General features: G+C 44.2%; 2 protein-coding genes and 1 pseudogene across 3 annotated transcripts in view; all 3 read left to right on the forward strand.

Annotated features, from left to right (window-relative positions):
• Window positions 1-2,218: 2,218 nt before the first annotated feature.
• Window positions 2,219-3,827, forward strand: LOC311061633 (transcription initiation factor TFIID subunit 4-like; the record flags this gene model as incomplete). Its single annotated transcript, XM_084080325.1, has 1 exon — window positions 2,219-3,827. One exon carries the CDS (start codon window positions 2,219-2,221, stop codon window positions 3,746-3,748), a length of 1,530 nt encoding a protein of 509 aa, XP_083936451.1. The 3' UTR covers window positions 3,749-3,827.
• Window positions 3,828-10,581: 6,754 nt separating this feature from the next.
• LOC311061634 (receptor-type tyrosine-protein phosphatase U-like) lies at window positions 10,582-71,909 on the forward strand (annotated as a pseudogene). Its single transcript has 19 exons — window positions 10,582-10,624; window positions 13,480-13,552; window positions 14,245-14,321; window positions 17,368-17,432; window positions 17,589-17,849; window positions 19,589-19,682; window positions 32,324-32,404; window positions 32,765-32,976; window positions 37,051-37,371; window positions 39,750-39,877; window positions 46,825-47,014; window positions 57,267-57,369; window positions 59,062-59,341; window positions 63,226-63,262; window positions 66,894-67,029; window positions 68,694-68,880; window positions 69,043-69,165; window positions 71,236-71,281; window positions 71,827-71,909. The product of its transcript is annotated as a receptor-type tyrosine-protein phosphatase U-like (transcript).
• A 27,317-nt stretch (window positions 71,910-99,226) lies between these two features.
• Window positions 99,227-144,179, forward strand: part of LOC311061635 (receptor-type tyrosine-protein phosphatase U-like) — a gene marked incomplete at both ends in the record, with an annotated part of 164,373 nt that continues 119,420 nt past the window's right edge. The window contains 2 exons of the mRNA XM_084080326.1: window positions 99,227-99,317; window positions 141,728-141,856. Coding sequence (XP_083936452.1) covers window positions 99,227-99,317; window positions 141,728-141,856 — 220 coding nt within the window. The remainder of the gene's footprint in view (window positions 99,318-141,727; window positions 141,857-144,179) is intronic.

Genomic DNA, 144,179 nt, shown 5'->3' on the forward strand with positions numbered 1-144,179 from the left:
CACCAAGTCCCCAGACCCGAGAGGGATAAGTGAAGCTCGGCTCCCCTGGTGGCCAACTCAGGAAGTGCAGCTGGGGAACCGATACATGAGCGAGCGATAGCGGTTTCGACCAATAGTTTCGACTCAAGAGCTTGCGCACGAGCTCGGGCAGGGGGTTGCACACGGAGGTGACACTACTGCGCATGCGAGACGTCACCTTTCCAAACACGGAAGAACAGGGAAAAAGGGAGTATGCGCTGGGCGAGCAACTCCATAGACGTGGAATGGGCGGGGATATAACTCTATGGGTGGCACAGGGTAAAGTACCCTCCCACCACCATGGAGCCAGGGGGTCAATGAGCTCTATGCACAGCAGCCATATTGGAAAGAAATTAGGCCTCTTCCGTTCTTCCTTCACAGGTGTTACCAATTATTCTAATGAAGGCTCTGTTCCATTTAGTGTAGCACAGTGCTTCTCAAACTTTTACATTTCAAGGACCATCATAACTCTGAGAATGGTCCATTTGGTTCCATTCGTACACTCTCAGAGTTACTCACCTGTAAGGGGCCATTTGGCCATTTTAAGACCCACTGGTGTAGTGTTTCTAGTGAGCCAAATGCACAATATCAGCACTCTGTCTCTGTTTCACCAGACTGGAACAGAGCGTTCATTAGCACCTGTGAAGGAAGTAAGGAAGATGCCCAATTTCTTTACAATATGGCTGCTGTGCATAGAGCCTATTCCGCCATAGGCTTGGCACCTGTTAACATACAATGTATGTCATTAGGTGTTATTATGTTATGTGTTTATTTAACTGACTTTTAACTAATCCCTCTTGATGATGGTGGATTCAGTGCTAAGTCCAACATCAAGTTCAAACCGCAGCGTGACACATGAACTTGTCGATCTGCTATTTTCTGCTAAAGCTTTCCCCACAATACGGATGCTGGAGTTTAAGTGGTTAAAGCTCTGCAGTATAGATAGAGAAAAATGAGAATAATAAAGTAATCATTATTCGTGAAAACGTTCCTCTCTGAATTGAATGACTTTTTCAGTGTGACTTCTGCCTTCCAGAGGTCCTTGAGTGCTGCGTTAGCTCTATTTTTGAGGATTGAACTGAAGTGATTTAGCGTGGAAGTAGTAGGCTTGGTGACACAGAAGAGAAAAGGAGAGCTTGTGGGGTTTTCTTCTTTCATTTTTTCTTCCTTTTTCACTTCCTGGTTGTGAAAGATCCCAAACAGCTCAGACAATTTAAAACAATCCTCAGAGGGACCAGCAGGTTGTAGTGTGAGATGCAACAATACACTTTGTTCCAGTCCTGATCCAATACGGATATATTAATTTAAATAATAACTAAAACTAGAACTGGAATTTAGAACAAAACGGCAAAACGACCGGCCGGCGGACGGACCTCTGATATCACACTCATGTCACCATGACAGTAACCATATAAGGAGTTTCCAATGCAGCTACGCCCAAATATGGAGTGTGTTGTCTAACCTCAATGTGTCGTCATGGCATCAGCGCAAACAAGTCAGCCATATATATCCATATATGGGCACAACTGGAGAAAAGGGGCATGCCCATATATGGGCATATACTGACGACATCAGGGATCTCCATATATGGGCATAAAAGGGACATGGGCTGATATATACAGATATCTCCATATATGGGCATAAAGGGGACAAGGACTGACATATACAGAGATCTCATTTATGGGCATATCAGTCGGATTGACGTTGCAACGTAGGTGTGAGGGCTGCATAGCCCGACCCTGCAGTCAATTAACTAGAACCAGGAGACCTGGTACTGCCAGACCCCTAGTGGTTGAAATCTGAATGGCCGGGCTTCGCATGACGTGTGTCCCTTCTATGTCCCCTCTATGACGAAAGGGCGACAGACTTTTTTGGCTGGGGCCGGGGGACAAAGTGACATACCATGTCTGGAGAAAACAGATACAAAGCCTCATGTAAGCCCGACCCCTTGGGTCTGGCAAAAATGCAAAACTATAATAACCTCGGTCTGGAGCCATGTGGAAGTCCATATTTGGGCAAGACTAATGTCATGTTGATGATGTCATATTGACGTGGTCAGTGTGGAAGCATAGCCTGGTGGCTATAAAAGCTCTGGAAGGTCTGAGATGGGCAGCAGTTACTGACATAGTTGTTGATTTGTTACAGACAGAACTGTCAGTAATCAAAGGTCTTCTAGTGCTTTATTTTCTGGGAATCCAGGATGGAGGCAAAGGTCTCTCCTCTGGTCACAGGGGGCCAGGGTTCCCCGGCATCTACACCCCAAGACATGACCTACAGCAACAATCTCCCACACACCGCAACGTTGGTGCCCAACCAGCTCGGAACATCTGCACCTGCGACCAATCTACCCGTTAGCCAGCCTCATCCAAGTGTGACGGGTGGCATGACTGCCGGTGTGCAGCCAGCAGCGGTCAGCAGAGTTGTTCAGCCCGCAATGACTCTTGCAAATATAATGCCTGCTTCAGGCCAACCTCACAGAACAGGGCCTGTTGCTCCAGGCCAGCTACACAGACCAGGGCCTGTGGCTCCAGGTCAGCTACACAGACCAGGGCCCGGTGCGTCAGGCCAACCACAGAGACCTGCAGGTCCTGGGGTGGCGGGCCGTGCCAGGACCGGCGCCGTTGCACCTCAGCTGGCCGTCAGACCACAACAGGCCACCTACCTGACCCCTGGATCTGCCATACCCGGCATGACTCTGATGAGAACAGAGATGGGCCAAATGGTCATGGTACCACAAAACTTCCTGGCTCAAATGCAGGCCAAACATCACCAGGGCCAGATGGTCCCCACCATCCACCCCAGACCTGCCACTCCGACACCCAGGCAGTTCCCGGCCATCCGAATGGGTGCGCCCATTCTCCCAATGCCCGGAATGGCACTGGGTAAGAATCCCATTAGTGTGACCGCCCAAGCCAATCAGAAGCTGAGTGATCCAGGGGGCGGCACCTTCCGAGATGATGACTTCAACGATGTGGCGTCCATGGCAGGCGTCAACCTCAACGAGGAGAACGCTCGTATCCTAGCGACCAGCTCGGAGCTGGTGGGCACGAAGATCCGTTCCTGTAAGGATGAGAACTTCCTGGCTACTGGCCTTCTGCAGCGACGCATCCTGCACATAGCCAGGAAGTTCGGAGTGAGCGAGGTGCCGGTGGAGGTGGTGAACTTCATTTCCCACGCTACCCAGTGCATACTCAGCGCCCTGCTGGAGAAGATGTCCGCCGCCGCTCGGCATCGCACCGACGGGTGCGGCGGCATGGACGCCGAAGGGGGAATGTACGAGCAGTCGTCGGACGTCAGGGCACAGCTCCGTTTCTTTAAGCAGCTGGAGAGCATGGAGAAACAGCGCAAAGACGAACACGAGCGAGAGATCCTGCTGAAGGCGGCCAGGAGTCGTGCCAGGCAGGAGGATCCCGAGCAGGCCTGCCTGAAGCAGAAGGCCAAAGAGATACAGCAGCAGGAGCTGGCGCTCATTCAGCAGCACGACGCCAACCGCACGGCCCTCGACGCCATCGGCCCGCGTAAGAAACGCAAGCTGGACTCGCCGCCGGAGGCCTCCGCCGCCGACTCGGAGGTCGCTTCCGGCGCGCCGGGGGCGTGCTCGTCCGCGGCCGTCGCCGCCTCCCAGAAACCCCGGAAGCAGGTCACGCGAGTCAACCTCTGGGATTTCATCTTCTGTGTGGAGCAGGAGAGGCCCAAGTCACTGCTGCTCTACAAGGCACTGCTGAGATAGTAGTAGGGTGTCCCTCAAGGACGTGTACTCTGCCCACTGCAACATGTGGCCGGTCGCCTATGACGGTGGTTCTCAAACTTTGTCGTGCCAAGGACCCCCAAATCGATATGTATGTGGCCGCAGACCCCCCCACCTGGAAATGTGTTGTGCTAGGGACCCCCGGAAGCAAAGATTTGTGTTAAAAAGTGTTCGCCTTTTCGTAAAAAAGATTGAAAGGTTTGCACACATTTTCAAGATTTTTCCAAAATAGCAGATCTACAAGCTCATAGCGCGGCACTCTGTGCCGCGCTATGAGCTTGTATATCTGCTATTTTTGAATAGCCAACATATAAATGAATAAAGGGGTTAAAATGATTGTCATGCTGTATTACCACATTTTGCTGGGACCCCCTGGAACCCCCCCAAGGACCCCAGGTGGTCCCCGGACCCCACTTTGAGAACCAATGGTCTATGACGTACAGCACGAAGCAAGATTTGGTTTGGATGATTTATCTATTTATGTTCTCATACAGATTTGTGATTGGCATAAAAGTGGCATTAGTGTAAATAGATGGTGTCTATTTAAAGGCCTACCGGGTATACTCAATAGAATAAGGTATGAATAAGGTGACGTCACGCACAGAGTTCTCTCTTTGATCTCCCGACACAGCTCTGCCCCACTCTGCAAGAGTTAAAGGGAAATACCACTAATTTTCAACATTGAACTATGTCTTTAATACACCTTAGAGCTGTTGTGTGGAAATAAGAAAGAAGTCCCCCCATAGTTCAATGTTGAAAATTAGTGGTATTCCCCTTTAACACAGTTTTTAACTCCCGGTCAAAGTATAATAATGACTGTCAGTGTCAACCACCCCTGAGTCTGACGTGTGTGTGAAGGACATAAACGTGAAGTTGTGACACTTACATGCAAATAGGTTACATTATTTGTTACATTGTTTAACCTTTTTGAGCGGTGCAACCGCTCCTATAAGTGGGTTTAGGACCCATCCGTGGTGAAGGTTTTTCTTTCCGTCGTGAAAATTTGTCTTTCGCTGTGACGCCATGCTGTGGAAAACACGCCCATTGGCTAAACTTCGCAGGACGTACTGTGATTGGCTAGCGAGACGCATGATGAAATTAATAACTCATAAATATCACCGCTCACTTCACACTGGGTGTGATTTTTTATGATTCAGTGAGTGGTGGTATTTGCTCTGCTGACACTAGATAAATGTTTGACAGAGGAGTTTGTTAGCCGAAAGTGTGTTATTGTGATATTTTGTAGTGCTTTGACAAGTCTGTTCTCTGACAATTCTTTGTAGAGTTATAAATACTGATACCAGTGACTGATACGTTAACAAACATTGAAGCAATTCATTTTAATTGAATAATGATATTAATGTTGTGTGTAATGTTACAGAGGGCTGTAATACACACAGCACTTCATTACATTTACATTCAAAGCAATTTATTGTTGAACTACATGCTGGTTAGTAGGCTCTGCATGTCTGTCCATATTGGTGAACAGTTTAATTACTAATTATATGCTAATAAAGTACTTTGACTAATAGAGTACCGAAGTCTGACATCACTGCCGCTAGAGGGCGCTATCTCCCTGGGTCACAGTTATTACCAGGTGCTCGAAGAGCGCCGGGTCTACAGACACACTGGGTACTAGTCCGACACCTAAGCGACACCTGAGTGACACCTAAGTGTCATTGGCTGTCCTGGCTGTCCTTCACTCCTTTAAGCCAATGGCGACACGAATGGGGAGACGGCCCGCCCCCCCGCAGTAACCGTGCTCCGCTGCGCTCCCCTCATTCACAGACAGTGCAAGTTTTACTGCAGCCTCAGCCAGGAGGGTTAGCCTAAATGCTAGCGTGCTTCATTAGACCTAGTTTGGCTATTAAGTTATTATTATTTGGCCATGTTCACACTAATCTGAGTTCCCAGAAGTTTTCGCCGGCTCGGCGAGGAACTTCTGGGCCAGAGCCCTGGGATTTGTGGGCGGGATGTAATTTACGCTCTGAATCTGAGCGGACACGCCTCTTACCGGACTGGAGCTGTGCAACTCGTCTAAAAAGTCCGACGAGAGGCAAACAGCAGTACACAACAATGGCGGCCGAAATTTCTCAAGGGGAAATTGCTTCCCGTCGATCCTATTTAGATGCAGCACCCACTGCATGTGAATCCCGCCCCCTTTTCTTCATTGGCTGTTGATTTGAATCACAACGCAGTGGCCGCGCCCCCGCCGTCCAAACTCCGAGGCAATGCCTCCCAGACTATGTTCACACTGACTTTAATCTTAGCTATTGTTGGGAAGACCCGTGTGGTGTCACAGAATGTTGCCACCACTTATATAAAAAACATTAGAGCGTTTAGCGTCGCAGATTCTGTGACGCTATGTTGCCAGGTTTGGCGAGAGAAACAAGCAATCCGAAAAACAAGTAATCAGGTCTATGAAAACAATCACACACACGCACACGCACACACACACACACACACACACACACACACACACACACACACACACACACACACACACACACAGAGAACCTGGTAGAATATGACTTCCAAGTCATTTCTTTCTTGTTTTTTGTATTGGAATTCCCATAGGCATATCAACTGACGTGACATTTTTTTCTTTCTTCCAAAGAGTAAGAAAACATTTATTCTTGTCTATGGGAATTCCAATACAAAAAATAACTTGTGACCCAGGAGTAGTGGGAGTGACATCAGGACTTCGGTACACCATTAGCTTAATCCATTCCCATAAGCAAAGATTTGAGTTTGCTTAAAAAAACGATTTTTCAAAAATGGCAGATCTACAAGCTTGTAGCGCGGCACTCGGTGCCGTGCTTGAATAGCCAAAGAAATCTTCTTTCCCGGTCTTACAGTAAATGGGTAATGTGTGATCCCATTACCTGCAGCTAAGCACGTTAGAATTGAAGGAAATGCTGTTGACAGAAAGCCCTTTTCCAATGGAATCCTCTACGCTCATTGGCATTAATACGGGGTGAAATTCTCAGGCTGTGGTGGTAATCGGGCATTAATGCACTCAGCCCAGTATACTCACACAGCAGGAGCAGTGGCTGGTCAAAACAAATCTATACACCTTGTGGATGCAATGGAATTTAAAGAAAGACACATACTGTACATTGCTGTGAATGCACAGAAGCGCTATAGTGTAAGCCTCAGTGTGCTATGCTGTCATGTCAACACAGAGGCAGATCTACAGCAGACGCCGTGATTGTTGTCTTCTCTGCCGAACATTAAACGCCCTGAGAGGACCGACACTTCAAATCACAAGAACCCTTGTTGTTGTGTGGCCACTCGAGAGCACGGAACCCTGTCGGGCATACAAGAGCACTTTCTCCAACGACTGCTATCTGGGTATGGTTGAGCAAATATGTGCAATTTGTTCACTCTTGAGTTCTTTCGGACCTTGCTGGACGTCAAGAATGCTTGAGCGGAGGCTGCGAGGGAGTCTTTCCAATAGGAACTCATTATTCTCAAGGTGCCCCAGTAGTTTCTACTGAGGAAACACTAACTGGTCTTATATTGTGTTAAGTAGAGTATTGTAGCGATAGAGTCCACTCAGGGCACTGAGCGCTCAGAGCGCTGACACCACTTCCTAGTGGGATGTCAACGCTGGCATTCTCACCAGACAGCTGGCTTCTTTAGAGCTGGCAGAGGTGAGACAAGTCAGACGGAGTTAACGAGAGAGCTGAACGCTGTGACACCCGAGGGGGGGTGTGTGTGTGTGTGTGTGTGTGTGTGTGTGTGTGTGTGTGTGTGTGTGTGTGTGTGTGTGTGTGTGTGTGTGTGTGTGTGTGTGTGTGTGTGTGTGTGTGTGTGAATGACAGTAGCCTAAAGGAGAACAGGATAGCAAAGTGAGATGAGAGCATGCGACAGTTTAGTATGCAGATGAGGAGAGTGGGAGACTCCTAAACAGTGTGAGCGTTTCCTAATTCATCACTGTCGCCCTCTGTACTTGTGTGTGTGTGCGTGCGTGCGTCCATGCACGCGCGCACGTGTGTGTGTGTGTGTGTGTGTGTGAGTGTGCGGTAGACCATCTGTGCCGACGCCCAGCGTTGGGCCAACAGCTCTCTGATTGATCACCCTGTACCGCAGAGTACAGGATCACATTGCTGGCCCTCGGTTAAGGAGCCACCATGTGGCCTCGCGTCCGTTAACAGCTTTGATTAAAGCACAATCCAGCACCAGTCACTGGAAGTGTCATCATCTCTCCAATGTTGGTGCTCTCACTTTTTCTTGCCTTCTCCATTCATTCTCTTTTTTGTGCTTGTTGGGTCTTAAAGGAGAGAGCCAGACCAAAATACATGTGAATTGTATCTGCCTATAATCAGTCACCAACATATGATGAACTGATGCAGTTGACTTTTTTCATTGCATATTTGCATATCGCTAATTTGGCTATTTTCGTCGCTCCAATTTTTTTTTCACAAATCGTCTCCATGTAGTGTCCTGGCTCTCACACATGCGCTGTTTGTCACTCATGAGCTGCCGTTCCCACAGAACGGCTCTGATACGTGAACTCTCGCGAGATTGTTGCGTCTCGTGAGATTTCGTGTGGAGCGCTCCCCTTCCCCTCATAAGTATTTGGTCTGGCTCTCTCCTTTAAATGATATTTGTTGAGGCCCAAGCACAGAATTTGACTTGAATTCTAATTCTAGAATTCTAACAAGCCTCTGCTATTGAATGCATGACATTTGTGGACCACAGAGGTTGGAGTTCAACTCATCTGCACAGGGAGCCAATTAGATCTGGACCGCTGCACAGGGAACCAATCACAGAGAGGAGACAGCTGCACAGGGAGCCAATCACAGATTGGGGTCGGCTCCCGATCCTCTGTCATTTGTTGCTTTAATAACAGTACAAGAGTTGAACATGTTGAGTTCTTACAATTTTGATGAAGGTCTTTGTTCTCACAACAAAGACCTCTCGTGTAGGGAAATTATCAATATAGTAACTATTGTGTCTGTGGCTGCAAGTTTCCCTGTGGACTTTCATCATATTTTGCTTCTCTGCTTTTGTTTTTAATTAAAGACAGAGTGCTGCTGTGAGCATAAGGAACTGTGCAGCACTTTTGTGGGCATTCGTCAGTTTTCCTCTGTTGATTTCCATTTTTTTGGACAGCTCTATACCATAGTTAACGCATCTGGTGATTAAGAGTTGTGCTTGTAAATGTCAGAGAACAGCGTGCGTTTTTGGCTTCATTTTCAATTGAGATTAGATGCTTATTATGCTGATTTATTACCATTGATTTCAATTTCCAGGGCTTTATTCGCTGGAAGCCATGCCAGTAAAACGGCAGCCTTGCAGGATATGAATTGTGGTCCTGGGGATTACAAATGTCTTTCAATTGTTTGTGGTAGAATAATGGCTTTTGAATGAGCCACAGTACGCGTGTCTGTGAAAGCAAATGAGCTTCAAGCAACTGCCTGCCTTTTTTGTTTTTTTAATCCCGCTACAGGCCTATTGGCTGGCTCTGTGTCAGTGCCAGCCAATGGGTCGCCAGCGTGGGTCAGTTTGAAAAGGTCCCAGCCTCATCTTTGTGTTTGGCTCTTTTGGCAGTTGGTTCCTGCTCTCTCAGATCAGATGCTGGCTCCTCTTTCAGTATCACATTTAAACTTTAAACCACCCTGTTTTTAATCCAACATTCAGCATGTGTTTTATAGTCACATTGGGGACCCACACAGGTCCATTGTTGTGTGGGGGGGAGACTCAGAAAATAGTCTACGCCAGCCTTAGTGCGCCCCCTACTGCCTGAAACCAGCTTTCAGTCCCACAGACTTCGAGTGAATAATGACTGTATTCCAGTTTTTGGTGAGTGAGTTTTGGACACCGACCCAAAAATTTGTGTACCCCCTAACCCTTCCATTGTTAATGCAAATCGATACTTTTTTCATATCAGCCAATCACATTACAGCTAGTGTCATCACCACTAACTGTAATGTGATTGGCTGACTTTGCAAATTCAGGACTGTGATTGGCTAGCGAAACCAACACATCCATCCAGCCTCCTCCTTCTCCTCCTCATCAGCATCCACCCAGACGCTGCAGGTGGTGCACTGCAGCATGCGCGCACGCACACACACACACACGCACACGCACACGCACACACACACACACACACACACACACACACACACACACACACACACACACACACCAAATCCCTATCAAAGAAGGACAAACACAGGAGATGAGATGGATTCAGGGAACGGAAGGTTCTGTTTGTCTTTGACAACAAGAGAGAGAGAGAGAGAGGGGGACGAGAAAGAGAGAGAGAAAGAGAGAGCGTGCTCTGGGCCATGTGGATTCAGGAAGACTCCAGGTGTCATTCCCCACAAGTCATGTTTTCATTGATTGGATTCTTCCTGCGTTCATCTCAGGTTACTGAGAGCCCAGAGCCCCCTCCGTCCATAAGGGCAGAATCTGCTCTGTTTTGTCTGCTGGTTTTCTTGTATACAAAAACAATCATTAGGAGGTATCAAAAAAGTAATAATGTCTCTCTGCGGCGGACACATTAGTGTTGAAGGATGTCTTTGTTCCACTGAAGACCCATGAAGACCATTAAGTGTTGTCGAGAAGGATGTAATTTGCCTGTCCGATATGTTACTATCAGGATCATACGTTTAAAACAGAAAAAGGAGACAGATTTTGTTTTCATGTTTCTTGTTACATGTTTTCTAAACATGTAACATTAAACTTCAGCCATGTGGCATTTCATTTAAACACATTCTTTCTCATGTTTGGGTGCATGAGGGTTGTATGTTGCTTAAATGATTGTATCCCTGTTGAAACCGTGACACTGCACTAGACTAGACATGTGTCTCATGTCGTGTTCCGCTTGCCAAGTGACCGGAGAAAGTGAGAAGAAATGGGGGGCCACACGGATTTGGCGTGGGGAGCAGAGAACACACACTCCCCAAAAGGGTGCTGAGCAGTGGATGAAAAAGTACTCACATTTTTTACTTAAGTAAAAGTATCAATACTGCAATGTAGAAGTACTCTGTTACAAGTAAAAGTCCGGAATTACAGATTTACTTGAGTAAAAGTACAAAAGTATTGGTATCAAAATGTACTTAAAGTACCAAAAGTAAAAGTACTAAAATGTTTGAAAATAGCCTAGGTATAAAACAGGGCTAAAGTGGTTCATGTATGTTTTATGATATAATCATTTATATCTGTAAAGTAACTAGTAACTAAAGTTTCCAAATAATTGTAGTGGACTAAAAGTACAATAATCATCTCTAAGATGTAGTGGAGTAGAAGTAAAAGTACTGAAATTATATAAAAAAAAAGACCTCAAAATTGTACTTGAGTACATGTACTTAGTTACTTTACACCACTGGTGCTGAGATGAAACAAATGGTAGATCACAGGAGCCAGATGAAGGGAGAGGCAGCAGGGGGCTGGTTATACATCAAGATGCAGTGATGGGGCGATGGGAGGTATGAGGGAGTGGAGTATTGGCTTGTCAGCCCACCTGCACGCTGTCACTGGATGGCTGGTAATACACTATTGATTTCTTGGCATCCAGTTCCCTGGCATCCTGAGATGCACTCCGCAAATCCAGTCATTTCTTTGTTATTTAATGCGACGTCTGAGTTTATTAGTATGTGTGTGTGTGGAATATCCCGGCAGGACTTGTTAGGATAGGTTGACATACAGTATTTAAATCAGTGTGGAGGATTTGAGGAGAAACCACGTGTTGTTTTGAACGGCCTCCAGGTTGGGTTTGGACTTCTGGACTCTCACCTCAAGGAATTAATTAGTGCCAGTTGTCTGCAGCAGACAGCCTTGTATTGTTTGCATCAGAGGTTATAGGCTCTGTCAGCGTCTCATTCATGACCAGCTGGCGTCGCTTCGCAGATTTTCCCATTTGCACGGCGTACATCGTCGTGTCACTTTGTAAATGGCAAAATCTGCATCGCCTTTTGGCTCCAATAAGCAAACCCGTCCCCTCTGTCACTGCCAGCCGCACAGATCACACTGCTACAGCCAGAGACACAAAGGGAAAGCAAACAGCGAGACCAATCTGTGCGTTCCCAGTCGACCGCGGCTGCCCTTCCCGTTGAATCATCAGCTCCAGGTTTTGCACTATTTGGAAGCAAAACAAAACAAAAAACTGAATCAATAAATGAAAACGGTCCAAATTGAAAATCCTGGCTGAGCTTTTTTCAAATCCCCTTGACAAGGGAGGTGTTTGGAAATGGACTAGTTTGCTCTAAACTTGAGGCTGGCGTGACACACAAAAAGTTGATGCATCCCAAAAGTGGATGATAAACATTTTAAAATAAAATGCATCGGGTTGCTGTGAAAGATGCCCTTGTCAGGGAGCAGAACAAGGCTGCCTGAGTTCATACAATTGTAGATGGAGGCTGAGAAACTGAGAAACTGAGAAACATGAAGATACAAACGGTGTCTATCTCGAACCCGCCCTCCTCTTTAGCCCACCTAGCTGTTTTTATGGGTGTAAGTATGATTAAAAGTGGGCAGACCTGTGACTCGAGTTCCAACCCACATTCTGATGACAGAATTCAGTGAGCTGAAGCCGTTCCCTAATCTCTTAATGCTGTTCCCTCGTCCTTGGCAGGGTCACAGGGGAAATAGATGGAGCCTTATCAGCCTCTATGGATTTATGGAGAATTTTTACTGCAGTGTGTGTGTGTGTGTGTGTGTGTGTGTGTGTGTGTGTGTGTGTGCGTGCGTGCGTGCGTGCGTGCGTGCGTGCGTGCGTGCGTGCGTGCGTGCGTGCGTGCGTGCGTGCTCAGAGATATCTGAGGTAAGGTTACCAGTAGCTAGTCATGTCATATGACAGCCTTAATTATTGTATTAATTAATCAGGTCGAATTACTCCGTCAAGTGGAAGATTCTCTGTTCAATCCTGTTTATTTATGTTTAAATGCAAACAACACATTCCCTATTCTTTTCATGATGTTTTTTCGTGTTACTTCTGACATTCACTCCTACCCCACAAGGCAAAGAGAAAAACATACATTTTTCATCAAATTTAGAGGCCCTCGGTTGTGGAGCTCTCTAGATGCATCGCTTAACTTATCACTTTCCTTGCCAATATATTAAGGAACATCTAAAACAATATCTAATTTCTTCCTCACTGTAGTCCATATGATTTAGTTCTGATGTGTAATCTTTACAAATTTGTTTTTTTTTGTCCTTTTCTTCTTTTGTGCAGTTTTTGTGTTTGTATTTCTTCATTGCACCGCTGCTCCCCTTGTAAACTTGTATGCTTTTGTATTGTTCTTATTGAACTTTGAATCTATGCTATTTAATGACCTCTTCCATTTAGGAAAGGATTCCAAATAAGCCTGCTGGCTTCTTCCTTTCCTCGCACAGTAACTTGTTTTCTTTGATATGTATCTTTTCTATGTGTTATACCAATGTGTTAATAAACTAAACTAAACTAAACTACAGCTAAATCTTGATTGTCCTAAATAGTCCCTATGGTGTGAATGAGTCATTTAAACTAAACATAGTTTGATCTCTTTCAGGTTAGCAGCCTAGCTATAGGCTGCTAGGCCTGATCTTACTAATATCCTAGTGCAGAACGGATCCCCCCTGCTGGTCTGGTCAGGGGTCCACATGCACCCTTATGGGTCTGTAACTCTGAGAGTGTATAGATGGAACCAGATGGACCCTTACAGATCCATTTTGTTCCATTTTTGTACACTCTGTGGAGTGTTGCTTGTGTGTCCACCAAGGCGAGCAGAGGGCCGAGGAGAGGTTTCAGCACCAAAGACAGTGCAAAGCACTTGGGCAAATAGTGGAAGGAAGGTATGTGTGCCTGTTTTCATCCTCACTCAACTTGATATGATGACACCTGGGGTCTGATTGCCAGAGTGGTGACAGCCCTGGTCTGATCAGCCCAGCCCTACAAATGTTTGCTGAACCTCTCCTCTGGTGAAACTCACTTACTTGGTGAATGGACACAGGCTCGGGCGGTAAGCAAAACACACCCCAACATTATATGGGTTGTTTAAGACCGAATAATTGTGGTTTCTACTCTCTTCCCTAGGCACCACAGGGCACTTCATGGACTAAAAAGCTCTTATTGAAATACCCCAATCTGGGAGGAATTCATTTAGGTTAGTTAGTTAGTTAGTTAGTTTATTCTACTAAACTAACAGTGACTCTGTGGTTGGTTCTGGTCAGCACTCCTCACAACTCTCAGAGTTAAATGAAGTATTCTACTATGTCGACTGGGATTCCAGAGATAAAGAATTGTATCAAATGGGGGTCTGTGGCCCTACGCCTATCAAACTGGGGATCCTTGAAATTCCAAAGATTGAGAATTACTGGTGTAGAAAAGCCAAAGTGAAAGCTTTTGGCATGTTAGGTAGTGACTCAAGCTTTTTCCCAAATGACCCCCTGTCACCAGGACAGTCAGGCCCTTTGCTCTCAGACAGCCACAGTGTCCAGTGGCCCCCGAAGTGAAGGAAAGTAATTTAGTCCCTTTGGCCCTGAAGGGCCCACACATCAAAGGAGTGGTGTGGGAGGCTGACAGGTTCTAAGTCAGAGCCTGTCCAGCTTCGCTTGGGTGCAGGTGAGAAACTGGAAAAGAAAGAAGATGAAAATCTGTGTTTTGTAAGACCACAGAGAAGTGAGAGTGTCTGTAGCCTTTTTATCATGTGATGCCGCTTCTGTCAACTTCACACTTTGTCCATTTTGGTGAAGAGAGAAGATTGGATTGGACGCTGGATAGGGAGGGGTCGTGACATTCAGCTTGGGTCATGTTGGCTCTTCTGATCTGCCTCAGGTAGTTTTCATGTGTTTGATTTATTTTTTTCTCAATCTTGCAAAATGTCATGGAAGAATTTAAAAGTATCTAAGCATTTACTTGGCTCTTTCTTGTGTGTGTGTGTGTGTGTGTGTGTGTGTGTGTGTGTGTGTGTGTGTGTGTGTGTGTGTGTGTGTGTGTGTGTGTGTGTGTGTGTGTGTGTGTGCGCGTGCAATATATACAGTATATATACATACTGTATGATTTAAGAGTTGAATCTGTTCTCTCTTAACTTACGTCACACTTATCGCAGCCGAGTTAGTTTGCATTAGCCTTTACATGAAAGACATTCTTCCGTTGAGAAGAACCGCAGCACTCACAAGCATTTCAAAGTAATTAAAACATGTCCAGATTGTTTAAAAAGAAGTGGAACTCTTAGTGTGATTTATCCTGGTTAAATAAAAAATAATGTAAAGGTCGACATTTATATTGTGGTACTGCAGGCAGAGAGAGACTAATAAGATAAGAGACCAGAAATACCAAATCTAAATTTAGAAGCGCAATCAATTCTTGTTTATATGCCGTATGGTCGCCTTTTGCCTCCCTAATGAAAATAATAATTTGCACCATCTGTTAATGTGTTTTATCCTTCTTTTTTTTTACCAGCATTTAATTAAATAGATCTGTTGGGTATGAACACATCAAATCATGTTATTTGTTTATGTTATATTAATGGAGTGATTCTTCTTACAAACTTGTACTGTGTTCAACATGTGGTTGTCCATCTCGTATGACACCCCTGGAAAAAACTTAATTCCACTTTACTGCATGTATTTACAGTATTCGGTTTGTAAGACATTGTGGTCTGTGGTCCTGAGAGGCTTTTTTTTGCAGTAGTGTCCCTGATATTTGGACAGGAATGATTAAAGTAAGTCGCCTTAATTGGGAACCAACTGTTCCTGAGCCATGTGGCCCATATGTCAGGAGCATATCTCCTGTTTCCGTAGAGTGAGGCAGCTTTATGTGCAAGTATACCCCCTGGACATGATGCTACTGTATGTTGCATGGACTTACCCCCAATTTAACCGTTGATGCTGAGTGCCTGAATGCTGGGAGGCATTGAATACCAGTTTTACAGTCTTTGTTGTTCAAGGCGTACACCCCTGCCCGACTAACCTGGCATGGCCAGACTAATATCACCGCGTAGATATTAGTCTGGAATGTGGAACCTGCATTTCCGAGGGGCAAATAAAAAAAATGCCTCTGGTGATAAACCCGCCCCATATTTGAATACTGGGCCCTGATTGGTCCCTCACAACTTCGGAGGGAGAGAAATACAATCTCTATTGAGAGGGGCCAGACCTAATCTGCAGAGGGCAATTTTTTTTTGCAATGGCAGATTCGTCTGGAACCAGGCTACTGCCCGACCACTTTGGTCTGCCGCCTCGGGGCGACTGGTTGCCTCGTCGCTCGGCGGTCCTTCTGGCCGATCTACACGGTCACGGGCCACAGCTTTTTTTCTGTACTGGCCCCACAGTGGTGGAATGAACTCCCCACTGATGTCAGGACAGCAGAGTCACTGCTCATCTTTCGCCGCAGGCTGAAAACCCACCTCTTCAGGAAACACTACCCTTCCTCTTCACCTGGCCTACGTTGTCAAATATTTGTACGAGCTCTTGTTTTATTGGATCTTGTTTATTCAACACACTTATTTGTTTTAGCTCTTGCTCATTTGATTTTCCTATTTGTCTCATCTGTTTAAGAAAGTAGGTAGCTGATATATTGCACTTTTACCTTAGCGCTAGGTAGCCTATACTCTTAGTTGCTTGTTTAAGAAGAGAATGCACTTCAGACTTCTGGTGATTAGTAGTTTCCTTGCCTACCTATGTTGAATGCACTTATTGTAAGTCACTTTGGATAAAAGCGTCTGCTAAGTGACTGTAATGTGATGATATGACTCGGCCACTGATTGAACCCTGACCTCAGAGTCTCAGGGAGGACACTCTAACCACAAGGCCACTGAGCTGGTAAAAAAAATCAGTGAGAAAGACAGAAAAGTGAGAACGAGTGACAAAGCCTGAAGGCTGATTGGCTTCGCTAGCAGCAGGGCTATGAGGAAGGCTGTTGGTCTGTCCGTCCGTCTGTCCTAGAAACAGGTAATGGGTGGATTGTTATTCCCGAGGTGTGAAAGCTATCAGCTATAAAGGTAGTTATGAGCCATATTTCCTTGTGCCAGGATTGCCAGAGGCCAAGTTTTATATAGTACATTAGTATCTATAGATATTAAATTAGTGCATTAGTTGTGTGTGTGTGTGTGTGTGTGTGTGTGTGTGTGTGTGTGTGTGTGTGTGTGTGTGTGCGCGTGTGTGTGTGTGTGTGTGTGTGTGTGTGCATTTATGTCTCATAGTCATAATGTCTGACTCTGCATACTTGCTCCCTACGTGGGAGTATTACACTGAGCCCCCACTGTGCTCTAACTATTCCCCAGGTCACCATTACAGCCTAATAACTATGTCAGTGTGATTAATGGAAGCACGTTGCAGGGCTCTGATTGCACATTTATTCTTTTTTTATTTATTATAACTACATTTCCATTCAGCTACAGTACGCTGCTGGCTCACCATCCCTCTGCCTTGTTCATCCACTCTGCTGTGGCCACTGGCCAGCCCACTTCAATGCACTTGATGCATGTATGTATGTATGCATCCTTATGTATTTTACAGTCTTTCGTATGACTCGGCCACTCTGTCTGTCTGTCTGTCTGTCTGTCTGTCTGTCTGTCTGTCTGTCTGTCTGTCTGTCTGTCTGTCTGTATCGCTCTCTCTCTATGAAGAACTTTGATCTGTTATGATTAGTTCTCTGTTTGTTGCAGGAGGAGACAGAGACCAGCCAAATAGAGACAAACTGATGGAGACCTGCTGCAATCAGACCACGCCTGTATCTTGGACAACAATGTGTAGTCTGTCAACTTTTTTTTGCAGGGTCGTTTTCGGGAAGCACTGTGGTTAATGGTTGAAAGACAGCATGACCTACAGTACATGACATATCTATCTGACTGAGGATCTATCTACGAACGACACCCGCTGCATTCAGTTCAGCTACTTCCTGTACAGCCGCGACGGCCACAGTCCCGGGGACCTGCAGGTCTACGTGCGCGTCAACGGCGGTCCGAGAGGCAGCGCCGTGTGGAACATCTCCGGCTCCCAGGGACGCCAGTGGCATCAGGTGGAGCTGGCCGTCAGCACCTTCTGGCCCAGCGAATATCAGGTGAGAGCCGTGCCACAGTTCCTCCCACACAGTTCCTCCCACACCACGACCATTGTGCATGTGTCCCAGTTCCTCCCACAAGCCATGGTGGATGGAATCGACCACATTAACCCATTTAGACCTGAGGCCGTTTCTAAAAACGCCTTCTAAATCCTGACCAAAGTTTTCTGAAAAACTTCATTTATTTATTCAACAAATGTATGTTGCTATATACTGTACATCAGTGGTTCTCAAACGTTTTCATGTCAAGGACCCCCAAATTGACACTTATTAGCCCGCGGACCCCCATTTGAAAAAATATACCAGGGACCCCCGTAAGAGAAGATTTTTAGGGCTCTAGCAGTGATTCTCAACCATTTTGGTTTCAAGGACCCCCAGTTTGACATGCATTAGGCTACGGACCCCCATTTAATGGCATTTCTATCGCTGGGATCCTAATTTATATTGTAAAATCAATGTTAATTTAACTCTGAGAGTGTACACCCTCAGAGTTACAGACCCATAAGGGTCCATTTGGTTCCTAACTATCCATCATTTAGCTGGGGACCACACTTTGAGAACCAATGCTGTACATTGCAACATGAACCCCAAACGGGGTTCCCGTCCTGAAAGATATAGTTACAAATAGGGGTTCCCGCCCAAAAATGGCTTAAGCAAAACGAGCGTTTCAGCCAATCACAAGCGGAGTCCTCGCCAACAGTCCTAGGGAAAAGAATATATCTCCTCTCACACAGAGCATCGTTTGTCATAATGGCTCAATCGTTGTATAATTGCCGTGAACGCGGTGTTTGCGGTGTGTCTTTATTCTCGGCTCCATTTACCTGCATCATGCTGCAGTGTGATCAATAACCACTTTGTTCAATGCATGCCTCGTTTATTAGCGCTATAATGTAGCTTGTAGGACCGTGATGGCTGGATGGAGCCTTGACTCCCCTCATTAAGGCCAATAATTTATCTCCTAGCGCCCCTGGTTGACTCATGTACAATGCCACCCCCCCCCCCCCCCCCACCTCAAACACGCATTAATGAGGAGGCGACGACTGATATATAAGGGATTGTGGGAGTGTGGGTTTGCCGAGCAGTCAATTGACCTCAATTCCATGTGACTCCTCTCTTGCGGGGGAGTAGGTGGGGGGGGGGCTTAATGCGTTGAACGTTTGCTTCCATAACCTCACCGGGCTCAGGGCCTCGTCTCAATAAATCAAGGAGCAGTTAATGAGATTAGAGGGCTGCCTGGATCGATGCAGACAGCCGGCACTTTACTATCCTCCGCTCTCTTGTGCCGTCCCGAGCCTCGCAAACAACCGACATGACTTAAAGTAATGATTTTCCTCACTTCAGATGTTTAGCCGCCACTTTGCAGCTGTAGAGGAGGCGCGGGCGGGCGGGCGGGCGGGCGGGCTCTCTCAGGAGGGGGAACGCGATTATGAGAAGATCTCTCAGTCAAATCCAAGCTGCTTTGGGGGGCGGAGATTCGGGTTTAGCGACGGAAGCGTTGTTCTATCCACGACGGCAACGCGTCAGAGCCAGTGTTGCCAGATTCTGTGAAAGAAACAAGCAACCAGGTCTAGGAAAACCAGCCCAAAAGAAGCGCCTATGGGCCACATGTAAACTTTAACATGAACATCAGCTATTTGAAAATAGCCGATCTACAAGCTCACAACGCGTCGCGATGCGACGCGTTGTGAGCTTGTAGATCGGCTATTTTCAAACAAAATCTTGCGGGGAAATTATAATAAGCAGATCTGGCAACCCTGATCAGAGCTGTCCTCCGTCACCCCGACGATGCACGTCCAACGTGTGCGCAGGTTGTGTTGTGTAAGCAGATTCTTCAATGTCTTCCTGCGGTGCACACGGACTCGGGGACAGATTGTTCGTGTGGTGAAAAGGGGGGATGGTGTGAGGCAGGTAATGAGGCAGGTAAAGTGGTGCGTCTGTGTGAGGATCTTTGTCAGTGTGAGCTGCGCTCATAAATCCTGTCCCTGCAGGGACCACGTGCGTCTCCTCTGTGATGGGAAGGGGACGTTCCTCCACGCTCCCTCCCCTCTAGAGGTTGTCCCATATGGATGTTTCAAAGGCCCCATACTCATATTTTAAGTAGGCTGATATCAACCGATCTCTCAGATTAGAGAGGAGGCAGGCGATTGTGTGTGTGTGTGTGTGTGTGTGTGTGTGTGTGTGTGTGTGTGTGTGTGTGTGTGTGTGTGTGTGTGTGTGTGTGTGTGTGTGTGTGTGTGTGTGTGTGTGTGTGTGTGTGTGTGTGTGTGTGTGTGTGTGTGTGTGTGTGTGTGTCCGTCTGCGTTTGTCTGTGTGTGAGGCTTTCACATACAGTACCACTCGTTGGGTGGTGGTGGTGGAGTGGATGTAGTTGTAGATAAATAAATAAAAAAGTAACTCTAGTAATCAGAGACTATCAGTGCCTCCTGCAGGGCAAGCAGACGGCCAGAGAGATAATGCTGATGTTGGACAGAGATCAGAAGTACTGGATGGTTTATGTTTACACACGTGCTGAGAAGCAAGGAGAACGTCAGATATCGTCTCTGTCGGGTGGAAACCTCATATGTCCAAAACTGTAACTTTTCAGGATAAAAAAAAAATAAAAAAATAAAATAGCAAAGCAGATCTACAAGCTCAAGCGCTGCGTTTCGAGCTTGTGCATCTGCTACTTTTGATGCTTTTGTGTGACGCTGTAGTATGAGGAAGTTCATTTACGAAAAACACAAAAAGTTATGGAGATCAGAGGTTTCTGCCGACAGCAAAGATTGTGATTGAGTGCAGGTTTCATGAAGAGGAGATGGCATACAAAGTACACACACAGCATGCACACGCAGCATGCACACACACACAGCATGCACACACAGCATGCACACACACACACCATGCACACACAGCATGCACACACACGCAATGCATATCCAATTTGCAGGTCAGGAGGTTTTGATGCAGTGATGTGTGTGTTCTCTCTGGTCGGTGTTCGACTCACCTCTCATCGGCTATTTGGCTCCTTATCTGAAGGTGAAGATAAAGTGATGTCGGAGCAAAGGGAGCTAGAAGGAGAATGGAGTTGTTCTTTGTTGTTCTTTATTAACCCATTAAGACCGGGGACGCATCTGTGTCATTTTAGTGCCGCGCTATGAGCTATCTGCTATTTATTTATTTTTGTTTAAATGTATGCAAATCTTTGTTACATCTTCTGGGGGTCCCTGGAACAAAATATTTTGAGATGGGGGTCCACGGCCAAATATATATATTTTAAAACTGCTAGGATTTAAAAGACATTCGTAGAATCCCCAGTTACAAACGTTCGCTTTAAAATATATGTATTCAAAGATTTGCACACATTTTCACGGCATTTCCTCTGCCTGCTGTTCTTTAATATTACATAAATACTGTAATAGCTGCAGTACAGTACTGTATATGTATGTGAGGCCAGCGTAGCTGCACTACCATGTATATGTCATGTGTTTTACAACCATGGCACCGATACAGATCGATACAGTTTGTCTCGTTCCAACCCAACGGATCAATTGACAGAAAACACTGTCGCAATCTTTGCTCGGCTCCGTTCCTCAAATGATTGAGTGTATGTCGCAAAATGTATTAAACTGTTGGTGTAGATCAGTTTGTCTCCATGTACAAATTGAAAGTGCTATCGTTGCTGCCGCATGCAGATATAATGCTGTGATGAAAACCAAAACGCCCGAAATATTCATTATCGCACGAATCCTCCTTTTATTGCAGTGCCGATCTGCTGCTGCCGCTGATTTTATGTATTTTCTCTTCGGGCGCTCTGGGAACACAGCGTGGATTTTGTCACTGCACTCCAACTATTCTGTGCCATTTAATTTTATGATTCAAACAGGATGTTGTAGGAGGCTGCTATTGAAATTGTATTTTATTTAAAAAAATTCTAACTTCAAATCCGATCCTCCATTCCCTCTGTACAGTGACTCTCCTCATACCAATACCGATCTGACATCCTCATTTGGAGTTCGAAGTTTTAGAAAGTTTATATCCGGGTAGTTCAGCCAGTAGCTCTCACCTCAAGGTGCTCCACTTCAGCAATCCATCTCCCAGGAGTCTAGCCAGGGGCGCAGCCATGGGTGGGCCTGGGTGGGCCATGGCCCACCCACATAGAGAGCTGGCCCACCCAATTGATTTAGCAAAAAAATAAAAATAATATATTTTTTTTTTTTACAATTCATTTTTGGAAAAAAAAAACTGTAAAATCAGGCAAAAAATAACCCAACCCTAACCCTAAAACCGAAATAAAGTAACAAAAAAACGCCCCAAAACGTCCAATATCCGCGCAATAACCTAAACATTTTGCACGCTTCGCGCGCACACAGGTCGGGGTCACATGCACACGCGCGATGCGTGCCCACACGCTCCTGCTCAGGCCCAACCTATGCTAGCGTTCTGGCTGCGCCACTGGGTCTAGCACATTGTAACGGGGATAAACTCCCACGTTCTCGGCTGATACTGACAATAAGCCTCTCCGACCTACTTTACTTCTCTGGTGATGATGACATGGTGGTTTCTCTCTCACTCCAGTTTCAATAAACTGAACTTTGATTGGTCGGAAACAGAATCGGGTTTATTGTCACATCACAGATTTACAGGAGTTGAAAATCGTTTTGTGGAGAGCAAGGAGAAAGGAGAGAGAAAAAAAGGTCCATCTCAGTCGTGTCTGGGAGTGTTATGGAGTCCCGCCCACTTTCGTCGGTCATCCTGTTGAAACAAACGGAGGCGGGCAGAGCGGAGGATGGAGCATGACATCACCATGAACGTCATGACCTGAACCCCACAGTGAACCTCAGATATTCTCAGTTTGGATGAATCAACCTCCCACTTTCTTCACAGCAATAGATTTTTGCTCCTCGCCTTCTGGTGTGGGGATTGGAATTGAGGGGAACTTTGCAATCGAATATTAAAGATCCTATCGGGTCTCACTGTGACGAATAATATATACAGCTTAGACACCCACTCCATCTCCACTACCTCCACTTCTCTCTCCTTCTGCCATGCCAGATAGCTCTCCAGTATCTCGTCCCACACACACACCTCTCTATCGCTCTATCTCTCCCACTCTGTGTTCTGTGTCATCCTACTTATTTTTCCACATGCAGTGAACAAGTCGTTTTCCGGGCCCGTACAGTATGTGCGCTCTGATATTCCTTCTGTGACACACAGTCACACTCGATGGCACTTTCCCACAAGCGAGCGCCGACACAGAGGGGCTTAACGAGAGTGGGGCAAGGCTCTGAGACGAGGGAATCGATGGCAGTGGGTCTGTGCGACTCGTGATTTATTGAGGAGTTAATCGGGCGGTCGTCTCTAATGGCCGCCACATGAGAATGAAAAATAATAAATAAATTAGGAAAGGGAGAAAACCTCAGTCTGTATCCATCTTGCCGGGTCCTTGTGTGTTATTGATTGTCCCTCGGGCGCTGCTGTATTGTCCACAACGACGCGATGCGTTGCTCGCCTGGAGCACATGATAGTACAATATATGGCTTTCACTAGGCTTGGCTGAAAGAAAGCTCCTTTCTTATTTATTTCAGAGGTATCAATCACCTGCATCTTGTTGGCTGTGTGGATTCTCTGAAACCTTAAGATTATTATGCTGCATTGAAGTTAAAAGGTGCTCGTTTGGGAAATGAGGATTTGGCCTCTGCTGACTTTAATGAGTGCTTGTAGATTGAATAACTTTGTAGCTCAGTGGGAGGTGTCCTGATTCACTTTATTGCACTGCATGCTGCCTCCACTGGTTGAATGAGGGGACATTTGATTCATGTGGCTACTGTGGACGTTTTTTATTATGTATATTTAATTTTGATTATATTAACTGCAAATATTATGTAATTGTATGTCTGAAAACATAATTCACGAGGGCTATTCAATTCATTTAAATATTTATTTGTATTATTTGCACCTTTCTGTACGCATATATTATCATTATCGATGCTGAATATTTTAACAATGTTTACTATGCACTTTGCAACATCCAGCACACCCAGCAGTGCCACTGTTATTCCCCCTGAATCCATCTATACTGCCTATAGCACAAAGTCACTATCATCATATTAATCATTAATGATAAGATTATATAATTAAACAGCGTGCATGAGGCTGAGCTTGCTGGACTGAAAAGTAAAACAGTTAGCTGTCACAGAGGTATTGTAAGTATGCTCCCACTCGCCTTTGCTAAATGAAGCTGGTAGATGGACGTTTCAGAGCTATTTAAATTAAATGGTTGAGGACTGATAACAGAAGAGTGTTCTTCCAGTGTCTCTGACAGTAAGTATAGCTCTTTATTGGCGGCTCCTGGTGTACAGTGTTTTAGAAAGGTAGTGTCACGGCAGAAAGCCTTGCTGTGTGTACGAACGGAAAAGCTGACCTTTGCTTTATACGGCGTCTCTTCTAGCGGAGGCTGTTTAAAAGCTAATGTGTTGTCATAGTGCTACACTATAGCTCTCAAAGCCTTGAAATGTTTTTTGTTGGTTAGCAGTGAGAGATGAGAGGTTTGGAGGAGGGGGGTCATGGCTCTATGTGCTTCTAGATGCTAACATTGGCCCTCATTTATCAAACTTACAGAGACCAAAAAATGGGCGTACGGTCATCTCAACACAACTGTCAGCATTTATCAATCCGTCGTCAATGTTGAAGTGAGCACCATTATATATAATAATAATGAATTGCATTTTGATGGCGCTTTTCTAAGTACTCAAACATACTCAAAGCTCTTTACAATGGTTCATTCATTCATAGGGGGGGGGGGGGGGGGGATTGGGAGGTGAAGCGGTGAACAGTCAACGTCAGCGACTTTTCCCACACCAGTGGTGGCAAGCTAGCGCTGACCGACTCATTGGACGCAACGTAGGGTTCAGTGTCTTGCCCAAGAGGCATGGCGAGAGAGTATGTTTTGGCCCCTGTCCGTCCGTCCGTCCGTGTGTCTTGTCCGTGTGTTAGCAGCTAATCTCCGGCACCGTTGGCCCGGTGGCTGCGAAACTGTGCACACCCACTCCCTGGATGCCAATTCAGAACCTCTGCCCCATATTTTTCACATGGGCATGTCATAGCGCCACCAGAAGGCCGATTTGTGCAAAACCCATTTTTTTCCCATTACTCCTACAGCTCTTGTCAACCAAATGTCATGCAAATCGGTACACAGTATCTCTATAGTCATGTGATCAACACGGATCTGTCCGATTTCCCATATTCCATCCTCATTGGCTAAGGTTGGCTTCCAAAGTTTGCAGGATTGGTCCGTTTTGAACAAACTGCCTCAAATCATGAACACAGCTTGCCATTTCCATAAAATTGCACAAGCACATTCCCACTAGGCCGAGGAAGAAATGCCACTTGAAATTTTCAAATCAGCCTCATGGTGGCGCTATAACAGGCCGATTTGCATTTTTAATTATAACTGCACCGATCTGCGTGAAACTTTGCACGCACATTCCCTAGAGACCAAGGAAAACATCTGCACTGCATTTTTCACATCTGCTTTTTACAGCGCCACCTGGAGGCCGACTTATGTAAAATACATTTTTGGATATTATTCCTTCAGATAGGTCCGTTTTGAACAAAATGCCTCAAATCATGAACGCAGTATGCGATTTCCGTGAAAATGTACGCACACACATTCCCACTAGGCCGAGGAACAAATGCCACCCTTTTCACATTGGTCTGTTATAGTGCCACCAGCAGGTCTAATTTCACAAAACAATTGGAACAAAATGCCTCAAATCATGAATGCAGTGTCCGATTGCCGTGAAAGGCCTGAGAACAAATGGCACCCTTTTCACATTGGCCTATTATAGCTCCACCAGGAGGCCACAATAATCTACTTGACCTGGCGGAGACTTGTGCTCCGAGGAGCACTTTTTCTAGTTTGTTAGTGTGCTCACTACGACGCTACCTAGCTACCCGACAGATAGGAGTCAGGAAATAAGACTGACTGTTTTGATAAGGGGCGCAACAATGGCTTGCGCAGGCCCTGGTTGTGAGATGATTCCTGTGGTCGGGTCTCCGCTGGTTTCTAAGTAACATTGATAAATGAGGGCCATTACTTTCTCCTTCTTGCACATGGATTACCCATCATCCCTCACACCAGGCCCTTTCTTTCACTGCATTCCATTCTTTCCCTCAAATCAATTTAGTCCACTGGACAGCAGACGCACGCACGTACGCACGCACGCACGCACGCACACACACACACACACACACACACACACACTGCAGACACAAAGCTCTCACCCTGGTGACAGAGTTCAGTACATCTGGGACTGACCCCTGCACACACTTCATGGAAACAGGAACATGGGAAATTGTAATACAATACTGTAGAAAAAAATAACACCCTGTGTGAAGGAAGCGGTGCCTTTGGGGCGGGGCTTAACTCATTTCAGTTCGTCCCTATTGGTGGTCTGAGTCCACTTACCAAATTTGTACTTGGTAGCATGCTGCAAACTGGAATAATGGCTGTTTAAAGCCCAGCCAATGGGCAGACAGAGGGGGCGGGGCTTAAGTAATTACAGTTTGTCCCTATTGGTGGTTTTAGTCCATGTCCAAAATTTGTACTCCGTAGCATGCTGCGAACTTGAGTTATGGCTGTTTAAAGGCCAGCCAATGGGAAGACAGAGGGGGCGGGGCTTGAGCAATTCATGCTCGGCCCGTATTGGTGGTCTAAGTCCACATACCAAATTTGGACTTGGTAGCATGCTGCAAACTGGAGTTATAGCTGTTTAAAATCCCGTGCTCATCCCGTGCTCATACGGGCGGACGTCCCTGGGGGTCCCTGGACCCCTCTTTGATAACCGGTGGCACGTGTGGCAAATGAGAGGAGAGATGGCATAGGCAATCTCCAAGTCCGTGTGTGTGTGTGTGTGTGTGTGTGTGTGTGTGCGTGTGTTTGTATGTGTTGCTTCTTTGCCGTGCTCATCCCGGGCTCATACACACAGACACACAGACACACACACACAGACACACAGACACACAGACACACACCGAGTCAAAGCCACGTATAGAGCGGTTGGCACCGCTAAAAATAAGTCTTACAGTACTGTCTTGTGTCATGTGTTCCTGTTTTGTTGTTCACAGCACACACACACACACACACACACACACACTATCTGTCTATGCGTTATTTAACTGATTGGTCGTTGTAATAAAGACATTAAATGGAAGTGGTTGGATTCAATTTAATTTCAATTTCAAGCCAGACAGGCGTAATGCTCTCTAAAATTAGATAAAGAAAAGAATAATCCGGTTCACAACAATGGGGCTCAGACTATAATTGTTCATTGATTTGATATGCTGCATGCCATTAGAGTGCAGTGGTATTTTCTCAATTAAACTCAATTCAGCAAATCAGACAAAGGTTATAGCCATAATAACAAATTGTTTGAGAACACTTTATTGCCACAAGTTCACAACATTTAATAAACTGAAACGAAGAGTGACGGTTCTTTGACTGGATGTATTTTATAGGCACATTTTTTTTTCTTTCAAAATCGCGACAATAGCAGATCTACAAGCTCATGACCGTGTTCACATCCATCTAAAGGCATCTGTTTTAACTATTATTTGTGTAATTACACCCCTTGGTTTTACTGTAGTGCTCTCACTTTCACTCTTTAAAATAGAGTTTAGTCACTTAGGAAAATGAGCCTTGTTCTGCATCTCGGCATCAGTCCATTAATATACATCCTGTTGGATAGTGTCCAGCAGAGCTTTGGAGCCATTATGGCGATGCATCAGGGCTAAAAATGTAGTTTTAGATTTAGTGTTATTTTAATAGGGATGTAAAAGTAATTGAGGCTGAAATCCAGAAGTAGTGTGTGATGCCTGGAGGGTAAATGATTTACTACTGCTGAGAAACAGAAAAAAGGGAGTCCGTCTCCCTGTCAGACCTAATTGGTTTTAAGTGTTTCCGCTTGTCTCACTGTCTGGGCTGTTGACAAGTGTCCAGGACCATTGAATCCACATCTTAAAATATATTTTGGATCAGTCTCAGAGTCAGTATGTGGCTTTCCATCTTGGGACGCTGGTTTATCTATAGCTGTTAAGTTTAGTCTAAATTGTCTTCTACAGACGCACACTAGGCAACTTTGATGCCAAGCTTTAACACGGGCAAGTTATTGTATCTTTACTGTTCTACTGCAAGTAGACATATTTCCTAAAAATGCTACCAACCTATGAAGCTTTCTTGCAAAGGAGCCACAATAGAGTTTGTATGTGCTGTATGTGCAATGCATCATGGGTACGACACTGAAAGCTCAGAAGGAGTCACAACCAACTTAAGACTTTCAAAAAATTGATTATAAAATGAAGTTGTTTATTGTAAAGTTGAATACAACAATCTGACTGCATACAAAGACATTTAAAATGAACGCATTCAAAGACATTTTAAAATACATGGTTGTCATTAAGTAGCTGTTTCTGTCCATCTTCTTCTGTTGGGGTCAGAGGTCAACGCTCTGCGGACGGCACGCATCACCTGGCGGCCCAGAGCTTTAACAGGTCCAAGAACCCCACGATGGTGCCGCGGATTCTTCACATTGATGCGTGTCACTGGAAGATGACGCATCAGTTTCAGTGACTTCCACCACTTGAAGCGGTGGAACGCCGTTGACCCTCACGTTGACCTGATGACATGCTGCAGCACTTCAACGAGAACCTGCACTGCAATAATTGTTCAATAGTCAAGTCATTTTTTTTGTCTTCTTCTTGTGGCTGGGCTCACCATGAGATGTTTTTCTTTTAGTGTTTTTGCTTTTGTAGTGTGCGTGGGCTACCATACTGCTACAGTCATCTCTCTCAAGCACAAAGTCTCATGCACTTAAATACATAATGCATGCTTCAATGTTTGTAATTTGATGGTATGCCATGCATGTGATTATATTCTGTGACATAAATGAACAACCTGTTATCCCAACACCTGCTCCAACTTCCCACTTATCTTATGAGCATAAAATAAACCTGACAGAAAATAGAGATTTATCACAACCCATTATTTCTTTTGGTTAAACCCTTTGTTGTGTGGGGTTGCTTTTGATCGTTGATGCTGTGTGGTCTGAGCCAGCTAATTGCCGCTCTCTTTCTTTGATCTACCTGGCACTATAGAAGTTCTCTCTGGGCCAGCCTGGATCGGTTCTGCTCAACTCCTGCCTCCGTTTAGGAAGTCTAAAACAAAGTTTTGCATAATGCTTCCTTCTCATTTAGTATCATATTCTCCTCCAGTGAGTTTAGGCCCCAAACGCAGCATTATTTCATCCATGTCAACATGTTCTCAATCTGATACTGAATTAATTAACACACAAATGTGTAGTTAGACTAATAGAGGGCTTATAGTGCCAGACAGGAGGACTGGGAGGTATTTATTAGTTTGGACAGGCTGTAAGCTAAGCTAACTTTATATTAGTTTCAGGTTTATAGGTAAGACATTCTTCTCTGCACAGCCGTCCCTGATGGGTGAAAAACCACACAAACGTTATAAAGCATTTAAAACGTCCTTACCCTTTCATGCTGGATGTAATTCAGATGCAGCAGGCGTCTAATACAGTACATAGCCTACACAATGGATGAATGCCCTGGAGAACTGGCTCAATGCAGGCCCGAATACTAAGAATGCTATGAATGCAAACTACATTGGTGTAAGGAAATATATATCAAGTTAAAGAAAAAAATAAAAGCCTTATTGAGGCTCCCACAAAAGGGAAGGCCGTTGCACAATCAAATACCATGGGAAGCTAAACTTTAAAACGAGCAATAATCTCCACCTCTAGCCTTTATGACAATAGGCTATCATATCTAAAATGCGTCGCAAGTATTTCTGCCTTCCCCTGCTAAACCGAACCAAACCCACTTAGTTTTGAGGAGCAGAAGGGAGCGACAGCTTACACAATATCCCGCTTCTGCTGCGTGTGTGTGTGTGTGTGAGCGAGCATCGCAGAGCCCACACCATCAGCAGCTCGCCTCGAAGCGATGCTGGCCTTCTGATTTTCCCCGTTCCGCTAGTTGAACCGATTGCCGGTTCGCCCCGGAGCGCAGACACATTAGCATGGAGAGATGAGGAGCTGTCAGCTCACACCTTCTGTTAAGACACGACATCTGGGAGGCCCATGTCACGCTAAACACCCCCGCAACTCCTCCTTCCAAGCGCTTTCCTCCATGTTTGTTTTCCGCCTCACATGCCACTACGCATTTAAAACAACTGTAATGGGCTTTTCACGCTGCTCAGGTAAACACAATCATCCGCCTGAGGTACGGCTCATCTGGCTTTGTGTGTTGTGTTTGCCCGTGTGACCAGCGTTACACACACACCCGTGGGTGTGTGGCTGCAGTGTAACGGTGTGTGTTACTTTAATTAGAAGTTTGCAGAGAAAAAAGCACATGGAAGTACAGTTCAAAATACAAGGTCAACTAAATAGGATTGAAAAGCCCCAAAAAAATCCTAAGGGCGGGCGGTCTAGGTTATGACATTTACAGGGGCCAGTTTCGAATTGCAGCCTCCTGAAGGTATTCTTTTAGGGCAGTTTTGAAAGCGAGTATAGGGTTATACACTCCTTCACTATACTTTTGGTAGGGCACGTTTTTGTTGCCGTCTCCAACTTCGGGCCATGCTGTGTGCACACACACACCGCTGTGATTCACAGAGTGTATTCGCTCACCCGCCTACGCCACTGCCTGCCTGGCGGATATACTCACCCGTATAGGAATGTCATGTATAGAATCTATGCAAATGCACTTGCATCTCATCTCATGAGGAATGCATTTGAACGTTCTCGCTCATGCACACATGCACCCACAGATATATTCTGCATAGGCATACTATGCATTCTTCTGTGTTAACTGCAGTGGTGTAAAGTACATTTACTCAAGCACTGTACTTAAGTACAATTTTGAGGTATTTTTCACTTGACTGGAGTATTTCCAATTTTCAGTACTTTTACTTCTACTCCACTACATCTCAGAGGCAAATGTTGTACTTTTACTCCACTACAATTATTTGAAAACTTTAGTTACTAGCTACTTTGCAGATATAAATGATTACGTTATGAAACATACATTAACCACTTTAGCCATATTTTATACCTCGGCTGTTTGAAAATAGCCGATCTACAATCTCACAACGCATCGTGACGCGTTGTGAGCTTGTAGATCTGCTATTTTCTGCTATCTTTCTTTCTTTACTTTTGATACTTTAAGTACATTTTCATACCAATACATTTGTACTTTTACTCAAGTAAATTTTGAATTCCGGACTTTTACATTGCAGTATTGGTACAAAAATTGCAGTATTTTTTACTTAAGTAAAACATTTGAATACTGTTTCCACCACTGGTTAACTGACCATTAAACCCTGTTTCATCCACCCACACACACTTTGCCTTTTTCTGTGTCCCTGTAACTCCCCCCCTGTCCCGTTGTCAATACATTAGAGTGTATCCTATATAGTCAATGCTTTAGCTACAGTTCTCCAGCTTATGTGTGTAGGCGGCAGCAGTTTACATGCGTTGGTTTCAGACAACACACATGCTCCTGTAAGAATTACACAACATGTGTTGCATTAATTGGATTTCGCTCATCTGACGAGCGTCATATTATCCATCAGGGGAAAGAAACAGAATTAGTCACGCAATCGTTCAGGCAAACACGCCATTATTCAGCTTCATTATGATGAAAATTAAGATTTGCTTCGTTCAAGGGTCTCTCGCGGTCACGATGATTACAATATTTTGTATGATTCGATGCTCTAGCAGAGCAGAAATAATGTTGGTTTAAAAATACATTGAAATCCTTGACATTTCTTTTGTTCGCTTAACCTTTTTCCTTTCTTCTCACATTTTCTTATCTATCTTCATGTTTTGGTTTTAAATTCAAAGTTTTCTTTTGATTGTAACAAGTTTCAAGGAACCTGAAAAATGCATTGATTAGGCCAGGGATCTTCAACGTTTTCAGGCCAAGGACCCCCTAGCTGAGAGAGAGATGAAGCAGGGACCCCCTCTATGTATAAAATTGTGTGTCATCTTTTTAGTTTTACTTGGTCTGCTCTTTTTTCCCTCTACACCAAACATCTTTGCCAAAAATAGCCGATCTACAAGCTCACAACGCTGTGAGGCGTTGTGAGCTTGTAGATCTGCTATTTTTGGCTAAAGTTCTCCTCAGAAAAGGGATGCTAGGGTTCAAGTGGTTAATGTAAAAAATATCATATCACACAAAGATTTGGCGGACCCCCTGTAGTAACTTTGAGGACCCCCTAGGGGTCCCGGACCCCCTGTAGAAGACCTCTGGATTAGGCTAAGGAGTAAGGACCAATAGTTGGTAAAAAAAACTGTTATCTCTGTGACCCCAATCTATGAACATTCTATTGTCAGACGTGATTTGATTTGATCCGATATGTCATGCCTGTCATTTAGTTCAGAATTCCTTTACTGTCTATGTACTGTAGGTATAGAGATAACAGTGAAACTGAGTCATTCTTGTATGTGTAGTTGTATTTATCTCCTCAGAAATGCATTGCATGTGACCCTTCCCTGTCTCTTCATCTGCAGTGCCCCCCACACCCATCGCCCCCCCTCAGCTCCTGCGGGCGGGGCCCACCTACCTGATCATCCAGCTCAACACTAATCTGAGTTCCCAGAAGTTTTCGCCGGCTCGGTGAGGAACTTCTGGGCCAGAGCCCTGGGATTTGTGGGCGGGATGTAATTTACGCTCTGAATCTGAGCGGACACGCCTCTTACCGGTCTGGAGCTGTGCAACTCGTCTAAAAAGTCCGACGAGAGGCAAACAGCAGTACACAACAATGGCGGTCGAAATTTCTCAAGGGGAAATTGCTTACCGGCGATCCTATTTAGATGCAACACCCACTGCATGTGGATCCCGCCCCCTTTTCTTCATTGGCTGTTGATTTGAATCACAACGCAGTGGCCGCGCCCCCGCTGTCCAAACTCCGAGGCAATGCCTCCCAGACTAACTCAACACCAACTCTATAGTGGGGGACGGGCCTGTCATTCGACGGGAGATCCAGTACAGAGCCAGCCAGTCACCTTGGACAGAAATACCCACGGAGTGGGTTCACTCACCTACAAGGTGTGGCACCTGGAGCCGGACACAGAGTACCGTATCAGTGTTCTGCTGACCCGGCCCGGAGAGGGAGGCACAGGGGCACCCGGACCCCCCCTCATCAGCAGGACCAAGTGTGCAGGTGAGGGGTTCAACAGTCAGTCTCGAAATGATTTGATATACACACTGAGGACAATCTCCCAGCTTTCATTGTTAAAACTGGGTGGAAACAAAAACTATATGGAACCCATCTAAAGTCTTTCATATTGTGTCAGTGACATGATTGGTTTCCAAAGCAGTGGGCGTTGTTAGTGGCTGTCCTCTCCACCATTCTAGCAGCTACCTTATGCATTTAGTACAGGGCCCAAGCTCAAAACGTTTAATCTCTATCTGAGTAGATCAGATTTGGATTTTTCAAAACAAACCAACAAAAGAATAAACAGCACTTAGATCACCTCGATATATGATCTGTGATCATAGAAATATTTCAACAAACATTAAGTTAATTAAAAAATATAAGTTTGATTAATCAAATAATATCTTTAACACAGAACAACCAGATCTAATCCACTTCGGACTAAAAGCTTTGAACCCTTGGGACCAGATGATTGGTAGATTGTCTTAGAGACACTGAGAAACTTAACCCCTTCACAGCAGCAGATGACTCTGATCTGATTTGTTTTATTTAATGTATTTATTTATCAACATGCACCAGTATGACTGGTTGAGGCCTGCCGGTCTGCAAGCATGTTGCCTTCTCACCTGTCACGCTCTTTGATCCACTGTCATCATCGCCCTCTGACCTCCAGCCGCACACCTCCTGTCAACCCCCTTCACCTGGACGAGACACTCTGTCCCCCTGGGTGACAGCACAAGACAAGAGGCAATGCAAATGTCTGCCTTGTCTGCCACTGCTGATGGGTTTTGCAATGGAAAAGGTTTTATGTGTACAGATAGGTGTGTGTGTGTGTGTGTGTGTGTGTGTGTGTGTGTGTGTGTGTGTGTGTGTGTGTGTGTGTGTGTGTGTGTGTGTGTGTGTGTGTGTGTGTGTGTGTGTGTGTGTGTGTGTGTGTGTGTGTGCGCACACGCGCACACACGCACACACACGTTGATCTAAATGGCTGCTCCTGATTGTAATCATAGATATAGCAGGAGTCGTAAAACAGAATACCACAACAAGTGCATTTCTTGGCATTCTTTATGTCCCCATGAAATCAAAATAAATGTTTCAGAGCTTTTAGTGTGTCGATGGGCACAAACACTATACAAAAACAGTTTTTGTCGATATTCTCAATGCAGTTTGTTATTCCCTGGAAAACAGAAAAGAAATATGATGACCTCATTCTACACTTGTGGGCAAACCAAAGACATTAAGTTCAAAATATAAAACATTTTGGGGTGTCTGGTGGCTCAGCCTGTCACACTTTAGTTTCCTTTCCAAGAAGTCCTTGGTTACGGTCCAGATGGCTGGAATTCATACATTTTAAAGTGGATGGTATATTTACCAACTCCAGACTTTGCCAAAAACTATTTCCCGGTCGATTGCTTTTCCAACTATTATGCAATGAGATAAAGTGTCTTTTCTTTACTTACTTAGAACTCCATTTATATTATAGCGCATTTATCCAAAGCACTTCACATTGTGCATTACCTTCACACACACATTCACACACAGACGGCAGAGGAAACCATGCAAGGCACCAACCTCCTCCTCAGGAGCAGTTAGGAGTTCAGTGTCTTGCTCAAGGGCACTTTGACACTAACGCAGAGAGAGCCGGCTATTGAACCAGGAACCTTCCGATTCCCAAGAGCCACTGAGCCACTGCTGTTATGTTCATAATGTCAATCACAGTTTGACTGGCCGAGCTGAGGGTTCATTCCCTCCTCTCAGCGGTTTATGATCCCAACCACCCTACAGGATGCACATATCCTGGACGCTTTTTGAACTCATTAAGACCGGGAGCGCATCTGTGTCATTTTAGATTTCTTTAGCTATTCAGAAATAACAGATATACAAGCTCATAGCGCCGCACCGAGTGCCACTATTTTTTAATAGTTAATCTAACAATTACACGGATTGTGTCGGTTATCATGGCAAGAAATCGTAGCTTCCGATGTGACAGCAGTAATTTCATCACAAAGTAAGACAGACGTCCTCTGGTCTCTGGTTCATTATAGGAACAAAGATGGTTTATTATAGAAATAAAAGTCAGGCAAGTTTTTCAAAAGATTAAAGAAAAGTAAGTGGCAAAAAAAAAGATGAGATACAATTCTGGCATTAAAGTTACTGCAGCAGCACAAGAAGGGAATCAAACACATCATTTAAAAGAACTTAGAGTTGTAGAAAACATGACCTTTTCTAGGAGTTTGTTCCAGGCTAATATGTGGTGCATAAAAACACACTGCTTCTCCACACTTAGTTTTGAGTCTGGGTTCAGAAAGCAGACCTGTCCCAGATGATCTGAGAGGCCTGGATGGTTCATGATAGATCAGAAATGTATTTTGAAACCCCAAACCAAATACTTTATACCTTCAATGTTATTTTGAAATAAATGATTTCACAGACAGGTGTATCTTTGATATATTCTTAAGGTGATAGTGGGCTGACCTTGTGTTCGTTGAAATTCAGTCCATGGCTACACCAAGATGTCTGCCTTGAGTTGTGGTTTTAACATTACTGATTGAAGCTGATGAGCGCTGATCTTTAATCGTTCTTCCTTCCTTACTTCAGTTCCGTCTTGAAATTCTGGCAGAACCATTCATTGATTTGTTCGATGCATTCCCTGGTTTGCCCTGGTAAACAATGATATAACTTTTAATAATTAAACCCATCCTGTTGTATCGTTGGCCCTAGCTGCTACTTGAACAACACCAACCAAAACAAACTTACAGTAGCAGCATCACACATCACGCTGCCTCTAAAATCCTCTGGTTTCACACGCTCAAACAAATGGACGTGAAAGACAGACACAACATGCTCTCACAATAACAAATGACACTGATCATCACTTCACAAACATTACTGCCATCTGTGCAAAGATACAAGCCCTTAAGCACAAGAACCCTAGCGTCCTGATTCTGGGCATGTCATGATAGGTGAACATTCAGTAAAAAATAAGCGAACATTCCGCAAAAATAGCAGATATTTTAGTTGGGCTATTTTCGCTATCGACTTACAATGTGGAATATAGGGTTTAAGTGTTTAAAATGGAGGAGAGTTCACTTCAGCAGTTTGTGTTGTCTGGCTTTGTAGTGTTGAACAAACTGCCTAGCTGACATGTTGTGTGCAGGGATGTATGAATATATTCATGAGGACTCTTATGTATTGTCTGTCTCTGTATGCTGCTGTGTTTATGTCTGTGTTTCTGTGTTGAGCTGGCTGTGAAAACAAATGTTCCTCTGGGACAGAAATGTCTAAGTCTAAACGTAATGATTTGTTTCAGTGCAAGTTTCTAATGCCGTCTGGAAGCAGCCTCCATTTCACCTGTACAGTCCAACAAAAAACATGAATATTTCAGGTGACAAGGCCATGCAGTTGCTCAATATTGATTCATTTCACATTGTCTAGTGACAAGACATTTAGAATGTCTAGTTTAAAAGTGTGTTAACGGTACACATGAGCCCCCCATGCAGTATGCAACAGTGGTGTAAAGTAACAAAGTACATTTACTCAAGTTTTGAGGTATTTTATACTTTACTGGAGTATTTCCAATTTTCAATCCTTTTACTTCTACTCCAATACATCTCAGAGTCAAATATTGTACTTTAACTCCACTACAATTATTTGATAACTTTAGTAACTAGTTACTTTGTAGATTTAGATTTGTATTACTAAGCATAGGCTACATTAACCACATAAGCTCTATATATATTTCGACTATTTGAAAATAGCAGATCTACAATCTGCTATTTTCAAAAGATTGTTATACATTTAGAAAATTTGTGAAATGGGGACATTCTGCATAATGAGTACTTTTACTGTTGGTACTTTAAGTATATTTTGATGCCAATACTTTTGTACTTTTACTCAAGTAAATTCTGAAGTATTTCTACATTGCAGTATTGATACTTTTACTCAAGTATCAAATGTGAGTAGATTTTCCACCACTGCTCATCATTGTGTGATTGAATGACATTTTTAATTTAACCCTTTGTCTCTCTCTCCACCAGCACGCATGCATTTTAATTCAACCCTTTGTCTCTGTGTCTCCACCAGAACCCGTGCGGGCCTTGCGGGGCCTGACAGCCACAGAGCTCGAGCCCCGGCAGCTGGCCTTGCAGTGGGAGCCCCTGGGCTACAACCTGACCCGCTGCCACACCTACTCGCTGTCCCTGTGCTACCGCTACTCCACGCCAACAGGGGGCGGCGGCGGGAACAACGCCACGGTCAGAGAGTGCCTGTCGGTGGAGGGCAACACGTCTCGCTTCACGCTGAGAGACCTGCCGCCCTTCCGCTCCGTCCACGTCCGCCTGGCGCTGGCCAACCCCGAGGGCAAGAAGGAGAGCCGAGAGGTCACCTTCCAGACGGAGGAAGACAGTGAGTGTTCAACCTGCATCAAGAACACACGGGTGGCCGAATGAAGTTATTTGGTTACCGTGTTACTTTTTTACAACCTTTATCCTCCTAGTGAGGAAAAGTGTGAATGCATTTCCTTTTTTTCTATCAATTTCCTTTTGCTCCCCAATTTAGTCGCTATGTTCATTCGGAATAATGACATGGCACCGTGTGTTGGACTCAACCCCTAATGTTAAAGGTCTAATGCTAAAGGTCTATTGAAGGTGTCTCTTCCGATACACATGAAGTCGCCAGCTACTTCGTTTCATTTTGCAGTGAGGAATTGTGCACGTAACGTGGGGAGGAACGCACGATCCCTCCCACTTCTGCTCCCCGCTGAACAGGTACCCCGACCAACCTGTGAGAGTTGCTAATGCAGCGATAGAGATCTCCCTTCCCTGGCCGCTTCCCATAGGCGAACACGGCCAATTGTGTTCATTGGAGCTCCAGGCCAAGCCGGATGCTCCGTGGAGCAATGGAACCCCAGACTCCGCGGTGGTTGGCAAGAAACGTACCCCTGTGCCACCTGGACACCCTGAATGCATCTATTTCTGTGTTGAACAGGTGATAGCTGTTTTAGGAAAGCACATTACAGCCACTTTGGGATGCTGTTAGTTTACTATGCATTCTTTAGCATTCTCACATAATGTACAATGTGTACACAAAATTCTGCCTTCTGGTGGTCTTTTACCAGGAAAACACACACGCACACACACAAATATTGACTCATAAAATAAGCTCGCTCAGCATAACTAAATAGAAGATCAGCCGTTTAAACGGAGCCAAATGAAAAATTAATCGGGAAAGCCATGGCCACCAGCAAAATGATAAAAAATGATTTTGCTTTGCTTTGTAGTAATATTTTCCTGTGCATATCAGCAGATTACACACATTCTTATGCAAATTCCCCCAGACTGGAGAAACAGAAGGTCAGATGTGTATTCTTGTGTAGAATAAACGACACATTGCTCACTAATGGAATGACACTTAGTGACATGTAGTAAGAGACGTGGTGGAACATTATGATGATTTGTGATGAAATTGGCGGCATTGGACGGTGGCCGTCCTCAATAACGCACGACTCTCCCGTAGGTGGTTCCCGCTGAGAACGTAATGTACTTTCACACTCAGTTGAACAGCACAACACTGCTGAAACTGCCGAACAGTGGAAGAGCTTCGGAGAAAAGCGAGAGTGCTCTTAATTATCTGCACCTGCTGCACATTGCTGTCTTTCAGACGAGAGGAAACAATATTTGCAAACTACTGAAGGGTTTTACTCCAACGCCTGCATGGATAAATGCAACAGCTTTTCTAATTATTTTGATTTGGTCTGATTGGTTCAGAGCTGACAAGTTAACACACAAATAATAATAATGTGTCCTTAACCCGAGCCATAATTCACCCTGATCCCCCACCACCACTGTTTCTTGATTTTTTTCTGCCGCACAAGATACGTTTTTCCTTTGAACAGATCTGACAGTTCTCCAGTCCCTCTGCCAGTACAGGAACCACTGTCAGACTTGGAGATAACAGTAATTGAAACCCAGCTGGTGAAAGTTTCCCCTGTGTCTATTTCGTGTTGGGCTCACAGTCAAACATGGCTGCAATGATTTGTTCTGCACAGGGAGCAGATTTGACTGTCAATGATCCACGGAGGCAACGGGATTTGTCTCAAGTGTCCTCTGCCTGCCTCACAGAGACACGACACAAGGCTTTTTTATGCCGTGTTTCTGCAAGGAACCGGCATGCAATTATGCAGTTTCACACATGGAGACACACATGCACACACGTGCATATACAGTATATGCACAGAGAGCCAGAGGGAGAAAGCCATAAAGACAGACAAATACTATTCATTGCAAATGATTTTTGCTTTCTGACTTTTATGAACATCACTATTTGGGATGGGAGTTTCCTTCTGTGCTGTTTGGAACATGCATTTCATGGAGGCAAAAATACATGCTTATTTACTCTCAGGATATAAGACAAAAGTCCCGTTTGTGGCTGTTTTGGCTCAGTTCCCTGTTTTTTATTCAGTCAGCATGGCGCTAAAGAAGAAAAATGGCGTGTCATCCTCCAAGACTTGGTGCTCTGTTATCAGACAGTGGAGGGAAGCCTGCAGCGTTGGCACACACAATCCCAATTCATGCAGCGGGCCGCTAGCGGACCTGTCTGTGCGCTGCAAGCCCCTTCATCACTTCCCTTCCTAAAATGTATCGCTGTTTCCCCTTGGTTCACTTCCTTTCCTCTCTGTCCAATGTGTCTTTATCCTCTAGCCAACAGACACAAGTGTCCCTTAACGTTGAGTCCACTGTGCTGATTGTTACTGAGAACACTGTTTTGTTTCTTTCTCTCTGTAGTTCCTGGTGGCATCGCTCCAGAATCGCTGACCTTCACCCCATTGGACGATATGATCTTCCTCAAGTGGGAGGAGCCTTTGGAGCCTAATGGCCTCATCTCACAATATCAGGTAAGCTATCTGAACGGAGTTTAGTCACGCAAAAACAACACCAAAAAAACAGTGATTCCAAACATGATGAGTCATTCTTTCACCTATCTAAACCATTCCAGGTGGGGGATGTACACTCCTTTGCCAATATCTATTGTCAGTCTAATGATGCAATGAAGAGATATCTCCTCACTTTGAAAGTTAGTTTTCTTTCTCTTTTAACCTTCTAGCTCAGTTTTATTTAATATAGATTGACTTTTTACACTGGTGCTGAAGAGGCCTAGCCATCTAGAACCAGAAGAGGGTGTGTCTGTATTGTCTGTCTATCTCTATCTCTGTGTGTGTCTCTGTATGTCTATCCAGCATATGTAGACCAATCACAGCTCAGCTCACGGTGGTACATGCACACAGCAAACCCCAAGCCCAAGCTCAATAGGCAAAGTTATAAATATCAGCACGCAATAGCATGTTAAAAGGATGATGAAAAGCAATTCTGAAGAAAGGTTTTCAAGATGTAGGCTATTATAATATGTAGAAGGATTCAAGCCAGATAACTGATAATTAATTTAGCTAACCGTCTGAAAGCCTTTTCAGTTGGGGTCATGTTCCCGGGTTCTATGTTCCCCGCTTTCCTTAGGGTTAGGGTTAGTCTTAGTGTTAGTGTAAGCGGGGATATAGAGGCCGGACTCTGTGTCTTGTTTTTGTTATAGTAGAGCAGGTAGTAGGAACAATCGTTCACTTTGTGATACAAGCGTGAAAATTGGCATGAACATTCCTTTAGGTCAACTCTTTGACTTTTTTAATCGAGCCACTCAAAAATCCAATATGGCGTCCATTTTTTCCCAAAATGGCCGCTATCACGATATCTGTTGCACCCTGTATTTTGTTTTGTTTTGTTTTTGGGGGGGGGGGGGTGTCTTACTTTTCTTTTTTTTTTCTTTTTTTCTTTAGTGTTTTTCTTTTTTTTTTCCCAGTTTTTAATATCTATATACATACATTTCCTTCTTTTTTTTTTTTTTTTTCCTTAAGTGTCTAGAATATGTCTAATGTATTATTCACAATCGCAGCTGCACAATGCTGTACAAGGAAGAGTTGAACGATAACATTTGCACCTGCCAGTACAGCTTTGCAGGAGCATTTAACTAATTCCTGACAGCTGGCAGCAATTGGTGGAAGTGTTGACCAATTCACCAACCACCTTTGCCCTTCCAATTTCCATCCCCATTCTCCAGGACTTGGAATATCTGGCTGAGTTATAGTTGCTTGGCCCCAGACAGCTCCTGCTTGATAGGTTGCACGTTTAACGTGTTCCTTCAGGGCAGCACTTGTTGGGGGTATGGTATCATGCTTACGGGCAAACATATGCAGGCGTGCATCATTGACAGTTGCGGTCGCACTGGATCGGTCATACATTATGACAACAAATTTTTCCAACATTTGGAGGTCATCGTCATCAATGGTTGTAGGCCATTGACTCAACTTGGCAAATGTCCCTGACACGTCATCGCACACATTCCATGTTTGCCATGCGGATTTCTTTGCCTTGCCACGGAATGCAGACACAACATCACACCCACTAAATGCATGAAAAAATGGTAGACCACTTGATTTTTCTGGCCCGATTGTTGAGACAATGTCATGGATTGGAATCCATCTTGAATGGGCTCCCTGACCAAAAGCAATCCACAGCTTCTCCAAACCTATTGCTTGTAAGGATTGGAAGCATGATATTGCTAAAACAACAACATCAGTGTCGTTTGCTTTGATCATCATTGAGGTACTCCCATTTCCTATTGCATGTCGCATATGGACAAATATTCTCGTATCTACCTCTTCGTGGGAGCAAGGGGTCAAGTCTACAGATTCTGTGATTTCAACATTGTTGCTGACTATCTCTTCTCCACGTGTCACCACAATAGTGCTTTCTGCTCCTATTTGACATATTTTGCTTGCCAGAAGCTAAAGAGTTCTATCTTGTTGTCATCTTCTCGTAGGAAGCTTTTCCAGTTTGATGGAGTCTTGCTAGATTTTGTTACCTTTCTTCTAATGGCCTTCCCACGTCGTGCTCTGGTTTCTGACTTCAGGCTGGACTCTTTGTAAACATCAAAGACAATATCCACTCGCTTGTACTTTGCACAATATGCCTCTACTTTAGGAAGGATATCTTCTGCAGCATAGTCCTGAAACCTTTTTGATCCACGTGGAGGGTTTGCATTGATGAAGGCTGACCCATCAATAATGATTGTGTCTGCCTGTGGCTCTACATCAGGCTTGGTGATTCCAGATTCCTGTATGTTGAGAAGTTCTGACTTCTGGTATGAATGAATCACTCCATTATCACTCAGTGAAGCAGGAGCTGACTGGTTTTCATGCATGAAGAATTCTTCCAAATTACATTGCCTTGTTTGGCAAGAGATGAATAGTCTTGAAAACAACTGACAATCTGATTTCAGGGAATTCTCCTTGGAAACAACAGCAGATGTTTTAGGCTTGAAGAATGCAACTGGATTCCTCTTGATTGCTTTGTAAAATGCAGATTCATTGTGATTCTTCAGTCCTTCCATAAATTACCTGAACTGTTCCTTTCCATTTTTGTGGTGATCGATAACCATTCTTGCATTGGACGGATAAGCAATATCCTTTGTGTCCAACACCATTAGATCAGATGATTCCTCGAGGAAAGGATTGCCACATGCTTGAATAACTCTGTGAAGAGCATCCACCTTCCCAAAGAAAGACCTTTGAGCACTCAGACCTTGCTCGTGATGTTTGGTGACTGGTGTTGCATCCTTTCTGATGGACTAAGCCTCATATTTAGCAACGATGTAGCTAATTTCTGGGCCTGCAACCATCCAACGCCTGAGAGCAGCAGGATCCTCTGTCAGTCCAATAGCTCCACCCTCACCCTTAATAACTGCGTTGTTTTGCTCATGGGCCTGATCTATGGCTATTGCTGAAAATTCTCTTTCAGATTTATGCACCACAAAATGTCCCTTGTGAAACTGTTCAGCTACTTGAGGGTGTTTGTCATCGATTGTCATCATATCTTGAAGATGGATTGAGAGCCAACGTGCGTAGTTTACATTATTGTTGGCAAAGAAATAGGGAATCAATTCACTGAGAATATTTATTGCCAGGATGCTGTATCCAGAATCTTTTTTATTTACTTTTCGTTGTGGTGACATTAAAGTTTCCTGTGTGTCTTTCTGACAAAGACAACACTTTGTCCAGTTTGTCTTATGTTTGACATTGATTGTTGTAGCCATCCTTGACCACAATTCAAAGGCTGGTTTGGTAGAAGACTAGTCACTGGTAGCTCAACTTGCTAAGTGCTCGCTCTCACTCTGTTGTGTGTCCGAAACTGAAGGAAGTCACAGCCTGCACCTATATAGAGGAGAGCTTAATTAGATAGTTGGAAACACCTGCTGACCAATTAACCCTCACAAATCCCTCCTCCACCCACAGCAGTTAAAAATAACTACATGTTCAGAAATCTTGATTTTCTTTTTAATTTCTATTGGTTTAATCCCCGATTTAGCCTATATCTTGTTTTTTTTTATTGTAAAACATTAAAAACAGTTTAGAAAAAACTAAAGAATAATGTTGCAAATGTTCAGAAGTATACTAGGGGAGCTCTATTTGGTGTTTTGGTGATTGACATCACAAAAGCATAGGCAAAATATGCTGAAAAGCTAAATCAGACACATTTCGGCAGCCATCTTTAAATAAATGGCCGCCATCTTTGATTTTCAAGTGGCTCGATTAAAAAAATCGATAAATGACCTCTAAAGATGATCTCTACCAAGTTTCACGCTTGTATCACCAAGTGAACGATTCTCCCAAAATGTTGCTTTTAGCCGCTGCACTATTAGTTCGCTTTTCCAACTGTTGGTAGACAGCCAGCGATACACAGGAGTCCCAACCATTAAATAGAAAGGATCCTTCTTCACAGTTCATAAGATTTATACATTCTTATGGTAATGAGATACAGCCCCAGACTCCAGGCTGTAATTACATGGGGGCCAAGCATTATCATTATTTGCCTAAGAGATGCCTCCACATGGGGCCAACTTTAAATGTTTCTAATTAATTATTGATGGCCTCATATCAAGCAGGGCTTGAGCTGCATAACAGGCTGTATATTAGTACAGTAGTTCTGGTCAGCGCATGGGGTAGGGTGGGATATAGCCTGGTTTGGTTGTGAAGAACACCAGTTTCAACTGGGAGGAAAATAGGAAGCTAAAGTGAATGTAGTCGAGGTGCAAACTTAGCCCCCAGTGGGTTCCATTGATTGATTGATTGAATACTGTATTAACAAGTTTGTTAACAGTACAGGTAGTACAGTACAAATGTTATGCTAAAAGGATAACACAAAAAGGGGGCTTGTTTCCATTGTGGTCCAATGTAGCCATTCTGTGCTCAACAGTGTGAGTCTGCAGGAGAATGCGTGCTAAGAATGTGCGCTTACCGGCCTGGGCCGCAGCGTGGCGGACCAGGCACCCTAGGCTGCAATCAATGCCAGCGCGTCGCGGGTTCGACTCCTGATCCCGACGACCTTTGCTTACAGTACGTGTCACCCCCCATCTCTCTCCCCATTTCCTGTCAGCCTACTGTAATATATCAATAAAGGCAAAAAGCCCCAAAAAATATCTTTACCCAGGCTAACAGGTGGATTCAAATGGTACCAAACTGAAGCATGCACATACGCACGCTACGCACATATTTAGAGATGACACGCTATAGAGAGAAGAAGACACGGGAGGTGCAACAATCAGGCTGTGACAAACACAGGACAGATAGTGAATTATAGGAACTAGACCATACCCGTTGGGGAATATGAGCACCTAAAGTGTGCAGTTTGGCTTATGCGCTGAGAACAGAGAGTTTATCAGGGATCGAAAGTGAGTTTGTACTGTGTAGTCCATTGGTTCTGAAAGTGGGGTACGGGGACCCCCAGGGGTACTTGAGGCAGTTCCAGGGGGTCCCCAGCTAAATGATGGATAGGAACCAAATGCACCCTTATGGTTCTGTAACTCTGAGAGTGTACAAATGGAACCAAATGGACCCTAACGTGTCCATTTGGTTCCATTTGCACACTCTCAGAGTTAAATTAACATTGATTTTATAATATAAATTCGGGCCCCAGGTATAAATGCCATTAAATGGGGGTCCGTAGCCTAATACATGTCAAACTGGGGGTACTTGACATTAAAATGGTTGAGAATCCCTGCTAGAAAGCCGTATAAACCTTCTCTTATTGGGGTCCCTGGCTTATCTTTTCAAATGGGGGTCCGCGGGCTAATAAGTGTCAATTTGGGGGTCCTTGACATGCAAAAGTTTGAGAACCACTGGTGTAGTCAGTCGTGTGTACACACAAACGGATGCACATCCCGTCGTGGAGGCACAGAACACACCCGCGCATATAACAGGCGGAGCCGTCGGCCGTCGCGAGCGCGCACAAAAACAAACACACACACACACACACACACACACACCACGGTACATCCATGCGGCCCGTGGCCTGTCGCGAACACACACGGGCGATCATCTCCCCCCCCAGCCACACACACACACCACGGAGGCACGATGCTACTCCCCCCCCGTCCCCCCCGTCGTCGCAAACACACACACACACACACACACACACACATACACACACACACACACACACACACACACACACACACACACACACACACACGAAACACAGCAGAGTTTTTGACGCACACACGCGTCTTTTAGATCCAGTCCTATTTTAAAAGTCTGCGTATGGGGGATGCACGTATCCGCGCGCCTCGTGTAGCCGGTGTCATTGATAATCAATTGAATCTAAACAAACGGTACGCACAACGCATACGCTCGCTTTGAAAAGTCTGGTGTGTACTGTGTAGATCCGAGCGGCCGTAGAGTGCACTGAAAGAGTGGGCGGGGTCTATGTTGCAGCCTGGTGTTGCCATGTCCGCGTATTGTAAGCGCTTTAGGGCCAATGTTGGTGTTATAGGGTTCGTTTGGTTTGGCCTCGTTTTCATAGACCTTGCTGCTTGTTTCTCTCGCGAAACCTGGCAACGACGCATGCGCAGTTTGATCAAGAGTCCACCCAACCACCACCCAACCACCACCCAACCACCACCACCACCGTGAGGTTACTAGAATTATAATAGGATAGTTGGACACAGAGGGACAGTTACATCTGCGTCTTGTACAAAACAGACAGAAAGTCAGACAGACAGACAGACAGACAGAGGGGGATGGCGGATGGTTCGGACACTTTTTGTGAAAGACCGCAAGCGCTGAAAAATGATTTGCCCTGTATAATAATAACATTGGTGTGTGCTGGGTGAAGGGGGTGAAGAGGAGAAGGCCGCAATAGGGCCGTGAGGGGCGAGACATCAGGTCCGTGGGCGGCGAGGGAGTAAGCAAGGCACAATAACACCTGAACAGCACAAATCCACCCACACCTCACCAGCTGTTTCACCGTCCAACGCTCGGCCAAACATGACAGCGGTGCCATGTTGTTCTCATTCTCTAGGCTTAAAATAACACCAAGCCATGTTGTTCTCATCGTCACACTTGCCAGATGTTCCACTGCGTCAGAGCACTGCTCCATGCCAACAACATCGGTCTGCATGTTTAGGCTGTTGTTATTGACTGTTTTCCGCTGAAAGTTTTCATAAAAAAACTAAACAAAAACACCAGAGGAAACGGAACAACGAAATCTAAAAAATGTGTTAAAAAATCATAATCCTGTCTGTGAAGGTGTGTCTAATCATTCAGGACGGTAAGGATCTCACCGTTAAATTGAATTAAATTAAAATCAAATTAAAGATGCATTTACAAGAGTGTTCTCATATAAGAACAGTAAACATGTATTAAATCCTTAAATATTCTTCTCAGCTCCGTAGCAAATTGCAATGGCAACAAAGAAAAAAAAAAGTTTGTTTTGTTTTAAAAAAAAAGTGACGTTTTGTTTCCTGTTGTCCTACCAGAGCATCGAGTCGTCTGACCCCAGCATCAACGTGCCGGGGCCCAGACGAACCGTCTCCAAGCTGAGGAACGAGACCTACCACATGTTCTCAGGCCTGCACCCAGGAACCACCTACCTGGTGTCTGTCCGCGCCCACACCACCAAGGGCTTCGGCCAGACGGCCCTCACCGAGATCACCACCAACATTTCTGGTGAGCTGGTTTGCTCGACTAGCGGACCTGCTGGCCATAGAGCTGGTCTTTATGTCCTATAAGCTGACACATGCTGTTACAGAGCAAGGAGGGGATTATTTGAAATAATTAGTGCAGTGCTCGTTCGGGGCATGGCAGCCGTTAAGAATGCTTATACGATAGACTTCTTATTAGACACTGCACTTCCTTGGTTGCCCCACCCACCAAGTGTGAAGTCGATCAGAGGAGTGGTTTGCAAGTTGGGTCGGCCCATTTAGAGCGGGTTCTGGAGAACCACTCATCCAATCCACATCACAACTTGACACTGCAGTCCTGCACTCCCTTCAGTCCTCAGCAGTATCCACCAAGTGTGAAGTCAATTAGATGAACCGTTCCTGAGGTACCATTTGCAAAGGATAGACATAAAGGCAGAGATTCCTGAAATGAATAGTTAGATACACTTTGTGGAGTATCGCCACAATACCGCCTGTCAGGTAAGCACCTCACCAGGGAGAGGCCATGGGACAGAGACAGAGTGAGACCAGAGAGACAGCGCACCAGCCTGGGCAGCGTCATAGAGGGGCGGTACCTGCCACTCACCATCATGAATCAGCCCCAACTCAGCGCAGCTGCGGCGACAGGTTAGGTGTGGCACCTGGCTACAAGTATGGCTACTCTGTCTCAGTCTGGCATTGGCTCTCCTGGTGACTGGACGGGTGCTACAGGCGGTAAGGCAATATTCTCCACTATTCCCGCACATTGTTAAATGCTTGTGAATCGTAGTATTAAAAAGGACACTCTTTGTTTACTCCTAGGCAACCTGTGGGAGTTAATCACATTACCCGACACAATGCATGGATAAATGACGATGACGCTGAGGCGCATGGAATCCAAACAGAGACATTGTGATGCATGAAAATACCCCGACGCAGGGCGAACTTTGAGTTTGATCTTTATTATTTGAAGTTATTTGAAAGTATTACCAAGGACCTGCGGGTCCCACATACAAAGAGGTGTGAATAAATACCCTTCATTGGGCTTGTACCCTGCATTTTGTGTTTGGCGTTGATCAGTTCCCCACATATGGTGGAGAATACGGGTACACTGATCCACGCCAAAACCAAAAAAAAAAAATGGTACGTACCAGTGCCTTAACGGCCCTACTCAAAGGCCAAGCTGACTTACAGACAGCGGTACAAAGTTTAATTGCCAAAATTGCCCGAGAGGTGGCTAGCACACGCGCCCCTAGAGAAGTACTCACTAAGTTGACACCAGAAGATGATATTGAAGCGTACCTGGAGGTGTTTGAGCGCACCGCAGCCCGAGAGAAGTGGCCAGTGGCAGACTGGGCCTCACTTCTGGCCCCGTTTCTCACCGGCGAGGCCCAGCGTGTCTGTCGTGACCTGACCCTCGCCGACGCCCAAGTCTACCAGAAGCTGAAGGACGCCATTCTCGCCACCCAGGGCTACAGCCTCCCAGCTCGAGCGCAGCGCTACCACAGCTGGGCCTACAACTCGGCCTTTCCACCCCGACCGCAGGTGGCGGCTCTACGGCGCAGCGCCCACAGCTGGCTGACCACCGGGGGAGATCCACCTATCATCGACCGCTTAGTGATCGACCGATGCATTCGTTCGTTGCCGCCTGACGCCCGGAGATACGCCTCCCGAGTGAGTCCGAGTTCACTGGAGGCACTCGTGGCCCTCTTAGAAAACCACCAAGTGAGCGTGGACATGATGAGGACCACGCGCACCGAAGCAGCCAAGAGCCCTGGGGAGGAGAAGCCCAGCCGCGATCGTCGAAGGTCGACGCCACCGAACCCATCCGCCGCCCGGACCGAGGCCGCCGTTGCCGAAGGGCCCACCCGAGGCCCACACCAACGCCGCTGTTATGTCTGCGGGCAGGCGGACCATATTTCCTGGTCGTGCCCCGAGAGAGAGCGCGACGTATCCATGGGGACCGCAGCCAGCTCCGACAGCGCGCGGCCCTGCCTGCACACCGGCACCAGCCCGCACCGTCAGACGCGCCTGCCCGTGAAGATTGGACGGACCGACACGCACGCCCTGCTGGACTCCGGCAGCGCGGTGACTCTCGTACGAGCGGACCTGGCCGGGAAGCTCAGCGCCGTCACCGTGCCAGTAACCTGTGTCCACGGCGATGTGCGCCACTATCCAGTGACCCAGCTCCGCGTCCAGACGCCCCGAGGAGACGCCGTGGTGCCAGCCGGGGTCGTGCCCAACCTGCCCGTGCCGTTGCTGATCGGCGCGGATTGTGTCCTGTTCGCCCGGTACTGGGACCCCGGCCTGCTGCGCGGCACCGCCCGCCACCGCCGCCGACGCGTCCCGCGCCCGGCGCCTCCAGGCGCGCTCCACGCCTGCCCGGCGTTCCGCGCCACTACACCAGCTGGCCTGAGTGACAGCTCCCCGGCAGGAGATGGGGGAGACGAGAGAGACGCAAGAGACAAAGAAAAGGAGAGGAGAGGAAAAGACCAAAGACGGGAGGCGGAGGACATGCAGGCCACGTCAAGCCAGGGGGCCGCGGGCCCCGCTGATGTTGCGGACCCCTTCGCCGAATTCCCCGGCGCCGAAGCTCTCGAACCACCCCGGGCTGGGGGGTTCGCCACGGCGCAGTGGACCGACCCGAACCTGGACATGGCGCGCCGGAACGTGGCCGCCATCGACGGGAAGAAATGTGAGGGGGTGAGTGCATTGAATCACCCATACTTCCTTGTAAAGAGAGACTTGTTATATCGGGGTGTGTTGGACAAGGGGGGGGACCTAGTCGAGCAGTTACTTGTACCAAAAGAATATGTGTCACGGGTGTTATATTTAGGACACACGCACCAACTAGGAGCGCACTTGGGAAGCCAAAAGACATATGAGCGCATTTTGGCCCGCTTCTACTGGCCCGGGGTTAAACGGGCAGTAGAGGACTTTTGCAAAGGCTGCTCTGAATGTCAAAAGACCGCTCCGCGGCCCACGTTTCATAACCCGCTTGTACCAATGCCGATAATTGAAGTGCCATTTTCACGCCTTGCCATGGACATTGTGGGCCCATTGCCAAAGTCCAGTCGCGGTCACCGCTATATTTTAGTGATACTGGATTATGCCACTCGATATCCCGAGGCCATTCCCCTGCGGGCGGCCTCGGCTAAAGCGGTGGCCCACGAACTACTGATGCTATTTAGCCGGGTGGGCATAGCTGAAGAGGTATTAACGGACCAAGGCACCTGTTTCATGTCCCGAGTGATGTCACAATTGTATAAATGGCTGAAAGTGAAGCGTATTCGCACCTCCGTCTACCACCCACAGACGGATGGTTTAGTCGAGAGGTTTAACCAGACTTTAAAAAAAATGTTGAAGAAACTAACTGATGTGGACGGGAAAGACTGGGACCAGTTGATTCCGTATGTGCTCTTCGCCATCAGGGAGGTACCGCAATCGTCCACGGGGTTCTCGCCATTTGAGCTTGTGTATGGCCGGAGGCCCCGTGGCTTGTTGGACATCGCCAAAGAGACCTGGGAGCGCCAGCCTTCTCCCCACCGCAGTGTGGTGGAACACGTGGAGCGTCTCCAGGCCCGGGCGAAGACCATCTGGCCCCTGGTACGAGAACATATGGAGAAAGCCCAGCGAGACCAGGCCCGGACCTATAATCGAGGCGCCACGCTCCGCGAGTTCCAGGTGGGAGAGAAGGTCCTGGTGTTGGTTCCCAGCTCGGAGTGCAAGTTCCTCGCAAAGTGGCAGGGACCATACGAGGTCGTGGAGAAGGTGGGCCCCGTGGACTATCGGGTGAGCCAGCCCGGCAGGCGGAAAGGCCAGCAGATCTACCATGTGAACATCTTGAAAAAGTGGATCTCAGCCCCCCGACTACCGCTGCCAGCGCTGATGACCGCCGTGCCCGCGCAGACGCTGCCCCCGGTGCCCATCGGAGAAGACCTCGTCCCAGCCCAGACCCAGGACATCAAGGACCTGCTGGGGCGGAACCGGGACATATTCTCCGACCTCCCCGGCCGAACCACGCTGATCCGGCACGACATCCGCACGGACCCGGGGAAGATAGTGCGCCAACGGCCCTATCGCATCCCAGAAGCCCGACGAATAGCCATCAAAGAAGAGGTGGCCAAGATGATTGAATTAGGAGTGATCGAGGAGTCATACAGTCCATGGTCCAGCCCGATCGTGATTGTGCCGAAGCCAGACGGGACGCTGCGCTTCTGCAACGACTTCAGAAAATTGAATGACGTCTCCGCCTTTGACGCATACCCGATGCCCCGAGTGGATGAACTGATCGAGCGCCTGGGTCCAGCCCGGTTCGTCAGCACCCTGGACCTGACCAAGGGCTACTGGCAGGTGCCGCTGACGGACCGGGCCAAGGCGAAGACGGCCTTCTCCACGCCCGATGGGCTGTTCCAGTACACGGTGCTGCCGTTTGGAGTCCATGGCGCGCCCGCCACGTTCCAGCGGCTGATGGACCGTGTACTCCGCCCCCACCGAGACTACGCTGCAGCATACCTAGACGACATCGTGATCCACAGCCCGAGCTGGAGCCTCCATCTGCAGCACCTCCACGCCATCCTTGGGGCGCTCAGACGAGCCGGGCTGACAGCAAATGCCAAGAAGTGCCGCATCGGCCTGACGGAGACCGACTACCTGGGGTTTACGATCGGACGAGGGTGCGTGCGGCCCCAGACGCGTAAAGTGGAGCGGATCCGGGAATGGCCCCAACCGGTCACGAAAAAGCAAGTAAAATCGTTCCTTGGCCTTATGGCTTATTATCAAAAATGTGTGAAAAACTACTCTACTATTGCAGCCCCACTGTATGAGCTAACATGTCAGAAACGCCCCAACCACATCGTCTGGACGGCCGAGACGGAGGCCGCGTTCCAGACCTTGAAGAGCGCGCTCTGTGAGGAGCCAGTATTGAAAGCCCCCGACTTCAGCCGGCCCTTCGTCCTCCACACAGACGCGTCGGGCACCGGGTTGGGGGCGGTCCTCGCACAGGTATTTGATGGAGAGGAACATCCAATTACCTACGTGAGCAGAAAGTTGTTAGACCATGAGAAAAATTACGCAACAGTAGAAAAAGAGTGTTTAGCGGTGAAATGGGCAATTCACCACCTGCGATATTACCTGTGGGGCCGTACCTTTACCCTCATTACAGATCATGCTCCCCTAAAATGGATGGCCACCAATAAAGACCGGAACGCCAGAGTGACGCGGTGGTTCCTGGAGCTGCAGGACTACTGTTTTAAGGTGGAGCACCGGCCCGGGAGGGAGATCCCACACGCAGACGCCCTATCTCGAATGTATGAAGTAGAGGAGCTGGAAGCCCCCGGACCAAGCGGCGGGCTTAGGGGGGGGATATGTGGAGTATCGCCACAATACCGCCTGTCAGGTAAGCACCTCACCAGGGAGAGGCCATGGGACAGAGACAGAGTGAGACCAGAGAGACAGCGCACCAGCCTGGGCAGCGTCATAGAGGGGCGGTACCTGCCACTCACCATCATGAATCAGCCCCAACTCAGCGCAGCTGCGGCGACAGGTTAGGTGTGGCACCTGGCTACAAGTATGGCTACTCTGTCTCAGTCTGGCATTGGCTCTCCTGGTGACTGGACGGGTGCTACAGGCGGTAAGGCAATATTCTCCACTATTCCCGCACATTGTTAAATGCTTGTGAATCGTAGTATTAAAAAGGACACTCTTTGTTTACTCCTAGGCAACCTGTGGGAGTTAATCACATTACCCGACACAATGCATGGATAAATGACGATGACGCTGAGGCGCATGGAATCCAAACAGAGACATTGTGATGCATGAAAATACCCCGACGCGGGGCGAACTTTGAGTTTGATCTTTATTATTTGAAGTTATTTGAAAGTATTACCAAGGACCTGCGGGTCCCACATACAAAGAGGTGTGAATAAATACCCTTCATTGGGCTTGTACCCTGCATTTTGTGTTTGGCGTTGATCAGTTCCCCACAACTTGTAGAGTGTATTCGGGCAGCTGAATTAAGGAAGACTTTGGACTCGAAGAGTGGTCATTCGTTCCCTTTACTTTACAGATCCAACACCGAGCGGCAGGCGATTTGTTTGTGGTTTGATCTTGAGGTCTCAGTTTGTTTTCCATTTGACTACACTGTTTCAAAGAATGAGGTGCCAATTTATCAAAACCGACGTTTGCTGATACAAAAAGCTGTCTGTCTGTGATTCACTGAAAAACATTTGGTGGTGCAGTGTGGATACCTTTTGTGTTTCGAAGCATGAGAATGTGTAATGTAACACTATTAGCACTAACACTACTGTATTAGTGTGTTCATAATTCATGTTGGGTTTAACCACCTAACTTGCATTGGCTGAAATATAACTCCACATCTCCCTACAGTAGTATAATGCACGCCTGTGTGTGTGTGTGTGTGTGTGTGTGTGTGTGTGTGTGTGTGTGTGTGTGTGTGTGTGTGTGTGTGTGTGTGTGTGTGTGTGTGTGTGTGTGTGTGTGTGTGTGTGTGTGTGTGTCAGTGAATGTGTGTATTTGTATGGTGGTGCAAGCACATGCCAGCTTATGCATTGCCTTGCTTTTGTCTGTGTGCAGGCTTCTGAAGTTTGATGTCCATCTGATTGTGTTTGTTTGCCGTAAATATAACATCTAACTACTCCTGCACATTGTTGTAGTTTTGAATATACATGCAGTACAGCAGAATGATGTCCTTTCTCTGAAGTGAAGACAAAGTCATTTTCCTGTTCTGGCCTCTGGTTTCATCTGATCTGGTTTACAATGATCTCCGTTTGCAACAGCAGCAGTAACACTGCATTCTGTCCAGGGTTATTGTCTCCGCCAGGCCGAAAGGCATGGCGAGAAAGTATGTTTTACCCTCCGTCCGTCCGTCCGTCCGTGTCCGTGTGTCCGTGTGTCCATCTGTCTGTGAACAGCTAATCTCCGGCACCGTTGGCCCGGTTGCTGCGAAACTGTGCACACACACTCCCTGGATGCCAATTCAGAACCTCTGCCCCAAGTTTTTGACATGGGCTTGTTATAGCGCCACCAGGAGGCCGATTTGTGCAAAACATATTTTTTGACAGTACTCCTACAGATTTTGTCCAAAAATCGCACAAATCGGTACACAGTGTCTCTATAGTCATTAAACGAAACGTGTGTTTCAGATTTTTCATATTCCATCCTGATTGGCTAAAAATGGCTTCCAAAGTTTGCAGGAGTGCTCCGTTTTCAACAAAATGCCTCAAATCATGAACACAGCATGCAATTTCCGTGAAATGTTGCAGGTATATTTCCACTATGCCGAGGAAGAAATGCCACTTGAAAATGTCCAAATCAGCCTCATGGTGGCGCTATAACAGGCCGATTCATGTTTTTACCTATAACTGCACCGATCTGTGTAAAACTTTGTATGCGCACTCCCTAGAGGTCAACGAAAAACATTTGCTGTAACACTGCATTCTGTCCAGGGTTATTGTCTCCGCCAGGCCAAAAGGCATGGCGAGAGAGTATGTTTTACCCTCCGTCCGTCCGTCCGTGTGTCCGTGTGTCCGTGTGTCCATCTGTCTGTGAACAGCTAATCTCCGGCACCGTTGGCCCGGTTGCTGCAAAACTGTGCACACACACTCCCTGGATGCCAATTCAGAACCTCTGCCCCACGTTTTTGACATGGGCCTGTTATAGCGCCACCAGGAGGCCGATTTGTGCAAAACATATTTTTTGACTACTCCTACAGATTTTGTCCAAAAATCGCGCAAATCGGTACACAGTGTCTCTATAGTCATTAAACGAAATGGGTGTTTCAGATTTTTCATATTCCATCCTGATTGGCTAAAAATGGCTTCCAAAGTTTGGAGTGCTCCGTTTTCAACAAAATGCCTCAAATCATGAACACAGCATGCAATTTCCGTGAAATGTTGCAGGTATATTTCCACTATGCCGAGGAAGAAATGCCACTTGAAAATTTCCAAATCAGCCTCATGGTGGCGCTATAACAGGCCGATTCATGTTTTTACCTATAACTGCACCGATCTGTGTAAAACTTTGTATGCGCACTCCCTAGAGGTCAAGGAAAAACATTTGCCCTGCATTTTTCACATTTGCCTGTTTGCCACCAGGAGGCCGACATTCTTTTATATTACTCCTTCCGATTTTATCAAAATTTCACGCAAATCGTTACATATGATCTCCATAGTCATGTGATCAAGACGGATGTGTTTGATTTGTCATATTCCATCCTCATTGGCTAAGATTGACATTTAAAGTTTGCAGTAGTGGCTTGTTTTGAACAAAATTCCGCAAATCATGAACGCACCGTCCGATTGCGGTCAAACTTTGCACGCACATTCACACTATGTTGAGGAACAAATGCCACCCTTTTAACATTGGCCTGTTATAGCGCCACCAGCAGGTCTAATTTTATTAAAACATTTGTTTTTACACAAAATGCCTCAAACCATGAATGCAGTGTCCGATTGCCGTGCAAGGCCTAAAAACAAATGCAAATGCATTGGCCTATTATAGCGCCACCAGGAGGCCATGTGGTGTCTGAACATAGCGGACCGGTAGAAATAAGAATCCACATCCGGGAGAGAGAGTAAGCCAACGCTCAGAGTCCGAGTTTACATTCTCAAACAATTCACTTTATTGTCAAAGTTCTCAGCAATCCATACATCCAAGTAAATTCAATATATGGCGCGGCCCATAGAATCTCCTTTATTCTGTTGGGCATGGCCTCTGCGTGGGTCCAAAATTTACAGAGCCCCGATTCTCACAAACACATCACATTATGTGCAAGCAACGGGCCCTCTTCCTGACCATTCACAATACAGGTTGCTAAGAACAATGGATTTCTTGGGGTGGGCCTAAAAGTCACACACTGGATCTATCTTAGTTAGCACATAACATTTATCTATCAAACTGTACCTTTACACAAGCTCACATTATAACATTATTATTCAACATTTTATTAGCTTCGAAATGAATCTAAACAGTCTGACGTTGTATGAATTATTTAGATGATTAAAGTTACTTTAAAAGAAACGCATTCTTCTGCAGCTGTTGGGAACGTCGGGTCACAGAGTGATTGTATTGCCCCACAAGGGTTTTTCCTCGGGTCTATTTTACTGAAACTTAGTTCTATCCATCTGTATAATTAGTAAAGACTAGTACACTTTGTATAGGCTTATTCTACTTGATTCTTGAGTCAGTCTTCTGATTTAGGAGAGACAACTGGCAACAGGCTCTCCTGCATATTATTAGGCTCTCTCTGAGTAAACAAAATAATTTGGCCCGGGTGTGGTGTCATATTTACACCCAGGACAATGGACAGGAAACCTGGCAGTGTTATCTTGACCAATTCTGCAGCTGGCATTCACCACTAATAGCTTGGTAATTTTCTGGTCTCCTCATGCTTTGGGACACTTTAACAATTTCTGGGTTATAATGTATTAATAACATAATATTTTCATATTTCATAAGCACAGGACCCGATATGACACGACAGCCACAATAACCTACCTGACCTGGCGGAGACCTGTGCTCCGAGGAGCACTTTTTCTAGTTGCTCATGGGACAGCCTCGCCGTGCAGGAACTTATTTGACCAGGAGCACGCGCAGGCTGATGCATAGATTTAAAACAACTTTAAATTAACACCTCAACAAAGTTTACAAAGGCTCCCGACTCACACCAGGTAAATTAACATAGGAATGAGCGTAGATGCATATCAATTGTCCAATGTGTGACCTGTAGTGTAGGTGTTAAAATACAGTGCAACCACGTTCCAATTCAGCAATGCAACACTGATTCTGTCCCTATAGGAAACAGTACAACACTGCAGTTAATTCTGTCTCTATAGAAAACAGATGTGGGAACTCTCCACCTTATTGTTCCCCAGAGCTGTGCTGAGCTTGTTGTGCTGTAAGATGAACCCTAATTATAAGGGCCACTTGTTTTCTGTGTGGTTGGTCACCAGGCGCACCCGGCTCTCATCAATCAGTGGCATTGTGTGTGTGTGGGTGGCTGTGGATGTAGGGACATACAGTAATGAATAAGGATGGTGTGTAAGCAAAGAGGCTTGGATGGTTTCATTTCTCACAGTGTTTTGCATAAATACCTACTATATATTTTAGCTTTCTGTACCACATTGTTTTGACAGCCCCTTGAATTAGTATACTATATATACTGTATGTGTGTCCCGATTCTGCTTTCAGCTATTTTTTTCTTCTTCTCATCCTCTTCCCTCTCTCTCTCTCTCTCTCTCTCTCTCTCTCTCTCTCTGCAGCTCCTGTGTTTGACTATGGAGATATTCCCTCTCCGCTGAGCGAGTCAGAGAGCACCATCACAGTTGTGCTTCGCCCTGCGGTGGGCAGAGGAGCTCCTGTCAGGTACACCTTGTTACTGATGTATTGTACAAGCTGCTGCACGTTCAAAGACCCACCAACCACACTGCAGCGTTTACAGCTACGCTGCTGCATGTCCTGGAGAAAAGAAGTGTTTCCCGCACACTGTCTTCACTTAGAGATATCTATTAAAACAGGAATCACATACAGTACCCCAAGAAGGTCAGTAGAATGAAACATTGTTCCTCTTTAAATATGTTTCTTCAACTGTGTCGGACCACTTCATTTTCTAAGTTTACTGTTCTCTATTACGCACCCACATGTCCTTGTAAGGAGGTGTGCAAAAGGACTTTCTTTACTAAGACTTAAAACTTTTAAAAGTTTTTGCAGTTTCTTTCCATTAGTGATGATGTGAGAATAGGAGTGTGACATGTAGGGTACTAGAGCTTTCGTCCTATACAGTATAATGATATTAAGCTTATTGTAGAAATTTGCCAGGTAAATGTGAATTTCTAAGCCATTGAAGTTTTAAGAATAAAAGTGAATGTTTGTTTTAATTGCTGTCCATTAGTGATAATGTACAATAGGAGAAAATAAATGGCTATATTGGAAAGTACTTAACCTCCCTTCCTGTGGTCACATGATTATTATTGCAGCTGCCAAGTATGTGTGAGTATCCAACACTTTGTGTCCTAATGGAACACTGGTACTGATTTTTTTACATCCTACCAGACCGTTAATTACAGTATTCACCGTCTAACTAGTCCCTGATGAGAACAAGACAAAGCTTAATGACCTACTTCCTTCCTTGGCAAATTAAACAGAAACCTAGAAAGGGATGTTCCACATAGTGCATATCTCCGCAAGCTTGGGTGGCCCACCAAGTTGTGGGTTGCAACAACTAGGACCCGAGGAAGCTACGAGGGGGAATAGCTTTTCTACAACCTGCAGTTCAACTTTTCATATATGTGGAACCCTCTATGGGCAGAATGGAATGCACTTTTGACTCTGTGCTCTTTAGAGGCCCCTCAACATGCGATTCCAAGTTGGGATGATTGGTTGTTGCGTTCATGATATAGGCCTATGCTGTTTTTGAGTGGTGCCAACCACTCCTACATTTGACTTTGTCCGTGTGTCCGTATGTCCGTCCGTCCGTCCGTATGTCCGTCCGTCCGTCCGTATGTTTGAGCACGGCTGTTTGGTCAAGCTTCACGTGACACGTGACAATATGTTGTCACGTGTCACGTGACAACATATTGTTGCTGATTGCACCACAAGGATGCAACCAGTTACACTTTCGAAGGCACCACTCTCTTCACACTGGGTGTGATTTTTGGGGCGGTGTAGCCGCCCCCTATAAGTGAGTTTTGGACACCGACCAAAACATTTGTGTACCCCCTAACCCTTCCATTGTTAATGCAAATCGATACTTTTTTCATATCAGCCAATCACATTACAGCTAGTGTCATCACCACTAACTGTAATGTGATTGGCTGACTTTGCAAATTCAGGACTGTGATTGGCTAGCGAAACACATGACACATGTGCAGCCCTATGAATAGCAGTATGGAAAAAAAAGTAATTTATCCTTTTTTTAAGTGAGTCATGTTGTGATGACCACACACCGCCCACTTCACACTGGGTGTGATTTTTTCATAACTACGTGGTAAGCTGCACCCAGGGGTACCAGAGGACTGGAGATGTGTACCACAATAAAATGTGTCTGCTTGCCTTCAGTGCGTACCAGGTGGTGGTGGTGGAAGAGGATGGATCCAGGCAGGTGAAGAAGAGAGAGCTTGGCACCGTCGATTGTTTTCCCACTCCCAACTCCCACAGCCAGGCCCAGGCTAAAGGAGCCCCCCATTACTACACGGCCGAGCTGGCCCCCAGCAGTCTGCCGGAGGCCACGCCCTTCACCGTGGGGGACAACCACACCTACAACGGCTACTGGAACGCTCCCTTAGACCCCACCAAGAACTACCTGGTGTTCTTTCAGGCTACCAGCAACTTCAGAGGGGTGAGTAAGAGCCATTTAGACAACCTGACAGGACTGCTGTTTGCAGAGTGTAGACTAGACACATCACCTTTATGCTTTAGCAACCTTCACAGTCAGTTTTGGTTTGTTGTGTGTGTCGAGGTTTCCCTGAGCAAGACATTTAACACCTTAACTGCTCCCTGGGTGCTGCACCCGGATGAGTGGGCGCTGGTATTCAGGCGGTACTACTCTATTTGATGTGTGGGTGCTGGTATTCAGGCGGTACTACGGTAACACCTAGTGCCCCATACAGTATTCGTGCAATAGTTTAGTTTTTAATGATTTTATGAACCTTTAAGAAGTTATACTTAAATTAGTTACTTTTTACTTACTTTAATTACTTTCAAGTATTTTTTACATCAAATAGTTTTTTTGACTAATTTTATGTATTTTTACTCCGTTTAGTGACTTTTAAGTACTTAAAATAGTATTTTTTTCTGACGTTTATTACTTTTAAGTAGTTTTAGTAATTGTAATTACTTAAAGGTATTTTTGAATCACTAGATTTTCAGGCCGCTAAGCGGCCTTCAAACCTAGTCCTATGTTGTGCTGATAAGAGCAATGGTCACCGTCTAAGAGCACCCACCAAGGTTGGTGCCTTTAGCATGCTGGGAACTGGAGTTATGGCTGTTTAAAGCCCAGCCAATAAGAACACAGAGGAGGCGGGGCTTAAGCAATTACAGCCTGTCCCCATTGACCGTCTAAGAACACCTACCAAGTTTGGGAAGTTTAGCAGTGTGTGTGTGTGTGTGTGTGTGTGTGTGTGTGTGTGTGTGTGTGTGTGTGTGTGTGCGTGTGCGCGCGCGCGCGCAATGTGTTTAAGTGGCGCAATTGTTGCACTGTCTCCTGCAATCAGGTGCAGCTGTTGCCGTGCTCATACATACAGACAAACACACTCGGTCACTTGTTGGAGCGGCTGGCACCGCTCAAAAACTCTGACAAACACAAACAATTATGCAGCAAGGAGTAAACGCTCAAGGCAGTCTTTTAAAGTCTCTGGAGCTTGTAAGCCAACAGCGCACAGCTGGCCCTCGCAGGTGAGTCCACTCAGGGCAATCAGGGCAGGGAGTACAGGGCACAGGGGAGGGGAGGGGGGGGGGGGGGAGAGTGGCAGAGGGGAATCAAGGCAAAACTGGCGAGGGAAGGGGGGTTAGCAGGGGTGACATCAGGACAAACTGGAGGGGGGCAGAGGCTGTGACCGTGACAATTATCAAACTGATGCCTTAGTTTACCAGTCACTGTAGAGTTCTCAGTGGGTCGGAAAATATGTACCCGACCTGATCTGACCCGAGTCAGTTGAAGCACAGCTCGACCCAATTTTATACATTTTTTTCTTTTACTGTATAATTTAGCAGCCTTGTACGTCAGTGTTAAGATGTTACTGGTATTAACCATTTTATTACACCCTGCTGCAGCTCTCTATGATGGGGGCTATATTGATTTTAATCTTTAAAAGAATTGATGTAACCTTTGAGTCTTTTTTTAAAGTCTATAAAGAAACTGCTAGAGGAGACAGATGGCGGAGAGGGAGGTTTGGGGCTCAAGCATGAATAAAGTAAAGAGAGTCCTGGCCAGCCTGCACGGGTACAACGAAATTAAATGCTTTTTTAAATCATTAGATTCATTTACAGGCAATAAAAGTGAAAGTGGTTTAAATCTTCACATTCATATGCAGGAGAACGGTCGCTGTGGGCCTGCTTGCATCTCATCTACAGAACAATAGCTTGTACCTCTCAGGGAATGAAGAGCCATGTTCCTCTGTCTTTTATGGAGTTGGCCTTAAGCAGAACTCTCATGAATGAGAGCTGAAGGTCAAGGCCTCCCTGTGTCTCTGTGCTGTGAAATGTGATTGAAATCTCTCCCTATTGATCCAGAGGCACCAGTAAGCCTCACATCAAGAGCTCTCCTCCCAAATGAGACTCAAATGAAAGTGCTTTGTTGAAGTACTCGTGCTAGTAAGTATCTATCTATCTCTATCTATCTGTCTGTCTGTCTGTCTGTCTGTCTGTCTGTCTGTCTGTCTGTCTGTCTGTCTGTCTGTCTAAACAGTCTCTGAATGTTATGTTATTGTGGGTGTTAATTATCATGTCACAAACATATCTCTTTTCTTTTCATTTTTCAACCCAGATTTGTTTTATGAATGACAGTGTTTTGTTCTATTGGATGTGGGCTGCTTAGCAGTAAGAGGGGGAACACATTATGGTGTCCATTGTGTTGGATAAATGATAAATGTAGGTTACTGTGGACATGAGCTGTCACTGACTGGATTGAAAGAGTAATTAGTGTCAGTGACACTGTTGTCTCAATTGGAGCCTGAAAAAACACATGATTAGTGACGACTCATTAATCTATCACACCCTGCCTGTTGATCTGACCCACCTGCACCAATCGATGGATGGGCGGATGGATTTATGGATGGATGCATTAATGAGTGAATGAACAAATGAATGAATATATGTATGAGTGAGTGAGAATGAATGAATTTGCAGGGCTGTACAAGTTGGTCCACATCTAGTCTATTATTTCCCCTCAAAAACCTCTTTTTCAGTTTGTGTTCATCAGAATTCTTCACCTGTAGATCCCTGTCACATTAAGCTGGATCTATTGGCAGGTAAAGGGTGGTGTTCCTATGTAAAGCTCCTCAGGGATTCATCCCACGTCTCATGCAGGCCGCTGGACAGTGTTTAGGCCAGGAGGACACTTTGACAAAGGACAGGAAGTGACATACGTTGACAAATGATCAGCAGCTGCTTTAATAACCTCTTGGTGGGAGGTAAAGATGACTTACTGTATCTGTCACCTCCAGAGACAGCCGGTGATGAAGGTCCACTTGGAAGAGATTTTCCATTAAAAAAAAAGCAGTTTGGTGCCGTTTTAGGTGAAAAGGTTCTGACTCCACTCTGGGAGCGCAGATTAGCATAATTGCCCATAAAGTCTGATTTAGCATCTTTAAATCTTAATTTGATAATGTGCCCCATGGAGACATGGATGAGGAATTCTGGTAGGCAGAGGGCGAGCCAATCAGAACACCTGGATGCGTGGACCTCTGGGAAATTAAAATGTCCTCCATCACTTATCTAGGGGGGCTCGGTGACTTTGACATACACGGTACCCTGAACTGTCAGGTGTGTGATTAATGTGACTTTGACATACGTACAGTAGCCTAATAATCCATTGTTTCTCAATTAGTGGTGGGAAAAGTACTCAAATTCCTTACTTAAGTAAAAGTATCAATACAGCAATGTAGAAGTATGTTACAAGTAAAAGTCAGAAGTTCAGAATTTACTTGAGTGAAAGTACAAAAGTATTGGTATCAAAATGTACTTAAAGTACCAAAGTACAAAGTAATCATTACGTAGAATGTCCCATTTCACAAGTTCTCAAATGTCTAAAATGTATACAAATCCATTTTTCAAATGGCTGAAATCTATATAGGGCTGAAGTGGGTAATGTATATTGTGTAATAATAATCAAAATCTGCAAAGTAACTAGTATGTTTTCAAATAATTGTAGCAGAGTAAAAGTATAATATTTGTCTCTGAGATGTAGTGGAGTAGAAGTAAAAGTATGGCAAATTGGAAATACTCCAGTAAAGTAAAAATACCTTGATTAAATGTACTTTACACCACTGTTCTCAATTAGGATCCATTGTTTTCAATCAGGTGTCAGGTTTACATGTGTAAAGACGTGGGTGAAATTTTTTTGTACTGTAGAGAAAATAAATAACACCGGATAGAAACAGGTCAAATAATCAATGATGTTTAGAACATTAGCATTACATGCAGGTGTGTACAGTACATATTCTTTAGAACATTGACATCAAATGCAGGTGTGTTCTTTTCTTTGAACACACCTGTGTTCAAAAGGAGACCAGAATCACTTGCATCCGGATAGCTCGCAAAGGTAGCTTCTATTCTATTCTAAGGATAGAAAATAAAATGCATCGTTAATTGAATACTTTAACACAGGGATCTTCAACAGACGGTCCGGGACCCCTAGGGGGTCCTCAGAGTTACTACAGGGGGTCCGCCAAATCTTTGTGTGATATGATTTTTTTTGTTTTTACCTTAACCACTTGAACCCTAGCATCCCTTTTCTGAGGAGAACTTTAGCCAAAAGTAGCCGATATACAAGCAGCGCGAGGCGTTGTGAGCTTGTAGATCGGCTACTTTTGGCAAAGATGTATAGGTGTAGAGGGGAAAAAAGAGCAGACCAAGTAAACAAAAAAGTTTAATCTGAAACACAATTTTATACAATATAGAGGGGAGGGGGTCCCTGCTTCATCTCTCTCTCAGCGAGGGGGTCCTTGGCCTGAAAACGTTGAAGACCCCTGCTTTAACACATTATACTGTATTCTGCAGATCTGTTACCTAGTTTGAAGTGACAGTTTATTCATTGAAGTGTTTAAGTATTAAAGTATTAAACACGCAGCCTTAGACACATTTTGTCTAAGGCTGCGTGTCCCAGTGTGCTGTCCTCAGATCACGAAGCTCCAGGGTCTTGACATTGGAGTTGTTTTGGATGCTGCAGGGAGAACCTTGTGTGTCTGCTGAGCTGCTCTGCACAGCAGACACACAAGCAGGCAGCATTCAGCTAAACATGAAGCCGTCTTCTCACTCTCATTCTGACTTTGACTTTTTGTTCTCACTCTTCAATTACTGACGTTGACATATTGGCGTTGCCCCCGTCGGGTTACGGTGGCTTTGAAATGGAGAACGCAGCGCCATATTCTGCTTCCTGAGAGGGGTAGAGGGATAGAGAGAGACGCCTTGAGACAGAGCAGAGCAGCGGGTGAGAGAGATAGAAGCCTATATTTCAAATAATAGCGGAGAGGCAAAGAGAGACAGAGAGAGAAAGGGAGAGAGAGTAAGCAGATGAAGGGAAGGTGCTGAATTATAGCCCCTCTCTTCCCCTCCATATCGAATTGTGTCAGAATCTCATAGCACTCTTGAGAAAGGGCCGTGTTAAATTGGATTCCTATCCCTGGCCCGAACTCTCCCTTTCTTATCTGAAGCACGGTGACATCAAAGGTTCCCGCCTCTCCATTGTCTGCCGCTGCGACACAAAAGCAGAGGAGGTGCAGTTGCAGGCATATTTATATGAAACATCCTTTGGTCCTGTATATGATCGTGGCCCCGGTGTTGTTCCATTTCCTGTCCAGGTATTTTAGTGGTTGTTTTTCTGGCCGTCTCGGCCTCCATACATTCCTCTCATGTTCTCTCCTATGTTTGTGTTTACAATGAAAGGATTAGGCTCACAGATGACTATTTGATTCATTGCAGGTTAATGCAAGGAAATGGAGATAAAAAACAGTGCTTGCCTTACCCATTCTTACAAACCCTTTCTCATTTCCTGCATTCCCACAGCTGGATGTTTGCTGCATTGAGTTTTTGGCTTTGCTCTGAATACGGGCAGAGTGACTCATCTGGCACATGTTGTAAGATAGCAGCATGTATGTTGAGCTGCATTGAGGCAAGACACTATAAGCGTCACTAGTCTACAGCCCAGCAAGCCAAACCAGCGGCCCCACAGAGTCTGAAAATGTCTGTCTTGTACGAGCGAAAGCACATGTATTTGTACGACTAGCGATTTGCTTTATTTCCTGATTTACTGTGTAAACCATTTCTAAGCCAGTTTTCCTCAAAATCCCGCTCCCAATGGCTGTGATAAGCTTGTTTTGGTTCGCGTGATAACTTATTCTGGCCTCCATGGCGTGCCAACACGGTGCGAGCATTAGCTTGCGTATAGAGGCTTGCTTGCCTTGTTCTCAAAAGATGTAAAAAGGCATACATTTGCCCAGCAAGCCAAACTCTGTATTCTGTATAGTTTCCTGTGTTTTTGGTATCAGGCGAAACACCATAGCTCCATTATGAATTGTCACGGCCTTGTGAAAACAGACGATGCTGTTCAGTTATGCAACGTGAAGTCCTTCAAATGTCTAACTTTAATATGCAGTGTTTCATTTACAGCTTTATTGTTTTTCTCATCAGTGTAATATACAACCAAGTAACACCGCTCTGTTTCATTCATTCTCATAATCTTGATGGCAATTTATTTGGTCTTTGGAGAAACACCAGGAAAGCCCAAAAGATGATTCATCGAGAGAGGGATTTCAAGCTCCTGGCTGGGTGTGATGACAATATGGGGACAATCGATGCGTAGAGATGGTGACATACGGTGACATATGGCCCAGAGTCTGCCATGGAAAATAGCCTTCCTGAATGAGAGAGAGCATCCATTAACCGAAATAACCAGAGATATTCTCCTCTTTCTGGCTAAACGCACTTCTCTCACTCTCTTTCTCTCTCTCTCTCTCTCTCTCTCTCTCTCTCTCTGCTCTCTACTATATGAGAACACAGGAATAGTATTTCACTGTATTTTCACATGATGTGTGGAGAAGCTCTTCATTGCAGCGAGGAATTGAGAGTATGAAGGGAATGCTGGGAATAAGTGGAGCAGAGCGTGTGTGTGCGGTAATATACTTGGCTACTGACTCCTTTAGTTGGCCGTGCCATCCATTATGAACACGAACTGGATCGGCGGTCTATTGTGACAAATCCTGCACCATACTACTCCTAGCTCGTTCTTTCTCTCTCTATCTCTCTCTCTCTCTACCTCTCTCTGTCAGGTGGATATAATCATATTGTAGGTTGAGGAGGATAATAGGCTACTTTACAATGATAAACCTTCCCTCTGTGCTCTTGCAGCGGTAAAAAGAAGCTCGCTAGGATTAAAAGACTCCAGTGTCATTTGCAGCTTCACCTAGCAGTCGTCTTTATCCATGACTGATCTCCTGCTTTATACATTAGATTTGGGGAAGGAGTCGGGTAATGCATTTTATCTTCACTGTGTCGCTGCCACTAAGATCTTACAAACTGCCTGGAGGTTTCAGTTGTATCTTGTACGTGTTTTCCCTGGTCATATTGGCACTGGAGTATGTCAACATCACGCAAAATAATAAATTATAATAAACAACTAAGATTAGGAAAGAAAAATGTGTGAAGACTTCGGTTTGCAGTCGAATTCGAATAAGACAGCACCCAATAAAAGCATTAACCTCTGCCCTTTGAGAAGAAAGAGTTATTTCAGAAAGGTTTGAAAGGTTTGGATTAGTAAACCACTCAAAATAATTATTTTTGGTTAAAAAACAAATGTGGGTGAGTCTTGTCTGTGAGGAGGCCATGGGGCAGACCAAGGTCCTATGGTGGGATTATATCTCCATGCTGGCCTTGGAACGCCTCGGGATCCCCTGGATCCCCTGGATGAAGTGGCTAATGCGGCCCAGGAAAGGGAAGTCTGGACCTCTCTGCTGGCACTGTTGCCCCCGCGACCCGACTGGATAAGTGATTGAAGATGGTTTTGTGGTTGTTGACACAAGGTGTAATCACATAGTAATAAGCCGTGGTACAATCTGCATGACCATAAATGTTTAATTGCTGAAATCTACATTATAGAATATCCAAGCGTTTTCTTTGTTTGTTTGTAATAAAAGCATAATGAATCAATTCCATTGTGTCTTTGTTCCTCTGTGCAGCTGCATGCAAGGACTCCAAGCGGGCTCTGGAGGCATCCCAGCATGCAGAGGGCATGGGCTTGATCCTGGGAGCCTGTGCTGGAGGTCTGGTGGTCCTCATCTTGCTTCTGGGGGCCATTGTCATCGTCAAGAAGGGGTAAGTACATGTGAAAATGTTGATGGTCAGTCTTAACTGATTTCTACTCCATATTTGACATCAGAACCATGATCCATGTACTCTCTGGAGTTGGTGGTGCTCCTAAGTCGCTCGTCCAGAGGAGTACATTTATCTCTATTCCACTTTGGAGGCTGTGCTCCACTGAGAAATACATTTGACAATGAGAATGAATTGCAAGTGGAGTTAGGGAAATACCAGAGCATTAATCCTACATTCTCTGGCGCTTCAGCCAAGTTTTTGTGTTCCATCTCATCTTTTAATTTCAAGGTCTGTGTGCTGGCTGAGCGCGCCCATCCCACCCATAACCCCCAAAAGAAAAGTGAATGTGAAATGCATTCTGGTCGCACTGAATCATTGGCTGCTTTCCACCTGCAAATTACCTCCGCCGTCAACTGCACCTGCGATGTATTCTGCCTCCTCTCACTAGGCAATGTCTTGGCACTCATCTGAGTGTGAAATATTTCATCACAGGGCGTGTTATTCCATTGGCCACTCAATTACACGAGGCCAGCAGCTCTGAGGTGCCACTAGATGAGCTGGTAATTGGTTAGATAGAGCTCCGACACCCTTGGTATTTTCTTCTCCAGTAGCATAGAGGCAGAATGAATGGGATTTTGTGGAAGAGAGGGAAGTGATTCATAAGATTCACAAGCCACAAGTCTAGCCGGCTACACGACCACATGCCGCACAGAGAGGGAGAGAAAGAGAGCAGATGCGTTTATGATTAGCCAGTAATGTTGTGTTCTCCTGTGATTGTATCATTGAACTACAGTATATATTATCTGCATAGGGCACAGAAAATCCCCATTCGTTTAAATGAAACTTGCTCACCCAGCGCATATTCCCCCCGATCCCCTTCGGAAGTATCTTTCTCTCCTTACAGGGTTAGATGACATCAGGGGCCCATACGCCTGCGCATTAGTGTCTTTAGCCTGTTTTGCTCGTTCATGAGTTGACCACTTGACAAGCCTCCCGGTCCTGAGGGTTTTGGTAGAATGTACTGTAATGTTCAAAGACGCAGCAGAGAAAGATGGCCATGATCATAACTACTCTTTTTCCCTCTTCACTTTCTCTGTCTGTCTGTCTGTCTGTCTGTCTGTCTGTCTGTCTGTCTGTCTGTCTGTCTGTCTGTCTGTCTGTTAAATGTATGTATTGTTTTTATGTGGACCCCAGGAAGACTACCGGTGCTTTAGAGGGCACAGCTAATGGGGATCCGAACAATTAAACAAATAAACAAAAATACTGACGTCACCCTCAACCCACTGGTCCTCTCTAGCCCCACTTCTTCTCTACTTTAACTCACTTCTTTCTTTCTTTCTTTCTTTCTTTTGTTTCTTCCCTTTTAATTATCTCTACCTACCCCCTCTCTCAACCTTAACACCTCTCTTGGTATCACCAAATCTCACTTTCCATCCCTCACCCGTTTTCAATCTCATTCCTGTTATTTTCTCCATTCCATCCAATTTCTCATCTCCTCAATCACTCGCTCGCTCGCTTGCTCCCTTGTTCCCTCCCTCACCCACCCACCCACCCACCTCCACTTTCCTTCTTTATCTCTATATCCTGCTTCCTTCCACCATCCTCTTTCTCTTCTATTATTCTCTTTCTCTTTCCCCTCCATGTCTCTATCTCTACCTGTGCAGTAGGAAGAACGTGAGCATCAACAAGGCGGCCATTGCGTATCGTCAGGAGAAAGGTCGTAAGCTGAGCTCTCTGGATTGCAGCATGACGGACCAGAGTACCCTGCAGCAAGATGAAAAGATGGCACACTCTTTCATGTGGGAGAGACACAACTTTGTGTCCGCTCTCGGAAAACCATCTGTCAAAAATGTAAATGCTCCGTGCTTTTACTCAAGTGTGTATTATGTATCATAATAACACAGAAACGCTTTGCATCCGATGCGCCTCAATGCCAGTTGGCCAACACGTTGCTGTAGAAATACTATTTTTTTTCTTTTCCCCTCCTAGCTGTACATTGGGTTTGCGTATCAGTGGGCTCGCCATCAGTTGCAGGTGCCTGACACAGTGCCCAGCCTCATCCTTTTCTCCCTGACCATGTCTTTGACCCATGGGAGGCCTCCGCAGATGTCCACGTTTCTGATGTGGTCCTCTCATGTGACATCAAGTGCCATTCGTAGCATTCTTGTGTAGACGGCATCCAGGGCCTTTTCCTGCTGTACTGTGAGCTGGTCCCGTACAGCAGGACTGATTTGACTGTATAGCCACGAACAACCGCCTCTCGAGGTCATCTCCCTACTCAGATGTCCACACTGTACTCGGAGTTGCCAGATCTGCTTATTATAATTTCAGCGCAAGATTTTATTTGAAACTAGCCGATCTACAAGCTCACAATGCGTCGCATCGACGCGTTGTGAGCTTGTAAATCGGCTACCGAGTACAGTGTGGACATGATGGACTGATGTATATGTTAAAGTGCTCACATGGCCCATAGTCGCTTCTTTTGGGCTGGTTTTCCTAGACCTGGTTGCTTGTTTCTCTCACAGAATCTGGCAACACTGACTGTACTCATTCCATGCAAGTGCTCTCTGGACCTTCAAATCCGAGGCGGTCCAGGCACCGAGATATTTGAAGTCCTTCACTGTCTTGAGCACTGTCCTGCTGGCATTAGCAATGGTTTGTCCTACATGTTGTATGCTTTAACTTTTCTTTTCTTGGCATTGAGTTTGTGTCCAATCTTCCTGCATATTTCTTCTGCCAGCACTTTCTCTGCTGTGTCTGAGACAAGGGCAGTGTCATACATTGCATGCATAATACTGCAGGCAACTTCTGTTCTGTTTACTTTATGAGGGCTGCACCGGAATTTTAATATTCATCAGTGTGCATTAAAGTCTACTGTAGTTTCATTTCAGCCCCATGGCAGAGATAATACAGCTAGACAGTATTTCTGGCCCTGTAATTAGGCCTGTATATAAAGTCCCCTTTATTTCCCTTTGAACTTTGATACAAAGTTACTCACTTCTGCCAGTGGCGATGAGCCATTTTCTTTTTCTTCTTCTTATGCACATCCACCTGCAGGAATCCAGATACGCTTAGTTTTAGAATTATTTAATTATTCCCTTGGGGCCCAACAAATTTACCTCCCGAAAATCAATATGACGGTCGCTTTTTCAGTCTGGCTCCTCATCCTCATTGCCGGGAGAAATAAACAAGATGAAGAGGATCAGCGTGCACACCGCTGTCAAACTTCACACGCTTTTTTCCCACAGGGTCGTGCTGGTGCCATTGATCTTGCCTTTTTTGCAAGGCATTGTGGGTGTTTTGGGGGAGGTGGGGGTGACAGGACAATATCTGGGGTGGTTTTCCTTCACGAGCATTATGATTAAACCCATGTTTGGCACTAACCAGTGGTGGACAAAGTACTCAACCCCAGTACTTAAGTCAAAGTATAGATACTCGTGGTCAAATATTACTCTACAAGCTAAAGTTGTCAGATTTGTAAATTACTGGATTACTTGCTTTTAAAAATACTCAAAGCGGCACTACGTAACCTTTTTAAAATACATTGAATGAGTATGTTAATAACAAAATAACTTATACAATCGGGGTGGTTGTATTTTGTCTCCCTGCTCTTCTATTGAGACATTTAGACCGTGTCAAAGATCATGTTTCACCTAGACACAGGATCTGACACAAATTTTGACCTGATGGTCAAGATTCAATTTATCCCCTGAGCAAGCAGGCAGGCTCTATTAGCTCAATGGTAAAAATGTCAGCACTTGAAATTTTGAAATTATTATTATTACTCCTTTTCTTTTCTTTTGTAGCTGAGTGAATGCCATAAACTTCCCAAAAAACTAAAACAAATACTCAATTAAAATATAGATACTCAAAAAATCTACTTATTGTAAGTAGCCTACAGTACTCAAAGTAGATGTACTACTTTGCTACTGTCCAGTACTGGCAGTAACAGATGCGTTGTAGGCTTTGTGGTGAAGAACGTAGGGCTTTGTGTGGAGGTGTGCTGGATGTCAGGCGGTTCCCATGGAGAGCATGGAGATGGACAGCGGTGGATGAGAGCAGCTTCTTAAGTGGGATTAGAGCAGGTATTACCTGTGTTGGATCCAGAGGCTGAAGTAATCCCCTGATGACAATGCTGTCCCTGGTTTGTCCCGGGCCTCAGGTTGGTGCCAATTTGGCCCCCCACCCCCATCCCCCTCCCCACAGGGGATTGGACCACCGTTGATGAGGGACTTGGCGTACCTCGGTACCAGTGAGTGAATGTGCCCCACAGACGGAGCCAGGAGATCAGGGTGGATTATCGTGAGGCAGAACGGGACGCGACTGGAGCCACCGGCTGTGCTCACTCTCAACCAAGCACATATTTTGTTAGTTTTATTTTGTTCGTGTATTTGTTTTCATCTCCCCTGTGTCTCATTACAAAGATTTAGAGTCAGTGTCCCAGTGTCTCCCTGCACCAGCAGAATGGCTGGAAACAGCTGTCACACATTTAGCGTTTTAACACAAATGTATAGTAAAGCATCAGGTACTGGGCCAGCGGCCCCTGCAATGCATGTGGAATGAGAATTGACTCCCAGTCGGTTCTGCTTCTCCTTCCCAAGGCCACACAGCTTTATCTATCTGTCCCACAACTGCACCTCGTGCTGTTTACATTGCTGACTAATAAAGCATTCAATCAATCAATCAAATAATCAATCACCAAAGACGCTTGTCTTAAGACAACACAGTGCCGCATGCTGCCGCAGTCGGCTCCAATACACGCTTGATCCCCTGTGGTGGTGGTTTTGATCACACCAGCATGGTTCATCTGCACTGAGGATCTCAGCAAGCCTCTCCAGTCCCAGCAGCAGAGCATAGACACATGGACCTACAGGTTCTGAAGAACAGGCCCCTTTTTTTACTTTGAGATCTGCTGTTAGCTCATAAAGCAAAGGTCATTCAGAGGTGGCACTGAAAAGCTTCTCTTTAAGAACTTCTCTTTGAAACTCTGTCTTAGCACAGGATGCAGTCACGTTAAGTGCTTATAATAGATGTGAAAGCGAAGGGGTTCGATAGGGCTGGTTCTACTCTCTGAATACTGTATTAGGGCCTTTAGTTTCACCATTGTGTCTTTGACAAAAGCAGATGGAAGGAGGACAATGAGGACTGGATTGGTTCAGGTTGTAGATGCCTGACGCAGCAGCGTTATGTGGGTGGAGAGGGTTTGAAGAGGAGCTATTTAACTTCACTGCTTGTGCAGCAGTTCAGTGCCTGCTCTCTTTAGAGCGAGAGACTCCATTAGAATGAAAGAGTCATTAAGCGTGCTGCTGTCTACAGCGCTGTCTGCATATCATGACAGGACCCCTGGTTTGTCACCGTACAGCACAGTGTTTCTACGTTATTAATGGAAGGTCACTTAGTCAGCATACAATAAATGGACAGGTTAAGAGGAAAATAAAATGTAATAAAGATCTCCAGCTAGAATTGAACTGGGGATGTTGGAGATTATGTGTCAAGATGTTGGCGCTTTCCAAATACTTTTTAACTTGACAGTGATGGCCACTGAAGTCAAACAAAACTACTTGTCTCAAGCATAACTCATAAATGAACCCTAGCATGATGTTAGCATTGGTTTGACTGGTATAGTTGTGGTGTAGTGAATATTATTAGGGAATAGGTGACACTCCAATGAACATAAACTATTTTAGGGAATTGCAATTGCTGACCTTTTATGGGTCTTCGACCCATATACATGTGTATATATATATATATATATATACACTGTACATACACAGTAGGGTGTGCACTATGTGCATGCAGAAGTTGGAATTACTTCATAGACAAGTGATACCGAGCTTTATAGTGTAGTAATTTGTCTTGTTGCACATCTTCGCATTTTAGTACACCAGGCTTTGCCTGGAGGAAGGTTAAGGCACCTCATATAAGACAAGCCACACTGTATCATTCATAGCTGCTGTAACGCAGAGCTGAGGAGAAAGGAGACACTCAGCTAAATCTGTCAGAGTCACTCAGGTAGAAAAAGTCAAAGATCACTCATGTATGGTTGACCAGGAGCCCCAGATGCATCGTGGGAGCTGACTGCCAGGCCACCGCTAACATGCCGCTCTCTCAATCTATTCGTAATGAGCCGGCTCACAGACGCAGGCGGGGGACAAACTTAATCATTTCATGTTTTTTTTTGTGGCCTGTGAAATAGTTTTTATTTAAAAAGTGCAGCAGATATTTAGTTGCTCTACCGACCCCCTACTCTTAGACCAATAGACCAATTATTTGTTTACCAACATTGAGACTGGACGCACAGGTGATTGTTTCACGCAATCAATTCCCAACCTGTTGTTTCGGGGTGCGCTGGTTTCAGCACACCCCGACCCCCTCTTGTGTGTTGGCTAGTGAGGCGCGTCCTAGCGAGACCTGATAGAATGGGTTTCATTGCGCGCATACTGGTTGCACGCATACTGGTTCTTATCAGTGTGACGTCGTCTGTTAAGGGGTCTATGAGACACGACTTGATGCTGAAAATGGAGAGAGAATGGAGGGATTGGCCAAATGTGAGTTGGAGGTCCCAGAATCCTTGTTTGTATTGTAATTTGTGTAATACACCCTCGAGACCTTGCCAATGCGCGCAGAGTTTGAAGTTGGTTGGTCCCATATATGCACATGACCATATTATGTATATACTGTACAGTATATGGGTGTAGGGGGTTTGTTTATGGTTGTGTCTGAGTGACATCAGAGGCCGGCCGGTCCGCCCTTAAAGGTTTCATGACGTTCAGTTTTACCACACATTAAAAGTCTTTGTCGTGGTCCTTCAAACGTGTATAGAAAGTTTTAACAAAAAATTCCACTCCATTGATCCATGGCAGGTGTTTTTCTCTCACATTTCTAAAGCCTTTTCAACTGCAATGAAAAAAGAAATCTTTGCCTGCGGGTGTCGCTGGTGAGGGATTTTGCCTGTCAATCATCGCCTCTGCTCCGCCCCCCCAAAGGAAAGGATAGGGGAGGGGAGGGGCGAGGAGGAGAGTGGGCGGGATTAATCGACAGTGACCTCACTTCATATACTTCATGTACAGAATACGTACATTATAACACATAACAGTGAAGGTGCACGGTGTGTTTTCATGTTTGTGTGGAAGCGTAGGCATTTGTTTGGACACGTCTTCCTTCTGCACACACGTCTCCGGCTGTCGATATTGAAATGAGCTGTTTGAGTAATTGTGTAAACAGGAGAGCCGATGTTTCATCACGCTCCAACTGGCTGTCTCCCAGAAAGCATTGTGTTCTCCGATCCCCCACCAAACACTCCCATAATAACTCACTGTAACTGTCAGTCATTCTGACGCAGTTACACCACTGACTGTGTCTCTGTGTGAAATGGTTACTTTGTTTCTCTTCTGCAGAGGACAGGTGGTGGTGCATTATCATTCTGTGTACGTTATATAAGTTATTACTTCGCCTGCAAACCCCAGGCACAAACACACATAAACACTCTGTTTATTCAGTCGGTGTGTGTCTTCAGTGTGCGTAATCCCCCTCTGATTTCTGTCTGTCTTTTACTTTGGTGCTTCACAAAGCGTGAAGTCATGAAATTGTCTCCTTTTCTCTCACACACACTTTCACCCCCCCCCACAAACACACACACACACACACACACACACACACACACACACACACACACACACACACACACACACACACACACACACACACACACACACACACACACACACCCTGACACCCCTCTCCCTCGGTTTCTCACACCATCTGTCTGTATTACTTTGTCATAGGCACACACAGTACGCTATGGTACACTACACATTATTCCCTTTCATTTCTTTATCCCATGTTTTTTGTAACCCATTTTTTCACCCAGTGCCCATTGCCTAAGCTTGTAATCCTGGGCGCTACTCTCCCTCTGCCAGCCTGGGGAGAGCCCCGAACTGAGCTCATGCTTCCTTCAATGCTTGAGGAGCTATAGCAAGCCGCTTCTTATCACCTGACAGGGGGGAGTTTTGTGAGGCGACATCGCTACCGACTACGCCACCGTGCCCCGACACTACACATTATTGAACATTATCGTCACTGTCTGGCAGAAACCTTGTAGACCTGCTATTTTAGCTATTTTTTAATATTTTGAAAGTGAAAATGGCAGTTTTATAAACATTTAACCAATGGAAAGTATTAACAAGAGCTTGTGACAAAATAATAACTACACTGGATCCATCCTTTTTTCAATGTTCCTGAAACGGTTTTGGACATGAAAGGTTTCTGCCTGACAGCAACGATATAAGTCGTACAGTATTCAGTGTAATGCATCAACGGTGGGTGTTTGCATGAATAGTCTGCCTCTCTGTGGGCTGCTTGCTGCAGAGGCCCATATAAAGCCGATCCAATGAGTTGAGCCTGGAGCCACATGTTTCTGTGTAGGAGAGCAGCAGGTGCTCTGCATGGGCCCATTCTGTATTCCAGCGGTGGAAGAAGTGCTCACGTTTTTTACTTAAGTAAAAGTATCAATACTGCAATGTAGAAATACTCTGTTACAAGTAAAAGTCCGGAATTCAAAAATTACTTGAGTAAAAGTACAAAAGTATTGGTATCAAAATGCACTTAAAGTACCAAAAGTAGAAAGTACTCATCATGCAGAAAATCCCATTTCGCAAAGTTTTCAAATGTATAAAATGTATAAAAATCTTTTGAAAATCGCAGATCTACAAACCAATCTACGAACTCACAATGCGACACATCGGCTATTTTCAAATGGCCTAAATGTATATAGGGCTGAAGTGGTTTTGTAATAATAATCAAAATCTACAAAGTAATAAAGTTTTCAAATAATTGTAGTGGAGTAAAAGTACAATATTTGACTCTGAGATGTAGTGGTGTAGAAGTAAAAGTACTGACTATATGTACTTAGTTACTTTACACCACTGGGAGGCAGTGAAACCAAGTTCGCTCTTCGCACCTGAAAGATGGCGCGCTGCGGGCCTGCGGCGTCTGAAGGCACAGCGCGGCGTACCATGCATACGGAGTGACTCAGTCAATCAGTGTCCGTTTCTCCCACGCCCCCCTCTGGTGATGTTGTTACTGGGCCCGGCTGACGCTGGAGAAATAAACTTGTGATTTCAGCGGTGCGTGCGGAGGCTGGCGTCGTGATTTGCCAAACTGGCGGGAGTGCGCCACGAACAAACCCATGGAGAGGAGGAGGAGGAGGAGGCAGACACGATGGTTGTTATGAGAGCATACTGATACTGATCCATGTCTGCTCACCATGCTATTTGACTGACAGATAGACAGACTGACACGTTGATTGTTATGCGAGAATACTGAGAAACAGTAGGCTACAACTACAGTTCGGAAGGCAAAACTGTAGGTGCTGTAGCTGTCATGTGTTATTATTTCCTTTTAAAAAGGCAGCTATGATTGTTTCTCTGTGTCTCTCAGCCTTCACAGAGCGTTGTAAGGTTTGCCCGGGGCACATATTAAAACAAAAGTAGGAAAAAAACAATAATGATGCAAAGAAGTACAAGTGCTGCTCTCATTTTGATTGCGTTTGACAGTGATTTAGCCTGTTCAGATCAAAGCCCTCCGTTGGCCCAATTGTTGCTGTACTTGTGGGCGTTTTGGTGGATCACATTTGTCTGCTTTTGGGTTGGATTCGCTGTCAGATGTTATTTAAGCCGTAGATGTAAATGTGTGGCACCGCTACTCCTCACTGTTTCACCAGCTTTGTTTTTGTGACGCAATAGCACCGTTTGAAGAAGCCTTTCAGAATAGAGCATAACAGTGAGTTTCCAGAAGTATAAATGCCATTCATATTCAACACAGAGGATTTTATTATAAGCCATAACTTCATACTTTGAATGACGAAAATAACAAGTATATCTGAGCAGCCATTTAAATAATCACAGAAACACGGCAGGGCAATCTGTCAGCCAGTCGGAGTAGTGGTCTCATGAATAATGCTAATACAACCCCTAAAATGGAAACTGAACAATGTTTGGTGACAAGAAACAGCCTTTGGTGAAGAAGACGAAGATGTGCTCCATAGACAAACAACAGTTATACCAATGTGTCCAAAAAAAGAAAGAACAAAATGAAACTATCCCCCTTTTAATAGGAATAACGCCAGTATGTGTTGAGAGATGTGCATTTGTGAGAGAATACAAAGTGATGTCATGGTGTCACCATCCAATCATGCAACAGGACTGATAAGGTGTGACCTTCTTCAGTGAAGGTCATGTGAATCAGTTCCAGGTGATGTCACACAGTGTTCCTATGAAGCTGTGTGGGTGTCAAAAAGTGTTCAAAATGAAGTGACATGTTGATCATTAAAAAGACATAGCATAACCAGCTCAGCAGCCAGTATGAGATAGAGCCTTGTGATATTATCAGAGGCACAGTGTAATGAAATCAATGAAAGTGTCATCTGCCCCGGGGACTGTGATTTGTGTCAGCAAACGGCGCCTCGGTGAGCCAACGCAGGCTTTGTTTACGCAACATCTCAGGATTTGTGGGTATATTGAAATGGCATTTCTCCCAGTAGGAGAAGAACACAGAATGGACAATAGTTCACAAATGACACTTTGTTACTCTATTCTCTGGCATGGATTACAGCGTGTCTGTGTTGATGGTTATTGCTGCTATTTTCCCTGACTTATGGCTCATCTCTCCACCCCCCACATCCTCTCGTCTGCCTGCACCTCTGTCTCCTCTGTGCCTCCTTTTATTTATGCGCCTCCCTCCATCTATTTCTGCACCTCCACATCTTTCTGTACCTCCACTTTATCTCCACGTCTTTCTGCATCTCCGTTTCTTTCTTCACATCCAAAAACTGTGCGCACCTCCCCCTTCCCCTTCACCTCCTCCACAGGTCCCAAGCAGGAGATGATCTATGACTTCTGGAGAATGGTGTGGCAGGAGAATTGCTTCAGCATCGTCATGATCACCAAGCTGGCCGAGGTGGGCAGGGTACGTACCTCTGGCCCAAACCTCCCATCTGGGAAGATAGATGGAGGCAACATGCTTTTACGGAGCTGCCCTTTATCATTTGTCATATACAGTAGATGTGTCAGAATAGCAGTTTTAGCTCCCTAGGTGGGAGGTGGTGTCTTGTGGCCCAGCAGATAGCCATGAGTAATCACCATTTACTTTGATGACAGTGCTACAAGGTCAGAGCCCTGATGCACGCCCCCTTACACCCATGATGCACGCCGCCTCATACGCTGCGTTCAGCATGTTCTGATGGCGGCAGCGATCCCTGCTTCCACTGACAACAGCCTGTATTATTTCATACAATATACTGTATGTCTGACCCTGTGCCACAGTACTGCACATTAAGGTACAGCGATGCATGTGACACACAGCCCCTCATTGATGTCACTGGTGTAGAAAACACAGTGCTAACGAATGCACACTGTTACTTTTTCTTTTACGATTGTTTCATGATAAGACTTATAGGCTGATCTAAAGGAAGCTGTGTGTCTGTGAATGCAGGATGTGTAAACCTTACACACTTTGTCATCTTGTACGTTCACACATTGCTCCACACAGCAGTCCATACTAGGGATGGGCACAGCAACTGATTTCACTGACTTTTGTAACCTGTGAAGTGCTGACCGAGACCAATAACAGTTTGCAACAAAACCGCTCATTTGAGAAAGATTAACGAAGGTTGGGAGGGGACGGCATTCTAAATAAGTTCTTCCCGGATCAGAGTATTTCCAGCAGTGTTTTTTGTCCAATATGTAAGTTCCTACGTTGCCCACAAAAGACACAAATAAAGAGTCAAGAAGGGTTTCGCATAACACAGATCGTTTTTATTTATAACCCAAGGCTGATCCAGAATAGGTGAATTGGGACTTACAGTACGTCCCCAAGGGCCAGGCGCTGTCCGTGGTGCTGAAGTCTCTTCCCAGGCCTCTACTCCCCTCGGTAGCCGTGAATTCACCTGTTTCCTAGGCTTTTCATTGTGTTCCACTTCCTGTCTTTTGATCCAATGAAATCCAATGAAACCGGTCAGATGACTAATGATATCCAATGAAATCCGACAGGAAGTGGAAAACACAAGCCTAGGAAACAGGTCAATAAGTAATGTATGTTTGTGTAGTTTATAGTAAGTATAAACCACCCTTAGAAATTAATATCAGTTTTTGATTCAGCAAAGTTTCTTCATTGTCTTTCCCACGTGAAATCCAAACAGGGAAAAACATGGTTAACTTCACTAGAGTACATCCTGAGGACCATTCCATGTTGCTGTATTTACATATATACATTATTTGCTTACAATAATATTAAAGATAAACCTGCTAAAATGTCCATATAAAATTTTACAGATACCGATATTATACAATATAAGATATGTTTTGGCCACTCAAAATATACATTTTTGTCCATATATTTTCTCCTAACTAAGTATGTACATTGTACAATCTATTATAGTGTATTTTTGTAAGGACATGAACTGAATTAAATACACGGCAGAATAGAAAACTATGAGTAGTTTGGGTCATATTTTTCACATTTTGTCTTGTCGGAACAGCATTTTACTGACCCGATTGATTAAACAAGTTTAACAATTATCAACACACATCTTATTTGGAAGTGAAAACGAATGTTGGAATGAAATGTTAAATACCCAACATTTCCATTATAATGTGATGGTCTCTTGCATTGCAGACCTCCTTCCTGGTTCAATTTGTAGGAATATCTACCATACTCAGTAAACCTTTAGTGATGTCTGAGACTGTTATAAGGATGTGACTTGTTTTAAATCTGTTCCTTGGCTCTGGTTTTTAGGCTGTGTCCCTGTAACCAAAATCATTATAATCCTACAGTATACTGTACCAAAGTGTTGCAAAACATTGTAGAAACCAGATGCATGTTAGAACAGCTGTGCAATGTTTATAAAAGTTTAGGAAAATCACAGACATTAAAACTTTACTTTCTGCATTACGTAACACCTAGCTTAGAGACTAGCTCTAAGTTTGTGCTCTGGAACTGGTAAAAAAATAGTTCTTTGTAAACCTCCATTTTGTTCAAAATGCAGCAGCTATAGTAAGTAGATTAGAATCTTGTTTCATATGTCCAAGGTTCAAATCCCTCTCTTACTTTGAGGAAATGTGATTGTTAGAGCCAGATCTTGGAGGACAGATTGAAAAGCTCACTCTGAGCTTGTAGAAAGGGACAAGGGGTCCACTGGTAGTAGTAACACCCACTTTAAGGCTCTGTGGTGGAAGTTGTCATGGTGTGCGTGTGCGTGTGCGTGTGCGTGTGCGCGTGCGCGTGCGCGTGCATGTGCGCGTTTGTGTGGACCTGAAAAGTCAAGATTTGTTGTGGAGCCTGATGGATACCGGTACAAAGGCCTGTCCAAATCACTTTGTGGTGTGTCGACGAGGCTGTGGCTGAACGTGCTTCTCATTTTGACTAGCTCATCATAGAGGAGATGGTAGGGGTTCTCCAGGACAGCATCCAGCTTCCTCCTCACTCTCATCTCTGCAACCACCTCCAGATTGCCCAGTTTATCTCCAACTACAGAGCTGGCCTTCCTCACCAGCTTGGTCAGTGTGTTAGCATCCCTTGTGTTGATGTTAAGAAATAAAAATAAAAAATAGCAGAAGAGGACACCTTCCTGTACCTTCCTGTACCTTCCTGTAGATGTGGTCAATATGGCTCATCCCATGTGGAAAAGTAGCATTTTTTTGTGATTGTGGGATTTTAGGAGCAGTATGTGTTCATCCATGATAGATTAGATGTCATAGATAGATAGATAGATAGATAGATAGATAGCATGAATGCGCTCAAAGATTCGTGGCAATCTTCACATTACATTTTGAGATAATATCTTGCACAATATGCAAGCGTAAAATTTGGCCTAATGGTGGCACTAGAGGAAAGGACATATGGTCACCAAAATCGTCCTCTGGACTGGAGTTCAGGAAGGTTTACTATTCAATGGCATTTTGATTGATGTCCTATTATTTAGGTGCTGGCTTGTCTGCTTAGAATACATGTAGCCTGTATACGTTTTATTTTAATACCGTTGATGATTAGTGACCTTTGCTTTGAACAGTACAATTTCAAATTCTCATTTTCACATGCGGCATAATTAACTTATTTTAGTTCTGTTCACATGCCAGCTCCAACTAAATAGCCTCATAATTGCAGTGCGTGGACGCAATATAGCAGCTAGCAGCCGCTGTGTTCTATTAATTTAGTTTAAACCAATGGGGAGCCGTTGACAATATGAAGCAAGTTAGATAATCACTTCAATTTCCCCCATTTCAATTTCCAAAGTCTCATAATGTGCTTATTCATAATGCACGAGATTGTGTTTTTATCCATTAACACCCTGAAAGGTTCTGGAGTGATAGGAACTGTATTTTAAAGTTTCTACAGATATTTATCCATTTAATATATAACAGCGGGGAACTTTGATCCCATATTTTTATGTATTTTTATTTCCTTTGTGCTTTGTTATTTCCTTTGTTCTTATCTGATATCGCTTTCTTCTCTTATCACATCCCTTTTCTCGCTCCCTCCAGTTATCAGTACATCTTAGTTGTAATCAACAGCTTTGCAGAAATACACTCAAACACATGCACGCACACGCACTCTCACATACACACACGCACGTGCACACACACACACACACCCACCCACCCACCCACGCACGCACGCACGCACGCACACACACACGCACGCACACGCACACACACACACACACACACACACACACACACACACACACACACACACACACACACACACACACACACACACACACACACACACACACGCACGGACAGACTGATCTAATTCATTTCATTCACCGTTTTTTTTTTTTTGTTTTCTTAATTTCATTATAACTCTACTTTATTCCTGGTTGCATTGGCTTAGTGTCCGGGTAGCTCAGTCAGTAGAGCTCTCGACTTTGGGTCACATGGTCAAGGGTTCAATCCCAGGCACCGCCAACTCAGTGTATGAGTAGCATGGCTTGGGTGTGGCAAGATGTGCGGTTAGTACTGGGAGCTGATGGTAGGTGTGTGGCGCTCCATCTCTGCAATCCATCTCCCAGGGGTCTAGCACATTGTAACGCGTTATTGACAATAAGCATCTCCCAACCAACTTACATACTTACGTTAACTTACAGTAGAGCCGATTTAAAGTTTGTCGCTCGACTGAGAAAATAACGCGTTTGTGTTATTTCGGACATTTGGGGAAAGTGAAAAACGGGCGTCGGTGTTCCGTGCACATGGTAATGGTCAATGGCTGTGTGCAAATGCAGATCAATTGCTCCAGCCACTGAGGAGAACTGGGCAGAAGAGATTTTGGGCACACCACACACACAGAGCTTTGTTAAATTATTGGACTATTGGAGGATATATTGCTACCTGGATTTTTTTTTAAAATACATACCTGTATATTAGATAGTTGACAAAGTATATTTTCTACAAAATATAGTTTAGTTTAATTTAGTCGTTTTGTTTAATATTTCAAAAGCTTACATTCCATGTATTTGTATTGGTTGTGGGACAACTGGTAAGTCGATGTCAGTGAACGACGTCTCCTGTGTTCCAGGAGGAAGATGTAATTTGCACAGGTTGTCATGTTCACATGAACACATTCTTATCGTTTGGTTCATATTTGCTCATGTCTTGTTCTGTGCTCACGTCTTCCTGTTTCTGCTCTGCGTCATGTTGGATTCCTCATCACTATTTACCATCTTAATCTCTCTCTTTCTCTCTCTCCCTCTCTCTCTCTCTGTTGTGCTCCCCCCTCCTCTCCCTATCTCGCTCTCTCTCTCTCGCTCTCTCTCATCCATTTCACTGGATTAACGGGTCATGCTCGCTTGTCCCCCCCCATCCCCCCAGGTGGGACCGCCAGTCTCCTGTCTGTGCATATAAATATTTATCTGTCCTCCTGCCCAATGTCACCTGTTAATACCGTTCCATCACTGTGACAAGACATTATCAACTCCTCCGGGGGGCTACCTTCCGCTCCTCTCCCCACCTTTCCTCACTGTCACTGTCACCGCTAACGTCATTAGCATGTCAACGCCATCGCTCCCCCGCGAGTTCCTTGGCTGGCTGGGAGCAGAGAAGTTAGGAGGTCTGTTGAATGGAGACCGCTGTGACTAACTCCCCCTGTTTCTAGCGTCTCCAAGCCACAGCCAAGGTTCCTCTACTGCATTCATTCATAATGAGCTAATGCTAATGAGCTAATGCTAATGATTCAAGCTGTTGAATAATTCAAAAAGAAGGGGAGTTTTGTGACTCGTGAGCAGTGTTGGAAAAAGTACTCAAATGTCTTACTTAAGTAAAAGTATCAATACTGCAATGTAGAAGTACTCTGTTACAAGTAAAAGTCCGGAATTAAAAATTTACTTGAGTAAAAGTACAAAAGTATTGGTATCCAAATGTACTTAAAGTACCAAAAGTAAAAGTACTAAAATGTTTGAGAATAGCAGATCTACAAGCTCACAACTCGTTGTGATGCGACGCGTTGTGAGCTTGTAGATCGGCTATTTTCAAATAGCCTCTAAGGCTAAAGTGGTTAATGTATGTTTTATAATGTAATAACTTATATCTGCAGAGTAACTGGTAACTAAAGTTTACAAATAATTGTAGTGGAGTAAAAGTACAATATTTATCTCTGAGATGTAGTGGAGTAGAAGTATAGACAATTGGAAATACTCCATTAAAGTAAAAGTACCTCAAAACTGTACGTAAAGGTACAGTACTTGAGTAAATGTACTTAGTTACTTTACACCACTGCTCGTGAGAGAATCTTTCTTTTTTTGTTCATTCAATTTATGGCGCGATTTGAAAGTTACCAGTATTGACTGTTGTCAATACTGGTGTCTTTAAGGCCCCCGCATGCTACCAATTTGCAGCCGATTTGCCATCTTTCACGCTGTGTGAGACATCACGATTTGTCCTAGCGCTGCGTCACCGATCACTTTATACACAGCACCACCTTTAGTGCCCATCTGGAAGGCATAAAGGACGTCTGCACCACGTGGTCAGCCTGGAAGGGGAATCAAACCCGGGGCCATAGCATCACAACCACAAGGCAGATGCATTACCCAGTCGGCTAAAGAGCCAGGCTCGCTAGCGAGAGGTAATGCATCAGCCTCTATCCTACACTACTTCCAGTTAGTGTGGACTGATGATCTGTCTGTCTGTCTGTCTGTCTGTCTGTCTGTCTGTCTGTCTGTCTGTCTGTCTGTCTGTCTGTCTGTCTGTCTATCTGTCTGTCTATCTGTGTCTCTCTCTCTCTCTCTCTCTCTCTCTCTCTCTCTCTCTCTCTCTCTCTCTCTCTCTCTCCCCCCCCGCCCCCTGCTGAACATGTTTATTCACCCGTGTTCAGTAACTCATAACAAGATGGAAACAGGAGCCATGTGTTGCATTAGCAGCATAACGCTGAATGTGAAATCTGAGAGGGAGAGAGAGAGAGAGATGGACCGATTCATCTATGGCGTTGTGTGGTTCTGTGAGTCCCTTCCTTTCTCATACCTTTCTTGGTTTTTACCCTCGGTGACCGTGACATTGTCCTTGTACAGAAAATAATGATCTTGACTTCAGAATAATGAATCTGGTTGATTTAATGGTGGCCTTAGATTGTATTATCCTACCAGACCGCTGCTTGCCAGTGAACCATATACATCATGGGAATTTGTACGAACATAGAGTGTGGCCGGAATACACAGAAATAGGTATTTTCTCTGTAATAATAATAATACAAATTATTTGTATAGATTGTTTTCTAACCAACGTTACAAAGTGTTTTATAGAGAACAGGATGAATTAAACATAAGCGGCAAGATGTAGATAAAGAATAAAACTACTTATAAGATGCCATAAAAGAGATTAAGACTTGGACCAGAGAAGAAGAAGATTAAAAGGGGACATGGCAATTAGGACATAAAATAGATGGTGGAATAAGTAGAGCATAACGTACAGTATTGTAAATACAACTCAATATTAAAACAATAAACCAATAAAATAGAACAAAAAGGGAAAATGGTAAAACAATTTTAGAAATGGCTTTCTCATGAAAGTAAGAGTTAGAAGGTGGTACAAACACCCGAACAGTATTATTATAATGGCATGATTTTCCACATTTATTTCCAGACTGACAATTTGGATGAAAACAGCAATAAGAAGAAAGTCAGAGTACTGAGCATTTATATAAGATTCAGAGGGTATGTCTCTGGAACTGCATTTTCAGATGCAATTTCAGATTTGACGTGTGTGTTGTCTTGCAGTCTCAGAGTAGCTCTAGCTGTGACAGTACCAACGACCTTCCTTTGACCTCAGTGACCACCGATAGACGCTCACATGGCTACGCTGTCTCCTCATAGAAGTCCCTCGCCCTCGTGTTAGCCTCCTGTCATCCACGGCCAGTAGTGTCTGGTCTCTTGTCTCTAGTTTGAAAATATTTTTTTGTGAGATCACATGCTTGCATGGAAAATGCTTTTCATGTTTTTTTTTACGGAAGCTACAAGTCCACCATTTAATAAAATGGTGGATGATCTTTAGGCTCTAGACGTGCATCTTCCGGTGGTGTTCAAGTGCACATCTGGAGGTCGAGAACCTTTGATGTGCAGGGCTGTGTGTGGAACATCATGTGTATCCCAATCCCCGCGACTCTTTAAACTCTTTTAAAAGTCCAACAGTTTTTCAGCCTTTTTCTGACAGCAGGTTTGAACTAAGCTCAGTCAGTCTTTGACATTTCACTGTGTAGCTGAAAGAGCCGTCTGACTCACTCATGGATGGAATGTGTATCGTGTCAGTCAGACCTGTGTGTGTGTGTGTGTGTGTGTGTGTGTGTGTGTGTGTGTGTGTGTGTGTGTGTGTGTGTGTGTGTGTGTGTGTGTGTGTGTGTGTGTGTGTGTGTGTGTTTGTTGGGAACAGGTGGTAGAACTGGTACTTTCTGTGCCTGCACCATGATCCTGGAAATGATTCGCCATCACAGAGTGGTCGACTCGTTCTTCGCTGCCAAAACGCTGCGCAACTCAAAGCCAAACATGGTAGAAACCATGGTGAGTAAAAGTTTTATAGTATTATCCTGCTAAAAATGTAGTCTGTCTGCCTTTTTCTGGCCGGCCCTCGACTGTCAGCTCAGCTCAGGGTCACATCCAACTGCGGTGTCCTGGTTTGTTACTTCAAATCCTGTTTCATCAACACACAAACTATCTCAAACTATCTGTAAATGTTTTATGGTCATGATTCACCGGTATCCTGGATGGCTCGGTTTCAGGCTTCAAACAATTAATATGAATATGTTTGGACATCTCTATGGGGAAAGAAATGGCCGCCACTGCTGTGCCCTATTCATAAGGTTCTACTGAAACAGCTACCTTCTTATTTATTCCGGTACCTTGTCCAGCAGACTGATTAATAATACTGGCTTCGCAGCAGAGCTGCACTCAGTTGAGGTTAGGAGGATGAATTGCACTGTATATTGTCTGGTAGTGTTGAACCCCACGTACAAAAAGGTTATTGCACTCAGTCTGTGATGTCCTTAAGGGGTCGTAGGTACTCACAGCTAATGTTGAAGACCTAGACAACATTATCTGTGCCTCCAGCTGGTGAATGAGCTAGTCCTCCTGCCTGCTGCTTTCACCCTGTTCTTGGTTTAAGTGGAAAGAAGCTGAAACTAATTTTCCTTCCTTTACTTTTAGTTTCAGGGTTGCTCATTTGATTTCATGGTCTCTGGCCTCATTTTTGCAAACTGTTGCCAAGGGATTACTTTCCCTTTCAATGTTCATCTTTTTTTTGCATTGTGGTTGTTGATGGTTGTTGTTGCATCCAAGCATCACAGGTAGTGTAGTCTTCTGGACAGTGTGTTCAATTCGAAAATGGTATATGATCCATTTGATATCACTCTATGTAACAGAGAGAGGTCCTCTGTTACTTATGTTTGCACATGTAACCCTTATTTATTGAATGACATTTTCAAAGCACATTTGCACTTGTATTAATTTGCACAGTTAACCTTTGTGCAATATGGAGAGTGCAATATTTGTAGAGTGAAGTTTTATCATTGAGTTTGATTGAATGCTTAACATGACCTGTTGTGTATGTGTTTCAGTAGATTGGGCTGGACCATAGTCAGAATGTCAGAGGGGGGGGGGTTGTAATGTGCATTTGCAATTGCTAATATCTACAGTGTAGTATGGTGTGAGGGATAAAGAATCATTCTTTTTGGAGTTCATAGAGATTTGTAATATATTTGTATGTGGGTTAAATGTACAGGTATTATTAATGTATTTATAATATTTTAGATTTAGAATACACCCCTTGGAATGGAGCAGTCCAGGCTCATTAGCAGCAGCTTGGTATAAAAAGCTGCCAGTTGTCAGATTGAATTAAGGATAGGAAGCTGGACAACACCATGCCAAGATGGTGACAGAATTGAATGTTGTCTTTATTGGTGTTTGGTGAATAAATACACTGTCTGGTTGAACTCTATACCATGCCTCTGTACTAATTCCATTTGCTAAGCCAGTCATTCTCACACACTATTTTGCAGTTCCAAGCTAGTGTTATATTTATTTCTCCCAAGCCATGAAAAGCAAGCTCTATTGTACCGGGTGCAGAGTACTTGTAAAAATACATAAATGTCACCTCACAGCTAGAAGGTCCTGGGTTCGATTCCCGCCAAGGACGCTGTGGGCGCTGTGGGCGTGTCCTCTCCTCCGTGTCATCAGTGCCCATACCCTAGGTGGGGTTGGCGAAAGGGCCTTTCTGTGTGGAGTTTGCATGTTCTCCCTGTGTCCCCTAGGATAGGTACCCTCACAAAAATATGCAGTAATCCTGGTCTCTATACTGCCTCCTCGCCTGATGGAGGGGAAAGGAACTGGTTGGAATAACGTGTTCCTTCCACGCGCTACGTCCAACCGGGGGAACTCCCCCCTGTCGGGTGATAAGAAGGCTTGTTAGCTCTCATGCATTGAAGGAGGCATGAGCGCGGCTCTGGGCTCTCCTTAGGCTGGCAGAGGGAGTGTAGCGCCCGGGATTACTTGGACAATTGGCACTGGGTGAAAAAAATTGGGTTGCAAAATCGTGGGATAAAAAAAGGAAATCCATAAATGTATGGTTTGGATTATGACTAACATAAACAATGACCTGTTGTCTACATGCATTGTTCCGGCATCAAGTTTAACACATACTGTATGGGTATTCCCATAAAGACTTAGTAAAGGGTTTCATCATCTTAATTTAAAAAGTAATTGATTTGGTAAGTGGTCATGTCAGTATTTCAACACCAGAATGCTCTTGAGACTGGTCTTGCTACAGGCTGGAATGGAAGATAACGGGTGCAGCTGCAAGGAGAGAAACAATTTATCTGCACTGTTTTAATCTCAATGTCTGCATCTGTAAACTGTGGTTTAATCTCTCTCTCTCTCTCTCTCTCTCTCTCTCTCTCTCTCTCTCTCTCTCTCTCTCTCTCTCTCTCTCTCTCTCTCTGTGTGGATACAGTAGATAGACCTGTATTGATCCTGTTTCAGTTAGAAACACCGGGTAGATGCAGAACATACAGCTAAGGGTATGGGTATGGCTGTAGGGTAACAAGATGCTAATAGTAATGATAAAAAGATGCAATATCAACTGACCATGTGCAGCATTGTATGACCTCAGAGCAAGAGGTTCTGTGATACACAAGCAGAGGATCAATCGGTGAGAGAGTTGCGGTAAAGTTCCTTAGGCGTAATTGGGTTTCCTCACATGTCGTGCTATAAGCACACAAATAAAATGGAACGGTATCTTCAGACAGGGTCAGGGGGGCTTTGAAAACCTCCTCGGAGAATGAAAAGCTGTTGACAGAGTTGCAGACATGGTTGTTATTCTGTCACTCTGGCTGTGCACTGGAAACTGCCCTGAATAGATAGCATTTGTGTGCTTGATTTCATGTTCTTGCAATGTCTCGCAGGCAAGGTCATCAGACACCCCCCTTCCCCACCCCGCCCCGCGCTGCCATCACGCTGGCGTCCGCCACAGACAGCGCTGCCTCAGATAGGAGTTGCAACCTTCCACCCGGACCTTGACAAGTAGAGACAGAGAGAGAGAGGGAGGGAGACAGAGAAAGGGGGGTTGGAGGAGAGCCAGAGAGATGGACAGAGGTGTGAACCACATCACTCAGCGGGAGCGACGGAGGCGTTCTTGTTTACACACTATCAGGGCGATTGGTGAACGATTTAGGTCTGGTTCATCACCCTGTCTGTCATGGAAACGTCCTGTCTCCCTCTCTCTCGTTCTCTCTTATCTGGCTGTGAGCAGTGGTGGAAAAAGTACTCAAATTCTTTACTTATGTAAAAGTACCAATACTTCTAAATACTACAGAGTTGTTCTATATTGCAGTATTGATACTTTTACTTAAGTAAAGAATTTGAGTACTTTTTCCACCACTGGTCACGACACATTCCTCTATAATACATGGAAGCTCCTCAATACTTTAAACAAACTTTTAGACTTTGAAAATGTGAAATGAATCAATATTGAGAAACTGTATGGTCTATTTCTATAATGTTATAAGAAACGTTTTTTTGTGGAACTGTACTGCACATTAAATAGGTGGTTTCCTGACAGTATTAGGGTTAGCATTAACACCTTCACAAGAAGATCATACGCCTTATTCTATATTACATGAAACCTATTAGAATGTATGCCTTCAAATGTGTTTTTCTTTTTGGCACCTCGATTTTTTTTTATTACTGAAATTAACAAATCTAATTCTTGTGACATGTTAATAGGCAATTAAGCAAAATGTATTTGCGGTTTTGTGTTAACTGACTTCTATTCAAAGAATAGACTGTTTACTTTGACGCTTTATTGTGAGGTTTTATAATGAGTCTATTGTGTTATTCATTAGACTGTGTGTAAGTATACAAGGAAAATAGCTAGAAAAGCACAGCTGGAGAGGCCCTGATAAAAGTAAAAAACAACAACGACAATAAAGCTCGGTCACAGAGGACTTGGAGAGAAGCTGATAGGAAATATGCAGTGCAGTGAAGGAGCCACGCAGTAATATGAACAGTTAAACTCGTTTGAGGAGGCAGTGAACGTGCTGTTATGGTGATGGGCAGTTATTCTTTGTGTAGAATAGAGAACTTCAAGGGCTGAGGGGGACGAGGGGGGGGGGGGGGGGGGGGGGGGGAGAGAGAGAGAGAGAGAGAGAGAGCTGAGGTGAAAAGTTATAGAGGCTGAAAATATTCATAAATTGCTGACTGCTATTGTGCTTCATGCATAAGAGGAGAAACTAATTGTTGAGTGGGTACGATCAGCATTTCAAAAGGACCCGGGCTTGTCTCGTTCCCCCCAGAGATAATGCATTATCTTTAAACGGCGTGCGCCTTCCCATTTGAAATGAAAAAAGATAACTGAAATGTGTGTGTGTGGTTGGACAGATAAGGTGATCTGATCATCATGCAAGACAAAGAGGAGAGGAGAGCAAAAGACTGTTTAGGGATTACATTTGTTTTAAATCTATTCATGCAAGTTGATATTATTGCTGTTCAGAGATGCTGTGATTGTGAGGTAAGAATAGATATTCATCAACTATACCAGTGACAATCTTTACATGCACAGTAATACCACGATTTCCGCATGAGACAGCTTGTGCTTCGTTAAGGTGGCTAAATAATTGTAGCCTGCCCACCATATTAACACATATGGTGACATCAACCCGAGGGATGCCAGCAGACTGAACAAGCTGGCGAGGAAGGCTAGAGCTCTGTAGTTGGAGTTGAACTGGACAATCTGGAGGTGGTTTGCGGAGGGGAGGATGGGGATCGGAAGTTGGACGGAAGTTCCCTCCGTGAGGAGCACGTTCAGCACGTTCAGCCACAAACCCATCGTCCCCCAGCACAAAACAGAGTGACTTGGACAGTTCTATATGCCAGTATAGCCATCAGGCTCCACAACCAAGCCTGACCCCCCGTATGTTCTGTTCTGTTCTTGGATTAGTGGCTCCTGCTTGAACATGTTCACTACAGAACAATGCCAGATGTCTGTTATTGAGGATAACTGTAAACATGCTGTTAATATATTAATCATGTGAATTGTTAGTAGACTTACATATATTATCCAGATAATTAGCCACTGTAGTAGGCTGGCTGACACAGTACATCTCAGTCTCACATTCACTATTGAGTCTACTCTATGTACGTGTATCAGAATTCATCAGTTATTTGCATACTCATGCATATACAGTGTTGGTGCTATATTGTACAATTATATTCATTTACAGATGATGTTAACTCGGCCAGACCAAGTGTCCATGGCGGGAGGCATGCGATAATCCGACAGACCTTTTCTCCGACTATGTGGCATCCGCGTGCGGTTAGGGTTAGGGTGCGGGTTTGGTTCGGGTTTAGTATTGAAACGTCTGGGGTCAGAGAATACGTTTATATAATTTTTTATCTTATCTCTCCACAGTCACCTGTCGCTGCCACGGGGATCAATAAAAGTTTATCTATATGAGTGATTATGACATTTTGACCTTGCTCTTGCTTGTGACCTCATCCTTTGACCTTTTTAACCCAAATGTGAACCATGTCTTCATGGCAGCCTGCTGATCATTCCCAACAAGTTTCAAGAAAATCCAGTCATCCGTTGTCAAGGTATTTTGTTAGCAGACAAACAAACAAACAGATGGAATGGAGTAAAAACATACAGTAACCCCTGTCCAACTCCATGGTGAGTAAACAGAGCTACACATTGTTTTATTGCAACAATAACAAAGATGACTCAGGGGTGCCGAGGGCTGAATAGCTAAGCCAAGGTGTGAACCACACAGGTTCTGAATCCTGACCACAAGTCCTCGGTTTGATTCCTGGGTCTGGCAGACCTTTGCTGCATGTCAGTCACTCCCTGACTGTCTCTGCCTCTTTCCTTTCTCTCTTCACTGTGACTATCAATCAAGACAAGAAAATCCCCCTAAAAATAACTAACTAAACAAAAAGCTGGCACATTTCAGACAACCTTGTCTTCGGGATGTGTTTCCACATCCACATTTTGTTCTATTGGACAATAATGATTTGGACTTGGCAGCGCTCCACCTTCAGAAGCCTTTTGTTGAGGCACACTCTTCTTTTTCTTACAGTTGGACACAAGTATCATCTAACATAGCACATAAAAAATAAATCAGTCCTTGAACAAAGGCAGTACATCTTATAAACCAATAAAAACCTCAGCAAAATTTCCATTTCCATTTTCCAAATGGCTGATTTGGTGTGAATACCAGTAGCCTAATTGGACAACTGTATCTTCTTTAAGAAATAAGGTTAATTTCCTATAACTAAATAAAAAAATGTAAGGGGGAAAGCTGAAATGCAGGTCTCCCTGGCCTGCATAAAAGCGTACAGGGGTGCCCAATTACGGATCCCTGGTTGCTGTCCAAGGTTCTGAGGACAGAATTTTTCTTTTTACAACAATGCTCTAACTCGCGAAACTATCTTCAACAACCTGGCTGTCTGGCTGTTAAACTGAAGACATTTCCACTTTCACAGGTCAGTGGACAGACAAAGCCCTCTGTCCCATGTGGTTCTGAGCTGTGATCTGTATTCTTCTCCACTGTGCTGTGGTGCGGTTCTGTTTAATATGGGCCAGCTATAGTCACCTGGCTTCACCTGATGCTGTTGAGTTCATTCTCAATGTGTGAGAGTGTGTTTTTCTCAGGAACCCCATGGGGTGTTGTGTAATTGCTTGGTGCTGATGAGCCCAGTCACGCTTAAAGGACCACCTCGCTATACAATTATGCCCATGGAGGTGCAGGAAATAAATTGCAAAATAAAGGTAATAGCCAGGATGGGGCGGCGGGTGAAACACTTACCTTACCTTACCTTTTATCCAGCTGAGCTCGGCTGATAGAAGCCTAAAAGTTGGGGATCAAGAATTTTCCAGCTGCTTGAAGAGGATCTTAGATGAATGTCTGACATTTGAAGCCTTTAGGTTTGAGGGTTCCACAGTGAAGGTGTGGTTACAATACCTTGCCGCCTTTCTGAGACAATAACACAAATGTAGCATTCATTTGTCCCATCCATCTCTGTCTCTGTTTTGTAGACTATAGCCCATATGCATACTCTGTGGTGTAAATAAATACCATGTGGGAACGTTCAGTCAGAACCGCAGACTCATTCCCAATTGTCTGCCGTAGTCTGAAGACCCAATTCTTCCTCTTCCACCTCGCCCCACTAGCACTTCTCTCTCCTTGTATCCCTCCCTTCTTGTCACCTTTGTTCGATAAATGGTGTAGTTAGTTTACTTTGCAGATATATCCTTGGACACTTATTATGTGATTTAGATAGCATGTTGTTTAGACAGATGCTATTATCATGATTTACCTGCTATCCTCGTTTCTTTGAGGCCCTACTGTACATTATTCTCTCTGCACTCTACTTATGTGAATATTTACCTTGTTGTTTATTGACTAGAGTTCATGCTTACTCTGCCTACTCTGATCTCGCTCTGTATGAGAGTGTCTGCGAAATGCCTAAATTGTACTTTTAGTGCCTAAGTACAGTATAATGGGCGAAGAACAACTGTATGTGCGTCGTAGCCTGTCGTGGAGAGGGGAAATGGCGGTAGTTGGTTCTCATGCCCAGACTGTGACAGCTTGCTGTTCCTCCACTTATGAAAATAAATGCTGACGAGCGGGGAAGCGTCTGGGTTGCACGGGTGCGTCAGCAGGAAGAGAGATGGGTTTTTGCGGCTGACAGGTCGATGCGCCTGGTTTACATTGAGATGCATGACACAACCCAGCTTTCTCCAACCCCTGGCCCCCATGCAATCTAATCTAGCCCCGTGCATGTCTGTGTGTGTGTGTCTGTCACTGTTGCCAGGTTTCGTGAGAAATAAGCAATGAGGTCTATGAAAACAAGCTCAAAAGAAGCGATTAGGCCACATGAGCACTTAAAACATATACATTGGCTATTTGAAAATGGCCGATCTGCAAGCTCACAATGCGTCGCAAATTCTCACGATGCGACGCGTTGTGAGCTTGTAGATCTGCTATTTTCAAAAGAAAATCTTGGAAAAAAAGTGAAACATTTTGAATATATAACACAAATCTGGTATGGTGGACCCTGGCACAATATATTTTTAGATGGGGGGTCCGTAGACAAATACATATTACTTTGGGGGTTTTGGCATGAAAATGTTTGAGAACCACTGGTTTAAACGACATTAGGAAACAAGCCCAAATAAGCAACTACACCTTCGAAACAAGCCCAAAAAAACGCAAACCGCAACTAACTGATATTTACAAGCAACTTTACAGAAAAACAAGCCCAAAGTTGCTTAAAATAAGCAGACATGGCCAAACTGGTGTCTGTCTGTGCACAGCTAATTGTGGACACTGCTGGACCGATCGGCATCAAACTTTACACCCAGTAGGCCAAGGATACACCTCCACTTCCAGGCTGTTTCCGTTTTGGTCTATAACTCTTGAACCTTAGGTCTTAAAATAAAAGTTTTTCCCTGGAATCGTTGGATCATGATGCAACTCCCAATATACGCCATTTTGCATTTTTCTTTTCAAAACTACTCCCACATATTTGGCCCAAACCTCACACAAATTGGTACACATTATCTCTGGAGTCATGTGATAAACATGTATGATTAAGATTTCTCATATTCCATTCCAATTGGCTATGATTACCTTCCAAATTCCTGTCTTCCCACAAAAATATCCCTTTCTATTAAGTGTTGCTGTTTTTATGCACGTGCTGCATTGCGTCGTATAATGTCGATGCTTATCAATTTGTGTAATTAGAAAAAAAGGTAGCCTAGTCAATGTTTGCTCAACGGACACACTGTCTGTAGGCTATTTCTCCTTTTGACACTGATTAAATTCCCCTCAGCATCTCAGGTTTATTGGGAAATTGATGTGTGTTATTATAGTAAATGAAACTCTCAGTAATTATACTGTTGGTTCAATATAACCATTTATATAAAAACAGCTAGACTTTTTCCAAAGCTAACTCAACAAGGAAAAATATTTTTTTTAAGACTATGTATCATCATTTTCAATGATGCTCATTGTTATTAGATGTAAGGTGACATGCATTGCATGGGAAATTTGTTCTGTTCACTTAAAAAGAAAGGTTGTTTTTAGCTTTGTATTTTGCTTAAAAAATGATTGCATGAACTCTATGACTAAAATGACTTCAGTGAAAGTGATGAATCCCCCTCCTCACTTGGCTGACACAGTGCAATGTGAAGATAAACACTTATTATAGTCTATTGTGTTGTTGTTATTGAACATTCAGCACAGTAATTAGTTTGCCGGTTTCAGGAAAGTCAGCAAATAATGAAACCTTTTGTGTAATCCATATTACCCCCTGAAATGAATTTGATCTTGATGTATTTACTTCACGTTTCACAGTGTCGTAACTAATGGGATACTTGTAAACCTGCCAAAACGGCTAAACTGTCCTTCCTTCCTCCTGCTCTGCTTGTTCTGTGGTTTCGCATCCAGCTCATTTTCCACTGGATTCCAGGAAGAGAAGTATAGAGGACCTGACCCAAGGACCTGATCTGCCAGGGCTGGTGTGGGTGGGTGTGAGTGTGTGTGTGTGTGTGTGTGTGTGTGTGTGTGTAGATGGACCTCTATTGATCGCGCAGGGGAAATTCTGTTGCCAATGTCAGTACAGCTGTGTGTGTGTGTGTGTGTGTGTGTGTGTGTGTGTGTGTGTGTGTGTGTGTGTGTGTGTGTGTGTGTGTGTGTGTGTGTGTGTGTGTGTGTGTGTGTGTGTGTGTGTGTGTGTGTGTGTGTGTGTGTGTGTGTGACCGAGTGTCTTTCAGTGTCACTGGGTGTCCAGATCTAGATAGATTTCGATACTGGGTGTCTAGATTTAGACCCTGGATGTCAAAATCTGGACACTGGGTGTGCAGAGGCGGTCTTAGGGATCCATTTTCTGCCACAGCGCCACCTAGAGCCCCCCCCCTCAGCTGGCCGCCACTGTGGCTGATAGATTTCGATACTTGGTGTCTACATTTCAAATATTGGACGTCCAATCTGGACAACTGGTTTCTGAATCTGGATACCGGGTGTCTGGATCTGTATACTGAGTGTCTGGATCTGGCCACGGTGTCGGTGAATTTGGACACTGGGTGTGCAGTCTGTCTGGTACAGGCTTGTGCAGCGAACGGCACTCCATAGTGTGCATAAAAACCTGCCCCATCAAGTGGATGATGTGGCAGGATCGAAAACAAGATGATTCAGTAGTAAAATAGCGGGAGACATATTACATGCAGCAGAACTGTGATAAATGCAAGATGCTGTATTACTAAACAGAAGGAACAGCGGTTTACAGCTCCAATGAATGATGCATAAACTGGGGCCCTAATGGATGACATACGGTACAACTGTGTGTCACCCACCAACAGAAAATCTGGTATTTTGTGAAGCATTTCACGAGCTCCTGTCACAATAAGGTTTAGTGCATGTGTATCCTTGTGTAGACTAGAGAGCATCCTGCATATTAGATAACAGTTCCTGAAGGCACAATTGTACCTTTACAGTGTGGCGCTGCTGAACAATTGCGGGAACATTGTGTATTGATGCCCCTCTATTCATATTGATTACTCTTTATAAAAAAGCTAACAAATGTAGCAATGAACTTACTTGAGGTAAAATAGCTCACCACCACATTCACTGGGATAAACTTCATCCAAAACACATATATATATATACTAGAGTTTCGGGGGGCTACGCCCCCCTCAACCCCAGCCGCGCACGGGGCCCAGCGTGGGTGCGTGTATATTGGGGTACCCAAATCGCCGGAGTAAAAGTGTCCAAAAAGGAAAAAAAAAAAAAAAAAAAAATTGGAAAAAATGTTAATAGTGATTGTTACTTTGGTGGTCCGCGGACCCCCTGGTGGTCCGCCGACCCCTGTGAGTGTTGGGACCCCCGGGGACCCCCCTGGAACATGGCGGACCCCTTCGGCATTTTTTTTTTTTCATGCACGGTTTGCTTGTTTCTGTCGCTTGTTTTTTAAAACCTGGCAGCAAACTTGGCAACCCGACTGACATCACTGACTTATCCTTGGTATTTGTACTTCCGGGTTGCATAATGATGACATCACTGTCGAGTCCTGTGGTGTCATGAACCTAGGCAGGTTTGTTGTTTACCAGATGACCCTGGGCAGCGTGCTGTGCTGTGGCGGTGGCTGTTTGTTTTTGTGTTTGGGATGAACATGGCACGTGAAGGACGGACATATTGTGATCGAGCCATGAGTGAAGTGAAAGTAACGGCCTGGGTGGAACAAAGGAGGTACGTAAGAAGGGGGGGGGGGTTGAAGCAAAGGAGCTGTGTGTGTGCTGTTGTGGAGGACATGGGCAGAGTGCAATGGCGGCCGCTCGTGTTGTTTCGGCGAAACCCGTCGCCGTGCGGTGTCGGTGGTGTGCACGGTAAACGGTACGAAGCTGCCTCCCCTTCCGTTTTGTCCGACATTTGGTGAGTAGAATTAATTATGTTGCGCGGTGGAAAAGGTGTAGTGAGCAATGAGAGGTCCCCTACGCGACGCGTAAATTCAGCGCGGCCGCCGTGGCGAGTCAGTTGGCGACATGTGGTCTGGCGGTGCGTTGTTTATTCGATAACAGAGCTGTGGGGTGTCGCACCTAGGGTGCGGAAGTCGCTCGCCATTTATATAGTTAGATATATATATATATATATATATATATATATATATATATATATATATATATATATATATATATATATATATATATATATATATATATAATATATACTAAAGATTGTATAGTAGTAGTATAGTAGTATACAACCTTCAGTATATAAACTATTCATATATTCATATGCGCCTGTTTGCCAAGCATATTGTGTTTAATACTTTCCAAACAACTGGCAGAATGTTCTTGTGAATGTGAGGGCATGGCTGTTTATTCCACAACACCTGTGCTGTTCCAGGTTCAAATAAAGCATGAAAGCGTTAGCTTTCAAGCGTCCTATATTACACATGCTTAGCCACAATAGACCAATCCAAGCCTATTGGTCATTTCACCGTAAACCCTGTTCTCTTATATTATTATGCTTTACAGTGGGTCCTCCAGCTTATCACTAAAGCAATTCTGTAATATCATAAACGCCAAAGAACACACTACAACAGAATGACAAAAATCATATTATCGAGCATTATGCTTGTTCAATTATTTAATCAACTATGAAACAGTAATGGGAATTCACCCCATATGTACTGTATGTTGACATTGGTTGTATTTCATTGTACCTGTTTATTTTGTGTGTATGTATGTTTGTTTTTTTGGGGGGAAATGGTAAATAGGGAAGCACTTCATAAGTGTTTGAATTGTAACTGTATGTCTTTATGCTGTTCTTCATAATAAAGACATTTGAGGCCCGGAAGGCTGGCGTTGCAGTCCGGGGCTCCGGTCACCTATAGGCTGCTGCTAATGCAGCCTTACAGCGTGTCACGGGTTCGAATCCCGATCCCGACGACCTTTGCTGCGTGTCACCCCCCATCTCTCCCTCCCCATTTCCTGTCAGTCTACTGTATCTATCAATAAAGGCAGAAAAAGCCAAAGAATAAAAATATATATTTGAAACAATTGTTTAATCAACTAACTAACTAACTAACTAACTGACTAACTAACCAGTGCTAACTAACCATGTTTTGTAATAATGAAAAAAGTAACTATTAACTAAAGTTGTCAAATAATTGCAGTGGAGTAAAAGCTGAGATGTAGTGGAGTAGAAGTAAAAGTAGGCCTACTTACTTTACACCACTGTAAAACTAACTAACTAACTACTAAACCAAGAAATTTAGAATAGCTGCTCTACTTGGCTGACGGATGTTCACTGCATTTTCTTATGGTCAATTCTGTTCAGCGGCCACGTGGGGGCGTCGCAGGCCCTGATTGGAGCGGCTCCTGCTTGACGGTGTGAAAGTAGTGGATCCTGTCTCTGTCGCAGGAGGAGAAAACATAAAGGCTCTTTTTGAATTCAAATCCTTCGTCCTGACGGCAGCTTCACACACTAACGTCCACCGTCCGTTGGTGTGGAGGATCTGAGCCGAACTGAACCGTAGTGGACTGTGTGTGGACTGGAGGGATTTATAACAATGAATGGACGTTGAGAGTATCAGAGGAACTTGGATTTTTGGTCCTGTTTGGTGAACGAGGTGGAACTTGTGTTCATGTTCCATAAACATCTCAACATGTATTCATCCTCCTTCCTACTGATGGAGACCCTGTTACTGTTACTGTACGTGCTGAGGATCCAAGCTGACACCATGGAGGCGACAACAGGTAAACTAGTGGTGTAAAAAGTACTCAAATGTTTTACTTAAGTAAAAGTATCAATACTATACATGCAGAAATACTCTGTACAAGTCTGTTTTTTAGAATTTACTCGAGTAAAAGTACAAAAGTGTTGTCAAAATATACGTACTAAAAGTAAAAGTACTATTAAGCAGAATGAAGAATGAAGGCTTTGAAAATTGCCGATCTGCAAGCTCACCGTTTTGCATTTGTGAGCTTGTAGATGTGCTATTTTCAAATAACCAAAGTATGTATATAGGGCTGCTGGAGTGGCTAAATGTATGTTTTGTAATAATAATCCAAATCTACAGCTAATAACTAGTGGAGTAAAAATACAATATTTGTCTCTTGAGATGGAGATGTAGTAGAAGTAGCCTACTGAAAATTGGAAATAATCCATTAAGTTAAAATACCTCAAAATGTACTTACAGTACTTTTTGACAGTAAATTTACTCAGTCACTTTATAACATAAATAATACTGTAGTTTTAACTATGTTCAATAAAACGACAGTGTTATTTATCATGGCACATGTTAATTGTATTTGTTGTTAAAGTTTGAAGCGTGTGTTTTTGTGGTGTAAACTTTGACTGTTGTGTTGGTGTTGTTGGTAATTAATTAATTAACGACACCTGTCAGTGTGTTAACGACATACTGTACTTATACACAGGCGACAGGCGTGCGTTGCGAATTGATGTGGGGGTAATTATGACACCTGTCAATTGTGTACCTTAACTGCAGCGGTTCTCAACCTGTGGGTCGGGACCCCGAGGGGGTCCCCACATGACTTTGGAGGGGTCCCCAGATGTCAGTGAATTGACAATTGGGGCTTTTAAGACCTCTTTGAATACCTGAAAAGAAAGAAAGAAAAGAAAAAGACCATTACTGCATCAAAAGTAATCAACAAACCATACTATAAAGACTGGTTAAACATTGGCCAAAATGTCAAAAAAAATATAGAAACTGCTATTTTCACTATTTATCTGTGGGTGTGGTCAAACTAGTCAAACGAGTCAAACTAAATTGAATGCCTCAACTCCTACAATTCCAAGTGCTTATCAGGGTGGGGGGTCCACAGTTCAAATATGATTATTTTGGGGGGTCACGGCCTGAAAAGGTTGAGAACCATGCCTTATGTGCTCACTGGAGGAAGTGGAGAGAATGTGGTCGCGTGAGTGGTGGAAAAGTGGAGATATTTGATTAAAAACGTTTTTTTCTGCCATAACTTTCAAATGGATATAAAACTATGGCAAGAGCTGACCCTAGGTCGCAGAAATTAATTATTGGGTGTGTCGCTACAGTAGCCTATACACACGCAGCTGGCTACGAATTATAACGATGCTGCCATGAGTCCCCTCTGGCTGTGATATTTAATAATACATGAAATGTATGTAATATGGTAATATCGCATTCTATGGCTGTGTGTATGGAATACATGAAATGTATGACTGACACATACATTTACACACACACATACACGCACACACACACACGCACGCGCGCGCGCGCGCGCGCGCACACACACACACACACACACACACACACACACACACACACACACACACACACACACACACACACACACTCATGTATTGCAGTGGTTCTCAAAGTTTTTTTAATTTCAAGGACCCCATAACTCTCTGAGAGTGGAATAAAAATGGTTCCATTTGTAGAAATGTCCAGACTGCTGGTTCTCTTTCCCCTGGAGAAGGCAGAGCAGAGCTGGCCATGAGGAAGGTAGATGCCAACTCATTCATTCTCCTGTCCCTGACCTTTGATGATGGTGCATTCTGCTAACAGTCTGGGTGTAAACTATACGTCCCAGGCTGGCAGCTCAGTCCTTTTGATGTGATGTTTTAACCATCCTCTGTAGAGCCTTGACTTGTGGTCGTGAGTAGAGCATCTTTCATACTCATACTGCTTCATAGCCCTGGTTCAGAGCGTTAGTGAGTTCTCTCTAACGCCCTGGAAGACCCCTCGCTCTGCGCATGTACAAGGAATTCCACTGCCCTGCCAGCGCTCAAGAGTAGTGAAAATAAACAAAATTAATGGTAAGTTCAAATCCCCAGATCTGTAGAGGGCACTGTGGAGTAAATACAAATAATGTCCGTCTCGCTGACATATTTTATTTTCTGCCCAAAAAGTGTATTTTACAGAGTAGGTGGGGTGCGTTTAGGCGTGCGGGGTTGGAGAATAGACATTCAACAACACAAAACAGCCTTTGCTTCGGTGAGTAGTGAAATGGTTTAGTTTATTTTCACTACTCTTGAACGCTGGCAGGGCAGTGGAATTCCTTGTACATGGCCAGAGCGAGGGGTCTTCCAGAGCGTTAGAGGGAACTCACTAACGCTCTGAACCAGAGCTAAGCTTCAGTGAGCCATTGTCTTGCCACCTTTATTAATCACAATGACACTTTGGTAGAGGTTTGGGTTGTGTTGTTACCTTGCTGTGATGTAACTCCAGATATTGGCGAGACATCTTGCTCTGTTGCTCCATTGATTAGACACTGATAATCCAAAATAGTCTCCTCATTGACTTACATTGCACGTTGAAATAAGTCACTCTTTTGGCACATAAACGAACACAAGCAAAGCAGATTTTTCTAATATAGTTAACATGACAAAATCCAGTATGGCTTTTAGGTAGGGATGGGTATCGTTAGGATTTTTACGAGTCCGGTTCCGGTTCCGGTTCTGCTTATCGGTTCCGGTTCTTAACGGTTCCATATTTCGGTTCCAAAATGGTAAAAGAAATAAGAGGTCAAATGTCTATTTAATAGGGATGCTCCGAATGGAAAATACTTGCCCAAAAACTAATATAGGAAACACTTGGCCGACGGCCGAATACCAAATGGCCTTAAAGTATTATTTTAAAAATATATATATGCATTTTTTAAAACATTTTGTTGTACCATTGCTGTCATGGCTATGCCTCTCTTGTAGAGCTACATGATTATGGCAAAACCCTCATATCATAACTATAATGGGTCCATATTGAGATCAGTTATTTAAAACGTATTTATTTATTGTGTAGAATTATTTATTTACTAATGTGTAGTAATAAAATACAATGTCTCAAAACATTGAATAGCCTAACAAAAGGCAATATACTGTAATGTCTGCAGTTGCATTATTGCACACAGCCAAAATGCATTAATAATATTAGGCCATTCCTTCCTTTTGGAGAAGTCACTTAAGTTTCATTTCAGACAGACAGACAGACAGACAGACAGACAGACAGACAGACAGACAGACAGAGACACACACACACACACACACACACACACACGCACACGCACACGCGCGCACACACACACACACACACACACACACACACACACACACACACACACACACACACACACACACACACACACACACACACACACACACACACAATCAAGGAGAAGCGTTTACAGCTGGTGTTATTGTTTTGCTCTGCGCAGGCTGAGGCTCTTAACTAGCGCTGGTTATTCTGTTAATGTTACACCCTCTGACATGGATTCTAGTTTTCAAGGTGACAACAGCAACGTTTGGTTACAAAGTTTGCAGGGCAGGCTAATTCCTTCCTCACTACTTCAGTTGAGAGACGGACATGGTGGTGTCACTGAGGGGGAGAGGGGAGCGGGGAGTGGAGAGGGAGGGATGCGTGTGCGGGGAGGAATGTGGCTCAGGGAGATGCAGCAGCTCCGCAACTGATGTATACTTCTCCATACAGTGGTGTTTTACCGGATTTGTGATTTTGTGCTGCCTTTGTTTTAACGGCTTTTAGCGCGTCTAGGAACCGATATGCAGAACCGAAATTACATATTGGTTATGGGTACCCGGTACCGACAATTTCTTTATCGGTTCCTGCTTGGAACCGAATTTCGGTACCCAACCCTACTTTTAGGTCTATTTAACTCTCTTGGAATTGTAACAAATATAATTAATGTCTCAGAGAAGAAAACATAATGTTACAGTAATCCCTGGAATTCATAGACCCAAGTTTAATAAAGTTTAAATTCTCCTTACTTTGCCTGTGGCAAATAATGCATTCTAGAATATCCTTTACTGAAAGAGCTTTGAGGCCTGAAACTAAAGCGTAGTCTTTTGAGAAATGCATCGGTTCTTTTGTGGAATATGATTTGAAAACGTTTCATATTTGGCCTGTAATCACACCCAAAACAACTTGACAGGGCCCTGTCAAGTTGTTTTGAGTTGTTTTGAGTAAAAAAAGACACATACACAGCTTTGACTTTTATCTCAAGAATATTTGGGGACTCCTGTGAATGTCGTAACTAATAATTATGATATAAATACTCTTCACAGGGTATCTATTACACTGCTGCTACCAACACCATTATTAGACTGAGAGCAGTTGTCAACAGACCACAGAACCACTCCCTGTTTTCTGAGATCAATATCTTCGACTTAACTCATTGAGTGCCATTAACGTGTTTCATGTGTTTTAGTGCTATGGTGCAACGTGCCATTAACGAGTTTCACATGTTTTTGAAAAAAATGAAAAACTAAATAAATTTGCAGCTCCATCCACTCCTTGTTTAACTTAACTGAAAAGGCCTATATCTCGCTTCCTAAGCACTTTTTTTTTACTTTGAAAAAATAAAATAATAAAAATCGTAATGGCCAGAAATAGATATTAATTTGGGCACTCAATGAGTTAATACACCTGACGAGGACAGCAGATGAGAAGACATATTATACTCTCCCCTGCCACAATGGTCTATTCGTATGGAGGCAAATTATGCTTCTAATGTAGGAATAATGTTGTGTTACTGGTTTCGGAGAGTTCAAATCTACAAGATCTGCAAGTAGCCAATCTACAGCAATGCGTTGGCGTCAGCTATTTTTGTTGAATGTTTTCCACAGAATAGGGATGATCTTCTTTAATGGAGGCAAATGCTTCAGTAATGTAGTCATGTTGGAAAATGTTATAACTGGTTTTGGAGCGTTGTGTATTTGACTGTGCGTTGCACACATAATGTGGCGTAAGCTCAAGTCCATAGTTTGACCTCCACAGTGCTTGAGTTGCTTTGCTGGACTGAAATCCAGTGTGTTTGATGAAGTGCAACATGCAGTCCTGTTAGCCGGGCTGTGAAGAGCTGTGGAGAGAGAAGGTCATTTAATCTTAGAATGAACCCACATCTCCCACTCTGAAAAGCACTCACATGCTGCAGCAAGAAAGAAGATTCACATGCAAAAGAACACACACACACACACACACACACACACACACACACACACACACACACACACACACACACACACACACACACACACACACACACACACACAGTCAGACAGACAGACAGACAGACAGACAGACAGACAGACAGACAGACAGACAGACAGACAGACAGACAGACAGACAGACAGACAGACAGACAGACAGACAGACAGACAGACAGACAGACAGACAGACAGACAGACACACACACACACACACACACACACACACACACACACACACACACACACACACACACACACACACACACACACACACACACACACACACACACACACACACACACACACACAGTGGTACACAGTAAAAATCAAATGGACCTGAAAAGTTTCCATTTAATTGTATACTCAATAGTTAAATCTGGTCTTCTGTGTGCTGCAGTGTAGGAATACCCTGATAATAAGAAAATGGCACAGACATGCACAACCATTTCTTCTGGGTTACAAGGATGTAAATGGGGGGTGTACATTAAAGGACACTAGGGATAGTGATGGAAGATGGCTGTGTTAGAAGGTGATTGTTTCATAGAATGATTTAGCATTATGGTTATTAGTCAATATGGTTATTGGTCATTATGTTCGTGATAACAAAAATGCTTTGGAATTACGCTACCTGATCATTTGTTATTTAAGGAACAGGTACCCTTAAATAACCTGCATCCATCTTTGTAAATGTAAAAGCTACTTTAACTAAAAACTACCACTTAACTCAATTCATTTCAAATACAAGCTCACAACTATTCTCTCTATAATTTCTTACCAGAATAATTTAATTAACAAAACAGCTTCTGTTAGTTAATGTTGTCCTGCATTATGCTAAAGAAAAACACAATTAAACTCAAATCAAGTACAATGATCAACGGCACACCCACACAAAGTTTGAATAAAAACTTCTCACATTAGCATACCTTGATGAGATGGATTGCATAATGTTGAATTATGCTGAAGTGCACTCTGCACATTCTAAAATATATGTTTCGGTCAGCAACACACACACACACACACACACACACACACACACACACACACACATTTTTCAGCCTTTGATTCAAGCACTTTGAGCGATTGAGTCAGTGAGAGTAAAGCAGCCTGTCAGAGCTAGGAGTCCATACATTTATTCTATTATGTATATTTGATGGCTTTTAAGGAATGTTTATTGCTTTGACTGTTAGGCCCAAGTTGACTAACTCAGTTTGTTGTTTAGATGTGGCCTAATATGTTTGTTGATCAAGCAAGCGACAACAGTATGTCAAGGCATCCAAAAGAATTAAAAAAATGGGGAAATGACGAAGTTCCCAGTTCTACAAATAGCCAATGCACTTTGACAGCTTCACTGCTTTTTTTGTATATTTCTATTTCCATCTATCAAAAAGCATTTTCTCTACAATCAATGTGGGTCGAGTCTGGGGCCATGACAGTGGCTGTTTTGCTACTAAAGTCTATTTCCTGGGAGAGAACCAGACTGTCATTGTGGTCAGGAACATGGAGAAATGCCTCTGACAGGCTGCATTGTCTCTGTCAAAGCTGAGTCCTGCTACTTTACAGGAGCCTCAGTGACATAACAGCACTGTGCCCATGTCCCTAGATCCAAACAGTGACATAGTGGAGAGAGACGGACGAAAGGGATGTCCTGGTTTTATGAACTGAAAATGCTGTTTTAAGTTAATTACGTCGTAGTTTGTTATATTGTGTGCATTGTTGAGTAAACATAGCCTAATAATGGCTTGGTCTCCCCGTCCATTCTTTAGCGGTTAATAGCATGTCAGGCATGCAGTTTGTGAACGAAGCCTCACAAATCGCGATGTGATGAACGAATCGTGAACTTCAGTGCCTTTTTAAGTGTCATGTCCGTTCTCTGCAACAGCAAGATTACACCAGGCACTCACTGTAAGTGACGTTGTGGCTTGAGCAGTGATTGGTCTACTCTACTGGAGTAGGGACATGTAGACAAACCTAGATGGTTGGTAATGGTATAGATAGTGCAGGTGCCATACATACTGTACATGGGCAGAAGCTGTATTTGAAACCTGGTACTGTTGGTAACAATGAGCGCGTCTTCACAACGTTCTGCTGATGATGCTGATTAGCCTGGACCGCTACTTGCCCGTCGTGTCACACAGTCTTGTGTCTTACCTGTCACGTTGTTAATGGACCTGACAGCCTTCGCCAGATCGCCTTGGTCCTGGCCCTGCGGGTTCTGGCCGGGGCTTCCTGGGATCCGTCAGCTGTCACTTCAGCTCCAGGTGGTAGAAAATGTGTTGCTTCTTCGCTCAACAGCAACAAATCATTACTGAGCAGATGGAATTACGCCAACAGGCAACACCCTGCCTGTCAGAAGGTCTCTCAACATTTTTCCAGAAGCTTGAGTTAATTTGCTTTGTTTTTAGACATGCTCACTTACCCCGGCATTGGTAATTAAGTGGCACCTGCCTGGCTTTGCAGGCGTCGCCAACATCATTAGTGCCCACCGCTACCTCAGCGTCTCATGTCACCTCACATAGCACAGTGATGGCCCAGCCCTTCGTTTATGTTCCAGTCTTAAGCTCTGTATAATGACGCACTACTGAGTGCAGAAATATAATAGAACCACTGAATTGTGAAGGAGGACAAGAAAGAAGAAGATGGGGGAAAAAAATAACCTCCCTGTAGGAGGCACAAATCAACTGCCTCTGAAGTCAACTGCTCTAAAAGCACTGGCTTATCCCTCTTCTGAGGTTGGCGTCCGTGACAGATATGCAGAGCGCTGCTAAACGTATGAACGCAGAGCGCTGGCTGGGCTACACTTGCTGCAGCAGCAACACAAGAACGGGGAGCTGAAAAGTGTCCAGACTTTTGAACTGTGTGAGATATGTGTGTGTGTAGACATCAGACAGCCAAAGCTTCACTTTCCACCAAGTTTTATTCTTTCTTAGGAAGTCCTCAGAGTAGGAAATCAAACTTGCCTCCCCTACATGGCTCTCTGCTCCATCGTACCACCTGTCACATATTCTGCATATAGCACTCTTTGTGACAATGCCTCTTTGAGACCAACCGCACCATAGCAGCCGGTCTCAGTGCAGTCAAACCACAGAAATACATATCAGTATATGGCTCTAAAAGTCTGAATGCATTGGGTTTAAGTTTGATTTTCATGTACTATTTTAAACATTCTCAACAGAGAAAACGGCAGACAGAAAACACTACTCATTCTATATAACCTATCTGAAAGATATTCTAACCTTTGCTAATCATCAATCAGATTTAGCCCCTTGTGGGGAACGTCAGGTAGGATTGATGATGTTGAATCCTGTTTTATTGTAAAGCCTAAATGCAGGCTTGTTTATTATGGACGAGATGGAAACGGCGGTGACATATGCAGGCTCAGGTCTGCTCTGCTGTGATGCCTGCCTGTCCATTTAGTGGAGCTCAGGGCTCACTCTGTCATCCGCTGCTACCATTACCTCCCAGATTTGTCACCCCGCCGCTGACAGGCATCCATGAATAATCTTTATGAATATTCCTCCATTATTTGTGGTTGGTTATGTTTACTCTCCTGAGCTCAGCCAATTGTCCCAGCTATTTACCGGCCGTGAAACGCATGGTCAGGCCTGTCTCGTGTGAAGGATGACTGCTGACAGTGCCAAGTCGAGACATCGGCAGCGGAGAGACAATCCCGCCGGTCCGCAAAATGCCATCCGGCGGGGCAAAGACCGTAGGGACAGAATGCTGCAGCCTGCTAGGTCAGGATTCCCTGAAGTGATGATTTTGAGCAGTGCTCAAGCAGGTGTCACTTTGGTTTATGATGACATAGCATGGAATAATGACCTGGAATTAAGTACATTTCTTCCCATCCCCTTCCACAGCTTCAGGGGTAAATAATGTCACGCCAAAAGCTATTTCTTTCTTTTCAGTTCTTCTCCCTCCTTCCTCTCTGTTCTGCCTCTCTGGTATTTCTCTCACCAAGCCCACAGCAAGTTTTTTACCAAACTCCCCAGTGTCGTTAATGCAGAAGGTCATCAGTGTAGTGAGACAAACTGAGACTATACACTGAGTTCTTCCCACTGTGATGAGGTTTTATAAAACACAAATCAGCAATATGGAGTCAGACCCTGGCTGTCTAGGTCCCTTTGCAGCTGTAGATATCACACTTTAATAAGCATGTGTTAAAATGTATCAAACCTTTGAGCCTCAGAGCGTCTCCATGGCGCACTAGAGATACAGTATTAAAAGTTTTGATTTGGGGACCTTGAAAGTAAAAAAAAACCAGGGCTTTGCGTCCGTCTGCAGATTCTGCAAGGTCTCTGTGGTGTCTCCTGCTGCCCGCCCTGCCGTGTCGAGATGAGTCGTGATCCCCCTTTGTGCACAGCATGGGGGCGCGGATATGCATTTTTTTTTTCAGTTTAGAAAACCAGAATTTCACTTTCTCTTTTTTGTCTCTGTTTGCGTGTTGATGGGCCTGTTACGAGGCCTGTGTCTGTGGTTTACAGACAGCTTGTCTCTTTTGGCCAAATGGAATTGATCTTCATAAATACCCCACCTATAGGGCATAGCAGTGGCGGTCATTTTCTGGTTCCGCTTCAAAATAGTCAATGCATTTTTCCCATTGACATTTCCAAAAATATTTATATCAATTATTTTAAGCCTAGAATCAAGCCATCCAGGGTCCTGGTGAATCAACCATAAAACGTTTGATTCTGTGAAAAAACTTTTTTGAAAACGGCAAAACAAAGGGTATTTATTAAATATAGTATATCATATAATTAAATATAAAATAAAATATAATCACAGAAAAAAAGTTGTAATGGTCATGAATCACCAGGACCCTGGATGGCTTGATTCTAGGCTTAAATTAATTGCTATAAATATTTTTGGAAATGTCAATGGGAAACTGCAACACAAGAAAAACTGAAAAACAAAGAAAGCGGCAGTGCCACAGCCTCATGTTTATATACGAATGTGGTTGGCTCTCGAGACACCGATAATGTGCTCATTAGTATGAGTTTACCTTTTAACACTTTCCCACAACCCCTTGCACGTGTTTGCCCTTTGGTCTCATAGACAAACGAGTGGAGAGTGAAGTTTGAGGGATGAATCCTGATTGCACGGACACGCATCGTCCCTTCCACTCTCGAACCCTCCCACAGAGGTTGGAGCCCTCATGTCCTGTGAACCCGGACATATAAATGCAAAAAAGGCTCACATTCGTGAGCAGGGAACCGGCACACATCATGTCCTGCATGGGTAATGAATGAGCCACCAGCGGCCACAGCGTTTTTTGCATTCATGGTAGAATGTGCTCGGATGATTGGACATGTACCGTATGCCTCTAAGGCCCTCGTTTTGTTTTCATGAGACGTATTACCGCTGGGGTGCTGAGTGTGATGTTGTGATTTTTATGAGCTTGTGGTTGGAGGAGCCCCTGAATCAATCGTTTTGATAAGTAGACCCCTAAGTGTAGGTTCAGCATCCTGTGTTAAGAGAGAGGGTATTGGGTGGGCGGGCTTAGGGCTATCGATTTCATTAGAGGAAGGAAGCTGTCGGGAAACAGCATGGAAATCAGCTGGTGGTCCTACCCCCCACTCATTTCTGCAACTCTCTAATTCACTTTTCCTCACCACTTCCTCCCCTCCCTCTCCTCAGCTCAGAGTTTCATTCTGAACTGAAAGTGAATCTTGGTCCCCAGATCAGCCTTCTTCTTAACATGTCATGGCCCTGTGGCCTCCTGGGTCTCCAACCCTAATCTCAGCATCAATGAGCAGATGGTGTTGTGACCCAGGTCTGTGAGAGTGAACAAAATGTAGAGAGAGAGAGAAAGAGAACACGATGCAAAGAGAGATGAGAGAGATAGAGAGAGGGAATGAGCCCAGACAGAGATGATGATGCAGGGATAACCCCAGCAGGCATTAACAACAGCAGGCGGGTCTACTTTGTTGCCCTTGTGTAAAAACCTGGCCAGTTGGCATATGTTGTTGTGTGAGATCTTTAAGCACAGGCTCTGGACCATTGACCTAGAAAAGTGATGAGAGCAGCAGAAAGCTTCCTGCTAACTCAATCAAAAGATTGCATTGGTTGCTTTTTTTGTTCATTCTCCTCTCTCGTTTATTTAGTATTTTGCACTCAGCGCTCGTTTTCCACTATTTATGTGCATTTATGAAGCTGAAAAGAAATCCTTCCTCTGCAGTGGAAATAGCAGCTCCATAGAGACTGTGTAGGCAAGTTCTTTGTGTCACACACACACACACACACACACACACACACACACACACGCACACGCACACGCACACCACTCCAGGAGCGTCATCGGCTTCTCTTTGGAGAGGAGGAGGAAGACAGGATAAGAGGCATCAAAGCCCATGCGGTACACGTACCAGCCACTCGGCCGCAGGCACCCCTCTTGTCTGGTAGCTCAGTCAGTAGAGATCTTGCTCTTTAGACCACAAGGTTCTGGGTTCGATCCCGGGCACCGGCAACTCAGTGTATGAGTAGCACGGCTTGGGTGCGGCAAGACACGTGGTTGACACACCGACAATAAGCGTCTCCGACCTACTTACTTACTTAATTGCGTTGGAGAAACACACACGGCTTCCTTTGCCTCTAGGAATGCAGCACCTCTGTCAAGGTACCTTCAACACACTGGCATCCTAATGGGGTAAAGGGTACCTTGAACACACTGGCATCATAATGGTTTACAGGGTACAGGGCACTTTAACAACAAATATGTTCTAGGACCACTACAGAAAATTACACATGAACATTTCATATCTAAGACACTACCACTGACTATCCCTCCAACAAACACACTGCCCGGTGCCAGCACGGTCTAACTGGGTTTCACCTGTTGTAGTTCATCAATTGACCTTAATTATGTTGCCATTTCAAAATGCTACGGAGAACACCCTATTTGAAGTCATTGTCCTCATAACTCGTCTTAATATGAAAAACAAAATCAGTGGCATGTGAAATCCTGTGTAGTGTGTGTGTGGGGTGTTGTAGCAAGAACTTGGAGGGGGAAGGAGGGTTTCTTTCTAGCTGATTAGGCAGCTGAAATCATCCTTTGTGAAGTCTCGTTGAGGGAAGGCTTCTGGGTTCATCAGTGGTGGATTTGTGGTTCTGGTTTCAGGGTGTGGGTCCATTGAAGGGTGAGACCTGCCAGCTCCCGGATTAATTCCGGTACAGTGACTATCTACTCCGGTGCCGGGGCTACGCCGCAGGATTTAAACCGTGTCAGCTTTCGTAGAGAGACGAGAGCAGGGAAGCAAGACCACCCCCCCACCATCCCACACCCCCTCATTATCACAGAGAAGGAGGGACGGAAGTAGAGAAAAGTGAGATGAACTGACAGCATGAAGAGGAGAGGACAATATGATGGAGCAGAAAGTTGTAATGGGCACTGGAGGGACTGGGTGAAGCTGTGAAGGATGGGGGTCAGGTGGGGTTAATGGGGGGGTGAAGCATAGAGAGGTTGTTGTCCTGCAGTGTGTACACAGGGGAGCCACTGTCCCCAGCTGCATGGTCCCTGTGGCAGAGCTCCGTCTGTGGGACTATCTGTCCCCAGTTGAATGGTCCCTGTGGCCGAGCTTCGTCTGTGAGACTATCTGTATCAGAGCACAGAGAGAGAGAGAGAGGGTCCCACACAGAGAAAGAAAGAGACAGACAGACAGACAGAGAGACAGACAGACAGACAGACAGACAGACAGACAGACAGACAGACAGACAGACAGACAGACAGACAGACAGACGCATGCATGCACACACACACACACACACACACACACACACACACACACACACACACACACACACACACACACACACACACACACACACACACACACTCTAAAGACATGCAGCAACTTCTTCGTTAATGTGCAATACGACTCAAGACTATATTTTAGAAACCGTTAGATCCCAAGGTAATGCACACATCACGTTTGATTTGCCTTTGTTTATTACTGCTCTCTGTTGATGTGAAGTCAAGTTTGACGACATCACATGCTTTTAATGGGGACTGAAATACTCCCTGTGTGAAAAGGATATCCTTTCTGATTTTTTTTTACGAGGATAGAGAAAGGCAGAGAAGAAAGAGAACACGTGAGTGAGAGAGGGAGAGCGAGAGAACAACCTATTTATTTTCATGGCCCGTCGCCTTGATCTTCTTTCTCATCTTAGAAATACTGTAGGGAGGCAGTTCACTTTTCTAAACCACGTGTGTGTGTGTGTATGCGTGCGCCCGCATACACGCTGTAACTATATGTGTCTATATGTTCAGTTAATTGACCCTCTTGTGATTCTGGGTTGAGCTCAGCTCAGCTATTCTAGGACATCAGTGTCCTGAAAATCTCATCTTAAATATAAAGTTTCAGGCGGTAGCAGGCGGTGCATGGAGGGGACATCATCCACGTCTGCTGTCTCGCTCCAGGGTTAGTCATGATGAATGGAGGAAGTCCAGAGAACTGAGAGTTTTCCAGATCTATATGATGACCTTGCATCGTGCAAGAGCTTGATTGATGTATTGTGTGGATTTGAACCCTCACCTCAGGACACAGCAGGTTGCAGCAGCGTGTTGAAAGTTTCAGTCTGCAGCTAACCTCAGTCATTAGTGTCTCTGTTAACTTTCAAATAACTCAATGCCATGTTCTGAATTGTGGTCTTTCTGGGGCGACTGTTAGGTGGATGGTGTTTCTCTTTGTATGCGTGTTAAGGTGGTCCCATGCTGGACCTCAGAGGGCGGGGAATGGCCGGTTGGATTTGGAACTATAGGCTTGCATCCCGTCCTTCCATCTGTCCGTCTGAAGCATGTTGGAGCATGTCTCCTATATCACAAGGGACAAGGCCTAGGACGACCTGATTTGTTATATCTTGGGCAGGCGGTGTGTCGCATACCAACAGTAGAGCACCGTGACCGTGAAAACCCAATCACACCACTGCTCGGTCCAGTTTGGACTACGGATCACCGCACAATACAATAGTTCTTGTCACACAAATAAGAGGTTGAACTTGTTAGAGTGAGGCTTATGGGACCACCCCAGCCCCCCATGGTCAGTGTGTTCACTGGGTGAATGTCCACTATAACTTGAGTGGTTCAGCAATGTGAGGATTATATCAAACAAAACAGAAAATTATGAATGTTAAAGTATCGTAACACTACCCATACCTAATCACCTAATATCCAAAAACGATACTTTGATTTCAAATCTATTGCACAGAATGAATAGGCCTGTAGGATTCGACTGAACTAAACTGCTTTTGCTTTAGATGCAAGTGTTCTCGTTATCTATTGCTGATGGCTGAGTATCAGATAATTGTTGTAAAGGATGTTAATTACAGAACTGTCTTGGCAGATCATGTCCCTCACTTTGTTGAGTGGTGAGTGGAAAATTAGAAAATTGTTAATCAAGTTGTTAACAAACCACCCATGAATCATTTTATTCTAAGGAGACCTAGGTGTGTTGCATGTTGTCAGCCTGTAGTTGACATGTTCACAAATACATTACCTACTTTCTCAATAGCTACTTATATTATAATCTCTCCCAAGAGTCTGGAGGAAGGTGCTTCATTCCTTTAAGTAGGCTCCAGAGATAGAACCCAGCAGCAATCCCACCAATTCCTATTTCTGCCTGAAGGGGGCGAACCTCCTTTCTCTCCTAGGTGCTCTTGTGAATTTGTCCTGAGAGAACTACTTTCTCTGAGGAATGACTTTCTCACAGGGGACCAGTAGGTGTATTTGTGGAAGCGATCTGTTCAACTTGAAGAATGTCTCCTGAGTGTCTACTCTCTTGTTTACCTCCAAGATGAACGAAGTGGTATTGTCGTCTAATTATCCTGAGTGCTTAAATGACCCAACGTCTCTCTTTGTCTGTAGTGGATTTAGTCCTCTAGTTTCTGTGGTGTGTGTGTGTGTGTGTGTGTGTGTGTGTGTGTGTGTGTGTGTGTGTGTGTGTGTGTGTGTGTGTGTGTGTGTGTGTGTGTGTGTGTGTGTGTGTGTGTGTGTGTGTGTGTGTGTGTGTGTGTGTGTGTGCGTGCGTGCGTGCGTGCGTGCGTGCGTGCGTGCGTGCGCGTGTGTGCGCGCTTCCATTTGTACACATGCTGTCATACCTAGGCATCTCATGCTAGAAAATGTAATGTCATGTCATGCTCCTAATTCAAAACTTAATGCAAAATCAGAGTGATACTAATGAATCCCCTGAATTGTTTAATTGTTAAATTTACAATACACTGATTAGGGGTTGTGGAATATGAAATTACCTACATGACAACATGAAATTAGCTGAAAATGTTATTTCTCATCTGTAAAACAGCCGCTGGTAGCATAAATAACACATGTAGTCAAAGTGTTGACTCCTCACACTGTGACTGTGCACATTAGCACTACTGACTGACTGACATGTGACTGACTTTAAAGCCACACACATGCGTAATCACACATGCCATATCAGCTGTGCTGTAATCCAGTACCAGACACTACCTTACACCTCTATAGTGGCCGTCAGTCAGCTTCCCCACTGCTGTGCTGTGGCCATGAAGTGACAGAGGATGAATGTGTAAGGAGCTGTGATGCTGAGCCAGAGTGACAGTGACAGTGTGATGAGGGGGACATACACCATGCAAACACACTGTAATATATTACCTGTCCTTTCAGCACGACTATGACACAATATGCTATTGCCTTTTTCAATGGATGAAATGGTTATTAGTCTTTATACGTTTTTTTCCCGTATACAGCGTAACACGTTAGAACTGACCACTGCATCACACTGTGTAACCTCGCTCAACATGCTGTGTGGACGTTTTTACTGCTGCCATGCTTGTTTTACAGAAATCTCCATTAGCAGACACTCCTACAATCATACTGTATAATATGTGTATATATAATTCATATATACTATAATATACTGTATGAACAGATAGTATGTGTTGTGTCCTCTGTGTGACTTCTCTAGGCGATGTGAATACCAACCCTCCTACTACATTAGTACATAGTACATAATAGCTCATATCCTATTCTGTATGTGATTTTACCTTAAACCCTGTCTGAACTCTGAGTTATATTCACACAGTTTGTGGTGAGGATTAGATATGTGGGACCTTATTGTCTCCCATGCATGACTTGGCATGATGTGTCTGGGTGTCTAAACAGGACGTTTGATGCAGAGAAACGTGTCTCAGTGCCTCTACCTCCATCAGGTACCTGGACCGGTACCATTATTGTCCTGTCAACCTTCATTCCCTTACTGGCTGCAGCCTGCAGCCGGCACACTGTGGCTACAAAGAAAACCTTACAATGTGGTTCACACACACACACACACACACACACACACACACACACACACACACACACACACACACACACACACACACACACACACACACACACACACACACACACACAATATATATACAATTAAAGCATTTAGCAGGCGCTCTCATCCAGAAGTGACGTACAAAGTGAAAGAACAGAGTAAATGTCATGAACCCTGGACAACAAACAACAGGGTAAATGGTGTAGTAAACAGAGAGCACAGAAAACAATTAAGTGCTACCAGAGCCGCATAAGAGAGAGTCGCGCCACGCTTTGATCTCGCCGCAAAGCAGGCCGCTATGGGCTGTTCCAAACATTGGAAGTTCGTCATTGAGATAGACAGAGCATTTCCGCATTCCATTCTTAGAATGGGAGTCTATGCTAGTGGCGTAACTCTCTTATACGGCTCTGAGTGCAGCAAGTGAATGCTGTAGGATATTAGGTAAACATTCAAACCTAGAATCTGCCTGGACAAACACTATTCTGGTGCAAACATTATGCAAAGAAATTTGTCAAAGACATTTTGTGTAGAGGGGAAAAAGTCTGCTGCCCTACTAACTGCTCTTCTCTCTGCAGGTAGAGATGAGAATTGTCAGCGTGTTTTATAAACGTTAGATTAAAAAATCTAAGTCTGAGCCGACTCCCTAAATCAAACTGGCATTTTTACAGGACTCTGACAGCCATACTTCCTTATGCAGCACATTGTTGAGAACAAGGCTATGGCAGCCCATTTTCTGCTTATTTAAGGTCCAAATTCTAAAATAATTGAACCATGCAGTTTCATTATTAGTGTAATGTGTGAAATGATCACTTTTTCTGTCAGAAATAAAGTGACAGTCTCGTGGTTGAGTTATGTGCAGCAGTGACAAAAGAGATTAAAAGCCTCTAGTTCTCTTCAGAAATCCACTTCAGCCATTTTATCAGAGAATCTGGCCAGAGGCTGGAGATGATCTTTATGTCCCCGTCTCCAGACAGAGATTCTCTTGCCGCCATGTGTCCTCTACCTCATTAGAACTCAGAAATAGATGGATAGGGGGCATTCAGTTGCCAAAAGCAGTACAGCAGTAATAAAACACAGGGCAGATACAGAAAAGAGAAGATAACATCTAAGGCTAGAAACCAATAGGTACTAGATACTGAGCGGAGCAACTATACTCGCCATTCTATAGCCTCAGTACAACCGGCACAAAGGACTGACCTAGTCTTAAATACTGAATATCGGGATTCTGTACATATCGGTGATGCCTGTATCGTATCCATAAGATCGGCTCGTATCGCAGTATTTTGTTTGACTGTAATAACGTTTTTGTTGTGGCTGACGCTACATACATACTGGCAGATCCCTCTCCAATGTAGATGAAGAAAGAAGTGGGAGGACAAAAAGGACAAACAAGCTAAAACCTGCTACTCTTAAAGTCCATATTTGTTAGATTTATTTTTGCTTCATCTTGTGGCATTTTTGTCATGTGTAACATATCGGCAATCGTATCGTATCGGGATACATGTCGTATCGTGTCTCCTGTCACACACACACAATGTCCATCACAATAACGGCATGCTGCTAAGCAGAAAACTTCACCGATCAGATGCCGTCGTCAAGTGACTCAGAACAGTGACACCTATATTCCCGATATGCTCTATTCACAGCAGCCATATTGTGAAGACATTCACAGGTGTTACCAATGATACTAATGAAGGCTCTGTTCCATTCTGGTCAAACAGAGTCAGGGTGCTTATATTGTGCATGTTGGCCCACTGGAAACACCAGTGGGTCTACATTTGGGGTCCAGGGACCCTCATGGGCTTCCAAATGGCCCCTTACAGGTGGGGTCCATTTGGTTCCATTTGAACACTCTCAGAGTTATGGGGGTCGTGGAAACCACTGTGCTAGACTAAATGGAACAGAGCCTTCATTATTATCATTGGTAACACCTGTGAATGTCTTCATAATATGGCTGCTGTGAATAGAGCCTATTGACTCGACGAGTCAGACGGACACGGTGTCTTTCACATCAGGGTGCACGACTGATGTCGGTAGGAGTGAGTAGGAGTGAAGGGGCTTCGCTAATCACTGCTGAGATGTTCAGTCTTAAACTTGAATCATTCCCAAGTGTCCTCACGGAGCAGTTAGTTAGCGTCTAGTTAATTAGCCCGTGGGTGCTGACACTCCATTATCTGTGAGGTGGCTCACTGGGTCCTTTACATAGAAAGGAGCCAGTTGAGGTGGTTCAGGCACCTGGTAAGGATGCCTCCCTGGGTGTCTCCCCGGAGGGGTTTTCCAGGCAAGCCCAGCTGGGAGTAGACCACCGAGCAGACCAAGGCCCAGGTGGGGGGAATGTACAGTATCTCCACGCTGGCCTGGGAATGCCTCTGGAACCCCAGTTAGAGCTGGAAAGGGAAGTGTAGAATTCTCTGTTACTCTAATTATTTGAGAGTATTGTTTTAGAGTCTAATATGGTATTGTATTAGAGGCCAATACAATACTCCCTTCTGGAGAATCATTGTGCAACAGCCTGAGGGTGCAAACATAAGTGGATTAGGAAACACATACTCTCTGAATCCATTCTGTTTAATACAACTAGCATGTACAGTACACGTCTGTCTCTGTCTCTCTCTCTCTCTCTCTCTCTCTCTCTCTCTCTCCCTCCAAGCGTCACTGATGCGCGTCTAGAAATAAAAAGAGGTTACATTTCTGCATGCTCCAACTGATTGTGGATGATTCTATGCCACGTGATACGTGTCGATGCTCCAAAATAGAACCGATCTCTGAGAGAACAGGTTTTGACGACCTCCAGGGTTGCAGCCATTGGAAACAATCATAATGTGCGTCTGATGCTTGCAGTGTGTCAGGGCCTTTTAATAGCTCCCTTTGGAAAGAATGTATCACTCTAGCAATGATTATTCTGGTTTTAGAAGTGAAATAAGGCAGTTTATTTTACTTTATTTACTTTTTAACTTTAATCACAGGTTCACAGGTATACTAAAGGGACATGGGACATTTTCTTTTAACCGAGGAAGGTTTGTGTTGCTTTTTTCCTTTTTGTTAATGCTGCTTTCCTTGTTGGCTGTTCCACGGGGCAGGTCATTAATGTTATTGCGTCCATCTCGTTCTTTAAGTTGTTTGAATTGAAATTGTTTAATTGTGCAGCTGCAGATACAACTACTGTATCTCCTTTTGAAATGTCACTCTCAAAAAATGATGTTCTCTTCTTATACAGCTGGCGTCCTCAGGGTGCGGCTGCAGCCGTTAAATAATACATATGAAATCCATCCAGAACATAAACTAAAATAGTTTCATGACTTCACTGTATGAAGTAAATGAGCCACATCGTGTGTGTGTGTGTGTGTGTGTGTGTGTGTGTGTGTGTGTGTGTGTGTGTGTGTGTGTGTGTGTGTGTGTGTGTGTGTGTGGACAGTGGTGTACTGTGGATTTTTTAACTAGTGGAACGCACGTGAGCGATCGCCGATTGAAATAACCTCTTTAATATGCAGGCCTATTTATTAAGCCACAATATATATTGAAAGTTATACTATTTACTTGCATAATGGGAACACTTTAGTGTTGTCATATACATTTACCTTGCAGACGTCACCTCTGTAATTGAATTCATGAATCCATTATCCAAATGTTCTCTTTGGACTGCTTCAGAAGAACATCTGACTGTATGCCAGGGTCATTCTTATGTTAATTCACCCTGTTGACGCTCGGCAGCTTTTGTAAGCTTTGGTGTGACTGGTTGTTTTTGATCGATACGTGAGGTAGACGCACTCTCACGGGTGCGCGTGCAACTCAAACAACTAGTCAAAGGCTCTGAACTAGTGGAGCGGCGCTCCACCGCGCCCCACCTCTAGTGCACCCCTGTGTGTGTGTGTGTGTGTGTGTGTGTGTGTGTGTGTGTGTGTGTGTGTGTGTGTGTGTGTGTGTGTGTGTGTGTGTGTGTGTGTGTGTGTGTGTGTGTGTGTGTGTGTGTGTGTGTGTGTGCATGTTGTGTTGTTTCAAAGGTTTTAGCTGAATGTCTTTAGGCAGCGTTAGAGGATGGAGGATGGAGAGACGGAGGCGTCACTTCATTGAGTAGCCTCGATCTCCAGGCTTTTATTGTTTAGTTTTGCTACTTCATTGAGTGACCTCATTCTCTGACCACCATTACAGTGCTTAGTGAAACCTCCCTTAATGATTGTGGGAGAGCGTACACTGCACAGCAGATCAACCTAATGGGCCTGGCTACATGCTTCATGGGACATTGAGAGCGAGAGACTGAGAGAGAGAATTTAGTAGCTACCGATGCCAGATTTTTTTGGTCCGAATTTTAGAGACTTCCTAGCCCACCAGTTACCAATGTTTTGACTGATATTTTGTCAAAAAGTGCATACATTTACAGTAAGCCTTATTCAACATTTTTCAAAAATAGCTGATCTACAAGCTCACAACGTGACCTGTTGTGAGCTTGTAGATCTACTATTTTGGAATTCATTTTGAAAACCTTTCAAAATGTTCGTCTATAATGGCATGTCCAAAATACGGATTACAGGTTAAAATCGAGACACATCGCCTGCATAGTTGCCGATACCGATGACCTCAAAAGAGTCAAATAATGACCGATATATCGGCCCGACCAAATCGGTCTGGCTCTACTTAATGTCTGTTATCCACATTGGCAGAACACTATATGCTTGAAGAAGGCAGGATAGCGAGACAGAGAGATGGAATTGTAAAGCCGGCTCATTGTATGGCTGAATAAATGTAAATCAATAATTCTCTCCACCTTCAGGCTTACTACAGGGCCCCTGTCATAGAATATCCATAAATTGAGGGCATGATGGCAGCTCAGTCGAAGGTACCTGCTCCCATTAAGCTCAGCTCTCTGAAAAGAGACAGGTATAGGTCACATTGTCCAAGTGCTGACAGAGATTAATTGAGGGCGTGTGATTTTGTGTGCCGATGTGGCCCCCGGGGGCCTCTCTATGTCTCTGGCCTGAAATAACCTCTGAGAGCCTTTTACCTTGCCGACAGTAACAGGTGAATATTTCATGAACCAAGGGGATTTCAAAGAAGCTGCTGCCGATTTGGAAGTGACGGCTAATGGCCTCAGATCTGACATAGTAGAGAAGGATTGCAGATCGGCTTCCCTCAGCCGGCAACATCCACAGACTTGGCAATATGTACCACTGAGACGAACCAAGTGTCACATTAAGTCTGCCCTGACTGTTACCAGGAAGAACTCCTTCATGAAATAGGAATAAACTCATTTTAATGTAGTCACGGATGGCTATGCTGGAAAATGAGACACAACATCAAACTGTAATTTTGCATACTAGCTGGGTTTTCCTTTTCACATTGGATTTCTGCGATTCCCCTCTTACAACATGTCAAGATAAACACAGGCCAAGTAACAGGATTTTTTTTCTGCAGGTTGTGGATACAAGTCATGTACAGTGTTTCCCCTAGCCAGAAGCTGAAGGTGTTAAAAAAAATGTCGTTCTCAAAAATGTTGGGTTCTCAAAATGCATTATTTATGCTCAAACACGAAGTCTTATATCTTATATAGTACATGTGTATATATATATATATATATATATATATATATATATATATATATATATAATTTTTTTTTACAGAAAAAATCATACTGTAGCGGTCGGATTTAAGGGGTGGCGGCCCCTCCACTGCTTAATGCATATAGGATAAACACTGCATGTAGCAGGGGCCAGGGCTACCTATTATTTCAGTATTGTGTGCATAGCCTTAGGAGATCTCTACCTACCGATCATCTGGGGATGCCGTTTTTATATGCAAGGTCGTGTCTAGAATGGTGGAGAGTACAGCCACTAACAACCCTGTACCCACTGCTGTGGAAACCAATCATGTCACTGCCCCACTATGAAAGATCACCATAAAGTCTATGGATTGGTTCTGTTTTTTCTTTTTACTCTCTGATTGTTTCCACTTAGTTTTAACAACGATAAGCTGGGAGATTATCCAAACAAAGTGTTTAGAGAGTGACTTCTGTGAAGTCTGTGAATCACATCATGTTGAACGCATCCTCTTTTTGAGCGACGATGTGCATCATCATGACACTCACACTGTACATCTTTATGAACCCACTATCATTGTTGTTACTCCGAGTCCTGAGCAATTCTGAGCTTTTTTTTTTCTTGACCACAAATGTTAAGAATGTAGCTTATAGTTTTTTTAGACAGATGCTCCGTTCATTGTTTACTTGATAACCTAGTTCTTTTGAGGCACTACATTGTTCTCTCCACTTACAGTGACTATTTACCTTGTTTATTGACTAGAGTTCATGCTTACTCTGTTTATTCCCATCTCACACTTGTAAGTCGCTCTGAATGCCTAAATTGTAAGTGTAAAATTGTAAATTCATTTGACAGAAACTCCTTGTTTATGTTTTGTCAACAAGGTTCCCCGGCTTCAAAGAGCTTAACACCAACTAACTTCATCCATACCATCTTTATTTGTCCAAATAATGGCCTGGAACTACAACATCAAACGTTGTGTTACTGTCTAAAAACACCAACAACTCTGTGTTTCTGTTTCTTTATTATCTGTTTGGTGCTTGTTACTCTTCACAGCTAGACTCTCTCCTTCTCATCGGTTTCATGCAGTGTGTTTGTCTCTCTCTCTCTCCTCTACACAGTGTGTTTGTGTGTGGATGAAGGATTCTCTTTCAAACTGCTTAGTTTGAGCTGTGAACCCATCTGGATTGTTCAAACCTAGACGGGTGGTTGTTGTGTTGCGCAGGGGAGAATTTTGGGTCCAGTCTTATTTTTAGTTTATATAAATGACATGTCTGATTCTTGTTCTTGTGATCTGTATATGCCGATGACTCGGCTGTCCTCATGTCCCATAAACCAGCAAGTCATTGTGGAGAGCTCTCTTAGTTCAGAGATCTTATTAAGGATGGAGGATAGAAACGGGTGTTAATCTGATTATTAACACCTGGCTTATGAACAACATGCTCTCTCTGCATCTGGGTCAAATCGAGGCCATGGCTCAACATACAGGCAGAGTAGATGTTCTGAATTCAAAGTTGTGTTGTTAAATGTTGTAAATTGTCGGTTAAGTACTTGGGTTGTATTTTGGACGTCAACCTGGATGGTAGAAATATGGCAATGAAAGTCCAAGGGTCACTGGAACAACTTCCAAACAAAACAAACGTTTTTATGAAGAACCTCTAGATTTTTGGACCGGGGGCCACTATGACAGTTGTTGCCAACTTGTTGATTTCAAGCCACTTACATTTTGCTTGCACTACGTGGTTTGAGAGTTTAACTAAACTAGACTTCAAACAACCCAGGTTAGGTTTGGGCTATCGGATTCGTATAGGCTGAGGCCAATTAAGATAGCTCAACTGGCTTCCAGTTGAATGGCAGGTCACTATGGGCTGATCACTGTATTTATTTATTTTAGGTTTGTACAAAGAATTCAAGGTATTTGCTGTAATATTCTTTTTTTAGCTTTTTAAATTTTGTATTCTCTGTTTTATTCATGTACTGTATGTCTATGTTTTTAGATTCTGTCTAGTGGAAACCACAGTGGAAGTAAGTATGACTTTACTGTGTTTTTCATCCTCGATTATCTTTTAACCTTCTGTGTATGACGGTTGCAAGCAATTCAATAAATCAAATCAAGTAGGGTATAAACATAGCTATTTCTTCTTCCCAACCCACCCAGAGAAACTGTGTGATATTAAAAGCCTTCTGTGACACTCTTGTTAAATTACAGCAAGCACACAAAGATGTGACACATCCTTGCATGATAAACACCTTGGATTTCATCACTCCTGGTGACTTGTGAAGCTCATCTCCACTTCCTCTCTCTGCTCTCTCTCTTCCTGTAATTTCACTCTAATTTACCTTCTGATGAGCCGCCGGCTGTGTAAACCCTGAGGGTGGTTCTGGGGTTCTGGACAGGAGTTTTACATTTGATATATTGTAGGAAATCAGCAAGGAATGGAGGGTGATTGGAGTCATCAGACACATGTTGGAGATACAGATGTGCCACTTCAAAACTTCACACGTTACTGTTCTTTCCCTGAAAGTGCCCTGAAAATGCATTTTTTCCTCCCTGTTCAGAACAGGGAGGAAAAAATGCATTTTCAGGGCACTTTCAGAACAGGCTGTTCTGCCCTTAAAAATTCACTGTTTTGCCCCTGAAAAGAAGTTGTCACTACACACCCCCGTTTTTCCCTTCAACAGACATCCATATACATGAGAACAAAAGAATGTGTGTTGAAGAAGGTGTCAGACTCATTATGAGGCGAAAGGTGATTTGAAGAGGTCCTTGACCAGTTGCTCAAATTAATTAGCATCATAAAAGCAGTGATCATCTTGCTACCATAATTGGCGGCCACACTCATGGAGTGTACACGAGTGTATGTGCTCAATGGCCAAGCAGACACATGGCCCAACTAACTCCACATTTTCCCCCAAAATTCCTCAATTCCAAATTCACGTCCGGGTGTTTCTTTTCACCAGCCAATCACCTTTCACGTTGCCACGTCCGTTGCCACGTCGCGCTGACGTACGCTAAACAAGCGCTGCCGTGCGCACAATGCAAACGAGCCCAAAGGCGCGCAAAAATAAGCCGACCATTGCTTAGACACAAAGTCAGACCTGGCAACGCAGCCTACGCCAATCATGTGTGAGAGATCTACAAGCTATGGGGCAGAGACGCCACCGTATCTTAGCAACAACTACAGCGCTCACTCTCATTGGTCGTGTCACGCTAAGAGCAGTCTCCAGACAATGGCATCGCAGACAGCTTGCTGTTACTGCTGTAGCCATCACAGGCAGTTGCAGCACGACGGACAGGGCGCTGTGATAGCTGCCATGTCGCTAACGCTAACGTGGTTGTCATGCCTGCAGCGGCTGTGCAATCACTTTGTCAACAATGCACGTTCGTGTGGTGAATGTCAATATTGCTGCTCAGTTCGTCCATTGTAGATGGTGTATGTTTGTGTGTGTCTTCTGGAGAACTATGTAGCTCCACAGCAACTACAGTAACTAACGTAATGGCAGGACCGCCCCGTGCAACGCATGTTAGGCTGCATTATGGTCATGTAGTAATTTCAGATAATTTCGCTCCGATTAGAGCAGTGCTTATCAACCCTTTCACGCCGCCCCCCCCCCCCCCCCCCCCAAATACACGTACTTGATCTGGGACCCCCCCATTCTGTTTGACTCCGTTCCACAAGTAAATATTGTGAAAATAGCCGATCTACAAGCTCGAAACGCCTCACGTTGAGAGGCTTTGTAAGCTTGTAGATCGGCTATTTTCTACATGATTGCCTCTTTCTTACATTCTTTGCCAATGTGGCCCATGTTTTCATAGTATAGTTTGTTGACTACTTCTGTTGCAGAAATGGCCATTTCCTTTACTTTCGTTTTTTTATTGTCTCCGCCAGGCCGAAAGGCATGGCGCAAGACTATGTTTCACCCCCTGTCCGTCCGTCTGTGATAGCTAATCTCTCACATCGTTGACTTGATCGCAGCAAAATAACAGCCCGATGTGGAGAGTCAGTGAGAGCTGGATAAACGAGGTAAAATGTGTCAAAAGGAGTCTGTACGGCTGTCGATAAATGAACACATGACGTCGGTGGGAGAGGAGATATTGTGTCTTTTGGACAAACAGCAGCGTGGTGCTGATGTTTGTTGTGTGAAGCAGCTTAATGTCAGAGTGTTTGTGTTGGAGCGCCTCAGTGCGGCTGCAGAGTTCATGTGCAACCTCTTCCAGAGAGACACAGAGACACTAGAAACTCTGCTGGGGAAAAAAAACACTGCTGGGCATTGACTTTCATATGGACATTGATCTACACACTGCAGGTATATCTGCTACACACACAACATCAAACTACACACTGCAGGTATGATGCAGCGTTTGCATTACAGCCAGCATGCCAGCGTAGTTCCCATATGGTTTCAAGGTGGGCTAAACCATATGGACCCCATGTCAGCAATGTCAGCGGCATCCACTTCAGTCCCAACTGCGATGCCCATGCAGGCTATAAGTAGCTTCTACCTGGCCCTTAGGTGGGCCCCAACTAGCCATGTTTATGTGGGACCAAGCCGGGTCCTAACTGGGTTTGCCCATGCAGGCTTTAACTGGGTTCTACCTGGGCCCTAGGTGTACCCTAACCAACCACAGTGCAGTGCCCATCGCTCCAATTGTTGTGACGTCAGGGCTCTCAATACTGCACATTGGTGGAGGAGGAGGGGCCGCAGGGCGACCGCACACATCGCTGAACCAATGGTAGCCCACGGATGTTTCCTCTGGGGATTTACAATCTGCCCCTCTATGCCACATATCATCCGCACTACAGGGTCTTCACTGACCGAGCCACGGCCCCACTGACCCTCATGACGCTACGCCACTTATATGAGTTGCCAAGTGGCCGCGGGCGCAACGTGGGCGTGGCCGCGGGCTAGACGCGAGCCCCCGGCGGGGGCGAGCTTCTAGTCAAAATAATTCAGCATTTTAAATGCCCTTCTTTGTCCCTCTTATTGCCCTGGGAATCCCCTGAAAATGTACTGTCTTGGCGATGGCAGGACATTTGAAGTTTTGAAATGGCACATCTGTATGTCATTCTTTACCTTCTGATGAGTTGTGATGGTTGCTGTACAGAATGGCCTCCTGAAAGCAACGTGCACACGCATAGGCCTGTCAAAATTATTACATAATCGTCTAATCACAATTATTTGAGATAATCGCAATAATTATTGCATAATTGTCATAATCGTTTCCATGTTGTTGTATTTTTACACATTTCTGAATGTAAAAAAAAGCAGCAATAGCAGATCTACAAGCTTACAACGCGTCACTTTGTGACGTGTTGTAAGCTTGCAGATCTGCTATTTCAGTTTTTTTTACATTTTATGTAAACATGTTATTAATTATTAAATATGTCAATAATTTATTTGCATATTTAAGTTATTTGTCATATCTTCCCTGTGGAATTTTTTATTACTAAGCCTAAATGGCAAATAGAAATAAAAAAACTGCATTCATATGTTCCAATGTTCAACGCCAAAAGCAAAATTAAATCGTCAACTTAAATTTGTAATCGTGACAGCCCTACACACGCATTTTGAGGTTTGAGTTTCAGGTTGTATGCAGAGACATACAGACACACATGCTTCCTTCACTCATGGCAGTCCATCGTTATCGACGATGGACTTCATATCTACCAGGGGGCATTGGGGGGTTTTCAGCTCTTGGTGCGCTCATGCCACCTCATGTGGCTGTGTAGACCTATTTGTGATCCACACACTTTTTTCCACATGTGGAGCAGGTGTGTGTTGGACAGTCCTTTCAGTGGTGCACTCGTGTCATTGTCTGCACTTCTTTACACATCTCAAAGATGTCTTCTCCTCCAGGCGAGAGACATCTGAGAGGCATGAAGAAGAGCTGCAGGTGTTTCCATATGCTGGTTTGAGGGTATGTTGCAGTTGTTGATTAGTTCCTTCATTGAGTCTTTGTAGCGGTGTTGTTGACCCACAGCAGACCTCTGGCCGGATTGAAGTTTGCTGTAGAGGACCTGCCGTGGCAGACGAGCTGCAGGCACACGGATCAATTGACCTAGCCAGCGGAGCTGGGGTGAAAACAACCTCCGTCCTGCCTTGATTGACTGATTGTGATTAATGCAGCATTGTTGTTGACAAACCATTGTTGTTTTCCCGATGGAGGGAGGTGGAGGTTAAACCACGATTCAATGTATTGGTATTTGTAATGCGGCCTGCAGCGCTGCATTGCCGTCAACACAGCAGTCCTTCCTACTAAGGTGTTTTATTTGAGGCTCATTTATACTTTGTCACATGACTGTGTTGCTCAAATGAGACACAGACAGACAGACGGACAGACAGACAGACAGACATTTACAGAGATCTCCATATATGGGCATTAAAAGGGACGGATACAGAAGTTTATGGATTTTTTTTCTGGACACCCACCTATCCGACCGGCGCCCTCCCACAGGGCACTTCACTTCACTCCCTCTGGTCATCTGTGATGCACACACCAAGTTTGAGGTCGATCGGTCAGACGGAGGGCTCTCGAGATATGTGGGGAACAGGCAGACTCACGGATACTTCATGCATTATTATAGATAGATAGATGTTACTATCTTACTTCCCCCTTGCTCTGGGGCATCCTTGGGCCTTGGAAATGGCAACTGCTCTTATTTTGTCATTTAATTCCATGTGTGCACTCACAAACACATTTATGTGCATTTTTTATTTTGCATCGTTTGTATTACGCTTGACGGTTGTATTAAGTCCTGCTATTACATTTTATTTAAGTAGCGCCTGGAGGAGAAGAGCACATACATGATTGCTGTATAAAAAATCTATTTGAGAACAAGAGATTGTTAAGATAGAGGGGGAAAAAAGTAATATTTATCCTGAATATGGAATGAGCAGCCCCGAGGGTAATGTTTATCTTCAACCGAGCTTTAATGTTATTACTTCTTTAGGGGTGAAATTGAAATATAAAGTGTTTTTATATCGAAATCCACAAATATCAAACGGTGAAATATGAAATGTTTGTGACGGAAGTCTGCCCACAATGATAAAGTAATATTCCCCTGTCCTCCTTTTCCCGTACATTTGTGCACTTTTTTTTGTTTTGCCCTAACAATTTGCTTTTTATTGTTTTATTTTATTATGATGTTTTGCCCCAACCATTTGCTTTTTATTGGAGCCAAAAATGTGGTCAGTGACGTGTGTGGAAACAGTGCTGGGGGGCTTCGTGTCGATTAGACCTCCGGAGGCTTTCTGATAATAAATGCTTGCTTTTCTTTACACTCCAAGACGAGGAGCATGTTTGTTTCCACTCCACTGTACGTCTGCCAGGCGCACTCTCACACAAACCCCAGTTGTATCTTTTGTGCTGGCAGGCGTGTGCACACACACAAGCACACACTGCATGCACACACACAAACACCAACTGCATGCATGGACACAAACACAACCTACATGTGCCCACACAGACACACATTGGATGCGCAAGCCTGGACTGACTCTTCTGTCACCACTCAAAGTTGAGAACTAGTCTTGGGTGGTACCGTATGAAGGTAGTATTACAATATAGCAGTAGGTTTGATGTTCAACAATGTTTAAAAAAAGTACAGACATGGAATCATAAAAATATTGCCACATAACCAACTACAAAATCTGTTTATTATACACGTGATTTTATTCATCTTATTTCCTATCTGTTAATTATTCTATGGGCCATACGTTTTTGAACCCAGCGACAAGTAGGTTAATTGCATATTAGACACGCAGTATTGTAGGCTCGACAATGTCATACTTGCTACAATGACTTCTATCACCAGCAGCTCAGCTTTTAAATACTGTCATTTATCGTATACCCCAGTGAAATGCTATAATGCATGAAATAATAGATGCCGCCCAAATTTAATGAGAAGGATGGGGAGATGGAACTGGAAGGATGAGAGAGATTAAAGTGGGGAGAGAAAAGAGGAAATCACCGCTCTTAAGGCAAAACAAAGATGTTTAATATATCCTTCTTGTGTTTCATGCTTAAAAGGACCCAGGAGAGAGAGAGAGAGAGAGAGAGAGGTGTGGGAGTTAGTGGTGTGAGACCCAGGATCAAGGCCAGATTGACAACCGAGCTCCCCAATCCCTCCGAGCTCTGGCTCATTTCCTCCACGGTTCATTTCTCCTTCCGGCTGCTTGTTCTGCTGCTACACAGGAGGCCTGTGGTCATTATCACCCATGAGTGCTGCTCCTCCGCTGGGGCTTTGAGGGGCAGACTAGCGACACGGGTCCTTCTTGTCACGCTCTGTGCACTGCTGCCTGGCTCCAGCCATCTGCTATAGTGGCTACATGGCTCGTTTTGTCACGTTGAATCTCCAGGTCATCCGCTGAGAGGCTGACCTCCATCAGACGTTTGATGCTGCACGGAAAGGTGCTGTAATTATCTTCAAGGCATTTTTCCACTCGTTGCCCTCGAAACCAGGGGTGGAAAAAGTACTTTTTGTACTTAAGTAAAAGTATCAATACTGCAATGTAGAAATACTCTGTTACAAGTGAAAGTCCGGAATTTTAAATGTACTTGAGTAAAAGTACAAAAGTATTGGTATCAAAATGTTCTTAAAGTACGAGAAGTAGAAAGTACTCAATATGCAGAAAGTCCCATTTCACAAGTTTTCAAATGTATAAAAATCTTTAGAAAATTGTCGATCTACAAGCTCACGAGTGTGTAGATTTTTTCAAATGGCCGAAATGTATATAGGGCTGAAATGGGTCATTTTTGTTTTGTAATAATATTCAAAATCTACAAAGTAACTAGTAACTAAAGTTGTCAAATAATTGTAGTGGAGTAAAAGTACAATATTTGCCTCTGAGATGTAGTGGTGGAGTAGAAGTAAAAGTATTGAAAATTGGAAATACGCCAGTAAAGTAAAGGTACTTCAAAATTGTACTTAAGTACAGTACTTGAGTAAATGTACTTAGTTACTTTTCACCGCTGCTCCAGTCCAAACAAGACCAGAGACATATGGGTGCAGAGATGCACCCTGCCTCCTCTGCCCCCAGAGGGGAGAAGAGGTTGGCATGGAGCCCAACACGGCTGGCTGTGAATGCATGCATGCACATGCACACACACACACACACACACACGAATGCATACATACATTATGCATTTGCAAACAACACAGACACATACAGTCTGTGCATTTTAATTTCCACATCACTTTAAGGATTGATGTTATTAGTGGCCTCGCTATAGCCAGCACTTGTGGCCAGGTGCCAAGTGGTGCTAAACAAAGAACAAGCTGATGTGTTTACTGTGTGACCCACGTTCCTGTTGCCAGTTCTTATAAAATACTGGCAGCTCTACAGAGTGTGTGAGCATTTAAATATGGATTGGATCTTGTGGGACGAGGGGTGGGGTTGGGGGCGGGTGACAGATAGAGAACATTAAAATATTATCAGTACAGCAGCTTAAGTGTCGTAATAGTTATTACCCCATCGTAAACTTTATTTCTTGCTTAATGTTCTGAAGATGCACACATAAGCTAGTGCATGTGCATGTGCATGCACACATACACATCCAGCCTCTATATATAACCACTCCAGAATTGTGTTTGCCCTCTGACCCGATCCATTTGGTCAGTGTGATCACTGGGTTACTCTATTACTGCTATTATTAGCATGCAGCACCAAACACCTTTAAACCTCTTTTAATTTGATCGTCTTGCTCTACACTTTATTTCTAGCTCCTTCCCAGTGAGTCAGCAGACTCATCAGATCAGCGGTTCAGTGTGAACGTGGTTAATGTTCAATTATGTGCTTGTACGGCCCATTGAAGCAGGTCCTCATGGTTGGGGTGATAGAGTTGACAGTGTGTTGTGTCTTTATGGTGACTGAAGTGAGGACCAGGTGTGTGGAGGCACCACATCCCACCCACTGAACACACATACATCAACGCAGGCTGCCAGTAGAGGTCTTATAGATCTATACAGATCTGTGTAGTACATCTCTGTTAGTGGAGGCTTTATAGATCTAGTACATTGTCTGGATTGGTGTGTCCTGTTTGGAGCTGACAGTAACAGTATTAATGCAGAGGTTCAGCATAGGGGTTTTCAACCTTTTTCCTGTCGCAGACCCCCACATTGACTTTCATTAGACCATGGACCCTATTATTGCATAATTTCAAGTGTATTCAACTATAGCGAAATCAAACTACCGCTCATTTGACTAGGGACCTCCTGGTAGACCCTCATGCACCCCTGGGGGTCCCTGGACCACTGACCTGGGCTACAGTATGTCTCTAGTGTAGCGTTGGTGTCAGAATGGGATTATAGGGTAATAGTAATATAGGTTGAGAGATACTCATGTTTGAGCTTTCGCCTCTGAATGCACACCCTCTGGCCTGTAAAAAGCTGCTTAATTAGCAATAGCTTCTCTAATGAAACAACTGTAGGAAAAAAACATTTTTAATGGTATACTGGCATACTTTTACTGTTAGGGAAATATTTATTTAAGAGATGGTGTTGCTTCATCCCTGCTTGGCTCAGCAGTCACATATTTGCATAGCCGATGCCTTCACGGCTGTTGGCCTGCTCTGCTGAAGAGCCGTAATGACTGGAGTGTAAAGTGCTTTCCTGCAGCATCGCTGGAAACTCCCTGAAACTGGAGGTGGATGTGTGTGTGTGTGTGTGTGTGGGTGAGGTTGAGCGTTCTGACATTCTTGCACCTTCAGGGAGGTTTTAGAAGTCCCTCTAAGCCTCCTCGGTTTGGACACGCTCGCTGAGTAAAAAGCTATAAGCCTGTTATCCCCTTGGCTTGACCCATTCTCAAACTTCCAAAGCTTCACCTTTTAACCTCTGACCTCTCTCCCGGGCGGTTGTTCCATGGCGTCGTTTCATGCAAGGGCATATGAAGAAGGAATGGCAACGTTCTACGCCTGGCATGAGCCACTGATGCAGCTGGGAGGCAAACCGGAGCCAGACCTTCAATTGAATGCATTAAAGGCAATGAGAGTGGACAATCGGTGGACATATGCAGCGTATGAATAAAATGATTGTGATCTTTGTCAGATTATCGGTTCAGAAAAATAAAAGAATAGATGCCACTCGTTGAATTTTTATACGCGCACACTACAGTATATTATCTTATTGAGGTATATAAAGAGTTCAGCACAAGAATTGGTCGACAGGCTGTCAACAATTGATAGGCTCACAATAACAGCCCATACTCATAGAAAAATTAAATGCATTCCTTTGAAGGTTTGGCTCCAGTTTGCCCCTCAGTGCGATGAATCTGCCAGCCAAGAAAGTGATGCGGTGTGTGTGTGTGTGTGTGTGTGTGTGTGTGTGTGTGTGTGTGTGTGTGTGTGTGTGTGTGTGTGTGTGTGTGTGTGTGTGTGTGTGTGTGTGTGTGTGTGTGTGTGTGTGTGTGTGTGTGTGTGTGTGTGTGTGTGTGTGAATACTTTTGATGAATAATGTCAATCTTTTGGATGCCAAAAAGGGTAACGCTTAATGTATCAATAAATACATTGGGTTTAAGCCTCTTACTGGGACTGCTATCATCATATATTGGGCTTTATTGCACAGAGCTTTAGTAGCTAAACCGAAACTAGAACAGCTTTCTTTGAAGTGGTGTGACATCTCTTGTGTCTTCCAAACATCAACATTTCCCTTTATTGAGGAATTCTGACAACAAGTGTTTTCTACACGGGACGTGTTGGACGGTTACAGGCTATACTACTAGAGACATACTTGATGTTCCCTCTTGACTAAATGCTTGGCTGGCTGGAATGAGAGGATGAGGAAGAAACATAGGAAGGAAGGAAAGGATGAAGAGTTCCAGGGGGCATCCTGGTCTTTGTTTGCTGTGGGAGGAGGTGGGGAGCTGTAATTAAAGCTCATTAAAGAGGAGAGAACTGATCGCTCTCACAGCGTTGTTCTCATCTCTGTGGTTATTATCAGCCACCATAATATGAGGCTTTGGCCTACTGTGTGTGTGTGTGTGTGTGTGTGTGTGTGTGTGTGTGTGTGTGTGTGTGTGTGTGTGTGTGTGTGTGTGTGTGTGTGTGTGTGTGTGTGTGTGTGTGTGTGTGTGTGTGTGTGTGTGTGTGTGTGTGTGTGTGTGTGTGTGTGTGCTGTTGCTTTGGTGTCTTTTTGACATTTTGATACATGTTGTAGTTGAGCTTGTGTGTCTCATTGTTATGTTTCACCGATCTCCTCTGAGGTGGCACATAGAGGTTTTTATTTATCTGTTTCATAGCTGTGTTTGCCCAGTGAGGGTCTCTACAGTGTCAGGTCCATTTCACAGTAATGCAGGTCGGGCCCCTGCAGCTGGGCGGAGGAGACCCCTTGGTGAGAGCTGGAGCAGCAGGTGTCTGCTGTGCTGTGAGGGCTGCAGAACTCAGGTGTGGAGTGGAGGGGTATTCACTCCCTGAGTCTGTGGTGGGCACTTGTTATTCCATGCAGGTGACTCCATGGTTGCACGTTTTATTTAGCAAATAAATAAATAAGCACCACAAAATTATCTTTGTCAGAGCAGGCAGTGCAGAGGCCACCCACAGTGCAGCCCCAGTGCAAAGCACGCTGTGCTCTGTCTGGTAAGAAGCTGCAATCCGAGAGTCATAGAAGACAAATAGAACCTCATCAAATCCCATGGCATGCACTCATTTCACACACAACTGACTTCACTTCTGCTTCTAGCAACACTCAATGTTTGTTTTCACCATTTGATTATATGGAAATCGACATCGGACCCCTGGGCTGTCTGGCTGACGTGACATCATGCAATCACACTGTGTTGTGTAAATCAATGTGAAGCCAAGCCCTTTACCTTAAATGAAAAAAATATTAAATGTTTGCCATGAAGATGTCAGGTTTTATTTATTCATATATTTAGTATTGTACGATTTGAATAATTGTGCACACAATTACACAACATCATTATGAAAGACAACCTCATGCAAAATCAGAACGGTCAAAAACTGTTTCTGGAATCTGTACTATAGCTAATATGAATATATAACCACTAAAATGAGACCAAGCTTTCAATTAATGCATGTAGGTCAGCCCTTAAGACTCTAGCTCACCCCATAGCACTACTCTTTGTATCATTATTTGTTGCCTATTTTAACACATTCACTGCCAGGGGTTTTGTAAAACTCTATAGCTTCTGCCAGCATTTTTAAGAATTCTGACTAATCTTTCAAGAACCACAGAATATTTATCTCCAGTATGATCGATCCCCTGATGTTTGCTAATCACAGAGGGTTTGTCATGTCATGTCATCGCGACCTCCCGTTGGCTTGTTATACCCAGTTGAAAATAGCATGTTTCGCCAAAAATACATAGGAAAACACAGGGTTACACCGAGATACAGAATATTTCCCAAATACTTTAACCAGGAAGTGAATGGAGCAGTAAATCTTTGGATCGCGTTATCTCCTGGTTCTGTGTGAAAAACGTTATACTATGCAGATGTATGTTGGTTACTTGTGTACATACTGTTTGTTTGTTCACATTGTTATTTAGTATTATTGTTATGTTTAAAGTAGTACAGGTGTAGAAGATTCGGGCTGGCATCGGTTATTAGGCTGATTTTTGCCTTGAGAGAGTAACATTAATTGTTTTAGTTCCGATGGGTTTTTTGAGTGCTGCTGTGATCATTTATCCTGTCATTTGTTGACTATGGTTCATGCCATTCCGACGTTGCACTTTGTCAGTCACTCTGGATAATTGTGCTAAATGCCTGTAAATTGGTCGTAATTGTGCTGATTTTCTCTATGTGAACCGTGAAGCAATGCAGGTGTAGAAGATTATAAGGCAGATTTTAGCCTTGCCGTAAAAAAGGTCTGTTTTTATTAATCAGCTTCCATTCATACTGTAGGTCCCTCTCCTGTCAACGTATCTAACAATAGTTTTCACTGGTTAAGCAGTTCTGGTGGGTTTTTAGAGCCTTCGGCGTGTGGGAGGTGAGGGCAACGTAATTGATGTCTCTAGAGGAGGCAGAATGTGAAAGATGGAATGATAAATGAACAGATAGAGGCTCCACTAATGAGAAGTATCTGCACCGGACACAGTGGCTGCTTCCCTTTTCCACCTCAACAAATTGTGGGCTGATAATTGATGAATCTTCATGCCGTGTTGCTTCGATCAAGGATAGAATTATTTTCCCTTTTTTTTTTATAGGCCAGATAACAACCTCGCCTCACCCATCTCAAACTGTCTCTTCACAATGCCACACATTCACACTCAGTCCATGTGGGCCAGTTTGTGTGCTGGGTCAAAAAGGGGTCCAATTAATTGGCTACTTCGGGCTAGGGGGAAGTGTGGTTGTTATTAATGGCTTTTAAAGATTCAGGGGTTGGATGAGGCCGCTGCTGATGGCTCTGTATTGATGAGGAACGTCTCTCCTCCTATAACAGTAGTGCCTCCTCCTCGTAATAAGTAAACTTGTCAAGAAGCTGATGCATGGCCTGCACTCGCCTCAATGCAAATCACACCGCAACCGCGCTTTATCTGCAACCAAACAGAAGACTCAGTCAGAACATTCTGGTTTCTGGGTCCCATCAGACCTGGCTGCTGTGAGGTCTGGAAAGCTGTGATTAAACCGATGCCAGTGAGCTGTGCTGCTCGTACTTTCTGATGGTTTGCCTGAGGGAACAGAACTATCGTTCATCAAAAGAACTTCAACAAGAGATCTCCCCCCAGGTTTCACTTATTCAAGTTTAAACAGTCAAACAGTCAAGCTGTATTGAGATGAGACAACCATTTAATGGCCTTTCCATTTATAATACATCTGAACTAGGTTTCTGTCTCAGAATTTGGTGACAGTGGTTGTCCTAGAGAGATTCTTTAGTACTCGTTAGAGATAGTTCCTTTTGTATTGCATTTTGGTCCAATTTGTATCCTTCAAATGGCTCTACTAAAGTCAATATACAAGTAAGATATTCTGACTTTGTGTCTTGAAAATGTTTTCTTATTTGTTTTGCATTTCTCTCTACTTTTCACTAAGCTTTCTTGAAGGCTGCACTGTAAGGGTAAAATGATAAATGATAAATTGTTTCACAACTTAAGCCAAGTTAAAGTTTGCACCAACTTTAACCAATCATTGCAATAATACACTAAGATGGATTAGTTTCGATGACAGTACTCCAAACTACAGGAGAATTCTCAATGTTATTTTTATGCTCAATGTTATTTTTATATCCTCACCAGCCAATTAATATTCATGAACACTCCTTTTTCAAAGCAACAAATCAGAGGAATGAGGGCAGATTCTACCATGAACCACTGAAGTAAAAAAGAACAATAGGCATCTTACACTGAAAATAATAGGAGGACAGAGCAGAAATCCATAGAGGACTACAGTACTTGGCAGATATTATGCTCAGCATTAACTGTTCATATCCATATCGCTCATAATGAAAGACAATCTCTGAGAGAATTGCAGGCATCCAGACAGAGCTGAAGACAGGTTAGGCTCCGATATCTGAGTATCTATTGTTACTGTGCTGTTAACATTCTGTGCTGTAATCAGTGTTCAGTCAGTGTAATTGTGAATGTTTGAGTATCTACTACATTCTACACTAACATCTGTACACATGATGGAACTGAAAGAAACATGATGAGAAACCCGCCCCCCCCCCCCCCCCCCCCCCCCCCTCCCAGTGCTCTTTGATTACTTCTCTGAGTTTGAAAAGAACATCTTTCACACAACATCCCATCATCATCAGCCATTACGTCAATCTGCCCTCATACCTCTACTCCTGCTGTTAGAGAGCCCTTCACACAGCTCCTGATTTATGTATCCCTTCCTCTAGGATAAATACTACTGTATACAATCTATACCCCACCTAGGATAAATGTTACTGTATATAAGTCTGGATGTATTTTATGATTTATCTGGACTGTAGACTATCAGTGTTCAGTGATAAAGACTGTAAGCTATCAGTCAGGTGGATGTTCAGTGTAAAATCAGGTTGGTGCTGGACAGCTGCATCTGGGGGCCCATCATGGAGACTTCAGCCCTGATTCCTCTATTAATCACCCTCCAGGGACAAATTCTGTTTGTTGGCCAATTGAATAATTTGACTTATAATACATTGTTGTAGTAGCAACAAGACAACAGAAAAGGTATGAAACAAGAGTAATGACAAAGGCAAAGTTGCCAAATTCTGGGTGACTGTTTTGGCAGGAGTTCTTTTAACTCATTCGGTGCCAGAGGTTTATTAAAACCGGGTACATCTAGTGCTGGCATTCCTAGCCTGATTAATTTATTTATTCATTTACCAGGGACAGTGCACATTAATCAACATGTCAGTTTTCACGTCCATGCAAATGAGCCAGAGTTAGCCAGAAGCAAATTTTCATCTGTCGTCCCTTAGCAGGATATTAAAAAGTGGTGTTAAAACTATCCATTCAAAAACAGACATATCAATACAGCACAAGACAAGTAGACACAGCACAGGAGACAGAACAATTACAGTAAAGTATGAGAACTGACACCAGTGACAAATGAAGCTGATAATTACCCATGATTACAAATTTGGTTAGCTTTAAGCCATCTCTTAAGGTTGAATTTGAAGGTCAAATAGTTGGTGGTCTCTCTTACTTCGGTAGGGAGACTATTCCAGTGATGGGAGGCTCTAACAGAGAAGAATGTTTCACCAAATACACTACGTCTGAATGGTACCTCGCAGTCCCCTCTGCTAGTTGCCCTTGTTGCTCTGTCACTCGCTCTATGAACTGTTTCAGTGGTGGAGGTTAGGCATGTAACGATTCACTCAACTCACGGTACGATTCGAATCACGACACTAGGTTCACGATACGATTTTTTAAAACACAAAATTGTTTTCCAGACAAATGAATGAATTTTCTTATTTTTTTCAATATTGTGTTTTCTCTTATCCTCTTTTCAATACAGTTGCAAATGACTGAAAACTCTTTATCAATTCTCTTACAAAGATCCTGTATTTTCTTTTGCACATGTCAGTGACTGACATCACTGTCGAATCTTTATAACCAGCTTCGAGCATGATGGCGTACGTCTGCGCTACGTTTCTGTTTGACATCACTGTACACACATACACCCAACAATTCCCTCATGAGCAACAAACACTTGGTGACGGCAGTAGGGTAAACAGGAAGAAAGGGGCAATCATCTGTCATGACTGGTTGGGTTGAGAGACAGAGAGAGGACATCAAACAACAATAACAGCCAAGGAAGGAAGAAAGCTTAATTGTGGCATTTTGTTGGCTAGATAAAAGAGAGCGACTCTAAGCTGTGTGTGTCTATTGAGTGTTCTACAGTATAGTGTCTGTAGTCTGTTCTATGCCCCATATACCTATTTATACTATTATATATTGTACTGTTTTCAACATGTTAAAGTATTCAATCAATCAATCAATCAATCAATCAATGTAGAAGTTGAGATGTTTGGGGAGTGCCTGAGCCTGAGCTGACATCAGAGCAGAGAAGCTCTCCACATTTCCAAGACCTGCTAGTCTCCTACTAGCTGGAGCTCTTGTTCTACAAATTGCCTCGCCTACCTTTTTAAAGTGGTGAACAATCGATTCGCTCACACAGATTTACAGTATTTATCCCCTCTCCGGTCCCGAGAGACTTGTCAGCCGTGACAGTTTCTCTCACTGATGTTATTTTGGGTCTGTGGGTCCAGAGGTGAACCCATCTGTGGGTGGATTGTGTGTCTGTGTTGCAGAACATTGCTTTGGAACTGTACTCATCCTCTTGTTATCTCTTGTGACGAGCAATTACCTACCACTCTATAAGCTCCCACGTATGTGGAGTGATTGCGATGTTAGTCATGTTCTCGGTTGTTGTGAAAAGCACAAAGAATGCACTGCCAAAGTCATTAGTACTTCACTTTGGGCAGAACGGACATGCATTATATTTGTATTCATTTATAAATAAACGACAAGCAACAACCACACATGCACGCACGCAGTGCATGAGGCATTTCTAAGTACATGGGCTTGCTCTCCCGTCCCGTCGCCAGAGAAGCTAATTTGGGGAATGAGACGAGAACATGGCGCCTGCTGAAAGCAGAGGAGCATGATGGGTAAGGAGGATGGGTCTTAATGAGGGAAACCAGTGGAACGTGTCTGATGGTGGCATTTCATTTCTTCTCTCTCTCTCTCTCTCTCTCCATGCAGAGAAGGAGGTCTCTCGCCTCCACCACTCACCCCATCTCATCCTCACACAGCTGCATGGACACAGCACCACTACAACCAATTAAATACTCTGAAACATACACACACAACACCTGCTTCAGGCATGGAGGAAGTGTGTTTTGTTTGTCAGCAGGAATGGTGGAAGTGGCAGAATCCAAAATTAGCTGATGCAGAAAGGACCACAAGGCGTGCTTGTTTATTGCAAAGGGAACGCAGGCCTGGCACACATTTATTATATCGTTTTATTTTTATTTTGTTCCAAAGTGAAAACGTACTCTAGTCTACATTAATAAGCAAAACAGATGGAGCTTCTGAACAAAAAAAGCCCCAATAACAGCGAAGGCAACGTCAGAGGATAAGGTTTGTATCCCCAGATGGGATACGTTTAAAATGGAGTCTGGCACGGAGTCAGAGAGAGTCTTTAACACCAGCAGAGCTGCTGCCAAGTACTTAATGTGATCACTTAGAGAACAGAACAGGGTCCTGGGACTATATGAGCAGCCCGGGGCTCAGCGACTTAGAGTGCAGGCCGTTAGGCCCCAATACCCTGCCAAGGTCAGAATGGGCCAGGTCACTGTGTGTGTGTGGGTGTGGGTGTTGATTACACATTATTATGCTGCCAGTTCTTTGCCAGTGGGTGTTCACCTGCTCCTCTTACTAAGGGGATGAGACACATTTTGGTTCTTTAAACACATACTGTATAGGCACTGACCTTATGGGAGAATTAGAGAAATCATTTTTCAGGTTGACTGTGTGGCTAGAAGGAACGCAGTGGGAAGGGCACCTTGACAGACTGAGTGATGCTGGACTCGACGTTCTCCTCCTCTGGCTTGTCATCCGTACAAATGCTGTCCTTTCACATTATTTCCACAGGGCTAATTGAGCCAAATGGAATGGATGGAACTGTTGGTGTGGCTGGCTGCAGCCCGTCTCTGACCATTACTTTGGATTTAGCTTTTAGCTGGACGGATTGTGTAGGATTGGTTTATGACGGTATTTACTGAGGGGCCTGTGGTGATGTCAGTTGTTCCGTCCTGTGCTGCTGTTAATGATGGTTATCATCTGGTCTCTTCCTTACAGCAATTTTCTCCTGGTACCATGAAACATGACACAGACATTACAGTAGCTAGAAGCTATAGCTTTTTCTGGCTGTGTTTTTTTTTGCTCAAACCATGTACAGTAACATCCGTTGTGTACAGTAACGTCTAGGCCTGTCACAATTATTACATACTCGTCTCGCAATTATTTTATATAATCGCAGTTATTTTTGCATAATCGTCATAATCAATTCCATGTTAAATAATGTCATATATTTTTAAAAAATGTCAAAAATAGTGGAAATAGCCGATCTATAAGCTCAAAACGCGTCGCGATGCGACGCGTTTTGAGCTTATAGATCGGCTATTTCCACTATTAATGTTTATTTCTAAGTATAAAATGATTAAAGGTAGGGTAAGTGATTTTCTTTGGTTAAAATAAGTGTTAAATAGCTCTATATTCTGATAGTACTCATTGCTATAGAGTGTTTGTTCAGTAAATGGAGTCTCCTTGTCTCTCCAGCTCTTTATTAAACAGAAAATGCATTTTCGTTTCAGTTTCAGTTTCATTTTAAATGTTAACCAATCAGGATAGAGAACTCAATCAGGATATAGATTAAACAAGTCAAATTGGAAGTAATTACACTAAGAAATGAGCAGGCAAAATTGGAACTGGAACACTATAAAAATGAAGCTTAAAAATGGGTACTTTCTCCTGATTGGCTGAGATTTTGACACCTACCGGAAAATGTATTTTCTGTTTATTAAAGAGCTGGAGAGACGGGGAGACTCCTGTTACTGAACAAACACTCTAGTCTATAGCAATGATTACTATCAGAATATAGTGTTTTAACCTTTTAACAAAATACATTTTGTTTTAACCAAAACATATCACTTACCCTACCTTTAAATATGTTTTATTTGTCATATCTGCGCTGTGCAACTTTTGATTACGAAAGCTAAAAGCCAAACAGAAATGTAATTTTTATTCATAATGTTCCATACATTTTCAACGACAGAAACACAATGAAATCGTTTATCGCAATTATTTGACTGGTAATTAATCGTCAACTTAAATTTGTAATCGTGACAGCCATAGTAACACGTCTGTATCGTTTCTCTATCCCTCTCTCCAGCTGGCTGCACGTTTGACGAGGACTCTGAGTCCAGCTCGTGTGAGTACCGCCAGGGACAGGACGACGACTTTGACTGGCAGCTGATCAGAACCCACAACTGGCCGCACTCCACTCCTGACCTTCTACCAGGTAGGTTATGAAAACGTGTACCATTATCATCCCCATGTGTGCAATGTGTTGTATTCTGTCTCCCTGCTCTTCTATTGAGGCGTATGGATCGTGTCAAAGGTCATGTCTCACCTCACAGGTTCTGACTCGAATATCGTCCTGATGGTCAATTTATCCCCTGGGCAAGCAGGCAGGCTCTATTAGCTCGATGGTAAAAATGTCAGCACTTGCGCAGGAAACTGGGTTGAAATCCGGGGTAGAAGAGGAAAGTTACATAAGTGCAGCTTTAACTACTTTAACCCATTAAGACCTGAGGCGATTCTTAAAAATGTTTTCTAAATCCTAAAGGTTTTTTTCTAAAAAATGTTTTTTCAAGATTTTTCCAAAATAGCAGATCTACAAGCTCATAGCTCATAGCACGGCACTCGGTGCCGCGCTATGAGCTTGTATATCTGCTATTTTTGAATAGCCAAAGAAATCTATAGTGACACAGATGCGTTCCAGGTCTTAATGGGCCCTATTACCTATTGTGTAGTACTTATAGTAGTTAGTTCGATAGTTGTACGACAGGGTCATGCAAAAACAGCTGATCTACAAGCTCACATAGCGATGCATTGTGAGTGTGTAGACACTTTTGAAAGTGGTTAATTTCCTGTGTCAGGACTATTTTAGATGTACTGTATGTCGCAATATTATTTTGGAACAGTTTATACTTAGAGATAACAATACAGTGACTGTCACCTTAGTGGGTGGGGTGGGGGGGGGTCTGCATAATTCAGTGTCTGTTATCAAATGCAGGTCAGAGGTCAAAGCTGATTACACTTCCTGGTTGTCCTCAGGGCCCGGCAGAACAAAAGAGAACGGGGACACAGTTTTTTTTATCTTCTGTCATCACCTTCTACGCAATGCAGGGTTCCTACTCTGTCTGGAGAAATATCATTATGATTTAGATCATTTTTGGTGGGGGTCGTTACTGTTTCTTTTAAACTTTTATAGGTTAGACCCCTATGTAATCAGTGTTTTTGTGCCTCTCTCCATGGTGCTGAATAAACACAATAATGGGGCATAAACACGCTATTATACTGTAGGTCTCCTCCTCACTGTGCAGCGGCAAATTAGCTGGTGCCTTATGAGCTCAAAACCTGTGCCTTTTGGTAGGAATTATTTCCTCATCTTCCAAATAGAACAACAGCGAGCTTGATGGCTGCTTGGCATTCTTTATACGGTCTGCCTTAGTATTTTGAGAGAGAGAGAGAGAGAGAGAGAGAGAGAGAGAGAGAGAGAGAGAGAGAGAGAGAGAGAGAGAGAGAGAGAGAGAGAGAGAGAGAGAGAGAGAGAGAGAGAGAATTGAGAGAGAGAGAGAGAGAGAGAGAGAGAGAGAGAGAGAGAGAGAGAGAGAGAGAGAGAGAGAGAGAGAGAGAGAGAGAGAGAGAGAGAGAGAGAGAGAGAGAGAGGGAGTTATTTTGCCCAGTGCAGTCAGTGTACAGTGAATTTCTCATGGTTCAGGTGTTGGGTTCAGTGGTTCCTATTTGTCACACAGGGCTTTTCGAAAGGCACAGCAGAATGGTTCTGAGCTCGGTAAATTACCCATCTATTTGCATTTCCATTTGCACATGGTTAGGTGCTGTTTGGCACAGAAGGCTTTAAACCATGCCCATTCCTCCATTTTCTGCTCGGTTGCCTAACCGTGCTTAATGCGGCAAAAGTATGCCTGTGGGAGGGTTTAATGATGCAGGTATTCTTGATTACAGGATTTTGGTGCATAGCTTTGCTTTTCACCAGACAAACACTGATTCTTCGAACACACATTCGAAGGATCAGAACCTTCCTCGCCAAGGAGTCAGCCCAGCTCTTTATCCAGACCTCAGTCATATCAAAACTTCACTACTGTAACTCCTTCATTACTGGTCTCCGGGCATGTGAACTTCAAGCCCCTCCAAATGATCCAGAATACATGCTTGCTTGGTCTTCAACCAGCCAATATTATCACATATCTCCCCCCTTCTCCGCTCCCTCCATTGGCTACCAGTTAGTAACAGTTACTGTACAAAACATTGATGTTGCCCTACAACGCAACGCCAAAGGTATGGCACCCAAATCTTCAAAGCCTGATCCATACAACCCCTCCCACTCACTCAGATCACTAACACAGGGAAGCTGTCAGGACCTAAAACATCCATGACAACGCTCCACACGTCCCAGACTCTCCCTTCTGGCTCCCAAACTGTTTGCCCATTGCAGTTAGAACTGCTGACTCACTCCCAATCTTCCGCAGTAATCTGAAGACTCACCTCTTCAGACTCCACCTTAGCCCGTTAGCACTTGCCCTAGGCTTGACGACCTT

Source organism: Gymnoscopelus microlampas, assembly GCF_963454915.1.
Source record: "Gymnoscopelus microlampas genome assembly, chromosome: 15".
In the NCBI taxonomy this organism is placed as follows: domain Eukaryota; kingdom Metazoa; phylum Chordata; class Actinopteri; order Myctophiformes; family Myctophidae; genus Gymnoscopelus; species Gymnoscopelus microlampas.